Below are 102,033 nucleotides of genomic sequence, written 5' to 3'. Positions count from 1 at the left end.
CACAGAAAGAAATTTCTGAACAAATAGGCTGTTCCCAGAGTGCTGTATCAAGGCACCTCAGTGGGAAGTCTGTGGGAAGGCAAAAGTGTGGCAAAAAGCGCTGCACAACGAGAAGAGGTGACCGGACCCTGAGGAAGATTGTGGAGAAGGACCGATTCCAGACCTTAGGGGACCTGCGGAAGCAGTGGACTGAGTCTGGAGTAGAAACATCCAGAGCCACCGTGCACAGGCACCAGAAACAGCAGCAGAAGCGCCTGACCTGGGCTACAGAGAAGCAGCACTGGACTGTTGCTCAGTGGTCCAAAGTACTTTTTCGGATGAAAGCAAATTTTGCATGTCATTCGGAAATCAAGGTGCCAGAGTCTGGAGGAAGACTGGGGAGATGGAAATGCCAAAATGCCTGAAGTCCAGTGTCAAGTACCCACAGTCAGTGATGGTCTGGGGTGCCATGTCAGCTGCTGGTGTTGGTCCACTGTGTTTTATCAAGGGCAGGGTCAATGCAGCTAGCTATCAAGAGATTTTGGAGCACTTCATGTTTCCATCTGCTGAAAAGGTTTATGGAGATGAAGATTTCATTTTTCAGCACGACCTGGCACCTGCTCACAGTGCCAAAACCACTGGTAAATGGTTTACTGACCATGGTATTACTGTGCTCAATTGGCCTGCCAACTCTCCTGACCTGAACCCCATAGAGAATCTGTGGGATATTGTGAAGAGAAAGTTGAGAGACGTAAGACCCAACACTCTGGATGAGCTTAAGGCCGCTATCGAAGCATCCTGGGCCTCCATAACACCTCAGCAGTGCCACAGGCTGATTGCCTCCATGCCACTCCGCATTGAAGCAGTCATTTCTGCAAAAGGATTCCCGACCAAGTATTGAGTGCATAACTGAACATAATTATTTGAAGGTTGACTTTTTTTTGGTATTAAAAACACTTCTTTTATTGGTCGGATGAAATATGCTAATTTTTTGAGATAGGAATTTTGGGTTTTCATGAGCTGTATGCCAAATTCATCAGTATTAAAACAATAAAAGACCTGAAATATTTCAGTTGGTGTGCAATGAATCTAAAATATATGAAAGTTTAATTTTTATCATTACATTATGGAAAATAATGACCTTTATCACAATATGCTAATTTTTTGAGAAGGACCTGTATATATATAAATCTTATTAAAAAGTTTGCTAGATTTACGCAGCTAAATAAGGCGGAATCGCGTCATCACAGTCTGTGAAAAAGTTATATTAAAGCAATGTTCTGGGTTTAATACAAATTAGGCTAAATCGACAGCATTTGTGGCATAATGTTTATTACCAGAAAATCGATTTCCACTCGTCCATCCTTTTCTTAAAAAAAAAAAGAGAAAAATCGAGGTTACAAAGAGGCACTTACAATGGAAGTCAATGGGGCTAACTTTTTGGAAGGTTTAAAGGCAAAAATGTGACAGTTATAATTTTATTAAAGCACTTACATTAATTCCTCTGTTAAAACGTGTGTATAATTTAAGCTGTAAAGTTGTTTTTATAATTTTTTTTTTTTTACAGTTGTTTTAGGGTTTTATGTTTTACAGCGTTACATCGTCATGGCAAGGAAGTTGTAAAATTGGACAACTTTACACAGATGTGGTTAGTAAGCGATTTTACCACACTAAAAACATGTTACCACGCATATTGTTTACATCTCGTGGCTATACTTTTGAAAAAGTGAGTATGTTGACGTTTACAGGTTGCCCCATTCGCTTCCATTGTAAGTGCCTCACCGTGACACATATTTATTTATTTTTAAAGAAAAGTAGGGTCAAAATTCATTTTTGTGATAATCAACATTATGCAACAAATGTTACTGAACACGCCTTTAATATATGAAACATACGAAAACAACAATTTTTGTAGAATTTTTAAATATCTGTTGCAAGTATGTGACTTTTTTATGTAAGTGAAAACCATATAGGTATATTTCATCGGTGTTTCGCATATATTGCCATATACATATATTTCTGGATGAGCATCTTGTGTGCTTCATTGGGAGTAACGTCAACATTACTTTTAAGTATTTATTAAGCACTTTCCACTGTTTTTCAGTTTAACTAAGTAGTCCTGCGGACATAAAATCGTCACATCAACCACACGCTTTTTTCTTTTTTTAACACGTGGGGACCTTTATTTTGAAAATGGTTCCCTGTGCATTTCTTGTTTTTCTTCTCTTTTTTGTGACGAATATTTGTTACAATCCGCCGTTAAATGTGTGATGTTCATTTAATGCGCATTATCGGCTGTGAGAACATATGAAATAGTCAAGTTATGCTATGCAACAATGAGTCATAATGAAATTGTCGGTGTAGAAAAGACACCTCTTCCACAATAGAAATAATCATCGAAACACGTTCCACATTTGTATGCATATCGTATCACCATCTTCTGAAACGATGTTGAGATTGATTTGAATTATCCAAGTGAAAGCCCTGGAAACTTCAGATGAAACCGAACACAAATGCAATGCAACTTGACATTTGTAATTAATTAAATGAAACGTGTACGATTTAAATATAAAGTATCGTTTTAAAACGACATGAGGTTCTTTGAATGAACCCTTAGTAATAAGTCAATATCTCACTGATATGAAAAAATAAACTCCTTCACAATACACAATCATTTTGAGACATCTTGTGGCGGAACAGGGAAAGTTCAACAGACTTAGTAAAAAAAAAAAATAATAAAAAAAAAGATTATTTAAAAAATTTCATTTTCATTTGACTGGTCTGAAAACAATTTGGTAGTAACATTCTTATTTATTTATTTTTCTTCAAATTCAGTCTTATATATTTTACCATATTTAATTGAAATGCCTGTATTTACCAAATATTCAGAGGTGGCCATTACAGTCAGTCAGTAGAATTACTGAATACACACTATAGTAAACTTGTGTAATTAAACAATCAACACAATATTGTTAATACAAAAACTGTTAATATGAAAACCATCTTATTTGCTTTAGCATGCTACTTTTATTATGGCATCTACCTGTTTTATAAATAACCAGAAGGTACTGCGTACTGTATGTGAAGGTACTTGGCCTGTATAGGATGCCACTTAGTGTCTAATATCTCCCAAAACATGATTGTAGGATTGCACAGAATGTCCTAGTTTAAATCGTACCAGTTCATCATGAATCCTGACCATTAAAAACCTCAAAGCATTTTTACAAAAAGCCATTAATCCGATCTGTCTGTGTATCTTCTACAATGTATTAAAAGTTGGTCACAGGATGATGGTCAGTTTTATAAAGCAAGGCAAAGCATTGACTTATTGGCAAGGACAATAATATAAGTTTTAGCACAGCAAACTTTGCCTGAAAATTAATAGCATTGTATATTGCAGCTGCTCAGAAAAAGAAAACGATCTATCTACCGTAGGTAGATAATATGTTAGCTGGCTAGTTAGGTCCATTGTCTCAGACAATATTACATACTTTAAAATTAAAATCAATTTTGACATTTATGAATTGGCAGGTTTGATTGAATTTTCTTTAATTACACCAAGACATTTGCTTAAAATGTTATTAATATTGCAAATTTTTGTGCTGAAATTCAAAATGTTTTTTTTAATTTTTTTTGTTATTATTTTTTATTTTATGAAATATTTTTTTTATTTTTATTACATTTGCCATAGACCAGCTTTGGCATCTTAAAGGAATATTCCGGGTTCAATACAAGTTAGCTCAATCCACAGCATTTGTGACAATGTTGATTACCATAAAAAAAAAAACTTTCGACTCATTTCACCTTTTCTTAAATAAAAAAAAAAAAGAAAGAAAAAAAAGAAAAGCACAAATCAAGGTTACAGTGAGTGGGGTCAATTTTTGGAGGGTTAAAGGCAAAAAGGTGAAGTTTATAATTTAATAAAAGCACTTAGATTAATTATTAACTGCTGTAAAGTTGTTTAAATTGTCATTTTTGCAGCAGACTACTGCTCTAGACATAATACAGTGTTTATGGCATTTCGTCGTCGTACAAGTTGTAAAATAATAATTTAATAACTTATAACTATACAGAAAAGGTATATATATATATATAACTTTAAACAGAATATAACTTCACACAGATATACACAGAACAGGTTAGCAAGCGATAATATCACACTAAAATATTGTTAACACCATTAACTTGCATTAAGAGGCATTTTTTTACCTTTATGAGGGCATATTTTTTTATCACCATTTAAAACATAAACTGTGTCTCATTCATTTATGTCAAATACATCAATTTAATCAATTCATAAATACAAATTGGGAAGATTGAATATTTATTACCGCTTACCCTAACAACGAAATCAAAATTTTTATGCCATATGTATAACTTTTGGAATTTCGGGGGCATTTTTGGTGACATTTTTGACCCTGGTTAACATTAGGGCTGTGTACAAATTTCCCGATTCGATTCCGATTTGATATTGAGTCATATGGATATTTTTCAGTTTGATTGTTCCTTTTGCTTACATACAATAATAATAATAATTCCTTACATTTATGTAGCGCTTTTCTAGGCACTCAAAGCACTTTACATAGCATAGGGATGATGATGCGACAGCAGACATAGTGCGCCAGAACGCCCACAACACACCAGCTATTGGTGGGGAGGAGAGAGTAGAGTGATGTAGCCAATTCAGGGATGGAGATTAATACAAGGCCATGATAGATAGGGGCCAATCAACTCCCATCCAGGTACTGGCCAGGCTCAACCCTGCTTAGCATTAGTGGGCAACCAGGCAAGTGATATGGCTGCCATTATATGAAAGACATTCTCTCCCAGCTAATGCTGTTAATGATACAGGGGACTTTTTATCCCCTACAATATGGAAATATGAATATTACTAATTATATTTGATTCGTTTTTCATCATTTTAGCTAAATAAAAATAAACAAATCAATTTAATCAATAAATATCACATTATATTGCATATATTTGATTAGTTGTTTGTTTAGTTGCATAATTTGTACATTTTACATTGTTTTGTTGAACACTAAAAACCGGTACTTTTACCGTCTCTGAGGAAACCCGGTATTTCTGTAAACAGCAGCTTTAAATTAGGGCATGAGATGACTCAAATGGATTTGTCTCATCTGTGCTATTATTACATTTTGTGTGTCAATAGGAATTATACATTTTAGACTCCCAACCATTCATTCTGCTAACTGACTAGAATAGAAGAACAAGGAGCCCTGCAACAGATGGCATGGCCCTCACAGAGCCCCCCACTGAACACTGAGTCAGTCTGGGATTACAAGAAGAGACAGAAGCAATTGAGAAGGCCTAAATATATAGAAGAACTGTGGCGAATTCTCCAAGAAGCTTGGAACATCCTATCTGCCAACAACCAAGAAAAACTGTGTCCAGGTGTACCTAGGAGTATTGGTGCTGTTTTGAAGGCAAATGTGGTCACACCAAATATTGATTTAGCCTTTTTTATGTTTAATGGACTTTGTATGATGTTAACTGATAAATGAAAACTATTTATGTCATTATTTTTGAAGACAATCTCACTATGCAATTTTTTTTGCAAGTGCCTAAAACTTTTGCACAGTACTGTGTGTATATATATATATATATATATATATATATATATATATATATATAGTCAAATAGTGAGAAATTTGGTAGCAAATCCGAGTGATTTCCTCTCACTGTAATGGAGGGTTGCGCCTAGAGTAAAAGATCGATCTTGGGATTGAAGAATCGATATCGAGATCGTACAAATGAAGATCAGGATGCATCAGGAAATGTATATTTTTACCCACCCCTAGTTAACACACATATTGTTTACCTCATGGCTATATTTTAGCCTAATTGTAACCAAGGTTTTTGTATTTTTTAAAAGAGTGACGAGTCAATTTTTTGTTGTTGTTGTTGTAATTAACATTATGCCTCAAATGCTGTTGACTGGGCTTAACTTGTATTGAACCCGGAATATTCCTTTAATGTAACATTCATGGTGTTTTTGATACCGAAAACATGGATGTTCTTTTTATCAAGAATGAAAAGGAAACTCCCAATGTTGTAGTGGAAAATAAAATTAAATAAAACAAAAATGAAAAGGAAATGACAAGTAACATAATGACACTTCAACATGAGGTTAGGAAAATCCCAAAATAAAGTTAAGTGCAAGGATTTAAAGGAAGAATTCTGTCATCCTTTACTCACTCTCATGTTTTTCCAAACCCATATAGACTTTCCTTCTTTCGTGGAACACGGAAAAACTGTAAAATGTCCAGTGTGCTGTATTTTTATAACGGGGACTGTGTCTACTGAGCAAAAAACTAAATGAATCACACAAAGCCATAATATGACTTGGAATATAGGGCAACTTTTATAGTGCTCTTTTTAAGCTGGACAGCTCCATAATAAAACAAAACAATATGTGTGTGTGTGTGTGTGTGTGTGTGTGTGTGTGTGTGTGTGAGTGTGTTTTCCACAGAAGAAAGTAAGTTATATGGGTTTGGAACATCATGAGGGTAAGTAACTGGCAGATTTTGAATTTGTGCCAAAACCATTCCTTTAAAAAAAATAGCTTGGTCTTGTTTAAAATATCCAAAAACAATCTGTCCACCTATAACAGGGAACAAGTGATTCTGATACATCTATATTCCCAGAAAGGGTATTAAACAACTGTGGGTGTTAAACCCACCATTATGTGTGGGATTTGATATTTTGGGTCAGGTCTCTTGCAGATGTTGCCCTCCACTTTCAAGGCTTGGGTGCATCTGAAGCCACTCTAGTAGCTCCAGAGTGGCTCTTAAGCCACTCTATTCGAAGTTCAGCCACCTCTTTACCATACCATTCATGTAGTTTGGAGAAACACTCTGTGCCGGGTGAAACTGGGCTCTCCAGTGACCCGCCGTTGGTCTTCCTCCGCGGAGGAACCGGAGGTGGTCTGACTCCATCGCCTCTCCCACTGCAGTCCCCATCCCAGATGCAACCCTCGCTGACACCATCAGCCATACTGGTGGGCTTGCTCCAAGACACCCCGTTCTCCCTAGTAGAACTCCCTAAAGCAGACAACCCCTCTTCCATTTGTCCACCAAGTTGTGAAGGACCTGTTATGGCAGCATTCTGGATGGATGGAGCAGCAATTTGGAAGCCTGTCGTTGCTCCTCCCAGCATTTGTGGCTGGTGTTTCTTTGCCCTATTTTTCCCCTGTGAAGATCTTGCTTCTTGTACCTCCTCCAGCTGCCTCTCCAACTCATTCACGACCAGCCGCATGTAATCGAAACTCGCTCGTGACAGAGCTTTGACCCAAGACTCCATAGCAGCCTGGCTCTCTGCGGCCATCTTGTACATCCTTGCTTTGGTGCAGTCAAATTTAATTGCGAAAGCGAACTCTTCGGATTCAGACTCGCAGAGTTCCACTGTACACCCCTCGAGGACGATGACTCCGATCGGCTCTCGACTTTCCTTGTCCTCGAAGTAGAAGAGCATGTTGCCCTTCAGAATGAACCAGCGACGGTGGTATGCTGTGTTCCGTTCCCCTTTCTTAAAGAGGAAGCCCGTCTTGTCTGGAGGAGAGTTGCACGTGGCGTAATGCGCCACACTTCTCTCGTTTAACTTCATGATGGCGAGAAGACTTGTCTTTAAAAATAGAAATCAACAGAAAATTATTTGACAGGACACACATTTATGGTAATCATTAGGGATGAATGATATATTGAATATTCACTATATATTTGTGTTGATTTGCTGACTATATAAAATGTAGCAACATTGACTATTGTGATGAATTGAATGTACTTTTCATTTTACCATTTCCAAAGTTTACAAAATATCATGCCATTAGAATCATTTCACGATTATTTCTAGTCTCACAACTTGTGAGTATGAGAGTATTAAGACTCATTTTTTGAAGCATTATGATTCAACCATCAGCATTAGAGTTAGTCATTTGAATCAGTTCAGAAGGTCCATTTCACTGCATTGACTCAAACATTAGCAAAGCAGCATTAGAGTTGGTCATTTGAATTAGTTCAAACTAGCCATTTCAATGAATTGATTTAAACTTCAGCAATAAATAGCATTACAATTGGTCATTTGGATCAGTTCAAACTGGCTATTACAATTTATTGATTCAAACTTCAGCAAAATTATGTTAGAGTTGGTCATTTAAATCTGTTCAAACTGGCCATTTCAATTAACGGATTCAAACTTCAGCAAAGCAGCATTAGAGTTGGTGATTTGAATAAGTTAAAATTTCCCATTTCAAAGAATTGATTCAATGTCAGAAAAATGGCATCATAGTTAGTGATTTGAATCAGTTCAAATCGGCAATTTGAATTTATTGATTCAAACTTCGGCAAAACAGTTACCGTGCGTTCAGACCAGAGGAGACGAGAGCATCAAAATTTGCTCTGGCTGCCCTGCCAACAACGCTATCAAAGATTCGTGGATGCTCTGACGTAGTTGAAATAGGTGGCAACGTTCGTTCAGAATGCTTGGTTTTGTGAACTATATTTAAAGGGACCACAAAACATCCAGACATGTTGACCGGTATCTTTTTGCCGACAAATAACAAATATATCCTCATGAGTATATCCTCATGAAATCTTTTAAATGTGAAAGTAAGAAATCAATTGATGGAAGAAAGTAATTAAAATTATGGTTGTTTGTTACCAAAATAAATAAAAATAAGATACACATATCCCTGTAAACAAACAGGGACAGATCGTATATTACGGGAAAACCCGCCACGGCAATAATTAGTTCTCCTCCATTTTGTATTCGGAACTAATGTTTGGTGGGAACCAACGTTTACATGTTGTGTTTTCTAGACTTTGCTAGAGCGGAGCACTCTATCTCCAATAGGTTGCTGCCAAACCACATCAAAGCTCATTACCATAATGTTGCCCACACTTGAACTTTCCTCTGATGCCCACAACGCCCAAGACGCGCCGCTTCTCGCCGCCAAGAGACACTGGCCGCCAAAGAAAATGAATGACTTCCGGTTGATTTGACGCTCTCGACTGAACGCACCATTAGAGTTTCATATTTAAATTAGTTAAAACTGCCCGTTTTGATGACAATTCAAACTTCAAAATGGCATTGAGTTTGTGATCTGAATCATTTCAAGCTGGCCATTTTAATTAATTGATTCAAACTTCAGCAAACAGCATTAGAGCTGGTCATTTGAATCAGTTAATTTTAGTGACTTGATTCAAACTTCAGCAAACAGCATTAGAGTTGGTCATTTGAATCAGTTAATTTTAGTGACTTGATTCAAACTTCAGCAAACAGCATTAGTGTTGGTAATTTGAATAACTTCAAACTGGCTATTTAAATGAATTAATGCTAATTTAATCAAAAACTGTGTAAAAGTTGGTCATTTTAATACAGTTCAGGGCATTTAAATTAACTGATTCAAACTTGAGCAAAACAGTGTTAGAGTTATTCATTTGACTCAGTTGAAACTGCACATTTCAATTAATTTATTCAAAACAGTAATTCAACAATTAGTTTGTTGCATCATCAATAAAACTTTTAGAGAAATATTATATGTAAACCTTGATTATTGATTTAGCAAAATTTTTACTGTATTTTACTTCTTGAATTAAGAAAATTGGCTTCTTCCCAACAATGGCTTTTGGTCTGTCCTATAAAGAAAGTCACCCTATAAAAGCCTTTCAGAGCAAATACATAAATATTAAGATTATTTTACTCAGCACTTGAATCAATCATAAGGAATAAAGATGCAGCTTTATATGATTGCTCTTACCGTTTAAAGTTCGTCTGTCAACCCTTCACAAGCGTCCTGCTTCCTGCCTTCAATCAAAACACCAGCACATGTGAAGTGTCCCCATCCCATTCCAGTACTGAAAATCAACATAACAGGCACATACAGTCAATGAATGGTGTTTAATTCAAACAGGAACCTCCCATTAAGTAGCTAATTCCTCTTTCTTAAAAAGTTATGTGGCGTATGACTAAACTGTCCGTGAATCAGAGTCAAAACCATGTGACTAAGACAGGGTTCCCACTCTTTTCAACCAATTAATTTCCATGACTAAACGAAAATTGCACCGAAATCACAATCGCAAATTTGTAAAAAACAAAACTACACCATTGTTTGATAAAAGTTCAACTGAAAACATTTCATTTTCAATTTAATCCATACAAACACATTGCGTGAATTCTAAAATGGGTGGGGATTAGCGGCACATCGTTGTCTCTAAAGGTGCTTTCACACTTGGTTCGATTGCTTGGATCACACCCGGGTTCGTTTCCTCATCCCTGCCCCCGCTGGTCTCGGTTCACATTATATTATTTCGTTCCGAACCACTTTCCTACATCAACGTGAGTACAAGCAGCAGATGTTTACCACTGTAACTAGGCAACAATTCAAGAACACATCAGCTTCGCTGTGTTATTAATCTCTTTTTGTTTTAAGGGCATTATACCATAATAATTGCGACCGGGAGCCTGCAAAGATGCAAATTATGCATCATCACAAGCAGTTGACTTTAGGGCTGGGCAATAGGACAATGTAATCTTATATTGATTGACTATATCTTACAAAGAACCTGATGCTGATTGCGACACTCAATTGACTGAAGATGATCGACAATATCAGGAAATGGAAATACCAAGGATCTGGGAAGTCAGCAAATATATTAAACAGTGGCCAGGGTGTGAAACTAGCACCCGCCATCCGCCAAAGGCAACTACGCTGAATCCAGTTCACAAGCTCAAAGTCCAAATGTATTTCATGTGCGGGTAATTTTGCTCATCTACCTGCAACAGGCGGGTGACCTGTAAGATGTCTCTGAGTTGCACATGACAAGAAATGCTGTTAGACACAAAGATGCTCAGTTGAATAAATTGTATTATATTATTTTATTATATTTTCAATGCTCGTGTCTAATTCGCTGTTTGTTCAGAGGCGTGCAGCATTGTCTTTAGGCAGCAGACCAAAGTAAGTCATACACATCTGGGATGGCATGAGGGCGAGAAAATTGTGAGAATTTTCATTTTTTAGGTGAACTATCACTTTAAGACATACTTAAACATTTATGAATCTAAAGTTTACATTTAAAAAAACTATTTATGCATTTGGCAGACGCTTTTATCCAAAGCGACTTACAGTGCTCTTATTACAGGGACAATTCCCCCGGAGCAACCTGGATTAAGTGTCTTGCTAAAGGACACAATGGTGGTGGCTAGAACCAGCAACCTTCTGATTAACAGTTATGTGCTTTAGCCCACTACGCTACTATTCCTATTTCTATCAAGTCTCTTTTTGTGAAATGTTTTGCTTAAAGTGTGATTGTGGCATCTTTCTTTAAATGTAATCCTCACTTGCTTTTTTGTTATTTATACGACTTACAGAACAAACCCCAACGCAAAGTACCATGCTATTACCAAGTTTTTGGACCATGACAGGAATAACCTGGTATTCTTTGAAGTACATTGGAATACAATGTAAATACCATGATGTGCAAATATCAAGGTATATATCAAAGTACAATGGTATTACTTTGTGCTACCTTCACTGTACATGTTGTCATATTACACGTCAAGTCAAGTGGATTTTATTGTTATTTCCTTCTGCGTGCAGGGAAAGCAATGAAACAAAGTGTCTCTTGACACCACAGTGCATGCATAACATAACATGTAACATGTCTTACAAGACTATCACAGGTAGACACATGAATAAGTGCAATACTAAATACAACAGTGAATCAACAATGTGCATGATAAATAAGTACACATACTGAATATAACAATAAATAATGAATGCAGAAAAATGAGGATGTCTGCAGGCACCCATATTGAGTTGTGTGAGGCAGTAATTACTCTAGGTAGTTACTGTAGTGCAAGTTATGTCTAGTCTACTCTTGCAAGTATTGCAGTGAGGTAGGCTTAATATGTGCAAGATAGGCAGGAGTTACTCTTAGTGCAAAAGGACAAAGAAGGATATATAAATATGTACAATTGTTCTGTTTCGGACAGGAATTGGTACTTTAATTCCCAAAGTGGCATTCAACTGATCACAAATTATAGTCAAATATACTATTTGAAAAAAGTAATTTTTGATCAAATCTAGACAGGCCCAATTTCCAGCAGCCATCCCTCCAACAATTCATGCTAAATTGCTAATTTGGTTCTAGAAAATCACTAGCCAATATATCAAACACAGCTGAAAGCTATTTGGTTCGTTAAATGAAGCTTAACATTGTCTTTGTGTTTGTTTTTGTGTTGCCGCAGTATGCAATAGACTGGCATGTCTTGAGGTCAATATTAGGTCAAAAATGGCAAAAAAATAAACAGCTTTCTCTAGAAACTCATCAGTCAATCATTGTTTTGAGGAATGAAGGCTATACAATGCTTGAAATAGCCAAAAAACTGGAGATTTCATACAAAGGTGTACACTACAGTCTTCAAAGACAAAGAACAACTGTCTCTAACAAGGACAGAAAGAGATGTGGAAGGCCAGATGTACAACTAAACAAGAGGATAAGTACATCAGATGTAAAGGCCTGCACTCCCACGGGACCAGACGCAACAGAGTGTGTGTGGCGTGCTAGAAGAGTACTGGGGCGGGCGGTAAGACACTTGTGTGTGTGCGGGCTGCGAGAGAATAAAACTATTCACAGGACTCCCGTGAAATAGAAATATCTAAAAATATCTATAAATAAATCAATTGTCATTCATCTATTGCACAAGAGCACCAACAACAATTAAAATTAAAAAAACGATTTACAAGCGCAAGGACGGTGGCTCATTCCTAACTCTTTCAGGCGCGCTCCATATTAAGACATTGGAGAAGTACATAGTATTTAACGACACCTAAAATAAAGTGTGATCTCACTTAATATAAACCAATTTTAATCTTCAAAATACAACATGTTTAATATAAATACATACATTTTTGTAATCTCGATGTACTACAAATACATTCCAATTCTCTTAAGTTTAAAAGAAATATCCAAAACAGCATCTGGGGCTTGACTTCTACACTTAACTATGTTGCTTTTGTCAATGTTAGAACGTTGCAGATGAGCAGACCTATAGTTATATTTAACTGAGAATAATATTGATAATATAAGCTATCATCTCATATTAAAAGAGCTACTTTAACAGAAGACGTACATTTTTTAAATACATATTGCTTAATTAATTCACGAATTAGCTGTAATTTTATATATTTGTAGTTGGTACTGTCTTCAGCCTAAATAACTGCTATGGACTTAACCGGAGTAGTCTACCTGGGTCAGATAATCATTCAGATGCGGACTGCAGCTGCCTCAAGCCTGAGGAAGTTTTTACTGAGGCTTCATCCTCTTTTTCAGATGATGATGTCTGTGGTGTTTGTTAGTTAAAAAACTGTCTGATATCAGAAGAGCAGGCAGAGGCAAATCCACACATACCTTTACCTGCGGGGCTTTTGCCGGGCGGGAGCTGAACAAAACGTGAAAGTTTCAGGCAGGAGCGTGAGAAGATAAGATATATTTTTTGCAGGAGTGTGACTGAAAAATCCATCCCGTGCAGGTCTCTATATCAGTCTCTAGTTTGAGATAGACACCTCACATGTCCTCCGCTGATAGCTTCATTGAATTCTACCCGCTCAACACCAGTTTCATGTACAACAGTAAAGAGAAGACTCAGGAGGCCTTATGGGAAGAATTGCAAAGAAAAAGCCACTTTTGAAGCAGAAAAACTAAAAGAAAAGGTTAGCGTGGGCAAAGAAACACAGACATTGGACAACAGATAATTGGAAAAGAGTGTTATGGATCTTAGTCCCATTGAGCTTTTGTGGGATCAGCTAGACTGTAAGGTGCGTGAAAAGTGCCCGACAACCACATCTAGTGCTACAGGAAGTGTGGGATGAAATGTCACCCGAGTATCTGGACAAACTGACAGCTGGAATAACAAGGATATGCAAATCTGTCATTGCTGCACGTGGAGGATTATTTTATGAGAACACTTCGAAGCAGTTTAAGAAGTTCTGAAAAAAAATTCAAATTGTAATAGTAATTTATCATGTTATTAATGTCCTGACTATACATTATGATCAGCTGAATGCCACTTTGTGAATAAAAGTACCAATTTCTTTCCATAAGAGCAAAATCTGTACATTATTCCAAACTTTTGGCCACCGGTGTGGATGGATGGATAGATAGATAGAGTGTGTGTGTGTATAAAGGTAGCAGCGACACACAGCTAATACAGCTTACAACCAAGTTGCAATGATGCAGGCAGCTGCTTTTAATCAACATGGGTTAAAAAAAATAAAAGTGCATTTACACAAAATTTCCAGCAAGCATCAGAATGAAAGCCAGATCAAATCCGTAGCACACATACATGTACATGGCTTAACAACGACTGCTTTCAAAAAGCCGATCTTACATCAACAAACTGGTTTGTACCCATAAATCACGACAAAGTTGAATCAAAAGCACAATGTTTACAGAAATAAAGTAAATGTGATTTATAATGCAGTCTTTGTTATCCTCGGAGCTCGAGCAGTTTGCTTGACATTACAGCCATCAAATGAAGCACTTTAATTATCAACGCCGTGTTATAATGACAGAGTACGTCGTGAAGACAAATGTGTGAGAGGTGTAAACCGTCGTCTCGATCATATAATATATGTTTACCTGCATTTTTAACTGTGTCGTCAGACGCCAGCAGGCAGTTTTTTTCTCTTCATTCTTCCTTTCCCGACTGATCACGTGGCGCTGCTGGAATCTCTCTAGTAACAGCAGAGGTGCGCGAGCTTTTCAAAATAATCATAAACTGAGTGGGTTATAAAGATTATAGGGAGTCCCACCTCACACACACACTTAATTGGGTTTAATCCGTTTTTTTGGCCCTTCTACAAAAAAGTACTGTGGACGTAGAATATTAATCAAGGACTTAAATGGTAAAAACCATGTTCAGTAACACAGTACTACATGGTACTTTTTGTGAGGACTTTGTTAATACTGAATCAGTCACCGGTGTCATCAAGAGAGCTTTTTACAATACAGCCATAACAAAAAGTAGCCTACTACTATGACAAGGGTTGGGAAGGTTACTTATAAAAAAGTATTCTGTAAAATGTAATTTCTAACGTATTCTGTTAGATTACTCAAGGTATGTAATGTAATCTAAACACTTGGGATTACTTCTTCAGCACTGGCCGATTTTGTTCACTTGTTTTGACTAGAAACAAGTAAATAAAGAAAATGTACTTCACTGTAAAATTACATTCTCATAAAAATCTCTAAACATCTTATGCTGTTTTGCTACTCAAGTAAATGTAACTTTTTAGGTTTAAGTTCTCGTTAAGAATAACATTTCTATCGGGAAGCCACTCAGGCTTGAGTGAGGTTTAAGATGCCATTTATTTGATGAATGTAAAACAGAAAAGTAATGTCTCTCTTTAGCGTAGGCCCCGTCTGGCAGTCCGAGGGAGTTGTACTTGGAACCATCATATCCTGCCGGAGATAGGAGGCTGGGGCGAGGAGCCTACCCCCGTGCGGGACGGGGCTCGACTGGTGGTGGTGGTGTGGTGGAGGTTGCCGGTTAGCACACTGAAACAGCAATGTGATAGATTGTGAGCAGACTTATAAAGCAATGGCTTACATGCGATTGGCTAGGAGTTACCCAGCTAATTATGTGATGATGTACAGCTGCTAGTCTTCCCGCTAGAACTACTCTGCGCTTCCATTTCTGCAGTACATCTTTGCCCTGATATCAAAGGTCATACTAGAGAAAAAAAAGGTAAGCGCTAACTTGAATTTTCTTCGGCGCCGCCGTTCTGCTGTCTTTTTTGCATATCGCGGCACTGTTCTGCGGTCCATTCTGCATAAGCGGTGGCTCATTTTAGCTTAATGCGGCCCATTCGTCACATTTCGCGGACGACCCACCGGACCGTTTGGTTCTCCAAATGGCCAGTCCGCCCCTGATCGGCCCTAAAGAGCATCGGCCCACCGGAAAATGCCCGGTATGCCAGATTACCAGTCCAGCCCTGGATGCATGTAAAGGCAAGAGATAGCATTTTAGCTTAGCATAAACCTAAATATTCACTGCAGTTTACACGATGTTAACAATTTTTGCTGCTTCAAACTTTAAAACCCCACAGAGTGCACACAACGATGTCCTTTTATGATCGTATGTGGTTCTATTCATAGAATAGGGCAGAAAATAAATGATTTGTAGCTTTCTATATAATGTTAAAGGGTATATTAGATATAATTTCCTGTAAAAATACCATAACCACATAAAAAACATTTGACAATGCATGTAATCGTGTATTTATTGGATTTATGTTTCATCTGTCAAAGCCTTTCTAACATTCTTTTTGTTAAGCTGTAGAAACATGATGTAACTACTCTATTAAGCTCCTTATTGAAAGACCCTAAATTTCGTCATATCCACCTTTTCTGGCGAATGAAAATTCCACATTCAAAGGACATCAAGCCTTAAACACGCACACATTTATATATATAATCTACTCATGTAGTGACCTGCTCCAGAGTCAAACATTCAGTGTTAGCTTTGTTGGGAGCAAGAATGATGGAAATTAGTAATACAGTTTATGGTATACCATAAATCGTAATGCTGTCATTACTGGGAAAATCAAGTTGTCATAACATTTCTTGAAATGTCACATTTTGGTCTCATAAGTTCCTTGAATTATTTTTCTTAAAAATCCAAAACAAAGATTTTAAGTATTAGTAATTCGAACCATTGAGTACAAAATTGAGGCTATGGGGAATACCCATAATGGCTTGCTCCTTAATTATTTCATAATATATCCTTGAAAAAATGAGAACATATGGGGGCATTTAAAAAAGGTTTTAGCTATTTTATGTATGCAGTTTTAATGCAAATAGTTGTTTTGTGTGATTAGAGAGTGATCTGTGTGCCCTTTGGTCAAGTTGGACCCTGTTAACGGCATTTCAGTTCTCCTTGTGCATGTCCAACTGAAGTACATGTGTCTATGCAATTCTGTGGAGAAACAAGTTTATTTAATGATTGACCTAGAATCAATGATAATCTTCTTTATTTAAACTGTGTATTGCATGACCTAAATTTGAGTCCATTTGATTAAAATGAAGTGGAAACAAAAACATTTATATAGCAAATCTGATTTAAGTCTACTTGCATCTGGTTACCTTAACGTATAGTTCATTCTATATGATCACTAAGCTAAGTGAACTTAATTACACAAGTTTTGAAGATGTCCTTACTCAACTGAATTGAGGGAAAGAGTATACTCAATCAGTAAAGTGAACTTAGGGTTTTCAGTGTACATACACAGAGAAAGGGTGTGAAGCACAGAAACATCTACATCATTTCCTGTTATTGAAGCTCACAATCTTCGATCACACATCAAGTTGCTGACATACAGAAGTTTAAAGTAAAAAGACACACCGAAGGCCCCGTGTTACAGCTAAATGGATATTTAATATGGAAAATAAGAAAAAAGATGAAAGAAAACAAGTCTTCCTTAGTCCCCAATATATTACTATACATACAGTATCTACTCAGTTTATGCAATGTACATGAAGAGTTTTGCGCGCTATTTGATTAAAGCTCATTTCACTTAAAAAAAGACGCACAATCACACTCAAAGTTACTCATTCACCAACACACACACGCACTCCTCTTGGTCTCTAAAGTATATGTTGTGAAAAGCAAACTGTGATAAATGAAAACAGAAATGATTTCAGGCTCACTTCAGCAAAGGCTTCTGGGAAGTTAAGTTTAATGGTTTTCCATCCACCAACATTCAATCTAAATCCCAGTGCTATTGGAGGATTTTCCAACATCCTGCATAGCCGAAACCTTTCAGCAGCCGAACAATAAAACTTCTGTACATTTTAAGACAATTTCTGAAATACAGTAAACACAAACTATGGAAAAGGAATGCTGTCAAATCTAGTAGAAGCTGATGGAAAAAGAAGGAAATACCAGGTCTTGGTTACATTGTAGTCCACCAAATTATTTTAAGATTTAAGAGTGTTTTCTTGGTGCAAGTCTCGTATAACTTTTAAAAATTATTGCTAAAGATATTATGACATTAAGCAGTTTTATAAAACATTAAAATGGGTAAAAACAGAGAAAGTCAAAATGTGCTTTGAATAATTTGAACATGGCATACATGTTCCCCTGTAATAATGTGCCTTCTACAGAGATCAGGACCAAATGGATCTCTTTGGATCTCTTTCAATATCAAATTGGGCCAGTATTTCATCCTCAGCCAGACTTAATTCATCTAGATTCAACAACAATGCAATCGTAGAACTGTATGCCATCATCGAGGAGTTGTAGAGTTTTCCTTTGCAATTTAGTTGGAATTCGGTTTGTCTGGCTGTTGGGGTGAAATATTGCCATTTTTGCCAAATAATAAAGTCAACATGAAATGCATTCGCAACCCATTTTACTTTCAAAATGTGATATATTTTGAAACAGAATACTGAACAAGAATAATAATAATAAAAAATAGAAAAAAAATCATCCAATGGTTATGCTTTTTTATCTTTTGATTATATTGTGGTAATATTTATCACATTAACTGGCATTAAATTACTGCATTAACTAGAGACAAGATTACAAAATAATTATTACCTACAACAAAAGCTTAAAACTATGCCTAAATATCTATATGGCGATTGGTTAACATTAATCACTGGTCCACATAACCTAAATGACATCAGCCAAAAAAAAAGTTATTTTTAGAGACCGAGCAAGTTATTACATTTCTATACATATTCAGACAAACTTTTTCTATAGAATGATAAATTGTGCAAAATAAGGCCAAGAAAACATGGTCAATTTTGATTTCATGTTGACTTTAAAGTGGCCCTTTATAAGTTGGGGGAAAGAAACAGTGCATTTGATTGCACGTCAGTCCATTGTTGGCTCTATAACCCAGTCCTCTCACCTCTGAAAGGGTTTTTAATCTAACTATAACAGTAGTTCTGCTAGATCCAGGCAGAGCAATCTCCAACCTGGCTATATCCAAAGAACCTGTAAAATAACATTCATATTCAGAAAGCAAAACACTTAATATCATACTATCCACAGATTCAGAATAAACAAGGCATAACAACTCCAGTGTGGGGGTAAATAAGGAACAAAAATAGGACAAACATGGCAAAAGGTCCCTCTCTTAATCAAAAAAGTCTTTTTTTACTAATAAAAATATCTAAATGTCCTTAAAACAAGATACAGTGTCAAGAAAAAGTATGTGAACCCTTTGGAATTACCTGCATTTATGTATACATTTGTCTTAAAATCCCAGAAATTGTTCTTACTGAATACATCATAATTTATGAAACGAGATTGGAGGTGTGGATTACCGTACGTTCACACCAGAAGTAGGCGAGAGCATCAAAATTAGCTCTGGCTGCCCTGCCTTCGACGCTCAAGGGCTCGTGGACGCTCTGATGTAGTTGAAATAGGCGGCAACGTTTGTTCAGAATGCTTTGTTTTGTGAACTATATTTAAAGGGGCTGCAATTTAAACATCCAGACATGTCGACCATTTACTTTTTGCCGACCTATCACAAGTAGCGTATATCCTCATGAACTCTTTAAAATGTGAAAATAAGAAATTGATCGATGGCAGAAAGTAAATAAAATTATAGTTGTTTGTTATAAAAATAAAATACATTTGTAATAATAACTGTGGTCTTGGTTGTTTTATATCCCTGTAAGCAAACAGGGACTGATCATATATTACTGGGAAACCTGCCACGGCAATAATTAGTTTCTCCTCCATTTTATCTTCGGAACTAATGTTTGGTGGGAACCAAAGTTTACACTGTTGTGTTCTCTAGACTTCGCTAGAGCGGAGCACTTCTATATTCCAATAGGTTGCCGCCGAACAGCGTCACAGCTCATTACCATAATGTTGACTGCACTTGAACTTTCATCTGACGCCCACACCGCCCAAGACTCGCTGCCGAGAGACGCTGGCTGTCATTGAAAATGAACGACTTCCGGTCGATTCTCGCCGCCTCTGGTGCGAACGCACGGTTAGACCTACTTTGACTTATAAAAAGGACTTAAACATTTTGAGCTTGCTATTCACAAGAAGCATCTGCTGACGTGGACCTTGCCACACGCACACAAAAAAAAAGAGATCTCAAAAGACCTACGGTCAAGAACTGTTGCTTTGCATAAAGCTGGAAAGGGTTACAAATTGATCTCGAAGAGCTTAGATGTTCATCAGTTAGACAAACTGTCTATAAATGTAGACAATTTAGTACTGTGGCTACTCTCCCTAGAAGTGGCCGTCTAGTAAAGGTGACTCAAAGGGTACATCGCAGAATGCTCAATGATGTAAAAAAGAACCCTAGATTGACAGTTAAAGACTTGAAGGAATCATTGGAACTGGTTAACATCTCTGTTCATGAGGCTACTATACGGAAAACATAAAACAGGCATGGGGTCCGTGACAGGACACCACGAAGGAAGCCGCTGCTTTCCAACAAAACATTCCAGCACGCCAGAAGTTTGCCAAAGACCACTTTGACACTCCACAACGCCACTGGGAAAATGTTTTGTGGACTGATGTGTTGTTTGTTTGTCTATATTTGTGACTTTGCTAAAGATGAAAGCACATTTTATGACCAATTCATGTAGAAAACCATCTAATTCCAAAGGGTTCACACACTTTTTCTTGCCACTGTAAATATTAAATGATATCACAATTTAAGAGAAATAAATAGTGAATTCAAAGGGAAAACAAGTTGATTTTTTTGTATCCCATTTGCAAATGGTTTTTTCTTCTTTTAAGCGTGAGCCTTACTAATTTTTGTTTGATTTTCCTGAACACAAGTCAAGAATATTTTATGCCATTTTGCTTCTTAAGTAAATTGATGTTGTTTTAAGGATGCTTGGATATACTTACTGGAAAGCAAGACAAATACTAATTAAGAAAATGACTTTTTGCATTGAATAAAAACATAAAATAGAATAAACAAAGACAGCAGTGCTAAACAATACACAACCACAGTTCTGACAAATACAATTCCTCCAGTTGGTTCTTTACGCCTAGAATATACAGTAGGCTCAGGAGTCACTGATCTTCTCAACACAGGATATAACAACAAAATGACAAAAACACATTTATGATAAAGACAAGAAAGAAAATTGTACTCAAAGGAAATCAAAACAAAATCTCAAGTGTCTATGTTTGGAAAGAAACTCTTTGAGTCCCAATGGAGATGAATAAATGAATGAATGCCTTTGGAAAAATCTCATTATCTGTAGATTTCTTCTCCACTGGATTTCTAACGCTCTGATGACGCTACATTGTGGCTATAATTTTCCATGTCTACCTTCACTGACTGAACACAGTCTGAATACTTCCAGACAGTTCTCCTCCAGGTTAAGTAGAGCAGGTGTCAGTCATGAATGGGGCGCAAAAGTTCGCAGGGCCTGATATAAACTGTGAAAAAAGGGCCGATCGGTGATGTCTCGACTCCAGCAAAGCATCATCAGCTCAAACAGAGAGGATGGGCAGAGCGGCGGGGCAGAGAGAAAAATCTAGAAAGAGTGAGAATGTAATCATAATGAAATAAAAGTAGTTCATAAGACTCGTAAATAAAAAGTCCAAATCATTATTGACTGCCAGGGAAAAAATAATTTGAGATTTTTTCAATTCTCTTCAATTAACTTCAAATCAAGCTATTTTGTGTCATTGTACACGTAACCCAAAGTTAGATTTAAGATTATTCCTTTAAATACCAAAAATATTTTCACTAGCCACCAGCCCAAGTGGCTTTGTTTTCACTTTAATCCAAAGAAATTTCCAGTCCAGTTGTAAACAAATGAACTCAACCTTACTATATAATGGCATGATGGTAAATTTGGTTTGTGTATGTACCGGTCTTCCCTGGTTTCTGAAGAACTCTCCCGTGTTCTCAATGACCTGTTCATCAGACAGCAGGCTGTAGGGCTGCTCTTTACATAAAGTGAAGATCTCCCAGAGAGTTACTCCAAATGCCCACACATCACTCGCTGTTGTGAACTTCCCCTAAAAACGTTCACATGTAAACACACAATGCATCGATAGAAAGCCACAGCAGTAGTTAATTGAAACCAGTACAACTCAAATATGCATAATAGCACAAAATGATATATATATATATATATATAACATATTCAACAAGGGGCCTTAAAAGGAATATTCTGGGATCAATACAAGTTAAGCTCAATCGACAGCATTTGTGGCATAATGTTGATTACCACAAACATTTTTATTTTGACTTGTACCACCTTTTCTATAAGAAAAGTAAACATTTGTTTACAATGAGGACTTATAATGGAAGTGAATGAGACCAATCCGTAAACATTAAACTACTCAGACATAACAATATGAATGTTAACTTGCTTTTACTGTGATAAAAATCACTTACATTTTCTTTGTTATAGCCAATTTTAAACTTGACGATGTTATGCCAACAAACCCTAAAATTACTGTATGATTTCAACAACATTACAGCTCAAATATGAATGAATGAAAAACTTTATTTATTTTGAACATGTACTAATAATACAATAAACAAGAAACAAAACAATATTAATATTAACATGTCCGAAAGGGAGTAGGAAGAAGCATAAGCTTATTTAATCCTACCCCTTCTCCATCTCTAGTTAATAATCATCAAATTGGCTTCATAATTATATCATCTTAATCCTATCTTAATATATTATTTACAATTACTACGTATATTTGTTTATTCCCACACACCAAAAAAATTAAATAATAAAATAAAATAAAACAATTGCAAAGAAAACATACATATTTTCATATGTAAATATCCACCATAAAGAATAAATAATGTAAAAATAAATAAATAAATAATCTGTGTGACCCCTTAGTCAAAACCCTTCTTCCTCCCCAAGACTGGGTCATGCTTGGATATTGCTTGATCACTGAACTTAATCCATTCCACAACTTCACTCCACATACAGAAATACAAAAACTTTTTAAATTTGTACGGACACAAAGATGGTTTAAGTTGAACTCCCCCCTGAAATGATATCTCCCTTCTCGATTAAAAAACAGTTTTTCAATATTTTCAGGGAGTAGGTTGTATTTTGCTTTATACATTATTTGTGCCGTTTGAAAATGAACCAGATCTGTGAATTTCAATATCTTTGATTTAAAAAAATTATTAATTTAATAATTTATCATTTATAATAAAAAATAATTTGTGTGGTCTCTACAACCAGTATTATGAATTATCCTTATGGCTTTTTTTGTAACATAGATAGTGATGCTAGTCTGCTTTTATAAGTATTGCCCCAAACCTCTGCACAATAATTTAAATATGGTAATTACAGAGCACAATAAAGAATAGAACATTCTAAATTATTAATTTGCATTATTCAGTACTGAAATGCTTCTTGAAAGTTTATTGTGTAGATGATTTATATGAGAATTCCAAAAAAGTATATTTTGTCATCTATTATCACCCCAAGAAACTTGTTTTCATTAACCCTTTCTATGTCCACACCATCTACCTGTATCTGGATGTGTGCACTCCTTTTACAGTTACCAAACAGCATGCATTCATTTTATTAATATTTAATGATAATTTATTTCTATCAAACCACCTTTTTAATTTGCACATTTCTGAAGTAATAATCTCCAGTAGCTCTTTTAAATTCCCACCAGAACAAAATATATTACTGTCATCTGTGAATAAAACAAATTTTATTATTTTTGATACTTTACAAATGTCGTTTACATAAAGCAAAAATTATTTTGGACCCAGTATTGACCCCTGAGGGACGCCACAAACAATGTCCAAGCACGACGATGAATATTCCCCCAACATCACAAATTGTTTCCTGTCACTTAAATAACTTTTCACCCAGTGCAATACTACACCACTGATCCCATACCAATCCAATTAATTGATTAATATGTTATGATTGATTGTGTCAAAAGCTTTTTAAAATCTATAAAAACTCCAACTGCATACGGTTTATGATCTTTTGTAATTTCCTCTGTTGAATCAATTAATGCCAATGTTGTCGAGCTGTTTGATCTGAATCCATATTGACGATCAGAAAGTAAAATATATTTATCTAAAAATTTGTCTAATCTATTAGTGAACAATGTTTCTAAAATTTTGGAGAATTGTGGAAGTAGAGAAACAGGCCTGTAATTTGTAAAGTTGTGTCTATCCCCAGTTTTATACAGCGGCACAACTTTAGCTATTTTGATTTTATTTGGAAAAGTACTGGTTTGAAATGATAAATTACAAATGTATGTTATTGGTTTTGAGATCCCCTCAATTACTTTTTTCACCATTTTCATATCAACTTCATTGTAATAAGTATATGTTTTGTATTTATATTTATTTACAATATCAATTATTTATTTTTCTTCCACTGCTGTAAGGAAAATTGAGTTTGGATTTCTTTCTATTAAATTCTTATTCCAATCTTCAGATGACAATGGATTGGATTACACAATATTACACAAGTCTTACCAGAAAAATTAATTTAAGTGCTTTTATAAAATTACAAGAACATTTCTGTTTTAAACCCTGAAAAAAATTAGCTCCGTTGTAAGTGCCTCACTGTAACTTTGATTTTTGCTTTTTTTTTTTTTTAAAGAAAAGGACAGACGATTATTTTTTGTGGTAATTAACATTATGCCACACATGCGGTCAATTGAGCTTAACTTGTCTTGAAACCAGAATATTCCTTTAACACTGAAATCGATTAAATCAGATTCTGTCACACATGCTGCCTCAATTCGTCGACTCTCATTGAAAATTATTGATGTCATTTTTTCCCCCCTTGAGTTTTACAGTAGAAGTTAAATGTACAGTCGAGACAAATAGCTTAATATAGTGAATTGTCAACACTTAGCTAAAAAAAGTGATAACTGAAATAAAGACATTAGCTCTGTTCCTACACGAAGCCGTCTACTTTTTAAGGTATCATAAGCCACTTTTCCACTATTGGGCCAGTGCGAGCCAGTGCTATTCATTGGCCAGCCGGGGCCAATAGCCTCAAGCCGTGAGACCAGAATCGACCTGCGTTCCCACCATTGGGCCAATAACCCCACAGCGTTGCCATAAAATCCACCCTTAGCACAGCACCCTGGTGCCAACTTCACTCAAACTATCATGTTATTTAGTTATCTAGAATATAGAGTTTATATCATTTGTAAACATTGGCTAGCTAGCAAGATAACTCACCGATTGTAACTGCCATAGTGTCCCGAGTGGTCTCTCCACCAACAGCGGGATGGTATACCAGCACACCGTCCATGATCTTGACCCATGGAAAAATTTTTTTTGGGCACTTTTTCCATTGTGCGTTTTAAAGTATTTGTACTGTACCTGCAATGTTTAATTTTTCCCGAACCCGTTCCGTTGTGTGCTGGATAGACAACCTGGCAAGGTCGGCGAAACTCCGCCTTTGACACCGATCTTGACATAAAGGCTGTAAAATTATACTGCTTTTTAAGATACCCCATTTTGTCCGAATTCAAAGGTAACATCGCACAGATGTTTGAAGGTAACTCTATCACCCCCCTGAGTGCTGACATTTGTTTCAGCCATGGTAATGCAAGAACGCACTTGAAGCATGTTCAACTGGACCACGTGTTGGCAATGAGGTGGCTAAGCGATCGCATCAGCGTTCATGTACTTGTTTCTGCCTTAAGGCTGAATTCGTAATTGCATACTACTCAAAATTGTGACTTTAGTTCATGTAAATGCAAAAAAAAAGTTACAATTGCGAATAGTCACAAATACGAAGTCACAAATGCATGATACAAATTCAAATGAAATATAGTCGAAATTACGAGTTTAAATCCTGCAATTGCGACTTTTAATCTTGCAATTGTAACTTCATATAAAGTACTCATAATTGTGAGATACAAAGTCAGAAATACCTCTTAATTTTTCATTTTGTGGCGGGATCTAAATTAGACATCCAGACAACAAAGTCGCTTATGTACACTCTTGGGCAAGCACATATAAACAGCCTCTCATTCTCTTACCAGTAGGATACTCTCCCAGGCCATCCAGCGTATAGGCAGTACAGCGCGGCCTTGTATACGATAGTAATCACTACTGTACAGGTTTCTGCTCATGCCGAAATCAGAGATCTTTATGGTGAGATGTCGGTCCAGAAGACAATTCCGAGTGGCCAGATCACGATGCACAAAGTTCAGAGAGGCCAAATACTTCATCCCAGAAGAAATCTGCACCGACATGTGCAACAGGTCAGCAATGCTGCGGAGAGACAGAAACAAGAGGGACAGTCTGAGACAGGGACCAAAGGTAACATGGGGATAAAACATCAAAATCCCTCTAGATTAAGCCAAGATGTATACTAAAAACTCAGGACTTGGATCAACATGGTGACAACTTCAACAGAAGCTTCTAGATGAGTCTTGACTGACAATTGGACAAGATGTTTTTTTCCACGTAGTGCAAATTACAGCAATGGTATTTTTGCAATGGCTTTTTTGTACTTTTTGGAGCTTGACAGCCCAAGAAACCATTCATAGTATGGAAAAGAGCAGCGTGGACATTCAGCTAGACATCTCCAACAGAACAGGTTTTCAAAAACAACAGATTTAAAAAATGTATTTACACTTTATTAGTATGACTTTAAGCCTTTGAGGACTTCGAACCATAGCTTGATTTAAATGCTTCAAAAACGTCCATATCTGGAGAGCTGATCTGACACTGAAAGACACTGATCCTCTTTCTGTCACATTCCTCATTGATAGGTCCAGGGGAGGGGTCTTTTTTCTCCTCAGGTGTGAATTACATCCATATTCATGATAGTTCACGCCTCCTCGCATATGACCTTTCTAACACTAAAAGTGTCTTACAAAAGTTAAATTACTATATTGTTTTGTATGAATGAGTGATCAGGATGGTTTTCACGTCATTTTGTAGTAAAAACTCTAGGTTACAAGATCCAGTTCTCAAAAGGCTTGTGGACAAATGTTTAGTATGTGTTATATTGCTTTATTTCAATGACTTAAAAAAAACATGCATAAACATTATTTTCTCAAAAATACAAACATGTACACACATGTTGCTCACATATTATTGTAGCCCAGTTTGTGCTGAATACAGTGTTATCAGACTTTAGCCATTAATGTGTTTTTAAGCAACTGAAAAAAGCACAAATGTCAAGGCATGTCAAAACTTCTCCAGGGCCCAAAACATCCTCAGACCCCAGAGGGTTAAATCTCCAAATGTTAAGAATTTTAAACTTGACAGACATGAAAAATAACGATATTGACCCCTGACTGCAGATTAAAGTCTGTAAATGTCAGTGTTATTCATAATAATGGGCACACCTGACAGATGGAATGTTGTTGGCATATGTGAGTGTGCTCTCTATCTCTCTCTGGGACAGGAACATGTTGAGGTCTCCGTTCTCCATGTACTCCGTCACCATGCAGAGAGGGTCTGAGCTCACGCACACACACAGCAGCTTAATGATATTCGGGTTATTCAGACGAGACATGATCTTAATCTCCTTCAGGAAGTCGTTCCTAATAAGAAGCAAGTGTCAGAAAGTCAGTCTGGGATCAGGTAAAAGGTTAAAGGTCAGTGTCATCATTCATTACTAAATATTGATGGATGAGAATGAACAAGAAAAAAAACTGTTATATTGTCTGACAGTTCAAAACATGCCAACAACTACATTTCTATACAAATTAACAAATAAATAGACATTTAAAAATATATCTACTTTGTGTTCAACTGAATTACCAATTTATTAAATACATATAAACATTTCTGTACAAATTACAAAAATACTTCAGTTTAAAAATGTCACTAAATATAACAATAAATAATATTTATTTTTTTACATCACCGTGAAACAGCATTTGCAACCAATTTTTCTTCTGTAATGTGTGAAATATCTTAATTATCAGTTAAAAATATGCCATATGATGACTGTGTTTTCTGAAACGTTTTTTTAAATGACGTTATTGAAAACCAGGAATACCACTTTAAATATTAAGTAATTATCAATGTATTAAATGCAAATATTTCTTTACATATTAACAAATATACAGACATTTAAAAAAATCGAATTAATATTTTAAAATAGTTAAATATAAAATAATAAATTATTTTGAATAAAACATTTAAATTCAATGTGAAATGGCATTTCTATAGTGTTTTCTATAGCATTTCTATAGTGTTTTCTACAGCATTTCTATAGTGTTTTCTATAGCATTTCTATAGTGTTTTCTACAGCATTTCTATAGTGTTTTCTACAGCATTTCTATAGTGTTTTTCCAAGTGAAACTTTCAATATTCAATGTCTAAATATTGTTAAAAACATGCCATATGATGATTGCGTTTCCTGAAACATTCGATTTATACACGACTTTATGGAAAACCAGTTAAAAAATTAAATACTCAATTAACAATTTATTAAATGCGAATACAAATGTATTTACAAATTAACAATTAAATAGACATTTAAGAAATAATCAAATTATTGTTAAAAAATATAGTTCAATATAATAATAAAATAATACATTAGTCACAGTGAAATGGTATTTGCAACCCATTTTACATCTGTAATGTATATTTCCGAGTGAAATATTAAATATTCAATATCTAAATTATCAGTTTTCTGAAACATTTGTTTTAGACACAAATATATGGAAAACCAGGAGTGCCACTTAAAAAAAAAAAATTAAGAACTGAATTATCAATTTATTAATTTAGAATAAAAATAAATAAATATCTTCACAAAGTAACAAATAAATAGACATTTAAAAAATACTTCAACATTTTAAAAATAAGTTCAATTTAACTACTAAATTAAAAATAGCATTTTCAACCCATTTTTCTTCTGCATGTGTATTTCCAATTAAAATTATTTAAAATATCTAAATATTCTTTGGGTGGAACTTGATTTTATATATTGTAAATTGATTGGATTGTGAAAAGTAGGCGTTCTATATAAGAATACGTAATAACTCGCACAGATAAAAAGTTTCAGATAATAGTTTCATTTAAGATGATGAAAAAAAATAAAACTGTAACACAATGCAGCTACCAGTAAGGGCAAAAGTTTAGAGCAAGGTTGTGTTTTAGTTCATGTTTCCCTTTCCATTCGGAACGGTTGTTTTTTTTGCAGACCTGGCATTGCTGGTGGCATCCGCTCTGAGCTGTTTAACCGCTACCAGCACCGGCCTACCATCTTGCTCAGGTAATGGGGCACCTTCCCCCAGAAACTCTGCCAAACCTTCTGCCTCACACAGGTGTACCTGAACACGGGAAAGACGAGACGAGAGGTAAGTACCAACATGTATAGTACATCTGTGTACAAAAACACCACATGTACCATAGAATTACCATATTTTTTGGAACATGTACCATGGTATTTTTGAAGTGCCTTAGAGTACTCTATACCTTAAATACCATGGTATATATGAATATAGTACTCATTCAGTACTATATCAAAGCACCTTGGTAATACTATCTAATACACTTACTATACCATGGTACCGACACAGTCATTTTCTGTAAGGTTCAACTAAACTAAAGAGATATTAGTGACACTATTGCACAAAATCCTGCTCTATTTATTTAGATTTCCATTGTTTTTCTTAATAAACGGCCATGAACAGTCACTAAACACAGAGGATTCTGGGAAACACTGTAATGAATTTCATTTATCAAACATCAGGCTTTTTATTACTTTTTGTATAAAACAAATTGTAAACAGTGTCCAGACAGAGCCTAAGTATCTCAGAATGAAAGACAAACCAAGTGTATCCAGAAATTAGCCAACAAAAACACAGCAACAGCATCAACAAAAAAAGCCTCCTGCTGTGGTTTATAGTAGGCAGCACAGAATTTTCTCAGTGGTTGTCAAATGGTGAGTCGTGACCCAAAAATGGGTCACAGGACTGTTCTGATAGGGTTGCATACAGTAGGAAAAAAGCAATGCTAAATGCACAAAATAAAATGCTATTAACCATATAACCAAACAGCGCATAGTTAGGATGGCTTTTCGAAAGGCTTTTCAACTTTTAAAGGAATATTCTGGGTCCATATAATATCCAAGTTATCGAAAGCATTTGTGGCAAAAAAACAAAAAAAGACTAGTCCATTTGATTTTTTAAAAGAAAATTAACAATAAGGTGCTTGAAATAAAAGTGAATGGGGCTTGTCTACAAACATTAAAATACACACAGTATAGCCATAAGACATAAACATTATAATAATAATATGTTTTATTTATATAGAGCTTTTTTAAAACTCATGGTCACTTTACAGAAACAGCTAAACAAAGACATGGATGCATAAGAAAAAAAAACATGTTAACATGATTTTAGTGTGATAAAATTAGGGACTTACCAGCGTTACAGATCACAGGGTTTACCGGCGTTGTAGTCAATGAAGTTGTAATTTTGGATATAACTTTACACAGGTAAGGTTATGCCTCCTACACACTACATGACTTTCAAAGACATCGGATTGTGGTACCTGTGGCAGGGCGGAGGGCGGGTGGTTGACAAGACCCTGGTTCTTGTCAAGTTGTTTTTGGCATGTGCTCTCCTGTCTCTCTTCCTGACCCCTCCCCCCCTTTTTACCTCATTATTAGTTAATTTGCTTCACCTGCTTTCCTAATTACCCTCCTCGTTTTCTTTCCTATTTAACCCCATTGTGTTTTTTGTCTTGTGCCAGTTCGTTGCGGTTTATCACCCTGTTAGGTTCTTCCGTGTCTGTTCCAGCCCGGAGCGTCCAGCCCAGTCTGTTCTGCAGTGTTCTGCCCTGGACCTTTGAGATTCCCCCTTTGGGGTAGTTTTTGTTTGTTTTATTTATTTTTTGAGTATTAAATAAAAGCCCACGTTCTAGGAGTCCTCACCCTCTCTTCTACAGATCCTGACACTTATCACACTAAAATCATTTTAGCACATATAATGTTTACATCTTGTGGCTATACTTTTGAAACGGTGTGTATTTTAATGTTTATGGACATTCACTTAAATTGTACCTTCTTAAGTACAATTTAAAAAGTACCTTACTGAAGACACAATTTTGGCTTTTTCTATTTTCAAAATAATATTTTTTTGTTGTATCAACATTATACCAAAACTGCAGTCGATTGAGCTTAACTTGTTTTAAAGGTGCACTCACTAACTTTTATGTTTATGTTGTCATGGATTTACACTGACACCTAGTGGTGTGGATGCAGCATCATTTACAAATTAATAGTTTTCAGGTATTGATGCCATTGTAGAAATTCACTGTTCACATCAGCCATTATAACCGTAATCCATGAGCTAAAGTATCCAATAACAGGGCAGTTACTGAGATTAAGCAAGTAGTATTCAGCTGGTCATGTGATTCCAACATGGCCGCCACCATGAGGGGACCCTCCCCATGTAGTAATAAAACGGCTTTTACAAGGTTACTGATATGACTGGAGTCTTCATCTTATGCGAGTTGTCATGATTTTATACATATGTTTCAAAATTACAATTCATTTCTTTAGGAGTAAAACTTTTTTATTGAGTGCATCTTTAAACCCAGAAGATGTCTTAAAAAGGAGCAACCACTTTCCATATCAATGTTGTTGACGTCAAATGTCAGGCACCCAAACAAACTTTTTTTTTTAGCAAATTCATCAGATTGACAACATGGCTAATCCTAATACAACTATTATCCAAGTGTTTGTTCCATCTGTTGTAATGATTGATGGCCAACACTTTGATGTATGTATGGGGAGATGTGTATAATAGGCTGATGGGTCGCCACTTGATGTCCAATGTGAAATTTGAACCACTTGAGAACCACTGAGCTAGACTCACCTCCCCAAACTGGCCTTCTCCCAGTTTCTCTCGAAACAGCAGTCTCTTTCGAGGGAACTCTGCCACAGAGATGTCCTTCCTCGTGAGGGAATCGACAGTGAGGGCAGGAACGGCATACATGTTGCTGCCAGTGACTCCCTGCAGGCTGATGATGTCAGTCTCAGCATAATGAGGCACACTGCTTTGAAAACACTGGTGTGGGGTGCATAAAGTCACATCTGGCTCAGCATAACCGCCGCTACAGGCTACAGAGAGAGAAAAAAGGAGAAGACGGAAAATAGCGGAACAGGTCAACTTCAGTAACTCTACTTGAACCAAAACACACAAAGGGGAATTCACTAAGAATCTTCCCTAGTCATTGCATCGTCTGTGTCCTATTATTATCAATCTATTATCCATTCCCTCTTGAGCATTGATAACATTAATAAGAAGTTGGTTGTGTAAATGGGCTGTATGCAATGAATGCAAAAATCATGCCTACCACTAATAGTGATCGTTAGGGACATCAATCGATGTTCCACTGTATTTTCAGAGTTTGTACAGAAACTTTATTAACAACTGCTGGTGGAATCTTCAAACTGCAAATGCAGGAACTGATTGTAGACTTTGCGACGAGATTAGACATGCTTTTTTAGGTGACAGCGCAGTGGCCTACTTCTTGGGAAAATGGCAAATTGTGCTTTGTGCCACTTCATTAACATACAATACACCTACAGTGTGCACGCATACACCCACAGAAAGCTCTAGCAGTACCACCCATGCCCACATGCACTGGCACGGAAACTGTGCTTGGTTGCCATGACGATGTTATGTCAACAAACCCTTAAACCCTAAAATAACTCTAAAAATTACGATTTAAACAACTTTTCAGCTCAAATAATAGATGTGTGTCAACAGAAGAATGAATGTAAGTGCTTTACAAAATTACAAGGTTCATATTTCTTTCTTTAAACCCTCAAAAAATTGGGTTGTGAATAAGACAATAAAACACTGCACACTAAATTGGTGCAACTGTTTAGTGAATTCGCTCAAGAGAAGTCTGAGTGTGAGAAACTGTGCAGGATGTCATCAAAAGGCACAGGAATATTTTGCATTAACTATTACCCTTGGAAAGTCCTTCAGTCTGATAAAAGGGTCAGATGGAGTGTATAGACAGGACAACTGCAAGCACAGGCAAAACAATGAAAGACGGAAGAAGGAAAAGAGGAAAACGTGTTTTGGCAGGCAGCATGCAAACTATTGAGGAAACAAGTAAAGAGTCAACTAAGTTCATATTCAAAGCGTGAAACAGAGAAGCGAGGAAGAGAATATCTCTTAACAGGAAGAAAAAGTAAATAGGTCAAATTTAGAAAGGTCATCAAGGAATAAGATATTCAGTATGGGACGTTCAAAACAGTAGGCAGCAAAAATCATGCAGGAACCTTGTTTTTGTCAAAAACTACTGCACTACTGCAAGTATAATTAATAAGTTACTAACTTTTAAAAAGCACTTCCTGCCAGCAGCTGACACGAAGCGTAACGCTAGCGCGTCGGCGAGTTCATATTAGAATTCAGAAGCGATGCTCATTTACAACAGATGAACGAACGTCACACGAGATGTCGCCATTTCAAACAGCATCAGAGCTCTGGAAGGAAGCGCTGATTTAAAGTTAAAAACGTTTTAATTATCGACTATGACTTTTAGACCGTCGAAGCGCTGGCACCCGTGTACTTCCATTATAAAGACCTGACAGAGCTCTATCTTCTTCTAAAATTCTTCACTTGTGTTCTGCTGAAGTCATACACATCTGGGATGGCATCAGAGTAAGTGAATAATGACTAAAGGAATGATAACTATTCCATTAAGGATATCAACATAACTAACCCAAGACAATCGCTTCATGTCATCTATATACTCATGTGAGGCATTGTAAAAATTACTTGACTATCAACACAATAGAGCCACATGTTCTTTGACAATTTCTACAAATGTAATACTTTACCCGCTAAGAATATAAGCCGAAAAAAGTGGATTCTCCATATAGCATACACAGAAGGTTGGGGCATGCGTGCTACGACTGCTATGAAACACTGGACTCCCTCTTCAGGAGTTTAGACCCATAAAGATGTCTTAATATTCCTTCAGACTCGAGTTATACAACTCCCGACCACATCACACCAGCACTCTTGACTTGAACATCCACTGTTGTTGTTTTTACCTCCATCTCCTGATGTCTAGCAGCGATTACATCTTTTTCTAGCACTTCTTCATGACAGCAATGGCTCAAATGTAAGTGTCGCCACCTTGTGGACCCACTAATTAATGCAAATAACTCCAGGCATATGCAAATTCTGCGTGTTCAAAGATATGGTTTAGAAAAATGGGGCTGTGTGCGTTCAGTGCTCGCTCACTCTGCTGATGACAATATTTGCGCCCAACGTTCGCGTCTGCCCAGATTATACTTTGGGCTTTAGCTGTTGGTCTCGAAGTAGGTGGAGCTCCAGGTCACAGCTTTTACGACCCAGAACACAGAAACACTTTCGAATAGGACAGATTTTGTTTTTAATGACGTCACACCTGTACTTTTGTATAGTGTGCAGGGGCCTTAAAGCTTTTTTTTTTATAATGTAGATATCGTTGTATTAAGATAATAAAAATGTAGGGAGAAAATAAACTTAATTGACAAATAAATCTTAGAATGGTCCTTAAACTAGGCTTGGCATGTGAGTGTGTTTGTTATATACCAGCTCATGTAATGTATGTGTGTACCAGAGTCCTCTGCGCTTTGAGACAGCTCTGGCAGTTTGTTCCTGAGTGCCGCGGGATCCTGATACTGGGGGTCCAGCAGGAAGATCCTCTCATACGGGGGGTCGAGGGAGATGCGGGGGGGCACCGGTGGAGTCTGCAGGATTATAGTGTCACTGCAGGAGGAAAGACGGACCATCACCTCCTCCTCTAAAATACGCCTTGGAGCCTTAGAGAAAGAGAGCGAAAGGAGTGTAAGAGATGTACATAGAGATTTTGGGTGTTTAAATTTGTCACATTTGTTGTAACATTGCAAAGTTGTAGCATTAACGGAAAGTTTCTGTTTTGATGCTACTGTATGTGTTAACAAGGCCGTAAGATTAAAGGTCATTTCCGGCACATGACATCACAGAGTTTAACGGCTATTTGGTGCTGATGTGTGAATGGTTGTAAAACACTGTTGCATGAGTGAATGGCAGATGTGTTACATTTACCAGAAAAGGCAATATGGCAATTTTACTGCAATTTAATGGGTTTCATGTGAGAAAGTAGCTTATGCAATTGCTGTGGATGCCTGCTAAAAATGTTGCTTTAGGGGCCGTTCAAACCAATGGCAACGTTGTGTCTATCTGCATCCATTGTTTCCCCCTATGTAAACATGTGCTAGACAGATGCCTTTGACCACTGCACCATGCCTCAATGTTTTTTCAGTGTCTCATGCAAGAGCGCAGCATTTTAAAGATGCTGTGTGAAGTTAAAAGAACTTGAACATCCAAAAATGTCTGCCGTTCAGACTTTGCTCTAGAAAAGCTAGATGCAGTGCAACAAATAGAAAAGAATGCATGTGTCTTCCAAAGCTCCTGCGCGAAACAATGGAAAAAACTGCGAGACGTCCATCTAGTGCATGTTAACATAGAAAAACTAATAAAAACAACAGCGCATACGGATGCAAAAACACATTTGGTGTGAAAGGCCACTTGATCAAGCTGACCTTTGTTGCATTTCTATTTTTTTTTATCTAATGCCGAATGTGAACGCATGAATTCGTGATACTACTTCAACATTTCACATATTGCTGGACGACACTCACTGCTACATCTCCAAAAGAAAGACGCAAACATGTACACTCACCTTCTCCAGGACTTTGCACACATATTGACACCAGAGAATCAGGAAGATGATTACCACCAGCAGGAGAATAATAGTCACCAGACAGCCAATCAGAATTGATGTACTGCCCTCTTCAGGAGAACCCGTCTTTGATGGTGTTGTCCTGTCCTCTGTAGAACACAAAGGGTTTATTAAAGGTAATTCATACTCTGTTACAAGTTACTACAGAGTCCAAGCATATTCTTGAAGTCAACACGAAACGTTAGCAAAACATTTTACACATTACTTTGAAATGCTGAACACTCAATGAAAATGACTCTTTATATTAAAGGTTGTTAAAGGAAAGTGGTTAAAATTTTGAAGACAATTTTTATTTTCTTTGGAATAGCAAGCATGATGAATTGTTTGCAATAAGACAAACATTTTGATTTGATGTTGACTTTAAGAAAAATACTGTCTTCTATCAGCACTGTGACTCTTTATCTCAGTGGTTCTCAACTTTATTTTTTATGAATGTCCCCCTACTTCATTCCATTACAGCAACTTATAATAAAAGTGATATTGTTAATATACAACAATCAGCCACAACATTAAAACCACCTGCCTAATATTGTGTAGGTCCCCTTCGTGCTGTCAAAACAGCGCCAACCCGCATCTCAGAATAGAGATGTCATTCTTCGCACCACAACTGTACAGAGCGGTTATCCGAGTTACTGTAGACTTTGCGTGGTGGTGGTGTAGTGGTCTAAGCACATAACTGGTAATCTGGTAATCAGAAGGTCGCTGGTTCGATCCCCACAGCCACCACCATTGTGTCCTTGAGCAAGGCACTTAACTCCAGGTTGCTCTGGGGGGATTGTCCCTGTAATAAGGGCTCTGTAAGTCGCTTTGGATAAAAGCGTCTGCCAAATGCATAAATGTAAATGTAGATTTTGTCAGTTCAGACCAGTCTGGCCATTCTCTGTTGACCTCTCTCATCAACAAGGTGTTTCCATCCACAGAACTGCCGCTCACTGGATGTTTTTTGTTTTTGGCACCATTCTGAGTAAACTCTAGAGACTGTTGTGTGTGAAAATCCCAGGAGATCAGCAGTTGTAGAAATACTGTTGTGGCTGATCGGTGTATTACAAAAATAAGTGAAAAACCCCAATAATATTGCATATTTTGTCCCACTGAAACGCTCATTCTACATTACAGGACTGATTTTGAGTTGGATGCAGATGTACACTACTGGTCAAAAGTTTTGAAACACTTGACTGAAATGTTTCTCATGATCTTAATCTTTTGATCTGAAGGTTAAATGTTTGAAATTAGTTTTGTATACAAAAATATAATTGTGCCACCATATTAATTTATTCAGTTATAAAACAGAAATTTTATAATAATAATAATAATTTATAACAGTTTTGATTTATTTTGGATTTTGTTTAGTCACAACATAATTCCCATAGTTCCATTTATGTTATTCCATAGGTTTGATGACTTTACTATTATGATAAAATGTGAAAAAAAAAAATTATAATAAAGAATAAGATTAAAAGATTAAAAAGTTAAAAATTTAGTGCGTTTCAAAACTTTTTAACGATAGTGTAAATTTACTCATATTTGACAAAAGTAAGGTTTTCTATAACACCTATAAAAAGTAAACCAGTTATATATTCTAACACTCAAACAAAAATCATTTTGCCTATTTATTAGGATTTACGCATTTCTATTTCATCTTTAAAAAATAGTGTATTTTGCATTTGCCCTTTTGAAATGTTACATCTATTTTTTATCTTTTTTCAATACCATGGTTGGATGTAACATGATTTCTATAAAACAAACTATGGCATTTTTGTAATTATAAACAAAATCTAATCTAAACACATGTAAAAATAATGAATACAAAATATAAATATTTATACGTTGTAACAAAAACTATTTTTTATATTCCCTCACTCCCCTATTGTAGCTTACGGCACATTTAATAAGATGTGAAGTAGTGATATGATAATATTTATTATCAGTCTATTTCTGCGTGAAGTATAGTTGGTGTTACTATAGTAAATTCAAAGGCGGTGATGTAAAATCCGGTGCCAAATTCAGATGGTTTACGATTCTCACGCCTAACTTATCACTGATTCTCGCAAAGCTGCGAGTTTAAGAGCTTGAGCTTTAAGAGCTTTGCGTTTGCGCTGCTTTTTCCATTGAGCCATATCTATCTACAGAGCCATACAGGTGCATTAGCCGAGGTTGTGCCTCCATCTGTGTATTTGACAACTAAAAATGCTAAACCAAATACTTCAGATGCGTCGCTAGACTTCAAAATCATACCAGACAGCATACTAACCCGTATAATTGAGAATCAACTGATATACACCAAGTCTACATAAACGTTTTCATGCAAACAGGAACTTGACGATAGATTTGATTATTATGACTGATAAATGCCCCCCATTTGTAACCTAACTCCCCCATCTCTACTAATTTGCTCCCAGCACCCCCTAGCATCCTTTGAACGCCACCTGGAGTGGCGGTACCTCCCCCGTTGAGAACCCCTGCTTTACCTGTTTTTTGTGTAGTATATTGTAGATTGATGTCTGCCTCATATGAAGGAGGAGTCAACACTGGGGGCCTCTTTGTAGGAAGTACATTAGTTGCTGCAAAGCAAAAATAATACAAATAGGAAATCACTAAACATCAAATCAAATTCCACCCATTTAAGTAAGCATTTGACATGAAATAGTGACATATTTTTCAGACGTTATTACATTTTAAAATAACCGTAATCGAATTACAGTTACTTTATGGATTACATGATTACATGTTTAATAGGCAACAGCAGTAAATAGTTAATTATATATTGATCACTGTGATTTTTCTCTTTTTTAAAATCTTTTACATTTTTCACTTTTAATTGATAACTCCTGACGAACACATTTGAATTGGTATATGAATGATCACTCTGTGTGTAATATTACCATGTGTCGCTATGTGTTTGGAAGAATTTTGGCCATCAAATGCATCAAAATGCACAACTACATGGCATTTTATATTCACAATGTAATCCAATTAGTGCTGTAAAATTTTCACTTAAGGGTGTACTCACTTTTGTTGCCAGCGGTTTAGACATTAATGGCTTTGTGTTGAGTTATTTTGAGGGGACATCAAATCTGCACTGTTATACAAGCTGTACACTCACTACTTTACATTGTAGCAAAGTGTCATTTCTTCAGTGTTGTCACATGAAAAGATATAATCAAATATTTACAAAAATGTGAGGGGTGTACTCACTTTTGAGAGATACTGTATATATATATATATATATATATATATATATATATATATATATATATATATATTATACTGTATATTAGACATATATTGAGAAATAAATGAGAAACAACATGGAATATGTTTTCTTTGAAAAATTATACTCTGCCTGGCCAAAAAAGTCACAAACACTAATATTTCGTAGGAACGCCTTTAGCTTTGTTTACGACACGAATAGTTTGTGGCATTGCTTCGACAAACTTATGCAACATCACAACATTTATTTTCGTCCAGAGTGCATTCATTTTTGAGATCTTATATTGATGACGGGAGAGTCAAATCACTCTGAAAAGTCTTCTCCAGCACATCCCAAAGGGGTAAAGGTCAGGACTCTGTGGTAAATAATTCATGTGTGAAAATGATTCCTCATGATCCCTGAACCACTCTTTCGCAATTTGAGCATGATGAATCTTGACATTGTCATCCTGGAATATGCCCGTGCCATGAGGGAAGAAAAAATCTATTCATGGGATAACCTGGTCATTCAGTACATTCAGGTAGTCAGCTGACTTCATTTTATTGCCACATAACATTGCTGAACCTAGACCTGACCAACTGAAGCAACCCCAGATCATAACACTGCCTCCAGAGGCTTGTACATTGGGCACTATGCATGATGGGTGCATCGCTTCATGCACTTCCCTTCTAACCCTGATGTCCCCATTGCTTTGGAAAATGGTCAATCTGGACTCATCAGACCACATGACCTTTTTCCATTGCTCCACTGTCCAATCTTTTTGCTCCCTAGGAAATTGAAGTTGTTTTTTCCAATTAGCTTCACTAAAACGTTATTGTGGCCACACAGATGTTTAGTCCCAATTCTGTAAGTTCTCGTTGCATTTTGTGTACAGAAATGCTCTTACTTTCACTATTAAACATAGCCGAGAGTTCTACTGCCGATTTTGACGTTGTGATTTCACAAAGCGTTTTAGTGATCTCCAATCATGATCATTCAAATTTCTTTTCCCCAACCATATTTCTTCCATGAAGCTGATAGTTCACAACAATCCTTCCAGGTTTTAATAATGCATTGGACAGTTCTTAACCTAGATCCAGTGATTTCAGCAATCTCTTTAGTTGTTTTCTTTGCTTGATGCAGGCCAATAATTTGCCCCTTCTAAAACACAGTAACATCTTTACCATGACCACAGGATACTGATTTCAACATGGTTTTTTAAGAAATGAGAAGCTACACACTGCATCAGTTAGGGTTAAAATAATTTTTGCCAGCTGAAACATATTAATCACTGCAATAATAATCTAATAATAAGCTCTTAAGTACCTGCTTATTTAAATCCAAACGGCGACTTTGTTTTGGCCAGGCAGTGTATTTTTCACACCACAAGACCACTCAAAATAAACTAGTAAAAGCAAAATTTTACTGTTAAAACTGCTAGCTTCACCAGTCACAGCATCTAAAATACATACTTTCCCTTATACATCTTATATCTGCAAAAATCTACCGTCAGTTGCTGATAAACTGAAGCAGAGACTGTTTAGCAGAGAAAGGTCACTTCTATTAAAATGAATGAGAGAAATTGGAAAACCCAACAGTCAACAGTTGTCCCGCCTTACAGGTAAAAGAGCCAATCAACTTTTACAGATATCACATGTCAATCAATTAGAGAACGAACATGTGAATTAGCTATGCAAGCTGGGAGGAGATGAAGCACAATTTATGATTCAAGACTTTGACTGGTTTTATGTAAATGTGCTCTGTTAACACATTCATTGTGTCTCCAACTTCATATCTTGTAAATAATAATAAAACACATGAATTTGGTAAAATTTATATTTTAAAAAATCCTTAAAATGTGCAATATATAGGCTATAAAAAGCTTAATTTGGTAAATATTACCATTAAATTTTTTTTAAATCTTAAATTTTTTTAAAGTCCTTTTCTCGCCAATTTTGTAAAGCCTTACCACACGCCCCATTGAGCGCGAGAACCACTAAATAGCGACCACAAGGAGGTTACCCCATGTGGCTCTACCCTCCCTAGCAACTGGGCCAAGTTGGTTGCTTAGGAGACCTGGCTGGAGTCACTCAGCACTCCCTGGATTCGAACACGCGACTCCAGGGGTAGTAATCAGCGTCAATACTCACTGGGCTACCCAGGCCCCTAATTTGGTAAATACTTAAATACAGAGCATTGTAACAGAGACCAAGTTTCCAACAATTCAAAATAAAAGTCCCCGGTGAATTTTGGGCTTGTTATGCACCAAATCTTCATTTTTCCTGGTTATTATTGGGATTTTGGTTGCACAATAAACTGCATTTGGGATCTTATTCATTTTGGACTCTTGTAGCCTTTATATCTGCACCTATCATACTAAGGAGAGACTAAGAAATTGTTTCTATGAATCGATTTTAAAAACTATTAGCCGATTAATCGGTTATCGGACCTTTCCACCACCTTAGTTACCATATCAGCAAAACCCACAATCGGTTGACCTCTAACATAAATATATCAAAACATAAATTTAAACCTAAAATCTTGATGTTAATTTAAAAAAAGTTTATGGCATGTTATGCATCAACTACCCATTTCCCATCTTTATAAATGTGAATATTTGAGGATTTGGGGTCTCATTGAGTGTCAAAGTGGAAGACAAGAAATTGGAAATAATAATAGGAAAAGTATTTCACAGTTCTGGCTGTATTTTAAAGAGGAAATACTGGGAATAGCACTAGACAGGAGAGGTGAACTGCTTTCATTTCATACCAGACTGGAATGAGATTTCACTGAACATCATCCAAGTATCGGCAAAGTAAAAGCGGCAGCACAGAGCAGCAGCTGTTCTGTGGTTCAATGGAACGGTCACATAGCGAGCACTTGGATTACGGTCGTCTATGACGGTGTGGAACTCCACCGGATTGGGTTCCCACTCTGAGATGAGGTGTGTTTTAAACACACATGACACGGATGCGAAGATCTTCACACCCCGAGAGAACATGTTATTGCTGTGAACCTGTAAATAAAAAATTAGAAATATCATTAGCCTTTAAACCTTGGGCATTTCTGTGTGCTTTGTTCAAAATAAATCATGCCTCATTGTACTATAACCTGCCAAACATACTGTCAGAAATGGATGTGAATATTAAAGTCAATATTTTCTCCTGAATTTGATTTTCAGGGGCATTTTTATCTTTACTACTGCCTTAATTAGGTATACTTATATTCTAACCATATAAATGTCAAGTTACTTCATTTGAACGAATTAACTGAAATAAATTCTTAACCTGAATTATCAAGACGAACTCTTAAATTTTGCCTAGAATAGAATATTTAAACACATACAGTAAGATGCTATAATGAAAAACAGAGGAACTTATTACTCACATTCTGAATTTCTGTGGCATTTTTGTCACTTTCGTTAGCATTTTTGCCCAAAGCCACTATTTTTTTTTGACCCTACGATGCACTAGGTAATTAAGTAAATTTTTTAGGTTTCAATAGAATGTGGTCTTAAGACTTATATGGAGACCTATATGTGTGGATGCAGTAACATACAAACATTTGTGGGACGGCTGTGTCTCAGGTGGTAGAGCGGGTCGGCCACTAATCGCAGGGTTGGTGGTTCGATTCCCGGACCACATGACTCCACATGCCGAAGTGTCCTTGGGCAAGACACTGAACCCCAAGTTGCTCCCAATGGCAGGCTAGCGCCTTGCATGGCAGCTCTACTTTCCGTGGTGTGTGAACGTGTGTGAATGGGTGAATGAGACGCAGTATAAAGCGCTTCAAAAACCGCTATGGTTAAAAAGGCGCTATATAAGTGCAGACCATTTTCAATGGGTTTGAAGAAATTCCATAAATATCCCCCCTCCATAATGTCTAACTTTCATCATGCATTGTATTTCCAAGTGAAACGCAATTATATTTCTTTATTATCAATTGGAAAGATACGAAAAGACTATATTACAATGCAAGTTTAAAATTTGCCAATTGTTTAACATTAACTAACAATAGAATCTTAAAACTCCACTAAACCAACAAAAAAACAAGAGTCCCTAAAATGCAATAAATATGTTATATTTTTAATATAATATCCTCACTTCAAGATTACATTTAGTCATTTAGCAGAAGCTTTTATCCTAAGTTACTTGTGAGGAACAAATAAGGAACATAGCAAGCAAATTGCTCAGGTGGTAGAGCGGGTTGGCCACTATTCGCAGGGTTGGCGATTAGTCAATTCCCGGCCCATATGACTCCACATGCCAAAGTGTCCTTGGACAAGAAACTGAACCCCAAGTTGCTCCCAATGGCAGGCTAGCGCCTTGCATGGCAGCTCTGTCGCCATTGGTGTGTGAATGACACAGTGTAAATGCTTTGGTAACCTCTAAGGTTAAAAAAAACGCTATATAAGTGTAGACCATTTACCATAGACCATTTGTTATTAGAGTTGTAAAGTTGTCATTGTTAACATTATGCTACACATGTCTATAGAGCTTAACTTGCATTGGACCCAACATATTTAGAAAACCTTTAACCCTTATTGTAGCTTGTACTTTAGCTTGTCCTCCATTCTCACCTTCATAGAAGTGAAGTTTCGTTGTCTGTCAAACTGAAACTCCATCTCCACATATCCAGGGCCCAAGCTGTCATTCCTCCAACCCACGTAGTCGTATCCAGGCCACAAGCTGTGCCGCGTCCTCTGTACAAAATCATCCTGACCAATCACACCATCCGTCAGCTGGCCCAGCCCCCCAGACAGCTTCCTGTGGGAGCAGAGAGAGACAGGAAGCACTTAAGAGTTTACCGTGGAGTGATAAGCATTCATCTCTAGACTTAAAATACAATTTTAATGGTTTGCGAATAGAATAGCGCTGAAAACTACACAATTCCAGGTTTGGCGTGAGTTGGGAAGGCAGGAAAGAGAGGATGTAGTATCAATGTGAAGAAGCAGATAACCTCTAAAATGTGGCATATCTTAAGGGTAGTTCACCCAAACTTGTACGACTTTCTTCCGTGCAACACAAAAAGTCATGTTATAATCTAGCTGTAGCAAATGCGCACAAAGGATAAGTGTACCCGTGCTGTGTGCATCAGCCAGGTGCAGTTACAATCAACCCACTTCCTTATTATTTGAACTTTAATAAAGGATGCATTAAAGATATAACGCCAGGTTGTTTGCTTTTTAGATGCTCTGACATTCAAGTTTTACTTAAGTGAAATGCCAGATCCAGCTCAGCTTGATTTCACGATGACATTGCTTCATATTTTGCGATCTACATCACCTTTTTGACTGTGCATCTGGACTATGAGCTGTTTTCTTCCTCTCCTCAATCAGGCACGAGCTGCAGTACTGCTCTCGCGCGCCATCATTTGTTTCATATGATCACGTTACGTTAAATGAGATCAAACGACTAGTCGACAACGGAATTTTTGGTCAACAAATTTGTATTGTTGGCAATAACGTTAACTAATCATTTCAGCCCTAAATGTAACTTCATGAACGTGCCCATTGTAACAAAGTCAAAGTAAAACAAATTACATAGAAATGTACTCGAGTAAGAGTGAAAAGTATATTTACTTTTATGAGTAAATATACTCATAAAAGTAATTTTCCCCCAAAAGATTTCTCAAGTAAATGTAACGGAGTAAACGTAGCACGTTACTACCCACCTCTGCTCCCAGGTCACTTACCGGTAGGTCTTCAGATCTTTTACTGTTATCTGTTCCCAAATCTCACTTAAACTACAAAAAGTATGCGATTGATAGCAATCAAAGTCTTAATCGACAGCACTAGTCAAAACACGTTTCACGAGGTTTGATATCAATGACATCAAATGCCATTGGTTCTCATGCGTCTTATAACCAAAAACAACCAGCAAAGTTTGAATATTATTTAATCAATTATTAATTAATGTATTAATTAATTATGAATAAATAATACTAATAATAGCTATTATAATTATTATTAATAATAATAATAATACATTAGTAATAATTATAAATTATTATTTATAATTATAAATTAATGTATTTGATTAATATTCAAATATGCATGCTCTGGCAGAGATTATTAGTGAATATCGATTAATATCTGTTTCTCATATAAAGCTTCCGTATGGTTTCTATGGTGCCTTTTATCCTTTTTGAAACTTGACACAACCTAGTCACTGATTGCTTTTGTTGTATGGAAAACAGTGGCTTTGACATTCTTTAAAAGTTCTCCATTTGTGTTCCACAGAAGAAATAAATTCATATAGGTTTGGAATGACATGAGAATGAGTAAACGATTACAACATTTTCATTTTTGGGTGAATTCATTAAAGGAATATTATGGATTCAATACAAGTTCCAAGGTCCAACAGCATTTGTGACTAATGTTGATAACCACAAAAATGTATTTCTACTTGTACCTCATTTTCTTAAAACAACTTAACAAACCGAGGTTACAATGAGGCACTTACAATGGAAGTGAAAGTTGACAGTTTTTGCAGGCTTTAAAAAGGCAGAAATGTCAAACTTAGAATTTTATAAAAGCACTTACATTAATTCTTTCGTGGATTATTTGAGCTGTAAAAATGTTTAATTCGTTGCGTTTTCAAGATTACAGTGTGTACTGTGTTACATCATCATGATTCATGGCAATGAAGTTGTTTACACAGAAAAGGTTAGTAAACAATTTTATTACACTAAAATCAAGATAGCATTCATATTGTTTGCATCTTGTGGCTGTACTAACGGTGAGTATTTTAACGTTTAAGGGATGAGTGTATTTTCAAGATACCAATAAATAAGGTGGTGGAAGGGTACGTTACCATATAGGTCACATCTTTCTTTGCATGCCATCGCTTCAAATTCAAACACTTCATTATCTAATCAAAATAGCACTGGCCACACAGGAACATAAAGGAATAATAAAAAAAAAAACTATCAGCATTTATATCTCCATAAAGCAATTATCGGCACAGATTAATCAGTAATGCCGATATCGATCTATCTCTACTTCCATTGAAACGTAATGCTGTCGATTGAACTTAACTTGTATTGAACCTTTAAAGCTATAATGTACATATTATTTGAATCCTTCAGCATTAAATTAGAACATCACCTGCGTTCTAGAGCACCATCGTATGTGGAGTCGTTGAGTGGTGTAATGGGATATCCTGGAGCCATCATAGTCTGACCCTCAGAAGAGCTGTATGCCATCAGGCCATCTGCACACCAGGACAAAGAAAAGACAAAGGGGTCCCAAGCTGTAATATTGTTTTAGCTCTAAAATGTAATTGCACAGCTGCCTTGGCTCATGTTAAAAACGCTACAGTACATGAGGTCAAATGAAAATAACTTGCAGCTAATCAGACACTAGGGGACAAATCTACATTGGCACCAGCTGTTTGAATGAAGGAACTTTGAGTTCCTCTCCTCACTGCCAAATCGTGCCGTTTCAGCCTGTAGCCCATATGCAAGTATGAAACTGAATTTGCATGATCGGCCTGAGATCATGCATACTGTAGCTCATACACCTATAAAGCTAGTGTTTTGTAAGTCGCTTTGCTGCCCATGAAACAGTTTGTGTAAAAGCAAGCGCAAAAGATACATGGCAAGTGGCAAGCACCACTCTAGCTCATATTTTATCTAGTTTGTAATTACTGTTTTATGTAATTATATATGTATGTAATTGTTGGACTCACCAAACCAGGGGCATCCAAACAGCTCCACTCTCATACACACAGTGTGTACAGCATCAGTGACGGGAATCAGCCTCAGGAAACGAGTGATGATGGGAGGATTGAGGTCTCTCACGACAGAGTCGTATGTGTTTACATTACCCATTATAATCTGGAGAGCAGAACACACCCAGATTACATTACATTCCAATATATTAGACTACTTCAACATTACACGTGTTCTCACATGACAGCAATTTGTCTGTCCACACTGAAAACGAAAATGCGTGACAAAATAAATAATGCAACTGATGAGGGGGCCTGGGTAGCTCAGCAAGTAAAAATGCAGACTACCACAACTGGAGGAGTCGCAAGTTTGAATCCAGGACGTGCAGAGTGACTCCAGTCAGGCTTCCCCAGCAACCAATTGGCCCGGTTGCTAGGATGGGTAGAGTTATGTTGGGTTAACCTCCTTGTGGTCGCTATAATGTGGTTCTCGCTCTCGGTGGGGCTGAGATTCATCCTCCGCCACCCGGATTGAGTCACTACGCCACAATGAGGACTTCGAGCAAATTGGGCATTCCAAATTGGAGGGGAAATGGGGAGAAAATAAAAAAATAATGCATCTGATGTATAATAAATTGCTATGTGGCTACAAGATTTTGGACCAATGAGATTTCACTGTGGGTGGGGCTACACAGTGGAATGCGACAGACACTAGCTGGCTTGTCACAAATGTTCAGTCTCTGGACAACAAGCTCTGCGAGCTGAGAGCGTGGAACTCTTTCCAACGAGAGACTGCTGCATTATCTGCCTTACAGAAACTTGGATGTCTGCGGAGATTCCAGACTCAGTCATCAAACTCGCAGGGTTCTCCGTGCACCGAGCGGACAGAGCGAAAGACCCCTCAGGTAAAAGCAGAGTTGGTGGTGTATGTTTTATGAACAACAAATCATGGTGTGATCAGAGGAACTTACATTTTATCAAGTCTTTCTGCTCTCCTGATCTGGAATTTCTCATGCTTCTGTGTCGACCATTCTGGCTACCAAAGGGAATTCACAGCGGTCATTATCACAGCTCTGTGTACATCCTCCTACAAGCTGACACAGACTGGGCATTCAGGGAACTGTATGAGAGTATAAGTGAGCAGGAAACTGCGCACCCTGAGGCCACGTTCATTGTTACCGGGGACTATAACAAAGACAATTTTAAAACAATCCCACCAAAATACCACCAACACATCAGCTTCAACACGTGAGGGGACTGGGTTTTGGACCATTGCTATTCTCCTTTCCGGGATCACTACAATCCCTCCCCCGCCCACCATTTGGCAAATCAGACCACTTTTAAATCCGGGAATGCGGAGGAGCATAAACAAGCCAGTTATACCCTCTGTAAAACTATTAGAGCAGCCAAACGCCAGTACAGGAAAAAAATTGAAGGACAGTTCATCACCACCGACTCTAGAAGTATGTGGCAGGGAATTAACATCATCACGGACTACAAAGGGAATAAAAACTCCACGTGAACACTGCTGCCTCTCTCTCGGATGAGCTTAATACATTTTATGCTCGTTTTGAGGAAAATAACACCACCCTCGTGGAGAGAGCACTTGCGGCCGACGCTACAGAGGATGGTTCACTCTCCGTCACGGTTGCGGATGTAACCCGATCCTTCCGACGGGTGAACATCCATAAAGCCGCGGGTCCAGATGGCATTCCGGGCCACGTCAGAGCGTGCGCGAACCAACTGGCTGGTGTTTTTAAGGACATTTTCAACCTGTCCCTCTCCCTGTCTGTAGTCCCTACATGCTTCAAAACGTCCACCATTGTGCCTGTACAAAAGCAATCAAAAATCACTTGTTTAAATGACTGGCGTCCTGTTGCTCTGACCCCCATCATCAGCAAATGCTTTGAGAGGCTAATCAGAGATCACATCTGCTCTGTGCTGCCCACCTCACTGGACCCATTGCAGTTTGCCTACCGCAACAACCGCTCCACTGATGATGCCATTGCATCTACAATACACACTGCTCTCTCCCACCTGGAAAAAAGGAACACATGTGAGAATACTGTTTGTAGACTACAGCTCAGCATTCAACACCATAGTGCCCTCCAAGCTTGATGTGAAACTCCGGGCTCTTGGCTTAAACAGCTTGCTGTGCAGCTGGATCCTGGACTTCCTGTCAGGCAGACGTCAGGTGGTTAGAATGGGCAGCAACACCTCATCATCACTGACCCTCAACACTGGAGCCCCGCAAGGCTGTGTTCTCAGCCCACTCCTGTATTCCCTATACATACTTGACTGTGTGGAAACACATAGCTCCAATGCCATCATTAAGTTTGCTGACGATACAACGGTGGTAGGTCTGATTACTGACAATGATTAAACAGCCTAGGAAAGACAGAGTACACAGCCCATTCACCATTAATGGAGCACCGGTGGAGAGAGTCAGCAGCTTCAAGTTCCTCGGTGTCCTCATCACTGTGGAACTCACATGGTCTGTCCACCCTGAGATGGTTGAGGAAGTTTGGAATGAACCACCACATCCTCACACAGTTCTACATCAGCACTGTAGAGAGCATCCTCACTGGCTGAATCACTGCCTGGTACGGCAACAGCACTGCCCACAACAGCAAAGCCCTGCAAAGGGTGGTGCGAACTGCCAGACACATCATCGAAGGTGAGCTTCCCTCCCTCCAGGACATATATAACAGGTGGTGTGTGAAAAAAGCTCGGAGGATCATCAGAGACTCCAGCCACCCGAGTCATGGGCTGCTCTCACTGCTACCATTAGGCAGGTGGTATCGCAGCATCAGGACCCGCAACAGCCAATTACATGACAGCTTCTTCCCCCAAGCAATCACACTTTTCAACACTTGATCTCTCACGATCAATATACATCAGCACTGCACTTTATTAATCTTATTATCTCACACTGGACTGATTTAATAATATTCTCCACACTGTATATATATTTTTTATATATATTAATTATTACTGTGTTGTGTAATTATGTATACATCTGATATGTAAATTGTGTTGTGTAAATATGTTGTTTATTGTAATTGGTATATGTCTTGCCACTGTCATGAATGCGATGTTGCTCAGAACTGCACACAAGACTTTCACCCACTGTTGCACTTGTGTATATGGTCGTGTGACAATAAACTGATTTGATTTGACTTGGCTGCGTGCATCTCTCCCTCTCTCCTCCTCATCACATGGTTTTAAAAAACTATTAGCCTATTAATCATTATGGGACTTTTGCACTACCGTAGTTATGGGTATCGTCAAAATCTACTATCGGTTGACCTCTAATAATTACTTTATCAGTAGTAAACTAGTCTAAAGAAAATTAAACAAATTGATCAATACTATCATTAATACTATATGGCTAAATTACATAATTTATATTACATTTGTGCATACATGTATTTTTGCATGTACTTTTGCTTAAATAATGTGCCAGCCAGAGGTTGAAAATATTTTTCCTGGCACTGTTGCCTTTGGCTTACTCACTGGGTTTTTCTTTGTAATGTTTTTCTTTTTTTTCGATTTCTCTATTTATCTATTTTACTATAAAGCTGCTTTGGAGCACAATGTTTTGTAAAATGCGCTATAGCATTGTTAAGTTCAAGATGTTACGTTTTCCCCCTTAATTGCGACCTGCAACGGAATTGCGCTGCAATAGTGGGGGTTCCTTCTAACATTAAACTCTGGGATTCCCCCAGTGTACGAGTGCATATACAGGAACATGAGGGACTGTCAATATTTTACATTAGTGTGTGTAAATGGGTATAGTTTATTGTGTATTTGCTTTCCCACTGTACTCCCAGATATGTTGAATTACACACAATACTTTCTGCTGTATTGACTTGTTGTTGGGGTCCATCCTAAGACGTTTATTATCCATAACCAAATTTGACACTGATCTAGTCAATCTATCTTATATAATATATTAACATATCATAGTCATATCCCACAAGCTTCTTTTTGTACCTCATAGCCAAAGCGGTTTTTCCAGGAGATCCATCGGTGTCCATCACGACTGTATTCTATACGGTACTTGCGTGCATACTCGTTACCAGAGTTGCGTGCGTATCGACCCTGTGTACCAACAATGGTGAGGAAAATGAGCTGATGAAGGTCCAGCTGAAGATACTGAACATCAGAGGGTTGCAGTTGACCAGCAGGACACCAGGCACCATCACCCTCCTCTCTATTCAACCTGAACGATAGACAGATGCATAGAGTTAAATTACAGACTTGCATTATATTCACAATGTCTCAGGCAGATGGTGTGCAAAGGTGTGCAGATTCCATGATTCCTATCAATGTGGATGCAGCACCACATAAAGTATTAAGAACTTTTTAAAGAGGTCTTTTAAGCAATGACCCTTTGCATTGGATTGTCCACACCTTGAAGAAACAACAGAACCTTGAGGAGAAAAGTACAATGGAACACAGAATATAAAAGATGATGACTGTCAAACATTGCTTCCTGGTTGTATCATATGTATCTTACCTTGCATACTGAGGGCCAGTGGTTTCATACCATTGGCTGGAGGCAGTGATGTCATCGTTTTTGATCCTCCCGTCCTCCATACCAAGAGGATAACGACACTGAGCTGCAAAATAATTAAATATGAAAAGCTGAATCCATAAGTAGCACTGGTTTGAGTGGGCTTTCATACAAACATTTATAATTGACTACGTTTACATGGACACCAGAAAGCGGCTTATTGCGGAAAAGAGGCTAATTGCGAGAAAGTGGCATTTACATTTACATACACTGTGTAAGTGCCATACACTTTATTCCTGTATACATGCGGCTCGACTCCACAGCAATATAATTTCCCTGCGACGCTTGTGTAAATAACAAACATGGCATCTGATGAAGACTTCACTATTTTAAGGCGTTTTCAGACACGCTTATGCAAAACATCTATGCGCGTTCCAGTCAGAGGTTGCGTGGCATGGCAACCTCTGACTGGAACGCAGTGGTCTCGGACTGATTGTTTTGGTGCAGATCCGAGTGCGATTGCCATGTTCATATATGCCTAAACGAACTAAGGGAGAAAATGCACCAGGTTACGAAACAAATGCTCCAAACGAGCCAGGAGTGAAAACGCCCATTGCTTCGCTTTATTTCCAGATATTCCAGAGTTGTTGTTGTGTTTTTTTCCTTAATTTTCTTAAGCGCTGCAATAGTGGAGTTTCCCTCTTACATAAATTCTGGGATTCCCCCAGTGTAGGAGCGCATGTGAGGGACTGTCAATATTTTACATTGGTGTGTGTAAATGGGTATAGTTTATTGTGTATGTGCTTTCCCACTGTACTCCCAAAAATGTTGAATTCTTTCCGCTGTGTTAACTTGTTGTTGGGCTCCATCCTATGGTGTTTGTTATCCGGCCTGTTCACACACATGCACACTCCTACGCACTCCTTAAGAATGGTACTTATGTGTTTACATGCACACATAAGCCGTGTTCTTCGAGAGAAACCTGGGCCTTAATCCCTTAAACGGCATAAGAAAATCAGCAATGTCGTTTTAAATTACATGTCAGAACGCCGCTCTCTGCAAAAACCCTGGAATAAACCACCTATGGAGAAATTGAATGGGATTTTTACCTTCTGAACCCGAGTGTTGCGTTAAAATATTAAGTAGTTTTACACATGTTATGTATCTATAAGAGTGGGCATTGGCTTGTCATGACTGTATGCATGTGTATGTTTGTTTATATGTGTATGTAACATTACCTGGGTCTATCTGGGCATTGACCTTCGTTTGAAAGACCAACAGCAGATAGAGCAGCATAGTGAGACCTCAGAGTCTGCCCACAGACCAGAGTACAGACTACATCTCTGAAGAGAGAACGATATGAAAAGAGAAAGAAACATTTGAATACTGTAGCATCTACTTTCCATTCAGCAATCTCTAGTGGAACAGCTGCAGAATCCTCTGGGTTCACTAAGTCCAGTGGGAGCCCGCAGGTCACATTCACATCACTGCTATGCTAACTATGCAAACTATGCAAGACCAGATGTGTCCAAGAATCTCTGAAAAATTCCACTTCATTCTGGGTGGGAATTTCTCTGGGAATGAATAAAAGAGGCTTTAAAAAAAAAAAAATACAGCGTCATTAAGACTCCGAAGCATCGTTAGCTAATTAGGGTAAACAGCACTATTTGTATGTGGTAACTCTACATGAACATTTCATTGCTAAAGCATGATGTATTGCTGTGCATTTTATAAATAAAAGTTGATTATGATGAATTTGAACTCTGGGACATAAACTTACTTAACTGTCTACATTACTTGACTGTTTAACAAAATTTTGGTTTTGTAACCACCAAGCACTTTCCTAGGAAAAAAAATAAGATCTTTGTCTGCATGTGCACTTTCAAACTCTAGTCTGGCTTTTTTATGGCAGTTTTGGAGCAGTGGCTTCTTCGTTGCTGAGCAGCCTTTCAGGTTATGTCGATATAGGACTTGTTTTACTGTGGATATAGATACTTGTCTACCCGTTTCCTCCACCATCTTCACAAGGTCCTTTGCTGTTGTTCTGGGATTGATTTGCACTTTTCGTACCAAACTACATTCAACTCTAGGAGACAGAATGCGTCTCCTTCATTAGCAGTATGATGGCTGCGTAGTCCCATGTTGTTTATACTTGTGTACTATTGATGTACAGATGAACGTGGTACCTTCAGGCATTTGGAAATTGCTCCCAAGGACTTGTGGATGTCCACAATTTGTTTCTGGAGGTCTTGGCTGATTTCTTTTGATTTTCCCCATGATGTCAAGCAAGTTTGAAGGTAAGCCTTAAAATACATCCACAGGTACTCCTCAAATTCAGTACACCTCCTATCAGACGCTAATTGGTTAATTATCTAAAGGCTTTACATCATTTTATGGAATTTTCCAAGCAGCTTAAAGGCACAGTTAACTCAGTATATGTACATTTCTGACCTACTGGAATTGTGATATAGTCAATTTAAAGTGAAACAATCTGCCTGTAAACAATTGTTGGAAAAATGATTTGTGTCATGCGGAAAGTAGATGTCCTAAATGACTTGCCAAAACTATAGTTTGTTAATATTAAATCTGTGGAGTGGTTAAAAAAATGTGTTTTAATGACTTCAACCTAAGTGTATGTAAACTTCTGACTTCAACTAAATTGAAGGAACCCGACTCAACCCAGAGCCATCACATATTTAGAATTTTCTAATTGATACTTTTCTCAATTAGTTAATCGCGGAAGCCATAAAAGTTCTCAATTATAATTTTTTTCTCGATTAATTGTGCTGCCCTACCCTAGGCTGCACTAATCTGTGCTGGGGTCAAAGGCCACTGGGCCTCTCTGATACATGTGAGTTTCAGCATTAGAGAGAGTGAGATAAACATTAGCGCTGTTGGTAGGATTAGCCGTGTGCATTTCATGTTTGAAACCGTGTTGACTGCAGAGTGATTACTGAGGGGGGTCTCTTTCTCTCTCTCCCCAAACCTCAGACCGCAGGAATGTGTCTGATTTCATGACTGTATCACGCCCCAGCCATTACCCCAGAGACAATTACACACAAACCACAATCAGCCATTACTTACAACCATTACAAGTTCAGTGAGTTCACTTGTTATACAAACAACATAGACAATCAATTCTTGCCAAGCATCAGTATTATTACTCTTGCTCATACTTAGGTCACATCCACACGAATACTTTCCCTAACATCACAATTTTCCAAAGTATGCGGTACTCAGGTTTGGAAAATTTCACTACAGATTCAAAATACAGTACCTACTGTAAAATGTCATTTGTACTGTATTCAGTTAGAGTACTCAAGGTCAGAAATGTAATCCATTTATTTTGGATTACTTCTTCAGCACTGGCAGATTTTTTTATTTGTTTTGACTATAAACAAGTGAAGAACAAGTTAAAAAAAAAAAACTGCCAGTACACTAACAGAAAATACACTTTTATTTAAATACATACTCTGAAAACAATAAATGAAAGCAATGTTGCATCTCAAGTATATTCATCTTGTTTTAAGTATTTGTAGATTTTTTAACACGAAAACAAAACAAAATACGATTCTTGCAGTAAATCTTTAACATCAAAGATCTTACTACAGAAAATAAATGATGATCAAAGAATTTTCTTTTTAAAGTTCATTATAATATATATACACTCACCTAAAGGATTATTAGGAACACCATACTAATACTGTGTTTGACCCCCTTTCGCCTTCAGAACTGCCTTAATTCTACGTGGCATTGATTCAACAAGGTGCTGAAAGCATTCTTTAGAAATGTTGGCCCATATTGATAGGATAGCATCTTGCAGTTGATGGAGATTTGTGGGATGCACATCCAGGGCACTAAGCTCCCGTTCCACCACATCCCAAAGATGCTCTATTGGGTTGAGATCTGGTGACTGTGGGGGCCATTTTAGTACAGTGAACTCATTGTCATGTTCAAGAAACCAATTTGAAATGATTCGAGCTTTGTGACATGGTGCATTATCCTGCTGGAAGTAGCCATCAGAGGATGGGTACATGGTGGCCATAAAGGGATGGACATGGTCAGAAACAATGCTCAGGTAGGCCGTGGCATTTAAGCGATGCCCAATTGGCACTAAGGGGCCTAAAGTGTGCCAAGAAAACATCCCCCACACCATTACACCACCACCACCAGCCTGCACAGTGGTAACAAGGCATGATGGATCCATGTTCTCATTCTGTTTACACCAAATTCTGACTCTACCATCTGAATGTCTCAACAGAAATCGAGACTCATCAGACCAGGCAACATTTTTCCAGTCTTCAACTGTCCAATTTTGGTGAGCTCTTGCAAATTGTAGCCTCTTTTTCCTATTTGTAGTGGAGATGAGTGGTACCCGGTGGGGTCTTCTGCTGTTGTAGCCCATCCGCCTCAAGGTTGTGCGTGTTGTGGCTTCACAAATGCTTTGCTGCATACCTCGGTTGTAACGAGTGGTTATTTCATTCAAAGTTGCTCTTCTATCAGCTTGAATCAGTCGGCCCATTCTCCTCTGACCTCTAGCATCAACAAGGCATTTTCGCCCACAGGACTGCCACATACTGGATGTTTTTCCCTTTTCACACCATTCTTTGTAAACCCTAGAAATGGTTGTGCGTGAAAATCCCAGTAACTGAGCAGATTGTAAAATACTCAGACCGGCCCGTCTGGCACCAACAACCATGCCACGCTCAAAACTGCTTAAATCACCTTTCTTTCCCATTCTGACATTCAGTTCAGGAGATTGTCTTGACCAGGACCACACCCCTAAATGCATTAAAGCAACTGCCATGTGATTGGTTGATTAGATAATTGCATTAATGAGAAATTGAACAGGTGTTCCTAATAATCCTTTAGGTGAGTGTATATCCTGCCTGGGATAAAGTGCATGTAAAGGCTAGTGTTTTAGCTTAGGATAAAGCTAAATGTTCACATGACAATTTACGATTTCTGCTGCTCAAAACCCCAAAAAGAGTTTACAACAACAACTTTTACTAATCATATGTGGATTCTGTTCACAGAATGATGCGGAAAATAGCCTATATTATTTGTAGCTTTCTATACGATGCTAAAGGCTACATTGGTTAGCATTTCTATTTAAACTTCTCTTATCCTTGTAAATCCACATAAAAACACTGACAAGCCATATATCATAGTAACTGTGTATTTATTGGATTCATGTTTCATCTGTCAAAGCGTTTCTAAATGTTTTCTTTTAAGCTGAAGAAACACGCTTAAGTTCCTCAATTAAGCTCCGAAGAGGAAGCTCCTCAATGACATCAAGTCAAACGCTCCTTAGATTGCATCATTTATATAAATGTTTTTAAAACTGAATAAACTAAATATCACATGAAACAAATGACAATAAAATGCAAAGTACTCTCTTCAGTAATCAAAATACTTTTTGAATGTAACCAACGATTAACAATTATTTAAACTGTAACTTTAATGGAATTCAGTAAATATGCTAATATGTTGTATTTTAAATACGTAATCCCGTAACATGTATTCTGTTACTCCCCATCCCTGCCAGTACTAAAAAACGTTGTTGAAAGTCCCCATTTTTGGTATAAAAAAAATACCATTCCAGTGTAGATGAGCAGCGGAAATGCAGCAAAATAAATGTGTTTTCAATCGAAAATTTATTATCATGGATGTGGCCTTACAGATAGCGATACATTTAAACCCCATAATCCTGTATTCAACTTTGGTGCATAATTTGTTCCACACTATTTGTTCTACAGACATGAGTGATACCAAAAATGATGCATCTTGTTCAGGAGTGGTGTGCTATTACTTTTCTGAGCAATCAGACTCATGACAGACTCATGCCTGTTGGATGGAAAAAATCTCACTGACTTACCCAAACAATAGGGGCCAGAATAGAGACTTTGGGTGGGCTCCTTTGACTTGGCCAAGTACGCTACTACCTTGCAACCAATCAGAACACCCTAGCAAAATGCTAATATCCACTCAAAATGCCAGGGCATGGCTATGCAGTTGCTAAGGTGTACTCCTATCAGACAACCACCAAGCAGCAACTCAAAACACTGTAGCAATCACTTAGCAACACCAGAGAAACACAACAGAACACCCTGGAAACTGCATAGCAATGCACTAAAAACTTGTCAGAATACCTTAGCAACCACATACAGTAGTTTAAATGCTTTATGTTATTAAGAAACTTGGAATATATGTGGATATTATGACATGTTATCAAACAAAGCATGCTTTTGATTACTTTAGCCTGTAAGTATAATCATGATTTGTCAACATTCATTTGTATTTATTATGTTCTCAGTATGCTTGTGCATGTGTCTGTGATGATGATGACGACAATACCCCACGAGTCATTACATAATTTGCAAGAATTAAACATGATCCTTTATCCCAATCTCATGTTTTAGGACACACACACACACACACACACACACACACACACACACACACACACACACACACACACACACACACACACACACACACACACAACTTGAATGCCAATGAAGTATCCTCAAAGCTGAAAGAAAATGTGATACACAGGTATTGGTATTAAGTGTTATTAAGGGCAATGGGGGGCAGATATACATTTGTGTTTGTGTGACTAAAGGAAGTAGAAAGAGAGAGAGAGAGAGAGAGAGAGAGAGAGAGAGAGAGCGAGATTACAGATGGTTTATGTAATGTTTGGCTCACGTAAAGGCCTGTCCAGTGCCGGGAATCCAGCGTTCTTGCTCATCTTTCTAAGAGGCCTCATGTGGCCAACTGGGAAACACAGCAAGGCAACAAAACACTAACAGCACTAAACAGACCCTGTACTATCAACACAGTAGGGTTTGGGAATTGTAATGATTGGTTCCGATTCCACCTTCCTAAATTCCATTAACATCACTGAACAAACATACCAAAAAAAAACAGTACTTTTTTTACATGTATATTTTAACATTTTTCTTTAAATAAATGTATAATTGATTACAACAAAACTCTATTTTGAATGTGTATCTTTAAATTCTCATTGTCATATAAACAACCAGTCAGTAATTAAACAGATTTAAGTTTCACAAGCCTAACAGTATCGGTCACTAAAACAGTAGCAGTTTTCGGTTCCAGTTGGATACAATGAAATTAGGGTATCACAATACCAATTTTTTTTAAATGGGACTATATAATCTTGTTGGTAATTTTAGTACCATATTTAATATGCTGCTATTAGCAAAATATAATGTAATGTAATAGTTTTGAGATGAAATCAAAAACCATTTGAAAATAATAATAAAAAGTCTCGATATGGCAAAGTATAATCATTAAACAGCAGAAGGATGTCATTTAATGAAATAATATACAGTCACATGTGTGACACAGAATGAACGAGAGGCTCTAATCTGCTCGGTCATCTCTTTCTCCCACACACACACACTCACACAAATGCACACATTACTAATGCTTGATTTTCATGCAGTGTGTCCAGTAGTATCCATCTGCAGAGCCACAGAGCAGTGTGTTTAGTGTATAATCGGCTCTCTGAAATGACCACTTTCAACATTGCAGCTCTCGAGTCATGGGAAGCTGGATATAACGAACACTTCACAAACAGGAACAACTTCAAAAGGTCTTTTAAAATAAAAGTCACCCTGAAATAAGAGCTTATTCAACCGGATGTGTGAAATTGAAGACATAACGGCAGTAAAATATTACTACCTTATAAGTGTAGTATTCAAAGTAGTTGCAATGATACTCATAATAACAATAATATAATATTAAATTGCTATATTATTAGTATTATTATATGTAAGCAATATCACATAAGCAAGTGTACAGAATAGGGCTGGGACAACGCGTCGATGACATCGATGACGTCGACGCAAAAAATATGTCGACGCAAAATATGCGCGTCGATTCGTCAGACCCAAAACAAAGATGGCGCCGCCGGCGAGTAGTAGAAACACGAGTGGCTCCTCAGACTATCAGAAGTGCAAGGCGGCATGCACTCGTTCCTCTAAAGTATGGGAATTCTTTAATTTAAAAGGAAACAATTCCGTGATATGTCGTCTTTGCAAAATGGAGATGGCCTTCCATTCTAGCACCACGGCAATGCACCAGCATCTGAAGAGGTGCCACCCGGGAGCAGCTGCAGATGACAGAGCACCGTAAGTTTTTTTTCAACTCCCCACTTTGCACTCGATGTTGGAGTAGGCTATAATACGTTGTCGACACCTAAAGTTTTCGCTTATAGCTATTAATAATGCGCTTATAGCTATGAATGTCGTGAAAAATACATAGAGGACACTGACAACGCGCTGACAGACAGGACCAAGCTGGTAACATTTAATAAAGTCTCAACTTTCAAATTTGGTCATTCAAAGAAAATTAAACCATAAATAGGCCTACTATTTTACATTTACATTTACGCATTTGGCAGACGCTTTTATCCAAAGCGACTTACAGTGCACTTATTACAGGGACAATCCCCCCTGGAGCAACCTGGAGTTAAGTGCCTTGCTCAAGGGCCCAACAGTGGCATCTTGGTGGTGCTGGGGCTTGAACCCCCGACCTTCTGGTCAGTAACCCTGAGCCTCAACCACTGAGCCACTACTGCCCCCATTTTGTGGCTCTTTAATGTGTCGTGACAGATTGCCTCAGTTAAAGCTGCTCGTGAACCGATCATCTTTTCCTTGGTTAATTTATAGCATCAAATAGGCTAAACATGAATGTAGCCTACATCAGAAGGACTGTTGTTTTAACCGCGGAAAGATGTCAGTACAGTTGCCTACAATCCATTATTCAAATTCAAATCCACCGACGTTAATCTTCTCTCTCCTGACAACTTTGTTGGACAAAAATGGCGTATTATGATTGATTGATCAGATCGCCAGTCAATCAAACTCCCGGCAAATGTTTTTTTTAAACATTTTATACACCCCCATCCCCGATGAAACCGGTGTTGTCACAAGTCGATTAATCGAATCGAAATCGAATCGGACTGGGGAAAAAAATTCATCGTTAGATTAATCGATGCATCGAAAAATAAATCGCTAGATTAATCGTTTAAAAAAATAATCGTTTATCCCAGCCCTAGTACAGAATATTAGCATGTTGCGATTCATTCATGGCAGTCTTTTGCCTCAGGTAATCAGATTGTTTTCATTTAATTTTTTCATTAAACTGTAAAGCTCTGTTGTGCATTTTTTTTGTTTTTACCAGAAATTATATATATATATATATACTATTATTGTTGAAATATTATTATTTGGTCTATATTGTTGAAAATTATTATATTTTCATTTAAATAAAGCTGTACAGTATGTATTTGGTTAAACACAATTTGATCATAACATTTAATTAAAACATTTAACATGGAATCCAGAAATGTTTTAAAAGAAAAGGCATAATTTGTATCTATAAGACTTTATGCAGTTCTTTTAGACAAACAATTTTATGTGTTATTTCATCCAAAGTCTGATTTTTTTTTTTTAATTTTGCCTAAGTATCGTTAGTATCGATACCAAGGTACCAGGGCTGGTATCATACCGAAGCCAAAGTTTTGATATCGGTGCAACCCTAAATGAAAGTAATGACCTGACCAAAGCATTCGGTGAGTGACTTGTATGAAAGATTCAAACCAACAACTCATGTTTTAATATCATGTTTGTTTTACCTTTGTCCATTTAATTTTTACTTATATGTGCATTTCTTAGTGTCATTGTATATTTCTATTATTTACTATTTTAATTTGATGCAACACCTTGTGGAGAGAGAAATTATTTCAATGTACTTGAACAAGGACAAACAATAGAGAACCTGAGAACCTGATGTGAGCCTTTTTGACTGATTTATTAAGAAGAACTGGCTCACAAGAATCATTCATTCATGAAATGGACTGCACTAGTCGTGCTGTATGTTTAGGGTTCCATTTGCATCTGTGACAGAATTAAAGAACCATTAATGGAACTGAATGTCATGAAAATCATATGGTTCCAACATCTGGCCAGTTGAATTGTAATGATAAATAATTTGATATTACTGTGCTGCGCAGCATGTATACTCTAGGGGGTGCCGTATGCCCTGGACTCTATCGGCATGGTTTATGATTATACATACAAATTGTTTGATATACAATGAGTACTTTCTACTTGATAACTTTCTAGACAGACTTGGATTAGATACAAATTAATACCTACATTGGTAAGAAGTATGTTACAGTTCTTATTTTATACTTTTATTTCTCAACATATGGGTTTATTCGATTTTAATTTATTTTACATATACACTATATTGACAATTTGTCGAGCAGTTATTTCCCCTATAATGAAAATAAATTTTATTTATCAAACCAGGTTGCCTTGCGTTCTAATAAATGGTCTTTGAATCATGTTGGAGTAACTTTTTGATAACTAAATTTAAAGGTTGAAAAATAAAATCATCCTTAAGTTTGAACAAATTGAGATATTTTATTTGCTATATCACCCAGCCCTATTTCCACTATTTTTTAAAAAAATATTTTAACCAATTCTCAATTCCCAACTCTAAAATGCAGCATATCCGGCAAAAACATCAACTATCAGCTTGATTCAGTCACCACAAATTACTCATCATTATATAATATTTGGTCATACCGCCCACCTCTAATCTACATAGTAAATGCAACTTCTTTTGGCATTGAGCGAACAAGAGAATAATGGACGCAGATTGGGAGTCATGGGAGAAAGTTCCAACTCTTATACCTGTGCAGGGATTACCCAAATTCCAGACTCTCACAACTAGCATGTACATGCATGCCGACAAACACACAGATCTAAGTAAGCATGCAGGTACTTGATTGCCCTACTGGGCTAGAATTAAAGACCAGTAAAATGTGAACCAATTCTGTTCACTCTCATCTACACAACATGTGTGCCTCCACCAAACCCACACATTCACATGCAAATGCACTTTTCTCACTCACATTTCTACATTCTTGTTGTTAATGTTAAGGAACTGCAGTACAGTTCACTCTCAATGGCCTCAGCAGACCATGACTGCCAAACATCTCAAATTATGCAACAAAATAAACAATGTGCAGGGCAAAATGAGAGTCGCTGGCAACTCACCAAAGATAATGATCAGACTTTAACACTTTACAAAACAAGAGCCAGAACCTGCATTAACAATGTAAATAATCTCTCATTCAACAGGCAGTTAGTCAGGTTACATTGTACTCAAATGTACTTAAAACGCACCACACAGAGGGAACAGAACAGGCTAAAAATTCAGAAGTCTCCATCAATGTTTCAAAAACTAAATATTTCACTGCCTCAAGGACAAACTATTTAGTAACACTAGTGCTGTAAAAGAAAACGTATTTCTCGTTTTGTTCAAGAGTTAACACAAAGATCTTTATTCTTCATACTGCATTGAAAGAATAATAATGGATATCTCTATAATATCACAGTTGTTTCTCCTAGGTAATAATGAAAGCAACTGGAGACTTTTGTATGGGCTGAAATATGTGCCACCAGAAACTGAATTTGAACCATTTATATTTGAATTTGAATGGCTAAACTTGAATAATTGCATTGAAAAACTGAATTTGAATCACATCATTTGAAATTGTATTGTTTAATTAAAATTGAATTTATTCAAAAACTGAATCTGAATTGTATCATTTGAAATTGAATTTATTCGTTTGGAACTGAAGTCCAATAAAATTTGATCCTCACTGAAAATTAAACTCTCTATATATCTTCACATTCACTTCTCACAATTCAGATTCAGTTCTCAAATTCAATTTCAAGTTACTGAGACAGACATCCGGGTAGTTGGAGGATGAAGGAAGAGCAATCGAGCGCAGATCGATAGATAGCGTTCATTGGCGCACAGGACTCCTCTTGGGCCAATCAGCACCAATGTTTTGGAGCACAGTACGTTACCCGCCATGAAACTATGGAATTACGATTGTGTCAATAATAATGAATGTAACTTTATAAAACTGAACGTAACTTTTTCAGAAACTATCAAAAATATTCCATTACAAAAGAAGAAAAACACAATTAAAATGAAAAAAAAATGAACTCAGTCGCATCGAATTTAACAGGCTCTTCAAATATGCTTCATTTTTTGTTAATGTTTTTCAAAGATTCGTTTCGTAAATCGTGGATTCTGAATACATTGCCACAGATTTACGCTTACGCTTCACAGTTTTTCGTTTGCTGTTTTGAGACAAACCTCTCGTGGGGGTGGGCTTAACAGTGATCTACTCTGATTGGATAGTGAGCTTTTGATGGACAGGTGCTCTCTGACCCGGATGTACAGACGTCACTCAGTGGCGCGCATATTAGAAAGCTCTCGCGGTGATTTGTAGTTATGCAATACGTCGTGCTTTGTTGTATTACTTACTAACAATATGTAAATAATATTTGACCTATAATTATATAATTTAATATTATATGAGACCTTCGATCGTCTAATAATCGTCTTCGATCAGTCTGTAAAGATGAGCTTTCAGGAGAGACACGGAGCGGCATCATCTTCCTCTTATTTATTTAAAAAAAAAAAAAATATATATATATATATATATATATATTTTTTTTTAATGCAAAGAACAGGAACATACAAAAGAGAAAGCATACGTACATCACATAATATCAACCAAAACAATAAAAAAGACAAAAATAAATAGAAAAAATAATAATAATTAAAAAAAAAGATAATAATAATAATGTATATAACAATAAAAAGAAGAGGTAGGGCCATTACATCACACAAAAATGTTCACATGAAGAGATCAAATGCAGTGCAGATTCTAACAGTCCTTATGGCTTTCTTATTAGTAGATACTGAAATCAAATTTAGATAATTTTCTATTTCTTTTAAGAAGACAGAGAAGATAGGTTTACAGTTTAAAAATTTGCATTTGTGAATATAGAATTTGCTTAAGAAAATAATTAAATTAATAACAAAACAGACATTTTCGTTTGTGGGGTCTGAATCAAAATACCCAATTATAATGTTTCTCATATGTATTGAGAAGCCTGGCAAAATCTTACACTTGATAAAAACATCAATTTCATTCCAGAGCTTCTGAGTGTAATGACACGACCAAAATAAATAAACCACTGTTTCATCAGAATTCACACAAAAAGAGCATGTTAGCTCAATGTCAGATTTAAATCTTTGTATAAATTTCTTAACAGGATAGAACCGGTGTATCAACTTAAAGGAAATTTCTTTCACTTTATTTGTGAGAATGAATTTCTGCTGTAAAGACCAGATTTTTTCCAATTAAGGTTACCAAACAAATTATTCCAAAAGGAAATAACAGGTGGAACAGAAATCAAATCCTTAAGAAATAAAGATCTTATAGTTTTTAGCTTTCGACTCTGAAAAACAGATTTGACCAACAGAAGTATCACAAGGTTTAGGAAAGGATGCAGTAGATACTGGGGTGAAGTAATTACGGTTTTTAAAAAGCATACATAAACCAGAGGGAATAGCACCCATTACTGTTCTAAATTCTTTTGGGGTTACTGGTATTTGGTATTCAGAAAGAAATTCTGAATATCTGAATAAAAGACCTTGCTTATTAAACAAATGCTCCACTCCTCCTCCTCTTGTCCTTCAAGGCAGCTTGAAGTAAGTTTGTGTTACTGAAGTAACCAATAACATCGATACAATTTTCTAATTTTACAGAAAACACTCTAAATTTCAACACAGTGGTGGAATATTGCATATATTTTATTATATTTATTCACAATGTTTTGATAAACACATATAAAATATCATAATTTTATATATTTTTTTATTGTCATTCACAAGTTTGCAATGCACTGATGTCATGTCATGATGTTATGTAGTTTGATTGTTTGCTCTTTTGCACAGTTATTATATTCAAGGACGTGTCAATGTAGACAGTGCAGATATCAAACTGGTCTTCATTCTACAGCAAGGCAGAAATCTTGGTGCAGATGCTGCATCTGTACATAACAACCTTGAAATTCTTAACCAGTCGCTCGGGAATACCAGCACAAGGCAGGGTCAGCAGCAGTCCGTTCAGCAGTCAGGGCAGAGTCAAACAGTGGACCAAGATATGGCCAGGTTTCAGTTTTGCAGTCATGACAATGACAAAACAGCAACATTTTATTTAGCATGCATTTACAATACAACAATAAATTTGCAAAATAAAGCCAGAACTGTTGCACACTGTAACGTTACATGAATAAAAGTTTTATCGATGTTATTGGTTACTTCAGTAATACTGAACTTACTTCAAGCTGCCTTGAAGGACAAGAGGAGGAGAAGATGATGCCGCTCCGTGTCTCTCCTGAAAGCTCATCTTTACAGACTGATCGAAGACGATTATTAGACGATCGAAGGTCTCATATAATATTAAATTATATAATTATAGGTCAAATATTATTTACATATTGTTAGTAAGTAATACAACAAAGCACGACGTATTGCATAACTACAAATCACCGCGAGAGCTTTCTAATATGCGCGCCACTGAGTGACGTCTGTACATCCGGGTCAGAGAGCACCTGTCCATCAAAAGCTCACTATCCAATCAGAGTAGATCACTGTTAAGCCCACCCCCACAAGAGGTTTGTCTCAAAACAGCAAGCGAAAAACTGCGAGCGTAAGCGAAATCTGTGGCAATGTATTCAGAATCCACGATCTGCGAAAGCGAATCTTTGAAAAACATTAACAAAAAATGAAGCATATTTGAAGAGCCTGTTAAATTCGATGCGACTGAGTTCATTTTTTTCATTTTAATTGTGTTTTTCTTCTTTTGTAATGGAATATTTTTGATAGTTTCTGAAAAAGTTACGTTCAGTTTTATAAAGTTACATTCATTATTATTGACACAATCGTAATTCCATAGTTTCATGGCGGTAACGTACTGTGCTCCAAAACATTGGTGCTGATTGGCCCAAGAGGAGTCCTGTGTGCCAATGAACGCTATCTATCGATCTGCGTTCGATTGCTCTTCCTTCATCCTCCAACTACCCGGATGTCTGTCTCAGTAACTTGAAATTGAATTTGAGAACTGAATCTGAATTGTGAGAAGTGAATGTGAAGATATATAGAGAGTTTAATTTTCAGTGAGGATCAAATTTTATTGGACTTCAGTTCCAAACGAATAAATTCAATTTCAAATGATACAATTCAGATTCAGTTTTTGAATAAATTCAATTTTAATTAAACAATACAATTTCAAATGATGTGATTCAAATTCAGTTTTTCAATGCAATTATTCAAGTTTAGCCATTCAAATTCAAATATAATGGTTCAAATTCAGTTTCTGGTGGCACATATTTCAGCCCATACTTTTGCTTGAGTCTCTTGCTTCTCACATTCTTTTCCTGAGAAAACAGACTGATTGCACTGTGAATTTGGCAGCAGGAGGTCAAAAGATCTGCTGCTGAAATTGGTCATTGCTTAAGCCAAGCGTTCACTACATGACTTGTAGTTTGTGCCCTGTGACTCAAAGTCTTGTTTTTTGGTATGCACACTGCAGGACTGTAGTGTATCAACTACACCAGTGTTTCTCAACCTTTTTCCCACTGCAACCCACTTTTTTTAAATGCCAGTCTTCCATGACCCACCGGAGGAGGTGTTTGGCGGAATAGATTAATAGGTACTAAATTCATCCAGTTATGTTTATATGCTTAGAATATAGTGGCCTAATTTCATTATATGTGTATAATTTCAAATACACATACATTTTCAGTCATTATACACACATATATTCAGTCATATATATTTCAGTCATATATATATTTTTTTTACTCACGTTAATGTGACATTTGGGACTGTTGCTCTGAAATGATGATGTCCAGAGATTGGATTGCATTCAGACTAGCATGGTAGCTAGCGCATGCAATGCTTTGTAAGGAGAGCTTTCACAGAACGATTTGTAGCATTGATGGTTTATTGTGATTTGACAGCTAATAAACAACAGAGAAAGGCAGCATCTTACTTATGGTCATGTATGTAAACCAGGAGATATTAACACAATTTGACAATAGAGGTCACTGTTGCCCCAAACATGGTAAATGTACAGTTCCATCCTTTAAACTCATGACAGAAAAGATCTCACGACCAAGCAGACAATGAACAACAACCCACTTTTGGATTGTGACCCAGTGGTTGAGAAACCCTGAACTACACAACCAGTCATCCCCAAAGTGAGACCATGTGTACACTGGTATAAAAGGGTTAGTTCACCCAAAAATGAAAATGATCCCATACTTTACTCGTCCTCAAGCCATCCTAGGTGTATGACTTTCTTCTTTCAGATAAACACAATCAGAGTTATATAAAAAAAAAATCCTGGCTCTTTCAAGCTTTATAATGGGAGTGAATGGTACCTTAGATTTTGAAGCCCAAAAAAGCACATTAATCCATCAAAAAAGTAATCCATATGGCTCCAGGGGGATAATAAAGGCCTTCTGAAGTGAAGCGATGCGTTTTTGTAAGGAAAATATCCATATTTATAACTTTATAAACTGTAATCACTGGCTTCCGGTAACGGCCGTCCATGCATTCACAAGAGGGTCGAGATCCGGCGTATGACAGAGAAGTGACGAAAGCAGAAGTGCAGAGGATAGAGCAAAACAAAACGCCAGTCACAAATTAGAAGTCAACAACAAGGATTTTGAAAGAAAAATATTCGATATAAGAGAAGAGGAGATTGAGTTTTTTTGCCCAGCCCTATTTGTTTGAACCGTAGTACACCAATCGAGACATACATCAATCGAGAACGAAAGCTCTGAAAACCGGTGCACCGTTTCTCTTAATTATTTGCAATAATTCCGTTGAGAATCCACCTTGCGAGCATGGCTCTTGACTCCAATTGGAATCAACTGACAACACTTTGCTCACCACACGGCAGTGGACAACAACCAACATAATGTGTGTCTGCAGCACACATTATGTTGGGCACACTCCATTCACCCCATACAGAGCACACTCCACACTCCACTCCATTCACCCCATACAGATGCCCATGTAAGTTATGAGAGGCATGAATACCATATTATTACCTTCGCCTGCGGGTCTGAGTCCCCTGACATTCATAAAATTTTCAATGTAGGAAAAACCCTGAAAAGGTCATCAAGTGGCTGGTAAGAGTAACGATTTACCCACCACAGATGATTTTTACCCACATTTTGCAGGTTGGTGGGTGTTCATTTCAAACCCTGTTGATAACATGTCAACAAACACGAAAGAATATATCTCGCCCTTTTTTTTGCTTATTTGCACCATTTGCAAAGGAAAAAAATAATAAAACAGATGAAAGGTATATGTGTGGGTGAAGTTTTATTTTATATTTTCTATTAATTTTTTGTCTTCTGCTTCCTAAAACCTTGCCCTCCTCTTACGCTCTTTATATATTTCATTGGCTGGTTCATTGTCAGTCTCTTGCTCGTGCACACACCTGACAACAAAACGTCTAGATATCAAGCTGTTTTGATCAGTGTCTGCGACAAATCTCGGCATGTTGCAGGAGTGCACACAAGTTATGAGGTCTAAGACTTCTCAGACTAGTCGCCGACTCAAAACATCAAAAGGAGACTAGCTTGAGTCCTGTAGTGTACACTAGGCTTTACCGAAATTCAAATCGCTGCCCCCAGTGGCTAAATCTGGAAGTGTTTTTAAACGTATGGGCACGTTTCCAGTTGGTGCCAAAAGTGAGTTATATTTTTAGATGTAAAGGATGTCAGTCAACAGGAATGCATATTTTATTAACTGTTACCCTAAACCCCAACCCTAAACCTAAGAGTGAAAATGCAACCTCCAAATTGTGCGGACCGTTGTTTCTGTGAATGTGACTACTTCTACATGAACATTAGGAAGCGGCATGCTGGGATCCTGTGTTATGTTGCATGTTTTAGCACTGATTAAGTCTTAGAAGAGCTGAGAGCGCTTGCTGAGAAATTATTTTCTCAAACTCAAGATAACATCAGAATAGTTATGAAATAGCAGCACAGTTTCTTATGTTTAATGGAACGTGTTTAGCAAGGTTTGAATGCCGATTATGCCAAATTCAGTTCAGGTCAGCGCTATAAAATGCAACAGCTTTGCATGCATTGCCAATAAAACATTATAATATGCATGAGAAATTTTCAAAATCTCATTCACACGTGTGATATGATTTTTTTTTTTGTCACATGTCTGACAGTTAAATGTTTAATACTCAGTGCGATTTACTTTGCTTTAAATAGATTAAATAGTTTCTGCATATTCTGGTCCAACATGAGGTCAGTCTTAATACTGGGACATTAATCAAAAATCTGTGTAAATATTCTCATGGCAGGTTTTGTGATGCTTTGCAGAACAGAAAACCAGATATGTCAAAAAAAAAAATCCATCAGGGAACATTTTGTTCTTATTTATTGAAAGTTACTTTGATAAGTCAGCATTTGGTAATAATGTAAATAATGTAAATATTATATGCTTTTCATGCATTCAGTGAAGTTCATGAGTGCTCATTGGTGAATAATGCTTATTAGATATCACTTACCCCATGGTGACGCAACAAATCATTTGAGCCCAAAATGGATACAACATTTGATTGTTGGCGATAGTGTAAAATGCTACATTCTGCAGTAACTTACATAGATAAAAGTTCCACAGAGAGCATGAAAATAAGACAGAGAGAAACAAGAGCTGCAAGCATGGACACATTTATGGGAATTTACGCTTGAGACATTTTTCATTTGTTAGGCAACATTTGACCTCCAACCTCTGGCATACAAACACTTCTTGTATCACAGGAGTAAGATACACAGCCTAAGGCACTTAATAAAAACAGAGGAGATTGCTGCGATGTAATCGCTTATCTTCTGAAGCTTAAGCTCAGAGATAAAAATGTCTCAGATTCATTGATAAAAATCAATATCAGTCACCTGGATGCAACAGGTAAACCTTTAATGAATTCATAGATATGATTATTTTGACAAAATGTATCATTTAAAAACATACAACACCCAGGGTTGGGGAGTAAAGGAATACATGTAATGGGATTACATATTTAAAATACAAAATATAAGTAGCTATAAGTACATTCATACGAGCAGACAGAGAAGTACGTTTGGAGTAGAAGAAATAGAAATAAACCTTGTCAGCTTTATGCTAAGCTAAAATGCTATTTCTAGCCAATTTACTGTACATGCACGTCACCAGACACGATCACGTTACTGACCTTCAGTAACCTAACAGAATACATTACAAATTACATTTTACAGCATGTATTCTGTAATCTGTAGTGGAATACATTTCAAAAGTAACCCTCCCAACCCTGGCAACACCACAGGGCTTAGCTCATAGCTTACTGATACCGATCTACTCAGTATCAATTGTGTGTGCCTGATATAATATTTTATCCAAATCAAGTGATGTCTCATTGATAAAAGTCCCATCTCATTCTTAAACTCCTGAGACCCGAGCCCAACTGCTGTACGCATTTTCCATTTCCTGTTTTGATTTGCAATTAGTAGCACCTAATAAACATGCAAAAAAAAAAAAAAGCAAATAGTTTTTCTAACAATGTATGTCCACATATGTGGACAAAGTTGTGAAATTTTACATAAAACCAAGCTATAGAAAGTTATATTTAATTTGATCAAATTGTGAATTATGTTTCAAGGAGTGTTGGTTAATCATGTTTTTGAGAATTTACAGACATTACATCACAAATTAGCATAATTAATTCTGATTCAAAGTAATGTCCAGCATCATCTAATCACTGCCAACCATGTTCAAATAAAATGATAAATTATAAATTCAGAATCTGCATAGAGCTATTGGATGATCTCTTGCTCTCTATTGAATGACTAAAGGCCTCAATATACTTCCAGAGAAGTTCTTCTTCGTTCTTCGTTCAGGGGTAAAAAGAAGTTCTAAACAGCCGAGCAACAGTATACTGTTTCTGAACATTCAGACACCGGTCACACCACTGTGGGAGGCTTTTAAAGAAGTATTCAAATATGAGGACACTCATATCCTAAATTACCTAAACTAATGTGACATCAATGACTTAATGCCTCAGTACAATTCACATGAGGTCAGAAAAGAAGCTGTTTAAACTACTCGATAATGATTTAAAGTAATATATATGCAGTACAAAAATATATTATTATTTGGTTACCATGAACATGAACAATCAGCTTCAAAGTTAAATAAAAAGGATTAGGATATATTAGCAAATACTTGTGCAGGGTGGGAACTATCTGACTTGTGTAATTGTTGTTAATAAGTAAATATAGTTAACAATGGTTTTACTACAGTAATATTGTAGTTGTAACCATGGATAATTGTGTGGTAACTATGGTTTAACTAAATACTTTGGTTAAACTATAGTCACTGTGGTGTAACCATGGTTAATTTTTGTAGGGGTAAACAAAACAGAAGTCTAATAATTTTCTGTTTAGGCTCACAAATGTAAAAAAAAAAAAAAAAAAAATATTAATGACTTGAATTATGACTAAAAAAATGTTTTAAATTACCCATTTTATCCCAAGAAATCACAAAAAAATACATTTAATTTAAGTATTGGTATTGACGATATTGATCTTGAAATTATTGGTATCTGAATAATTGACTGAACAACGTAAACAGAATGAGCTATCGGCATCAAGGTAGGTGGAGCTCCAGGTCACACCTGCCGATGATGTGGACCAATGGCAGTAAGGTGTTAAGCCGTCAGTTAGAAGTTTTCCAAAAAGTTCATCCAGGCGAGATGTAATGAACCACCGAAACAAATACAAAAAAACAGTCTTTTTGGCCAGATTTTGTTCTAAATGACATCACACCCCTTCGTTCTTTGATTTCGTATGAAGTATATTTGGGCCTTTAGCCTCTGTCTATCTGCACTGGTCTTAGAACAGCTCCAAAGGCACCTTACTTTCATCCAAACTCCATTTAAAGCATCTGAAAGCAAAAATGTTCAGCTTTTTGAAGTGATAATGGATAGTAATAAAGGATTTCCAAGGAAAAAATGCACTAAGTACTAGGGCTGGACGATTAATCGAAAAGTAATTGAAACCGAAATTCAGAAGCTCTAACCGACGTAATTTTCCCATGTCGGTTATTTCGGTTTTTTAATCCCGTTTCTACTTTCCCCTTAAAAACATACTATCACGTGTGTAGTCACTTGACTCCACCCCGCCCAGTCAGCGGCATTGGAGAAACATGGAGGCGAATTCAAACACAGAGTCAACTAAGCAACAGGAGCAGCTTATACCAAAGAAAAACGCAGTGTCTGTCGTTTGGACACATTTTGGCTTCAGTAAAGAAGACACCGAACAAAATGAAGTCAAATGTAAACACTGCAGAAAAACCGTTTCAATGACCAAAGGTAATACCACCAATCTGTTTCAACACTTGGAGCACAATCACGTTACCGAATATGAGCAGTGCACAGCTCTAAAAAAGAGAGAGTCTGACAAGCGCCCAGTAACAAGTGCCTCCACAAAGCAGGTGTCGATAACACAAGCATTTACAAATACTACACAATATGAAAAGGATTCAAGAAGATGGAAAGAAATAACTGACGCTATTTGTTACTACATCGCGAAGGATATGGCTCCCATAGCTACAGTGGAGCGCAGTGGGTTTAAACACCTCGTTAAAAGGTGTGCCATCGCGACCATATTTTTCCCAAACTGCGCTGCCCAACATGTACAAAATATGTCACAAAAAGGTAGCCGTTGAACTGAAGTCTGTCAGTTTTCTACTTTTGACATGGCAATATTTAAAATAATTTTATTTACTTTGAAAAAAATGCAAGTTATTTATTTTCTACCTTGTTATGAAACTTGCTGTTTACATTAAATCTGAAATGTGACCTTTTTTTTCATAATACGTTTTCATTTCAAGCAATGTGTGCTTTGATTTTAATTGTTTGAAATATTCAACCATAAATAAATAACCATAAATAGTTTGTTTCCTTCAATTATTTGAAAATCTCAAAGATAAGAAATGCACTCTTTCATTAGGAAAAAAATATCCCACCTTTTAATAGTTGAGCATATTTACAGTACAAACCTTGTCAGTAAACTATGAGGGCAAAAATAAAATAAAAAATGAATTAATCGTTCATTAATCGTAATCGAGGTAAAATGATCAATTAATCGAGATTTTGATTTTAGGTCAAATCGTCCAGCCCTACTAAGTACACATTAGTGTACATTGTGTCTAGCAGCGTGGCATTAACATGTTACAAATGGTATATGAAACTAGAGAACCTAATCTTTTAGTTTCTCTAAGTTTCAATATAAAAACTCCCAAAGACAAACTCTGCTGTGGTCGGCGCCATGTTGTTTTGTCAAATGACTCTGTCCGTCGAACGTTTAACCATTTACTGACAGCACAGAGTGTCCTGAACTAAGATCAGACCTAGGTTCTCTACCTAGGTTCTCTAATGACTTTATACACTTTTGGTAGAATTAAAATAGCTGTATGGGGTAAACAAAACCCCAACGATATGAATACCAGTCTTAAAATTGGCAAATATTGTTTGATTAATCAGCTGATATATCATTCTATCACTAATTCTTTATAATTAACTTTCACTGATTGTAATTCAAAGAGAGTGAAATTAGGTTAATGTGTTGCTTTTGTTGTTCTCTTGTGAATATTTCTATGACATTGCTTTTTTTATGTTAGTCTGTTGCCAAATAGCATCCATCATCTTGGCCTATTGTATGATTTCATTTGGGTTTTTTTTCCTCAATTTTATTTTTGCTTAGAGGTTGCGCTTTCATAACTCTTAAATAGACTTAAATACGGGTGTTTCATATAAGCTTCAAACTCTGTCCCAGATGTTTTCCCAAAAATTCCTTAGGAATGAAATGAAATTGGACACAAATGAGAGAACTGTTGACATACAATAAGAGTATAGAGCTATAAAGCATATAAAATAGCTAATATAGAATGTGATGAGAAGCGTTTTAGATCACATTGCTGAGATTTGGAAAATGTGAGATTACTAGAGTCTTTCTGTCAGAAGAAGAAAAATCAGAGCAGGAGATTTAAAGGGATAGTTGACCCAAAATTTTTAGTTCTGTCATTATTTACTCACGCTCACGTTGATCCAAACCCAAATGATTTACTTCCGTGGAACACAAAATGAGTTGTTAGGCCGAACGTTAGGAGTTGACAGCCTCAGTCACGATTAACTTTTTAATTTTGTGGAAAAAGATGCAATGAATGTGAATGGTGACTGCTGAATGCTGTTCTGAAGTGACAAAATCTAACAATCCTCCTAACACTTAATTGTGTGTTCCACAGAAGAAAGATATGGACAGGGCCGGCGCTGGCCAAATTGATGTGGGGGGTTCACATGATATGAGTGCGAATCGATCATATTCCGCAACTGCTTTCGGGTCCTTGGATTACGTATAACGTGCGAGTAAGGGCAGCCGGTGGCCTTTCTGGTGCCCTCCTAGGGAGTTGGTGCCCTACGCAGACGGTGTAGTCTGCTTATAGGGAGCGGCGGTACTGGATATGGGACAGTATGTGGGTAATGAATTGTCCCTTTAAGCAAATGTCTAGAAGTAACAATTAAGATATCGTGATTTGTTTTTGCTATGTTGATCATGCCTCTGTTTCAGTGTAATTTACCTGAATCCAGCTGTCATTCAGTGACGTCATGTGAACTAGGGATGCACCGATACCACTTTTTCTCTTGCGATCCGATTCCGATATCGGAAATCTCAGTTTCGCCGATACCAGTGTTTTTTTTTGCATAATCAGTTTAGAATACCTTTACGTTATTGTGTGGAACAAATTGGGAGTCCTCTTTAATATGTAAAGAAACACACAAATCTAACTACACATTATTTCTATATAAATGTATAGCTTATTAAGAAACACTTTATTATTAACTAGTATACTGGATAATGTAGCAGCAAAATTAACAGTAATTCCAGTCTTAAAGTCTTCAGAACAAGTCTTATGTTCAATTTAGTTGTCAGATATCAGTCCATTTTCATTCACACAGTCATTTTTTGGAACCAATTCAACTTAAATATTGTAAACAAATACTAATAATGACAATAATAATATTTTATTATTATTATTATTATTATTATTATTGACTTTTAATTTTAAATACAACAGTAATATATTTAAATCGTCACACTTTTATTTTGACATTCTGTACTCTCCAGGAAGTCCTGTAGTGTGTAGGCTAGTTCACAGTAGTTTATTTCGCTTCTTATTCAAATTCTGGTAAAATGCACCTCCGGTGCTGTTCTAAATGCATATTATAAATTAAACGATCTATTGAGCATCTACTTCTGAGATGCTGTTCTTGAGTAGTGCTCAATTATCGCACACCGTTGTGAAGGCTAAAAATAGCCGTGAGTGCATCACCAGCCTGTGCGTGAGTTTGTGTCAATAGAACAGTGCAATTCACTATCGTGCTAGCGCTGCGCATACTATGTATTTACTTATTAAGCAGCCTTTTGTGATTCACAGAGCTATGACACGTATTCATGTGGCTTTGAATAAAATGCACTAGTCATATAAACTGCTTTAATGGTGTTTTTATGGTTCTTTTATGACATTTTTGGAGCTTGACAGTAACGAACATGACTAACACACAGTATCTGGTTTGGATCGGGCTCGTCATACTGATAGGGTTAGGGTTAAACCCCATCCGTTTAAAAACGTCAGTATCGAAACCGATCCAGGTATCTGATCGGTGCATCCAAATGTCAACACAGACTCAATTGAAGTACACCCACCCACATCTCACAACTGATATTACAAGCATGTTGGCAATCGTTTAAAAAGTGAGGGGGACAGAATGTTTAGCGCAAGACAAAAAATAAATATATAATATATTTAGAAATATATATATGAATATGATAGATATCTACATTTAAAAAAAGTTACCTAATGAATTATGTGATTAACCCAAGTGTGCTGCACAAGCCCTCAAAAGTGAAGCCAAAACGTCTCGATCGCCCCCTGGTGACTGGTCCTAGTATAGGTCATAAACCCCGCCTCCCCATGTTATTCAACGGGACGTGAGACCAACTAAACAATTAAATTACACTTCACATATCTTTTTTCCAAAGATAGTTTCTGTCATTTACTGTAGTTTCTATAACGTTGATGTAATTTCAAGTGTTTGTTTTCAAAATAAGTTTTAGTTAGTTATTTGATGCTATAAAAACGGTGCTGTGACATCATGATTGACAGCTGTGATTGACAGGTTCTCTTAGCGAAGTAGTCACTGAAGCACCAACGGACTTTTTTTCGGGATCTTCGGAGGACTGAGGAGATTGGAGCTTTAAATTTAATATCTAAATTTCTATAATTAATTATTTCACACCGTCATAAGTCAAAAGTGCAGGGGCGTGTGCTTGCGATTGATTCAGCGAGAGTGAAGGCGGGGCCTTGATTTCGCGGCTTAACTTCCTGCTCACTACTGCGCAGGTCTGGTCCCGAAATCGCAACTGCGCAGACTCAAGTCCCAAGATGTCAGCGCCATATCGGGACACTGGCGGCTCCAGTTCTCACCAATGGAAAAGAGCGAAAGTGTGTCGTCCATCTTTTTTTACAGTCTATGGATTAACCAGTGAATTTTGCTGTATGAAAGACACAGCATAAACACATATGCCCCGTGAAAAAGTGGAGGGGACGAACTTTGGTTTAAGTGAAGGGGACACGTCCCCCGTAACCATCGCGTATTCTACGCCCCTGCAAGTCGGGTCCATTGACAGTCAACGCCACGTTTTTGCAGTTTCTTGTGGGCTCTGCTCATATGGCTCAGTCAGCCGCACAGAGCCGTCCCGCCGGTGAGTTCGTACAGAAACCGTCACATAAAACATTCAACTTTTCTTTTTAGTTTACAGACATGACAACAGAAACATTTCTTCTAGAAAAAACCAGCAGAGACACACTGCGGCCTAATTAATCAAACTGACCAGAATCAACTTCAAATGACAAATAAACTAAATACAATACTGTGATAACATCCACAAAAACACACTGCAAACCTAATAATGTAATTCTACTAAACATAAAAACACACACAAAGTATGAAGACGATAGTCTTATGTATCAAACTATCACACGACAACAAAACCAATATGTCCAACCAATTCTGATTAAAAAAAAGCGTCCTTGATCAAACCAAGTTTCAAGCATCTATGAAACAACACAGGAGAGCTGAACAACAACAGGCATCTGATGTTACTGAACGCAAAACAAAGAAGCCAAAAAAACTCAAAAGAGTCTCATCTTGAGAAACTTTTTATCTTGCGTTTTTAACTGATCGATTACCTGTTTTCGGGATCCCCGCAATAGTTGATACCCACCGAAGTCACATCGGAAAGTCAACACGGCATTATGGATGTCGAAGCATTGTGCTCGAGAGTTTATGTTCTCCAACAATGTTACAATGCATCGGAAGATCGAGAGAACAGCGAGAGAGGAAAAAAAACGGTCCAGTGTTTTTACATCACATCCCTCTTCCGGCCACTTGAAGAAGGGGAGCAAAGCAACAGTGAATGGGACAGACATGAATCTACTAATAGAGATGTAAAAACATGTTTAAAAAAGGTAAAAGGTATTTTTCTCATTATATTGCACTACGTTATATGTATATGTTTTATGTTTGTAAGTGTTACAATATTACAGTTTTTCTCAGTGGCTTTGCCTCAATTCTAGAATGAGAATTCTTTTTTAGAACATTTCAAGAAGTTCAAATCTCAGAACAGTGAGATTCTTGTTCACACCAGATTTGAATTTCTTATTCATTTAAGCAAATTGCACGTGTTTTGGCACACGTGTGTAAAAGAGTAAGCACAATTGTCTACTATTTGCACAATAACTGAATGCACAGGGCTGGCTGATCAAAACGTATGAGTTGATTCTCAGTGAAATTGTCATGCTCGTCACAACTCCTTAACATTCTTTCATTGTGTGAGCCATCACATGCAAAATTATCCATTCATTTATCAAAATTGTTTTTTGTTTTTTTTTTGCATGTATGTCATTTTGTGGCAATTTTCTGTTCACTATATACGACTTACATGTAAGAAATGTGTAAAAATGAACATGCAAATGTGAATTTTCTGTTTGCACATAACACATTGCTACAAAAATAAATGTACTGTATACATACAAATGTGCATATCCCTTTTCTGTTTACTACATATTGTACAGTATTGACTTTTCCCTGTAAACTTTTAACTATACTGTTGAAATCGGTATCTAAAAAGATCAGTGTGGAACACAATAACATTCAGCTAGACAAAACTGACATTATTGTATAGTACAGTAAGCTGTCAATGTCAACCAAAATGTACAACAAAAATGAAATTTGTATATAATCAACATTTCCAGGGTTGACTGCCATGGTGAAAAAACATCTAAACACTTTGACCAGTACGGCTCACACAACGTCAAAAAAACTTTTCGTTTTGATGGCATTGGCCAAATTACTGACACAACAACTAGGTTTTGAAGCATGAATTAAATGTTTTGGGTGAGTTACCACATTTTGCAGACATGCAATTAAGTTGTGATGTCCCATAAAACAGTTGTGACAATTTGACTTACAGGTTAGAGAATGTTAAGACTGTTTCAAAAAATGATCCAAAGCCATTGAGGAAATCTGTAATATAACGAAATACATGTAATGAGATTACATATTTAAAATACAAAATATAAGTAACTGTATTCCACTACAGTTACAATTTAAATCATCGGTCATTAGAATAAAGTTACAATCAAAAGTATTTTGATAACTGAAGAGATTACTTTGCATTTTATTGTCATTTGTTTAATTTAATATTTATTCCTTTCAGATGGAAAACATTTATACATATAAATGATGCGATCCAAAGTGCATTTGAACAGCAGTGAAACACTTTCTTATGATGTGTTACATTCATACGAGCAGACAGAGAAGTAAGTTTGAAGCAGAAGAAACAGAAATAAACCTTGTGTAAATTGTCAGCTTTGTGCTAAGATAAAATGCTATTTCTAGCCATTTTACATGCACATGTTACCAGACACGATCATATATTTTTAATCAAGAAAATTCACATTGGATCATAATTTCTTTTTTTCTAGTAAGACCTTTGATATTAGGGAAAAAATCATATTCTTAATAATAATTTTTGAATTGTTTTCCAGTAAAAATATCTAAAAGTCCTTAAAAAAAAAAAGATAAATTAGATTTTTCTTGTTTTAGAAACAATATTTAGGTTTTTCAGAGAATGTATTTTTAACATGTGTATTTTGTCTAACTGTACTGGCAGAGTTTTTATAGTCAAAACATGTGAAAAAAATCTACCAGTGAAGTAATCCAAAGTATTTAGAATGTGTTACAAATTACATTTTACAGCATGTATTCTGTAATCTGTAGTGGAATACATTTAAAAAATAACCCTCCCAACCCTGATTTTATATATATATATATATATACACACACACACACACACACACACACACACACACACACACACACACACACACACACACACACACACACACACACACAATAGCAGGCAAAAGTTTGGAATAATGAACAGATTTTGCTGTTTCGGAAGGCACTTTAATTCACCAAAGTGGCATTCAACTGATCACATGTATAGTCAGGACATACAGATGTAAACAATAGGACCACTATTATTGTACTATTTGAAAATAGTAATTTTTGATCAAATCTAGACAGGCCCCATTTCAAACAGCCATCACTCCAACACCTTATCCTTGAGTAAACATGCTAAATTGCTAATTTGGTGCTAGAAAATCACTTGCCATTGTATCAAACACAGCTGCAAGCTATTTGGTTCGTTAAGTTAATCTTAACATTGTCACATTGTTTTTGAGTTGCAGCATTATGCAATAGACTGGCATGTCTTGGAGTGGTGGTGGTGTAGTGGTCTAAACCACATAACTGGTAAACTGGTAATCAGAAGGACACTGGTTCGAACCCCACAGCCACCACCATTGTGTCCTTGAGCAAGGCACTTAACTCCAGGTTGCTCCGGGGGGATTGTCCCTGTAATAAGTGCACTGTAAGTCGCTTTGGATAAAAGCGTCTGCCAAATGCATAAAAATGTAAATGTAAAAAATTTAAAAATGTCTTAAGGTCAATATTAGGTCAAAAATGTCAAAAAAGAAACAGCTTTCTGGTTTTTTAAATATTTTATTTTGAACATAAAACAGACTTTTAAAGGAGCTATATAAAATAAAGTTTATAATTAAGGTTATAATTAATATGATTATATTTATAGAAAGGTAAAGCATTAAATTATGTTTTATGTTAAATAGATATTAAAAAAGATAGTTTCATAGATATTTTAAAAATTCTAAAATTGTATTATTATGATATTGTATTTTTGTTATCTCAATTTCAGACCCAGATTCAGTTGATTTCACTACAGCCATTATCGTGGGCCTGTATTCCTGTTGTCTAGACTAAATCACCATTAAATGTAAGCATCAGTAAAGCCAAACAAAATCAGTCCTTTGTTGTTAATTGTCTGCAACTCTGGTGTTCCAAAAATATATATAATAATAATAATAATTTTAAAACGAATTCAGGAGTCAGAAATATTTCTATTTTTTTTTCATACGTCTATACTATATTTGTTTACATAGTGTGTGATCTGGACAGTTCAAAATGACTGCTGTAGTAACCCATTTAGTCCATCAGGTGACGGCAGAGACTCATGGTTCTCATCTGCGTTCCTCTCGCCAGGGCAAGCAGCTGTTCTTGTACATTCCTGATAGGAATAAGAAACTACTTTTCCAGAATTTAGTCGGTGCTGATGCAAGACCCAACATGGCTTCCTGACAGTCTGGTGAAATATGAGGTAAACCCTCTTGGGAAATGGCAGGGAAAGAGTAGAGTGTGGAAATACAGACAATACATTACATTTCTATTCACTGTTATAACAGCGTTTCATAATAAAATATTTTTTTTAGAGCCGGACTGATTAGACTTATATAATAAAACACCTGACAGGACGTGCTTTGTCATTCTGACATAGTGAACTTTTCCTCCTCAAAGGAACTGGTCATGAGTGGTTCGGCCAGCTGACCATTACTGAGATGCGAAAGTGATGAAGTGTTTGGGAAAGGCCTCTATTAAACAACACTTGAATGACGTAATATAATTTCCTCTCTTCAGTTGGCCAAAGTGAAGGAGAGTGAGGGAAAGAGGAAATGAATACTTAGGGGGGACTGAATAGCCCTGTGTTGACACAGGAAATACTGAGTGTTTATGCTGCAGAGAGAGAAAGTCTGGAAAACACATTGAGGGTTCAGAAGGGATGCATCACTTAAACATTTTTTGCATGACTTTTTAGAGACCCTGGAGTCAGACAATGCCCTCCATAAACAGTTTCTATAGTAGTTTAAGTTAATATACACTTCCAATACACAGATTGGACACACCTACTGGTTTTAAAGATCATCAGAATCATAAATTTAGTCATGTTTCTTCAAACTTTTAACATATATACATGCATGGCTAATTTATGATATTAGGTTGTTGCCAGGGTTGGGGAGTAGTGAAATACATGTTAAGAGATTATGTATTTAAAATACAAAATATAAGTATACACACTTTCTAATGATGTGTTACATTCATATGAGCAGACAGAGAAGTACGTTTGGAGTAGAGGAAATAGAAATAAACCTTGTGTAAATTGTCAGCTTTACGCTAAGCTAAAATGCTATTTCTAGCCATTTTACATGCACATGTTACCAGACACAAATTCACGTTAGATCATAATTTATTTTTTCTAGTTAGACCTTTGATATTAGGGCAAAAATCTTATTCTTTCTAATAATGTTTGTATTGCTTTGCTGTAAAATATCAAAAAATCCTGAAAACAAGATCAATTGGATTTATCTTTTTTATCTATCTATTTTAAAGAAACAACACTGCATAAGATATTTAGGTTTTTCAGAGAATGTATTTTTAATATGTGTATTTTGAGTTTTTATAGTCAAAACAAGTGAAAAAAAAAATCGACCAGTGTTGAAGTAATCCAAAGTATTTAGAATACGTTACAAATTACATTTAACAACATGTACTCTGTAATCTGTAGTGGTATACATTTGAAAAGTAACCCTCCCAACCCTGGTTGTTGCAATGATACTTGTGCAACAGTGTGGTGGGAAAATAGCTGAGATATCTTTGCAGGTATGAGCAATAAACTTTCTCCTTTCTAGAGTTTGTCACCTTTACACAGTCACATTCCTTTCTAATAATAATTACTCTGATTAAATTATTAACATCATGCTGGAATTAAGATCATGAGAGTTTTCTGTATAGCCTGTCATTTTACACAACAACCAGATACATACCGTTTCTTGAATTCCTGGAAAATTACTTGTACGCTCTTCTTGGTAACAGTTTGCTTTTTTTTTCAGGAACAATATATGCCAGTGTTCATAACCATAGTGGTCGTTCCCCAGTCTCTGCCAGTGTTTACGACCATAGAGGTCGTTCCTCAGTCTCTGCCGATGTTCACGACCACGGTACTCGTTCCCCAGTCTCTGCCCGTACTCACAACCCCGGAGTCGATCCCCAGTCTCTACCCGTGCTCTCGACCGTGGAGGTCGATCCCCAATCTCTTCCCAGTCTCGACCGTCCCAGAGCTAGCACCTGTAGCCTTGACCTCCAGTCTCTGCCAGTGTTTACGACCATAGAGGTCGTTCCCCAGTCTCTGCCGATGTTCACGACCACGGTACTCATTCCGCAGTCTCTGCCCGTACTCACGACCCGGGAGTCGATCCCCAGTGTCTACCCGTGCTCTCGATCGTGGCCGTCGATCCCCAGTCTCTGCCTGTACTCTCTGCCTCGGCTCTTAGCCCAGAGTCTTCCACGGCTCTTAGCCCCGAGCCTCCCATAGACTCTTCCATCGATCCTCCCAAGACTCCGCCTTCCCCGGCCTCTTCCCTCGAACCTTTCCTGGCCTCATCCCTCGAGCCCTCCATCCCTCGAGCCCTCCACGGGCCTCGCCCCTCGAGCCTTCTGGAGTTCCGCTTTCCCTGGCTCTTCCTTCCCTGACTCTGCTTTCCATGTCTCCGCCTCTCGAACCTTCCCTGGCTCTCCGTTCCCCAGCTCCTCATTCCACGGCTCTACCTTCCTTGACTGTGCCTCCCATGGCTCCACCCATCGAGCCTTCCATAAATCCGCCTCCCTTGGCTCTGCCCCTCGAGTCTTCCATGGCTCCACGCCTCGAGTCTTCCATGGCTCCACCCTCTGAGTCTTCCACTGCTCTGCCTGCTTTCGTCAGACCTCTCTAGGCTCCGCATGCCTTCGTCGAGCCTCTCTCGGCTCCACCTGTCTCTGTCGACCCTTCCATGGCTCCGCCCTCTATGTCTCCCATGATTCTGCCCTAAATTCATGGATCGCCACCTCCTATGTTTCAGCCTACTTCACCACGGTCTCCAACTCCTAGCCTTCCAGCTCCTATTCCAGCTACTCCACCTCTGGACCCGCCTGCGGCCCAACTGCCTGACTCTGTTCCTTTCCTAGAGCTGACCAAAACCTCATGACCCAGTCTCTGCTCTTTGTCCGGCTCACAGGCCTCCTGACCCAGTCCCTGTCCTGCAGCCACCCCCCAGGCCCCCGTATCCATTCCCAGCCTTGAAGCCGCCCCCCCAGGCCTCCTGACCCAGTCCCTGTCCAGTGGCCACCACCCAGGTCTTCCTCACCTGTCTTCCATTCCCTCATTATTTCCTTTTTGTATAAATATCTTTAAGGTCCAGTTCCGACTCTAGGGAATCCATTGTAGTTGCTTTTTATGCAGCCCCATACACAGCAGGGAGTGATGCACCGTGTGTTGTGACACATTTCTCCTGTAACCATCATTCCAATTTTCTGTGGTCGGTTCGGACCAGATGGGATAGCCTTCGTTGCCCGCTCACATCGATGAGCCTTGGGCTGCCAACACCCTTTTGCAATTTTGTGGTTTGTCCCTGCTCGGATCACTGTCGGTAGGTACTCACCACTGCTGACCGTGAGCATATATTGTAGATCAATGTGTTATAACTAATATCCAAGTAGCCATTTTATTGTGATAAAAATTACATCGCAAACTAAAACTGTCGGCTTCATAACTTTATGTCAGTGTCAGCAAATCTATTAAAATGTTCATAATTTGACGGAAATGAGTTTGGGATTCTAAACACACGTCTTTGTTATGTGTTTAGAATCCCATAGCAACCGTGATGACAGACCCATAGTATCAGATATACAGTGCAACCATATACAATAAATGCAATGATTTGTGTGGTATTTATGTAATAGGTGTATGAGGTGTGGAGGTTTCCTCTCTGACACCCACTCCTAGTCATTCTCTATTTCTTATCTGGTCTCTCTATCTCCAACAAAAACAGAGATTTCTATGGGTTTAGACTTGCCCAGGGAGACACGTCATCCACCATAATTTAATTCCTTATCCCTGCTAGTTCAAGTTAGCACTAGGAAAACAAACCAGCATGATACACAATCCAACCAGATTATTCCTGCATTGCCTCCAGCCAAAGCCTGCATGGCCAATGGAGTGCAGTAGGCTTTTGGGATGTCATGCACTATATATTGTAATGTAGACTTATAAGATGGCTCTGCAGATGGCCGCCTCAGAGTTCTCCAGTTCTTCTACAGTTTTTGTTTGTTTGTCCAGTGTTTAGTAATTTATTTCCAATCAATTTTACCAGAGATGAACTGCTGAATATTCGGCAGCACACGCCAGACAACCTTTTACAGTTTTTTGATTATTCTGACATTCTGTTGAATATTTTAGTCTGAGGAGCAGTGATGCTGTACAAATGCAAACGTTTAAAGACGTTTGCACTTTTACAGCACTTGGGAAGCGAGCCGGTCGCGCTGGTCAAGCTCCAACAGCGCAGATTTCGAACTGTGCTGCCAAGCATCCATCTAGCGTATCTCTGCTCTCTTCCTAACAAAATGGACAAATTACTTTTCCTCACCTGCAAAAATATAGACTTTGCAAATTTGCAAACAGCTGTCTGTAAATCTCTCTCTCTCTCGCACTGCCGTCTTCGGTCAGTCTTTATCCCTCTCGAGGGCTAATTAGCCTGATTAGGGGCCGGGTGTGCGGAATCACAACCCGGCCCTGGCCTCCACCCTGCTACACACTTGGAGATTCTTGGAGATTTTAACAGAGCCAACCTCTGCACTGATTGGAGTGTTTTTGAGGCTGCAGCCACAGACCTGGACGAGCTCACAGATACTGTGACATCATTTATCAGTTTCTGTAAGTATATGTGCATTCCTACAAGGACTTACAGTATTGAACATACAACAATGACAAACCATGGTTTACAGCAAAACTCAGACAGTTTCATCAAGCCAAAGAGGATGCTTACAGAAGTGGGGATAAAATCTTGTATAATCAGGCCAAAAACAGTCTGACAAAGGATATTAGAGTGGCTAAAAGAAGCTATTCTGAAAAGCTGAAAATACCGTTTTCAGCTAACGACCCTGCATCAGTGTGGAGAGGCCTGAAAGAATTTACCAACTACAAGATGCCATCCCCCAACACTGTAGGGAATTTTACAAACTTTTCATTTTTATAACCTTTCTGGTTATAGTTAGGTTTAAAGTTATGGATAGGTGAAGGTGTAGGGCTGCTGCATGACTCCAAATAAACACAACAAATGAATGAACAGTGAATGAATGTGGTTTCCAACTGTCCCAAGACTTCAGGATTTCGGTGGTTATTTGGCAAGGGCGTCACATGTAGTGGGCTTGCTTTGTAGTGGGCGTGTCTTGTAGTAGTCTTGCAGAAAGTAGACAGACCCTTCTCCATATGCAGGGTGTAATTTCCATGGAGGGGTGCCAACAGTGAGTTGTTTTCAGATGCACAGGATGTAATACAGTGAAGAGGAATGCATATTTTATAATTGTAACCCCCAAACCTAAATGTAAGTGGAGGAAAAATGTAATGCTAAAGCAAAATGCAACCTAAGAATCGCGCTCGTCTCTGATTATGCAAACGTGATTACTTCCTAGTTTCAATGTGGTATCTGAACCCGTGTGTTCCACGCTGTTAACACAACACACTTCCGGTCGCGCCACATGGGAAGGTAAATGCAAACATGTCTGATAGGGTACAATGTGGCCGATACTATGGGACCGGAACTCTCGGAAACTTCTTGCCAACTTCCTTTGTGATCATGTTGATTTTAGATCCTCTGTCCTCATACCCCTAAACTTTCACACGGCTGGGCAAAATATGAACTACTGGCCCGACTGAGCCAGCAGAGAAAAAAAAAATGTAAGCCCTGCATTTTCTTCAGAAATTTCCTAAAATAGTTATTATTTCCTGCTTGAGGTTTATCTGTCTTTCTGTGGGTTCTTTGTTTGTTTCTTTTTCTTTCTTGTCCTGTCACATTTCAACACAGATTCATGTGTATCTGTTTATTTCCCCTTGATATTCCACCAAAATTATAATTCTCATCTTTAAAGCTTCATAACAGCTAAATCTCTCTCTCTCTCTCTGTCTCTGTGTGTGTGTGTGTGTGTGTGTCACCCACCCCCTCGTGTACCGTTCCGGCCTTCATAGGCGCTCGCTAACAGCACTTGCCCCTACAGTCTGTTAAGGCTAAATGGGGGATCTTTGTGTGTGTGTGTGTGTGTGTGTGTGTGTGTGTTTGTGTGTGTGTTCGTGCGGCAGAAAGAGTGAGTGGCAGCGGTGCATTAGACAATTTTACACATATCTTTGTTATCTTTGTTATAGATGATTTCAGCCGTTTACAATACTCCTGACAGCTGGGATAGGCTCCAGCCCCCCGCGACCCTGTACACAGGATAAGCGGTTGACGATGGATGGATGGATGGACAATACTCCTGACAGATTGTGGTTGTACCTGTAGTCTGAGTGGTTTAAGAACTGTAAAAAAGGATGACACAAGGAAGTATGTAACCTTACGCAATGCAGTATAACTTTGAAAGCTCATGATTAAATCAGTTTCCTTCCTGTGGGCACCCTTGCCTAAACTTGCTATGATTAAAAAGCATTGGTGGGACTCACCCCATTCTTAGATCAGTTAACTCATTCATCCGGAGTGATTTCACACATTCGGTTGATTCAGATTTCTCTCACTTTCCTTTCGAAACAGATTTTAATACATTCCTGAATGTTTTGGATTCTTTACATTTAATGATAGTTCATCATCATCCCATTCACTGAGTATGAAGGTGTGGACTGTATTCTTACATGGGTTACAGCATACCCACTGAAATATGACAGACAGTCCCTGTGCCTTGAATATTTACCATTCCATCAGCGTTATACAATGTTCACATTCGTTTCCTTAATGAGCCATCTTCAGACTCCAGTATCATTCTAATAATGCCATACATGTCTCTAAAAATGGCTCTTATGTATGCAGTTATGACCAATGTATTACAATACCAAGTGATGCATTAACAGCACAACTTACACCGCTGGGATTTTGTGGGAAGCAGAATATTGTTGCTATACTGAGAACTGGGATACATGGAATCACGTTACCGTACCTACATTTTTACCTAAATATTTTTCACATGCCTCGTTGTTCATATCGTAGCAGTTTCCTGGTGAAATAAACTCTGCTACAACAACAATGACTTGTCAAAAAGCATATTATTAGTTCATAAACACTTTTCGCCCTGTTTGACACAGTCTTATGACATCGAAACACTTTTACCATGGCACATGACTTGGCACATATGGATGCATATTAACACATTTACCAGCTTGTTCAACTGCGGTGAAATTGCACAGTATTGTTGTGACATTTTAGCTAAATTATATCATGTGGTTCATTACAGGTATCACAGGAGTTCAGAGGAGAAATGTCCACTGTGTGATGATAAAAGTGGGTTAAATGTTCCCCAAAACAGATGAGGTTTATAAGTTTAATACTGTATAGAGTTTTAAATGAACAAACCAACCTCCTAACCCTAAACCTTAAACCTAAACTTAACCTATAGTGTCATAAAAGCAAATCTGAAATGAAAAACACAATTGCTGAAGCAAATATGTCATTTGTGGTGCTTCTATAACACTTCAGCTCACGTGTCAACTCGTGTGCTCTTCAGGACTCGTACCCCGGTCCTTCACATTGCAATGCAACACACTTATCAGTTGAGTTACCGCGCAATTAGAACAAGCTTGTAAAAGTAGTAAAAACGTTGTGCACTATAGTAAGTGTTTAGATGTCATAAGACAGCATTATGTGAGGAACAGGACGAAAAGTATGTGTTTATGAACAGATAATCTACTTTTGAACTTAGGGTTAGGTACTTTTGTGTGAAAGGTGTTATAACCTGGTTCGCGGCTGCAACAATAAAAGGGAGACCAAACCAGAATTAGAATTACGTTAAGGTTATTACATATATTTCTAGGGAAATACAGTTAATATGAAAATATAACTAGTCCGAAACACTAGGACGAACGACAACAGGTCAGTTATCAGCAACATTGAGTGGTACGTGGTAAAAAATGGTTCAGAATAATGCTCTAGAATAATGGTGCCTCCAACAATTGGAGATTGGACACATAAATAATCCAGAACCAATCAAGGCAAGGTGTTCCCAATCAATCAGCATTACCTGCTGAAATGACAGAGATAAGACAAAATAGGAAAGAGGAAAACAAAACAGGGAAAACAGACAGAACCGTGACAAAGGGAATAAAAGTTGTTGTAGCAAAATGTGATTCTATGACACCAGGTTGGTACTATGGTGACTTGAATATATGCGAAACATCATAATGAACATCCTTATTAAAAAATTACAAATGTTTGGATTGTGAAATACATGATTTGTAATGATGGCCGAGAGGTTTATATTGATATATTGAGTTTATTCACTCCAGGATATCTCTATACACTCTCAAGGTCGCACTAAGGGCTCATTGGACAAACAGGAAATGCAGCTTTGCAAGAGAGTTTGTGCTAGTCACATGTAGTTTATGCCCATATGCATTTCTTCAATATACAGTACAATTCTAGAAAAGCACCCGTTGCCTTTGTACAGCCAGTGTCTGTGTGGGTATTGTGCATGTCAGGGTTAAGACTGTTTGAACATTTTGCCTTTGTTCATGCCCCAACAGGCCTAACACACCTTGGCTATATTAATTTCTCCTGTTCTCTCCTTTTCACAAAGTCGTATCTTTTCTCATACCTTCAGGTTTCTCTCCTTCCCTCTCCGGTTTCAGTGTGGTAGGCGGGATTCATTTAGAGCTTGTGGTGCCACTTGACTCATGGTTCTGGAATGCCTGCTCACAGAGGCCTAAAGAGAGAGGAAGGGAGGGGGGGGAGATATGAAAGAAGAAAACAAGGAAAACCGGGAGGTTTGCGTGCAGAGGGACAATGTGTGTTTGGTCTTGGGGAGGTGAACTGTAAACCCTACTGTCTTATTTGAATTTGTGGTTGTGGAATGTAAGTGGTTGCTTTTATGTGCTTTGAAGAGGAAGTAGGGGAATCTCCCATAAACACTTGTGGTTTCTTGTGGGCTGTTGGCCACAACTTCTGACAGGACACGCATCCGTTTCATACATATGTGACTGACCAGCGTTACATGCACCAGCAGAACATGTGTGTGGGTTTGTGTTTGTTTACTATATTAGTTGAGAATTATGTGAATTGCCAAATCATACTTTTCTAAGAGTGAACGATTGTGAGAAGAAAAAAAACCTCTCACATAATGGCAGTGAAACGTTTGGAAACACTTGAATGAATTAAAGTTTCTCACAATCTTAAAAATCATTTGATCTAAAAGCCTTTGCTGAAATGCTTTAAATGAGTTTTGTAGACAAATACCAAAATATAAATTGTGCCAATGTATGAATTTAAAATAGCATATTATTCTAACTTTTAATTTATTTATTGGTTTATTTGTACAGGGACAGTACAAAAACATGATTTCAGCACAAAAACGACAAAAAACGACTAATTTGCATCTCAGGTCTCTAGATAGGCTAATAGAGAATTATTATAAAATGAAATATATATATATATATATATATATATATATATATATATATATATATATATATATATATCTTTTTTATTAAAATTATTTTAAAATAAAAAAGTTAATTTGTATTATTATTATATGAAATTATTATTATTAATACTGCGATGGACTGGCGACCTGTCCAGGGTGTCCCCCGCCTTTCGCCCAATGTTAGCTGGGATAGGCTCCAGCCCCCCGCGACCCTGTACACAGGATAAGCGGTTGACGATGGATGGATGGATGGATTATTATTAATAATAATGGTTTGTAATATATTAGATTTTATTTTTATATAAAATGATAGAATATTATAAAATAAAATATTATTTAAAACATTTAATTATACAATTATTATATTACAATAATAAAAATACTAATTTATTATTATGTATTAGTATTATAATAATAATTATTAAAATATGTAATATATTATTTCTTACTATTATTATAGAATGATTATAAAGTAAAAATTTTTAATAACATTGTATAACAATATTATTATATTACAATGATATTTCAATAAGTATAATAAAAATAATAGTTTGTAATATTATATATATATATATATATATATATATATATATATATATATATATATATATATTATATTTTAATTAAATTATAAAAATAAAATATTACAAATGCTATAATTCAACAATAATATATATATATATATATATATATATATATATATATATATATGGGAACTCCAATAATGTTGGAGAATTCAAGCTGATTTTGAGAATAATTAAAGTATGACTACTAAAAAAAACTTATAGTTTTGATAACAAATTTGTGGTCACCACATAATTCCCACACTTTCATTTGTGTTATTTCATAGTTTTGATGACTTTTGAATTTCTAAAAATAAATGTTAGGTAGGTGTTTCCAAACTTGTGACTGGTGTATGTATACAGCACACAATTAAACACAAAGTGAATCTTTAAATCATGCAAAGCCTTTAAACGACAGCTTTGCAACAGCATTAAAGTCTAATATTTTAGATGAAGTACGCGCAGTCAGTCTAATAATTGATGACAGCCAATGCATACATAAATGCATACATTTATGACCTCAGAGAGAAGACAGATTTTGTATACTCAATCAAAATTAGACTGCATTAAATGCCATATACTCTTTATTTTAGTATTCCTACACTCTTTATACCTGTTGTAAATTCTCCTATTAATACAAAAGTTTGTTGTAAACCAGGAAATATTGTTGGATTTAGAGAGGCAGGGTAATCCTAAAACAGAAAGTGCAATGAGTCATCTTGTTCACCTCATTTTGCATTTATTTCCATTTACGATGCATTGGACTGGGATGCAAACTATATATTCCCTTTTGAAAGTCACTCATAATAGCATTTTATTTTAGTAAGGCTTTGTTAATGATGGGCTTTAAATACAACTCATATATTAATGAAAATGCCATAACTGAAGTGGTTATGAGGAAAAAGAAACATAAAATGTTACTGTGGTCATTGTAACTTTATTCATAAGGTGAACATCACAGCCCCTAATACATATTTGAACATATGATGCTTGTAAATCACATTATTATTTACTGCTGGTGTTAAAATTGTGATATCATGATGAATATCAACTTTAATACCATAAGAAATGGAATAGGCATATTTGTTCATATAGATAAGTACAGTATGATACATGTCAGAAAATGTATATGTTTAAGTATCATATAATGTTACAATTAGACGTTAATTAGTCTTGTACTATGTGAATCATAGAGGTGAAACTGAGAAGAGGATGAATTTTGAGCTAAGTATTGAAAATCATGAATAATATTGTTGCAATTATGAAAACACATACAAAGTAACAAAAGAAGTTTAGAAGTTGTCACATTTATTTTCACAAGGTAATACGAAATAAATAAGTCAATAACAATAAATAAATAACAGAATAAATAGCTACAGCAAACATTTCTTCATTTAACCTATAAAATGTCAGATTCAAGTATTTCTGTGAGCGAATGATCGTTGGGACATCCTCACGCACAGTTTAGACATAAAATGGGTCTACTTGTAAGGCTACTTGTAAATGCCTACACTTATTTAGGGAACTTCAAGTAGATCTAAATGAGCCGTTCAAGTTTCATTCCATTATAAAGTTCAAGTCAGTCCATCTAATGTCTCCTCAGCTTGTGTTCCATCCCCTCCTTGGGGTTCTCCAAGCACCTCTTGGTGCCACAGGAGCCTATTTCTTCCACTTTTGAAACCTAGAAGGTTCAAAGATGTGATTTGGTTTCTCCACAGTCTATTTTCTCAGTTCTTTCAGTTCTCTGAGCCAAGTGTGTGGTACACCGGGTAGAGAAGAGCCACCACGTATCCATTCCTCCGGCTTTGCTGGTAGAGTGTTGTCATGTCTTCTTCCCAGCTTGAGCTCGGGCATGTAGTGTTCAGAAACCAAGAGTTCTTCTCCTCCTCGTCGCAGTTGGCCTGGAGCTGCTTGTTAGACATCTGGGTGAAGTCATCAGGACAATTCCCCATCATCTGTCTGGCTTGCTCCTCTGGAGACTGGAAGGAAAGAACATTGTATGATGTGGCATCGGTGAAGGTTGGTCCTTCACTCTGCGTGGTCTCCACGGATTCATCCTCTGTGTAGATCTGCAATAAGACCACCAGGCACAGGATGAGCAGCCAGCGTTTAGCAGGGCTCTTCTCGGGCGGTGGGAGATATTTGCGCACCTTTGAGGGGTACATGACGCGGGTGTTCCTCTTGCGAGGGCGCACCGGAGCTCCGCGGCCAGAGAGCGGCTGCTGCTGCTGCGGGATCCGCTCGAATGTGAAGATCTCCGGCTCGGTGTTGCGCGCCACGATCGGTCTGAAATCAAACTGCGGCTGCTGCGACTGGAAGAAAGAGTTTGTGAAGACCAGGCTGTCTGATCTGGTTAACATGTTTAGTTTAGGTCTGTTCTGCGTTCTTTGCTCTGTGTCTGTCGTTGTCTAGTTTTTAGATTGACTTCTCTGACTTAAGATTTGAGGTTTATATGTTCTGCTTTCTTTTAAGAGACGCCCATTAAAAAAGCCCCACCTTTCATTCGGCGTTACTCAACACGGAAAATACATGAAAGAAAAAAATCCATCGTTTTTACATCGGAAGTCTTTACATATGAAGTAAACACATGGCAAAACTCCCTTAGAGCTAATTCTGCACGCTTTCATTGAATAATAAACGTTATATAGCATTATTTTACTGTTAAAGTTTGTAGAGTTTTATTAAAACCAGTTCAGCAAAACCCACTCTCTTAAAAAAATACTCCAGTTAAAATTTAAAAGGATTTTCAGGACACAAGAGAACCATTTTAGGCTCCATTAAAGCACTTTTTATTCACTATTTCTTAAGTAAACCAAAAGGTTTTGCTTTGAAAACCCCAGATCCAAATACACTGATCCGAAGAACCTATAAAGAAACATACATAAAACAATGTAATCTCCCAAAACCCTTATACAGTCGACTCAAGATCCCAAACAGTGAACAGTTGATAAAAAGAGGCATATAAGATAAATAAAAGGTACTGTACATGACTATTGCACGCATTGGGGAATTTGTTTTTAATAATGTATGCCAGTTTTGCTCATAATGTACATTCAAATCTGAAATGATTCATGCATTTTGTACAATAATGATAATAAGAAGAGGAAGTAGTAATGAAAATGCTCATGATAGTTAATGAGAACAATAGTGAGGCCAAAATATTCACCATCTTTTACATTTCCAAGTTTGAACATTTATGACAAATTTCATTGATTTATTTACCATGTACTTGATTGTGGCTCATTTCTTTTAGCATGTTTTTATTTAGGTGTTTTAAGAGTTGTGAGTGATGATTCAAATAATTTATTAATGTAATGAAGCTCTTTTTACCTCTTGTTACAACCTTGTCATTCAGTATAATTCATCTAAATGCATTCATGAGTAACTTCAGTTTAGTCAGTGTATTAATTGAGAGCATTTTCTATAAAAAAAAACAAACAAAACACTGTGAGCAGTAAGAAAGCTGGGTTGATGAGTTGAAGACGTGCAGAGATGTGGGTTTCCAAGGAATTGTCTTGCAGAAGCGTATGAATCGCATATTGACCAAAACAATTAACTGTAATGGTTTTGATCTCATGATGAAACAATACTGTATTACACTGAAATCACAACTCGGATGTTAACGTAATCTAAAACATTTATCTGGAGGATAGTTGTGAAATGAATATACTTTTGAGAAGTATGACATGCTATATTCCATTTAAATTTGTCTCACCTCAGGACCATTTAAAATGAACTAGTGTAGGGAAAAGGTAATACAATTTTTAAAAAAAACATAAAAGAAATAGAGACCAGGATGAACAATGAAAAAAAAAAAAGCATGTCATATGGTCACATCTTATAGAGCCCCTTATAGGACAGGCTGGCAATTTGTTTACTGAAATAGTATTGCGTTCCCTCAAAATACATTTTACGTTCCCTTGCAATAAGATTTGCGTTCCCTCTAAATAAGTTTTGTGTTCTCTCAAAATAAATGTTTCGTTCCCTCTAAATAAGTTTTGTGTTCTCTCAAAATAAATGTTTCGTTCCCTCTAAATAAGTTTTGTGTTCTCTTGCAATACGTTTTGCGAAATACTTCAAATGTAATCAGATAATAGTTACTGACTTTCAATTAAGTTAATAACTTTTAAGTGCGTTATTTGGGTGTGACATTTCTAAATATATATTTAGAATACATTTAAAATATGAAAAAGTACATCTGTTTGCATCTGTGGCAGCTGAAAGGACTGTATAGACATTATAATAAAGATATTATTTTGAATTCGTTGAGTGGAAAAACAAAATGTTCTGTGAAATGTGTTTTTGAAAGAAACGTAAAATTATAGTAAATAATAATGTGATCACTTTTTCAATTAAGTACTAATTAAAGTAATCTGATAACAATGTTTATAGAAGTAATTAGTAATATGTAATGGATTACATTTTGATTAATACCGTTACCCATTTTTACAGTGTAAGATATACACTTTCCTTTATACATTCATAAATACTTTTGAACCTAAATTCTAAATGTTGGTTAAAAAAGTAAATAAAGAATCCCTTTAACTATTTTTTCCTTTGACTCATTTGCTTTTCAGTAAACAGATTTAGTCCTATTGTAACTGGCCCTGGTCGCCCCGCTCTGAACTAGACTCGGCGTTGGAGGCGGGTGCACTAACAAGGTGGCTAAAGGCTACAGCATGTAGTGTCAGTCGCTAATGCACTTCTTGAAGTCAGGAGAGGGAGGTTTTATAACACTCTGCACAGCTATCTACCACCTGGCTCCTGTTACACTCACCCCCTTAAACCTCACTCCCATCCGGGTCACGGCACCATTGTTACGCTCCTGTTCTACCCTTTCTGTACGGGATTCGAAACCGCCGTTTCCGGCATGGGAGGCAGGTACAATAACAAGGAGGCTAAAGAATACAGCATCTAGCATCAGCCACTAGTGCACCTCTTGAGGTCAGGAGAGTGAGGTTTATTTACACACTACACAGCTATCTACCAGCTGACTCCCATTACACTATCAGACAAGAAAGAAATGTGTTCGTTGTAGTCAGGCACCCTTGTTGACAGAGAAGTTTATTCTAATTGTCCAACCTATATTTTTGGAATCTATGAAAAATGTAGCTACTTCAGTTTTACAGTGTTTTTCTGAACACATAGCAGTTTATGTGGTCAATTTAGACACACAAAACTGAGAGAAGCCAGTGAACTTTTGGTCAATGAACTTTGTGTATGTGCTACTGGCCTCATACACTCTTATTCCCCCGACTGTGGCTGACATAAACTCTTCCTGAAATGAATGAGTGTTTCCAACCAATCGGTTGTCAGTACCTGCATTTGTCATCCTGTGTGGTTAGTTGGGTTTCTCAATGAGCATGGGCCAAGGAATGTCTGCTCTAGGTATAACTTTGAGTCTTGAATCCCTGCCTCCAGCCTGGCATGTTTACTTAAGGAAGCGTAGCCTAAGTTTTACGTCACCTTTCTAAAATAACACACATGAACGCACATACTCAACTCACACTCTCAGGCATGAGGGGAATACAATTGTGGGTGTGAGCCTCGAGCAGTCTGACTTATGGTTTCAGTGAAACAATATAGCTTGGTATGTAGTGACTTGAGCATTGTGCTTGCTGAATGTAGCTGATCTTGGGTCTTATCAGGTAACCTAGTTTTGTGACAGGACCCATGTTTTACATTGGACATCAACTAGCGACCCAAAACACTTCCAAAATTGTTTATTGTACAAGAGTAAATAAGAATATCCTCGGTCAAACATTGAAATGGATTAATAGTATGTCATGTACTACAAGCTGTTAGATGACAAACAAAGTTTTATTAAAAAGTTATTAAAAAGTTTAAAAATTAGGGAAATAATTTATTAATACATTTTTTTTTCTTGTTTTCCAGTAAAAAAAATATGTAAACATCCTTAAAACAAGACACATTTACTTTAGAAGCAAAACAAATTTCAGATAATTTCTCATTAATTATTTATTTGTTTTTGTTTTGTTTCAAGCCTAAACCTCTCAAAATGTGTAGAATTTGTTTAGAATTTTTGCTCTTTACATGATTCTATGGCTATTTGCATTTATCATAGATTTTTTTCAGACATTTTTAGGTCACACCTGGGATTTTGAGATTTTTTCACTTAAAGGAATTTTCCGGGTTCAGGTCAATCAAAAAACATTTGTAGCATGATGTCAATTAAAAAAAATAATAATAATATGTGATTTGTCCCATTTTAAAATAAATAAATAATTACAAATTGTGGTTACAGTATGGGACTTCAAATGGAAGTGAACGGGGCCAGTACTTTAAATGATGCAATGATTTTAGTGAATTTTATGATTTTAGTGTTTTTAAAACGCTTAATAATCTTATCTGTACAACTTTATATGCAATATAATTTTTTTTATGTGATAACGATATAAAATTGGTAAATGCCATAACTCTGCTAAATCCCTGATTTTATCACACTAAAATCATATTAACACATTTAATGTTTATGTTTCGTGGTTATACTTTTGAAACATCATGTATTTGAATGTTTATGGACTGGCACCATTCACTTCCATTGTAAGTGCCTTATTGTAACCCTAATTTTAAATAAAAAAATAAATGAAACTAGGGACAAATCAAAATAACTTTTTATGGAATTGAACATTCTTCATATATAATTATACCTTATAATTAACATATTCCACAAATGCTGTTGATTGAGCTTATCTTGTATTGAACCCTTAAAGGGTTAGTTCACCCAAAAATGAAAACTATCCACTAATTTACTCACCCTCAAACCATTCTAGGTGTATATGACTTTCTTCTTTCAGATAAACACAATCAGAGTTATATAAAGAAATATCCTGGCTCTTCCAAGCTTTATAATGGGAGTGAATGGTACCTTAGATTTTGAAGCCCAAAAAAGTGCATCCATCCATCAAAAAAGTAATCCACACGGCTCCAAGGGGTTAATAAAGGCCTTCTGAAGCGAAGAGATGCGTTTTTGTTTGAAAAATATCCATATTTCTGGCTTCCGGTAATGGCCGTCCGCGCATTCACAAGAGATTCGAGTTCCGGCGTATGACATGGGCATAGCGTAAGCTCCGTTGAAAAGTGACGATAGAGCAAAACAAAGTACCGTTCGCGAATTAGAAGACATGTACGAGGATTTTTAAAGAAAAATGTCGGAGGATTTCGATATAATAGAAGAGGAGATTGAGGTTTTTGCGCAGCCCAATTTATTTGAACCGGAGTACACAAACCAGGAACTCCGGGAGATGGAGGATGCTGCTGCAGCCGCACACACAAAAAAAGAATCTGGTAGACGGAGAGTACGGGAGACGTGGTGGTGCTCATGCAGGAAATGTGAGGTAATGCCAACAGAGGCTGAGAGTGTTTGCTGCCATGAATGGATGATTGGAATGACTGGATAGACGCATGAACACACCATTTTAACACTAATACAAATCTACAGTATAGCTAAAACAACTCACTTCTTTTCGCCGTTATCCTTTGCTGTAATCAACGCATGCTTCCACGGTCGTCCCTTCTCACTGGAGCTTACACTATGCCTATGTCATATGGCGGAACTCAACTGTCTTGTGAACATGCGGATGGCCGTTACCGGAAGCCAGTGATTATAGTTTATAAAGTACAAATGTGGATATTTTCCTTACAAAAACGCTTCGCTTCAGAAGGCCTTTATTAACCCCCAGGAGCCGTATGGATTACTTTTTTGATGGATGGATGCACTTTTTTGGGCTTCAAAATCTATGGTACCATTCACTCCTATTATAAAGCTTGGAAGAGCCAGGATATTTTTTAATATAACTCCAATTATGTTTGGCTGAATGAAGAAAGTCATATACAACTTGGAAGGCTTGAGGGTGAGTAAAATATGGGATCATTTTCATTTTTGGGTGAACTAACCTTTTAATATTCCTTTATCAGGTGGTGAACACTATTTCGACTGCATCAGTGCAAACTAACCTAGACTCATTCTGATGGCAAATGTTAAAGTCCTTTTGAGGTGGCTTGTCTAAGATTCATAGCGTTCCCATCAAGTAGAGTTTAGTTTAATCTAGTCTGACTGTAGAGTGTTCATCCTCAGTAATAGAAGAGCAGAGTTCTCATGAGCATGTTTCACTGACCTTGTGTTCTAGCAATACTAACAGATGCTACTTGACAGGCAGTACAGTGCGCATTATAGTTCTTGGATTGTTAGCAGGATATGGTCATTGTTCAAGCATAATTCCCATTAAAGTGTCTCATTCATATTCCCACTGGCCACCCGAGTGTCTATGTGCTGATTATCATAACAGACAAATGTCATTTATTTTCAGCACCCATCAGTAAAGAAAGGGGGCAACCTGTTTAACTTTCATTCTGAAGGAGTAAAATGCATTTTTGCCAACTGTGTTTGTTTGAGATTTGCTGTACACTGATTTATTTGAAAGATGATTTTATACAGTGTTCTCAAGGTATACATTTTATATTTAAGTTTCCTCTTTATTTTGCATAAAGAAAATAAAGCATGTTATTGAAACTATTTTTCTTTAGAATTCACTTAATTTCCAGGGGTGATTCTCATAACTGTGTTACAAGATTTTGTTTTACTGAATAACAGTAGAAATACTTCAATGCAATTATTTTTATTTTTATTATTTAAATCAGCACAAATTAAAGGCATGTAAACCAAATACTACCATGATGATAATAATAATAATAGGCTTCATTTTGTAAAGCAAAATATAATAGCAGTACAATTTAGTTTCTTATTTATCTGTTTAACTTTTGGGTGAAATATTACATGTTTCATGATATTTACTCAAAGAAACCCTTTTAGAATAAAACAATAGTACATTACTTTAATACCCAATATTATTACAACATAAGAGTCCTAAAGAACACATATACAACCTATATGCCTTAAAATAGATCTCTGCATTAGCAACATATGTCTATTTATAGCATTGAATGCTTCCTCTTTTGTGTAAACGACAATGCCTGACCTTTGCTAAACAATGAAATTGTCAAAGAAGGTGTGAAAATCCTGTTTAACTGACATATACTGTATGACGTCACAATGGGAAAGCGTAAGGAATCTTGAAATGCGTCTAATGAGGTTGAAATATGAACTCTCCTTTAACAGGTCTGCACAAAGCCTGTGATTTAAGCCAGGGTGGATAAAACCTTGATCATAGTCTGTTTTTAAAATTAATGACAGTGTAAAACTATCAACACTCCCAATGACCATCCCATACAGTGGTCATTAGAAATGATGCACCAAGTATGACTTGCAATTATAACAGTTATGAGGCTTTTCTTGGTGTTTCCCTATCAGTTGAATCTATACTAAATGTAAAACTTCCTCCTTATTGCAAAAAATGCATTTGTTGAAGCCAAGCTGCCAAAATGAACATTTTTCTACTTCCTCCATATTTTGATGTCACACTGTGGTAGACATTTGCATCTTACCACCTCCACAACAACACGTCAAGACCTAATTTCCTTATCACTTCTGTAGCCCTGCCCAGTAGTGGTGAGCAAGAACAGAGAAGGTTGGTCGAGAGCAGAGAGACAATCACAATAGTGGACATGTACTGTCAAGTCTTAAAGGGGAGGCAGCATCAAAACCAAGTCTTTCTGACAGAGGGCGGAATATGGGTGGAAACTGGTCATGTTTTACAAATATATGACTGTTTTTTGTGCAAAAAAAAACTTTACTAATATCATAAGTGAACCTTAAGGAACATATTATAATAATAAAAAGGCATGTTATGACCCCTTTAAATACATCTGGAGTAATGTATTCTATGGTCTAAACTTCTGCATGTGTCAGCCCTCATTTCCAAATGAACATGTATAACATCAGTATGGACACCTACATTTGTTAAATTAATATTTATAACTTTATTTTTGAAGTTCAAAATTAATTAAGGCATTGAAATAACTAATTCATAGCAGGGTTTGCGTTAGCCGGTAATTACCGGTTTTTGACCATTAAAATTTCCTAATGCTTGACAAATTATTGGACACAATGTCCAGTGAAAATATTAACATGATGTGTCAGCAACCACTTTAGTTGATGCTACAAGTGTACAATGCTTAGTTTCCATGGAGGTTTAAACTTTCCTGAAGCTTGCAGAGTCCTAATTGACTGCAGTGGGTTGTATCCCGCACATGTAAAAGCATTATTGCATTATTCCAGTTTTGCGTTCCCACAGTGAGAAGCTTCTCACTTCATAATTATATTAAAGCAGCTTTGCGTTGCTGTCTTCTGGAGAGAAGGACACCAGGCTAATGTGCATCTCAAGCTGTAGAGGAACACTGGACATGTTTGACTTAACTTTGGCAGTAAAATACTTTTGCCTAGAAGAACTTTATGAAATAACAGAAAGTATAAATACAGAAATCTCTAGCTCTCTTGATAGTGTTGCCCCCCTTTGATTAAAGAAACTGAATGAAAAAAGCCCTGCACCATGATACAATGATCACACTCATGCTCTCAAGAGAGCAGCTCGGAAAATGCATGTGGAAGAATACAAAATTAGAGGTATTTTGTGGTGCATGGAAGAATTGTGTCTGTAGCTACAGACAGACTCTAAAAGCTTATTTTAGCATATTTTAGCAAAGTCATAGAAAATAACCACAACAATCCTAGGTGTTTATTCAGTACTGTGGCTAAATTGGTTAGGAATAAAACCTCAACAGAACCAGATATTCCGTTGCAGCACAAGAGTAATTTCTTTACTGATATAATAATCAGAAATAAAATTGGAATTATGCAGTACCTCAGAAAACAGTGTCTAATAATTTTCCTCACATACAACTTCAATTCTTATCGAAACATCAAAAGCCACAACATGTATGTTAGGTCCAATACCAACCACGCTCTTAAAAGAGGTATTCCCTGGAATCTCAGGACCTCTTTTTAATATTATTAACTCCTCACTCTCTTTAGGACATGTCCCAAGAAACTTTAAAATGGCAGTTATCAAACCACGAAGCCAAAACTTGATCCTGGAGAACTGGCTTATTATAGACCAATTTCAAATATCCTGTTTATGTTGAAAATACTAGAAAAGGTAGAATCCTCCCAAATAGTATATATGAACAAGTTGAGTCAGGATTTAGGCCTCATCACAGTTACAAATGACTTGCTCTTATCATCTGATCGTGACTGCATTTCCCTTCTGGTGCTTTGTGATCTTAGTGCTACATTTGACATGATAGATCACGACATTCTCTTGAATTGGCTAGAGAATTATGTTGGCATTTGTGGAGTTGCATTAGCATGGTTTAGGTCTGATTTAACAGACCGCTACCACTTTGTCGATGTAAATGAGGAATTGCCAAA

The 102,033-nt window shown here is 37.0% G+C and overlaps 3 protein-coding genes across 3 annotated transcripts; all 3 read right to left on the bottom strand.

The window, feature by feature from the left end:
- Positions 1–2,778: 2,778 nt before the first annotated feature.
- On the bottom strand, positions 2,779–14,687 carry LOC127632190 (sesquipedalian-1-like). The gene is made up of 3 exons (XM_052110786.1): positions 14,640–14,687; positions 9,758–9,854; positions 2,779–7,623 (listed from the first exon to the last, which is right to left on the bottom strand). The coding sequence occupies exon 3, from the start codon at positions 7,603–7,605 to the stop codon at positions 6,742–6,744; it is 864 nt and encodes a 287-aa protein (XP_051966746.1). The 5' UTR covers positions 7,606–7,623; positions 9,758–9,854; positions 14,640–14,687; the 3' UTR covers positions 2,779–6,741.
- Positions 14,688–17,717: 3,030 nt separating this feature from the next.
- On the bottom strand, positions 17,718–77,548 carry ddr2l (discoidin domain receptor family, member 2, like). Its single transcript, XM_052110724.1, has 17 exons — positions 77,412–77,548; positions 52,361–52,465; positions 51,126–51,228; positions 50,600–50,828; positions 46,622–46,769; positions 46,039–46,144; positions 43,510–43,696; positions 41,700–41,946; positions 38,209–38,301; positions 35,681–35,829; positions 34,574–34,778; positions 31,825–32,069; positions 29,144–29,271; positions 27,334–27,531; positions 26,014–26,248; positions 21,868–22,017; positions 17,718–21,527 (listed from the first exon to the last, which is right to left on the bottom strand). The coding sequence occupies exons 2-17, from the start codon at positions 52,416–52,418 to the stop codon at positions 21,390–21,392; spliced, it is 2,619 nt and encodes an 872-aa protein (XP_051966684.1). The 5' UTR covers positions 52,419–52,465; positions 77,412–77,548; the 3' UTR covers positions 17,718–21,389.
- Positions 77,549–91,431: 13,883 nt separating this feature from the next.
- ier3 (immediate early response 3) lies at positions 91,432–93,109 on the bottom strand. The gene has a single exon (XM_052110821.1). The coding sequence runs from the start codon at positions 93,044–93,046 to the stop codon at positions 92,423–92,425; it is 624 nt and encodes a 207-aa protein (XP_051966781.1). The 5' UTR covers positions 93,047–93,109; the 3' UTR covers positions 91,432–92,422.
- Between the last annotated feature and the right edge of the window lie 8,924 nt (positions 93,110–102,033).

Source organism: Xyrauchen texanus, chromosome 3 (genome assembly GCF_025860055.1).
Source record: "Xyrauchen texanus isolate HMW12.3.18 chromosome 3, RBS_HiC_50CHRs, whole genome shotgun sequence".
In the NCBI taxonomy this organism is placed as follows: Eukaryota; Metazoa; Chordata; class Actinopteri; order Cypriniformes; family Catostomidae; genus Xyrauchen; species Xyrauchen texanus.
The sequence above is the reverse complement of the archived record's forward strand: the minus strand, read 5'-3'. Positions and strand labels throughout refer to the sequence as shown.

Coding starts and splice junctions, on each gene's coding strand:
- LOC127632190 (XM_052110786.1), bottom strand. CDS start 7,605: ATGAAGTTAAACGAGAGAAGTGTGGCGCATTACGCCACGTGCAACTCT.
- ier3 (XM_052110821.1), bottom strand. CDS start 93,046: ATGTTAACCAGATCAGACAGCCTGGTCTTCACAAACTCTTTCTTCCAG.
- ddr2l (XM_052110724.1), bottom strand. CDS start 52,418: ATGCTGCTCTATCTGCTGTTGGTCTTTCAAACGAAGGTCAATGCCCAG. Junction 46,145..46,621: donor GTTTGGATGCCCCTGGTTTG/GTGAGTCCAACA, acceptor CCTGGTGTGCAG/ATGGCCTGATGGCATACAGC. Junction 32,070..34,573: donor TCAAAGCGCAGAGGACTCTG/GTACACACATAC, acceptor CTCTCTCTGTAG/CCTGTAGCGGCGGTTATGCT.